The sequence below is a fragment of the Salvelinus namaycush genome, chromosome 8 (genome assembly GCF_016432855.1).
Source record: "Salvelinus namaycush isolate Seneca chromosome 8, SaNama_1.0, whole genome shotgun sequence".
Lineage (NCBI taxonomy): Eukaryota > Metazoa > Chordata > Actinopteri > Salmoniformes > Salmonidae > Salvelinus > Salvelinus namaycush.
Genome location: NC_052314.1, coordinates 2,635,271 through 2,775,452, shown reverse-complemented (window position 1 = coordinate 2,775,452; position 140,182 = coordinate 2,635,271). Strand labels below are relative to the sequence as shown.

The window sequence follows — 140,182 nt, the reverse complement described above, 5'->3', positions numbered from 1 at the left end:
ATGTTAGATCCCTCACTTCAAAGGCAGTTATAGTCAATGAACTAATCACTGATCATAATCTTGATGTGATTGGCCTGACTGAAACATGGCTTAAGCCTGATGAATGTACTGTGTTAAATGCCTCACCTCCTGGTTACACTAGTGACCATATCCCCCGTGCATCCCGCAAAGGCGGAGGTGTTGCTAACATTTACGATAGCAAATTTCAATTTACAAAAAAAAAAATGACGTTTTCGTCTTTTGAGCTTCTAGTCATGAAATCTATGCAGCCTACTCAATCACTTTTTATAGCTACTGTTTACAGGCCTCCTGGGCCATATACAGCGTTCCTCTCTGAGTTCCCTGAATTCCTATCGGACCTTGTAGTCATAGCAGATAATATTCTAATTTTTGGTGATTTTAATATTCATATGGAAAAGTCCACAGACCCACTCCAAAAGGCTTTCGGAGCCATCATCGACTCAGTGGGTTTTTTCCAACAGGTATCTGGACCTACTCACTGCCACAGTCATACTCTGGACCTAGTTTTGTCCCATGGAATAAATGTTGTAGATCTTAATGTTTTTCCTCATAATCCTGGACTATCGGAACACCATTTTATTACGTTTGCAATCGCAACAAATAATCTGCTCAGACCCCAACCAAGGAGCATCAAAAGTCGTGCTATAAATTCTCAGACAACACAAAAATTCCTTGATGCCCTTCCAGACTCCTTCTGCCTACCCAAGGACGTCAGAGGACAAAAATCAGTTAACCACCTAACTGAGGAACTCAATTTAACCTTGCGCAATACCCTAGATGCAGTTGCACCCCTAAAAACGAAAAACATTTGTCATAAGAAACTAGCTCCCTGGTATACAGAAAATACCCGAGCTCTGAAGCAAGCTTCCAGGAAATGGCGCCACACCAAACTGGAAGTCTTCTGACTAGCTTTGAAAGACAGTACCGTGCAGTATCGAAGAGCCCTCACTGCTGCTCGATCATCCTACTTTTCCAACTTAATTGAGGAAAATAAAAACAATCCAAAATTTCTTTTTGATACTGTTGCAAAGCTAGCTAAAAAGCAGCATTCCCCAAGAGAGGATGGCTTTCACTTCAGCAGTAATAAATTCATGAACTTCTTTGAGGAAAAGATCATGATCATTAGAAAGCAAATTACGGACTCCTCTTTAAATCTGCGTATTCCTCCAGGGCTTAGCTGTCCTGGATCTGCACAGCTCTGCCAGGGCCTGGGATCGGGAGAGACACTTAAGTGTTTTAGTACTATATCTCTTGACACAATGATGAAAATAATCATGGCCTCTAAACCTTCAAGCTGCATACTGGATCCTATTCCAACTAAACTACTGAAAGAGCTGCTTCATGTGCTTGGCCCTCCTATGTTGAACATAATAAACGGCTCTCTATCCACCGGATGTGTACCAAACTCACTAAAAGTGGCAGTAATAAAGCCTCTCTTGAAAAAGCCAAACCTTGACCCGGAAAATATAAAAAACTATCGGCCTATATCGAATCTTCCATTCCTCTCAAAAATTTTAGAAAAAGCTGTTGCGCAGCATCTCACTGCCTTCCTGAAGACAAACAATGTATACGAAATGCTTCAGTCTGGTTTTAGACCCCATCATAGCACTGAGACTGCACTTGTGAAGGTGGTAAATGACCTTTTAATGGCGTCAGACCGAGGCTCTGCATCTGTCCTCGTGCTACTAGACCTTAGTGCTGCCTTTGACACCATCGATCACCACATTCTTTTGGAGAGACTGGAAACCCAAATTGGTCTACACGGACAAGTTCTGGCCTGGTTTAGATCTTATCTGTCGGAAAGATATCAGTTTGTCTCTGTGAATGGTTTGTCCTCTGACAAATCAACTGTACATTTCGGTGTTCCTCAAGGTTTCGTTTTAGGACCACTATTGTTTTCACTATATATTTTACCTCTTGGGGATGTTATTCGAAAACATAATGTTAACTTTCACTGCTATGCGGATGACACACAGCTGTACATTTCAATGAAACATGGTAAAGCCCCAAAATTGCCCTCGCTAGAAGCCTGTGTTTCAGACATAAGGAAGTGGATGGCTGAAAACGTTCTACTTTTAAACTCGGACAAAACAGAGATGCTTGTTCTAGGTCCCAAGAAACAAAGAGATCTTCTGTTAAATCTGACAATTAATCTTGATGGTTGTAAAGTCGTCTCAAATAAAACTGTGAAGGACCTCGGCGTTACTCTTGACCCTGATCTCTCTTTTGACGAACATATCAAGACTGTTTCAAGGACAGCTATTTTCCATCTACGTAACATTGCAAAAATCTGAAATTTTCTGTCCAAAAATGATGCAGAAAAATTAATCCATACATTTGTTACTTCTAGGTTAGACTACTGCAATGCTCTACTTTCCGGCTACCCGGATAAAGCACTAAATAAACTTCAGTTAGTGCTAAATACGGCTGCTAGAATCCTGACTAGAACCAAGAAATTTGATCATATTACTCCAGTGCTAGCTTCCCTACACTGGCTTCCTGTTAAGGCAAGGGCTGATTTCAAGGTTTTACTGTTAACCTATAAAGCGTTACATGGGCTTGCTCCTACCTATCTTTCCGAGTTGGTCCTGCCGTACATACCTACACGTACGCTACGGTCACAAGACGCAGGCCTCCTAAGTGTCCCTAGAATTTCTAAGCAAACAGCTGGAGGCAGTGCTTTCTCCTATAGATCTCCATTTTTATGTAATGGTCTGCCTACCCATGTGAGAGACGCAGACTCGGTCTCAACCTTTAAGTCTTTACTGAAGACTTATCTCTTCAGTAGGTCATATGATTGAGTGTAGTCTGGCCCAGGAGTGTGAAGGTGAACGGAAAGGCTCTGGAGCAACGAACCGCCCTTGCTGTCTCTGCCTGGCCGGTTCCCCTCTCTCCACTGGGATTCTCTGCCTCTAACCCTATTACAGGGGCTGAGTCACTGGCTTACTGGTGCTCTTTCATGCCGTCCCTAGGAGGGGTGCGTCACTTGAGTGGGTTGAGTTACTGACGTGATCTTCCTGTCTGGGTTGGCGCCCCCCCTTGGTTTGTGCTGTGGTGGAGATCTTTGTGGGCTATCCTCGGCCTTGTCTCAGGATTGTAAGTTGGTGGTTGAAGATATCCCTCTAGTGGTGCGGGGGCTGTGCTTTGGCAAAGTGGGTGGGGTTATATCCTTCCTGTTTGGCCCTGTCCGGGGGTATCATCGGATGGGGCCACAGTGTCTCCTGACCCCTCCTGTCTCAGCCTCCAGTATTTATGCTGCAGTAGTTTGTGTCGGGGGGCTAGGGTCAGTTGGTTATATCTGGAGTACTTCTCCTGTCTTATCCGGTGTCCTGTGTGAATTTAAGTATGCTCTCTCTAATTCTCTCCTTCTCTCTTTCTTTCTCTCTCTCGGAGGAACTGAGCCCTAGGACCATACGTCAGGACTACCGGGCATGATGACTCCTTGCTGTCCCCAGTCCACCTGGCCTTGCTGCTGTTCCAGTTTCAACTGTTCTGTCTGCGGTTATGGAACCCCTACCTGTCCCAGACCTGCTGTTTTCAACTCTTAATGATCGGCTATGAAAAGCCAACTGACATTTATTCCTGATTATTATTTGACCATGCTTGTCATTTATGAACATTTTGAACATCTTGGCCATGTTCTGTTATAATCTCCACCCGGCACAGCCAGAAGAGGACTGGCCACCCCTCATAGCCTGGTTCCTCTCTAGGTTTCTTCCTAGGTTTTGGCCTTTCTAGGGAGTTTTTCCTAGCCACCGTGCTTCTACACCTGCATTGCTTGCTGTTTGGGGTTTTAGGCTGGGTTTCTGTACAGCACTTCGAGATATTAGCTGATGTACGAAGGGCTATATAAAATAAACTTGATTTGATTTGAAAAGGGGAAGGGGTCTGAATAATTACTGAAGGCTCTGTATGTATGTTAATAGAATGTGTTCTCCCCAATAGTAAAGTTTGTCCAACATGTTTTTCTCCATTTCTCTAAATACCATCTTATTAGATGGAGCCATTTCCCCCATTAGTTTGGGATTCAGACCTGCAGTCATCTTGATTTCAGACCACTTTGGAGAAGTGTTCCACAGGCAGTAAATCTATTGTAGAATAAATGGAACCTGGATCCATTTCATTCAATTAACCTGGTTTATGTGTGTTATAGCAGTAATGGGGTTAAACTGATATTAAAATGACAACTCCATCGGTGGTACCAGGTCAGGGGAGTTCATCTCTGCTCCCAGCATCCCTGGGACAGTACTGATCAACATAGCTGACCTGATGCAGAGGTGGACCAGTGATGTTTTCCTCTCAGCGGTGAGACTTGCCCTTCCATTTGAAACACCTTCACCTTTACCTGAAGCTGTAGACCACACTATCTACCTAGAGAGTTTTCATCTGTATTTTTCGAGCTGTCTACATACCACCACAGACCGATGCTGGCACTAAAACCGCACTCAATGAGCTGTATACCGCCATAAGCAAACAAGAAAATGCTCATCCAGAAGCAGTGCTCCGAGTGGCCAGGGATTTTAATGCAGGGAAACTTAAATCCATTTTCTGAAACTCTAGACCACCTTTACTCCATACACAGATGGTACAACGCTCTTCTACCCCCAAGCCATAAGACTCCTGAACATCTAGTCAAATGGCTACCCAGACTATTAGCATTGACCCCCCCTCTCTTTTACGCCGCTGCTACTCTGTTATTATTTATGCATAGTCTCTTTAAATCTACCTACCTGTACATATTACCTCAATTACCTCGACTAACCGGTGCCCCCGCACATTGACTCTGTACCGGTACCCCCTGTATAAAGTCTCCACATTGACTCTGTACCGGTACCACCCTGTCTATATTCTCCACATTGACTCTGTACCGGTAACCCCTGTATATAGTCTCCACATTGACTATGTACCGGTAACCCCTGTATATAGTCTCCACATTGACTCTGTACCGGTAACCCCTGTATATAGTCTCCACATTGACTCTGTACCGGTAACCCCTGTATATAGTCTCCACATTGACACTGTACCGGTACCACCCTGTCTATTTTCTCCACATTGACTCTGTACCGGTAACCCCTGTATATAGTCTCCACATTGACTCTGTACCGGTAACCCCTGTATATAGTCTCCACATTGACTCTGTACCGGTAACCCCTGTATATAGTCTCCACATTGACTCTGTACCGGTAACCCCTGTATATAGTCTCCACATTGACTCTGTACTGGTACCCCCTGTATATAGTCTCCACATTGACTCTGTACCGGTAACCCCTGTATATAGTCTCCACATTGACTCTGTACCGGTAACCCCTGTATATAGTCTCCACATTGACTCTGTACCGGTAACCCCTGTATATAGTCTCCACATTGACTCTGTACCGGTAACCCCTGTATATAGTCTCGCTGTTGTTATTTTACTGCTGGTCTTTATTTATTTCACTTTACTTCTAATTCGTATTTTTTAAACTGCATTGTTGGTTAGGGTCTCGTAATTAAGCATTTCACTGTAAGGTCCTGTTGTGTTCGTCGCATGTGACTAATACAATTTGATTTGATTTGATAAGAACATACAAGATGTTACAGGCTTTTTGCATTTAGAAACAGACCTGCGTTCAAATACTATTTAAAATAATGTTGAATACTTAATAAGCAGTGGTTGATTGAGTTTGTTGTAATGGAACCAAAAGAAAAGTCCTAAAAGTACAAACAAACCCCGCCCACCTGGAAGACTAAAGGAAATGCTCAAAGTATTTATTAGACTTCAAATATACTGACCAAAAACATAAATCCTTTCTCATCCAGCTTCAATGACTCTTAAGGGAGGAAGTGAGCATTTCCCATGTTAAGCTATGGAATGAACTGTACATTTTAATACAGGTTTACTATAATACAATAATAATTTTTTGATTTTTTTTTTTTTTCAACCTCAGTTATGTTAAAAGAAAAAGAATAAGTCAGTAATGAGGGAATAAATAACTCCAGTCCAACCATTACCTCTCTCCTCTTTCACATCCCTCTATCATCACTCCATGGGGGAGTACAACCATTACCTCTCTCCTCTTTCACATCCCTCTATCATCACTCCATGGGGGAGTCCAACCATTACCTCTCTCCTCTTTCACATCCCTCTATCATCACTCCATAGGGGAGTACAACCATTACCTCTCTCCTCTCTCACATCCCTCTATCATCACTCCATGGGGGAGTACAACCATTACCTCTCTCCTCTTTCACATCCCTCTATCATCACTCCATGGGGGAGTACAACCATTACCTCTCTCCTCTCTCACATCCCTCTATCATCACTCCATGGGGGAGTACAACCATTACCTCTCTCCTCTTTCACATCCCTCTAGCATCACTCCATGGGGGAGTCCAACCATTACCTCTCTCCTCTTTCACATCCCTCTATCATCACTCCATGGGGGCGTCCCAATAATCTCTCCTTCCTCCTGAAGTGTAGCATTCCTTCACTACTCCTCACAAATGTAAAAGCATTGGATTGGTGTTGACATGGGGTAGAGGGAGTTTACATATACCAGTCATTTCCTTTAAATCCATGAAGGGAAGTGGGAGAGAGAGAGAATCAGATAAAGTTGTGGAGATAAAGGAATGAGCAGAAACCCTCCAGGTACAGATACTGTATGTAGAACCATAGTAAAGCCCTGTATGGACTGTCAATACAGGTACTGTATGTAGAACCATAGTAAAGTCCAGTATGGACTGTCAATACAGATACTGTATGTAGAACCATAGTAAAGCTCATCAATACAGATACTGTATGTAGAACCATAGTAAAGCCTAGTATGGACTATCAATACAGGTACTGTATGAAGAACCATAGTAAAGACCAGTATGGAATATCAATACAGATACTGTATGTAGAACCATAGTAAAGTCCAGTATGGACTATCAATGCAGATACTGTATGTAGAACCATAGTAAAGACCAGTATGGACTATCAATACAGGTACTGTATGTAGAACCATAGTAAAGACCAGTATGGACTATCAATACAGATACTGTATGTAGAACCATAGTGAAGTCCAGTATGGACTATCAATACAGATACTGTATGTAGAACCATAGTAAAGACCACTACGGACTATCAATAAAGGTACTGTATGTAGAACCATAGTAAAGACCAGTATGTCCTATCAATACAGGTACTGTATGTAGAACCATAGTAAAGCCTAGTATGGACTATCAATACAGGTACTGTATGTAGAACCATAGTAAAGACCAGTATGGACTATCAATACAGATGATGTATGTAGAACCATAGTAAAGTCCAGTATGGGCTATCAATACAGATACTGTATGTAGAACCATAGTAAAGACCAGTATGGACTATCAATACAGATACTGTATGTAGAACCATAGTAAAGTCCAGTATGGACTATCAATACAGATACTGTATGTAGAACCATAGTAAAGTCCAGTATGGACTATCAATACAGATACTGTATGTAGAACCATAGTAAAGTCCAGTATGGACTATCAATACAGATATTGTATGTAGAACCATAGTAAAGACCAGTATGTACTATCAATACAGATACTGTATGTAGAACCATAGTAAAGTCCAGTATGGACTATCAATACAGATACTGTATGTAGAACCATAGTAAAGTCCAGTATGGACTATCAATACAGGTACTGTATGTAGAACCATAGTAAAGTCCAGTATGGACTATCAATACAGATACTGTATGTAGAACCATAGTAAAGTCCAGTATGGACTATCAATACAGATACTGTATGTAGAACCATAGTAAAGTCCAGTATGGACTATCAATACAGGTACTGTATGTAGAACCATAGTAAAGTCCAGTATGGACTATCAATAAAGGTACTGTATGTAGAACCATAGTAAAGTCCAGTATGGACTATCAATACAGATACTGTATGTAGAACCATAGTAAAGTCCAGTATGGACTATCAATACAGGTACTGTATGTAGAACCATAGTAAAGTCCAGTATGGACTATCAATACAGATACTGTATGTAGAACCATAGTAAAGTCCAGTATGGACTATCAATACAGGTACTGTATGTAGAACCATAGTAAAGTCCAGTATGGACTATCAATACAGGTACTGTATGTAGAACCATAGTAAAGTCCAGTATGGACTATCAATACAGGTACTGTATGTAGAATCATAGTAAAGACCAGTATGGACTATCAATACAGATAATGTATGTAGAACCATAGTAAAGTCCAGTATGGACTATCAATACAGATACTGTATGTAGAACCATAGTAAAGTCCAGTATGGACTATCAATACAGATACTGTATGTAGAACCATAGTAAAGACCAGTATGGACTATCAATACAGCATTATCTATCTAGCATTTATTATTTTGTGCTCTACAATATTTCTTTTGGAAATGTTTTTATTAATTTCCTTCCCTGCTGGCAGACAGGGAGATCAGGGGGCCTGCTTCCTTCCACAGGTCCCTGGCGGCTCTTCACTCCTAGAGCAAGTGTCTAACCAACTTGTCTTGGCCACAGCCTGGTCAGGGGCATGCGGATGTCCTCATGGGCGACCATCCAGGACAGGTCCCGGTGCCGGTTCAGCAGAGCAGGACAGGCCACGTTGCGCAAAACCGTTGTAGGCTCCCCTATAGCAAGCCCGCGCACTGGACACACCGGTTCCGGTTCCTACACAAGAGAGAGAACAGAGTGGTGCCCAGTGTAACTGTGTAAAGGCTGCCCAGTGTAACTCTGTGTAGTGGCTGCCCAGTGTAACTCTGTGTAGTGGCTGCCCAGTGTAACTCTGTGTAGTGAATGCCCATTGTAACGCTGTGTTGAGCCTGCCCAGTGTAACTCTGTGTAGTGGCTGCCCAGTCTAACTCTGTGTAGTGGCTGCCCAGTGTAACTCTGTGTAGTGGCTGCCCAGTGTAACTCTGTGTAGTGGCTGCCCAGTGTAACTCTGTGTAGTGAATGCCCAGTGTAACTCTGTGTTGTGGCTGCCCAGTGTAACTCTGTGTAGTGGCTGCCCATTGTAACGCTGTGTTGTGGCTGCCCAGTGTAACTCTGTGTAGTGGCTGCTCAGTGTAACTCTGTGTAGTGGCTGCCCAGTGTAACTCTGTGTAGTGGCTGCCCAGTGTAACTCTGTGTAGTGGCTGCCCAGTGTAACTCTGTGTAGTGGCTGCCCAGTGTAACGCTGTGTTGTGGCTGCCCAGTGTAACTCTGTGTAGTGGCTGCCCAGTGTAACTCTGTGTAGTGGCTGCCCAGTGTAACGCTGTGTTGAGCCTGCCCAGTGTAACTCTGTGTAGTGGCTGCCCAGTGTAACTCTGTGTAGTGGCTGCCCAGTGTAACTCTGTGTAGTGGCTGCCCAGTGTAACTCTGTGTACCGGCTACCCTTGAACCTGGGCCTCTTCACCACCTCCCTCATGCTCTCTCCCACCTGCTTTCCCACAGGAAGTAAAACATCATCCGGTCCATGGCTAAAAGTGTCTCTCGTGGTGGGATAAAAACACAACTGATTAGTAAATGCACCAGTAAAAAACCCGCCCTCAAAAAAAATCTGTTGAAGTCCCCAAAGCCCAGTCTCTGTTTTACTGTCCCTAAAATCCCATTCCAGTTACCACTCCCTACTCCCTCCCAGTCAAACTTTACCCCCAGTACCTTTATGTCTGTCATTTTGACTGTCTGTGGTAGTCTGGTCAAGCTTTACCCCCAGTACCTTTATGTCTGTCATTTTGACTGTCAGTGGTAGTCTGGTCAAGCTTTACCCCCAGTACCTTTATGTCTGTCATTCTGACTGTCTGTGGTAGTCTGGTCAAACTTTACCCCCAGTACCTTTATGTCTGTCATTCTGACTGTCTGTGGTAGTCTGGTCAAGCTTTACCCCCAGTACCTTTATGTCTGTCATTTTGACTGTCTGTGGTAGTCTGGTCAAACTTTACCCCCAGTACCTTTATGTCTGTCATTCTGACTGTCTGTGGTAGTCTGTTCACACTTTACCCCAGTACCGTTATGTCTGTCATTTTGACTGTCTGTGGTAGTCTGGTCAAGCTTTACCCCCAGTACCTTTGTCTTTCATTTTGACTGTCAGTGGTAGTCTGGTCAAACTTTACCCCCAGTACCTTTATGTCTTTCATTTTTACTGTCAGTGGTAGTCTGGTCAAACTTTACACCCAGTACCTGTATGTCTGTCATTTTGACTGTCAGTGGTAGTCTGGTCGAGCCTTACCCCCAGTACCTTTATGTCTGTCATTTTGACTGTCAGTGGTTGTCTGGTCAAACTTTACCCCCAGTACCTTTATGTCTTTCATTTTGACTGTCAGTGGTAGTCTGGTCAGGTCTGAGTCTGCTGGGGTGGATATTATAAAGATGAGGATCTGCTAGAGTCCAAGTCAAACCAAGATTCTTTCTTTCTGAGCTCAGAGAGAATAACAGATTGTGTGTTGACAGTCTTGGGTGATAAGCAAATATCTTTATAGTTTCTGTTCATGGACGGAGCTCTCAGTTCTCTTTATATCTATACAATGACACAAGAGCAAGCTGGTTTGCAACACAGGATTATACTCCCAAGAACAGGAGATTATAATAGGACAGTTGCACATGGTCTCACAAGGTTAGTCATATACTCAGTTATGTGGACGCATACAATAACAATGTTCCATTACACTCCTCTCTTCTGTTCATCCCTTAACAATGATTGACAACTTCTTATGGCTGCAGGGGCAGTATTGAGTAGCTTGGATGAAAGGTGCCCAGAGGTGCCCAGAGTAAACGGCCTGCTCCTCAGTCCCAGTTGCTAATATATGCATATTATTATTAGTATTGGATAGAAAACACTCTGAAGTTTCTAAAACTGTTTGATTGATGTCTGTGAGTATAACAGAACTCATATGGCAGGCAGAAACCTGAGAAGAAATCCAAACAGGAACTGAGAAATCTCAGGTTGGTCGATTTTCAACCCAGGCCCTATTGAATTCACAGTGGGATATGGATGAAGTTGCACTTCTTAGCGCTTCCACTAGATGTCAACCGTCTTTAGAAACTTGAATGAGGCTTCTACTGTGTTGTGGGGCTGAATGGGAGCTGAATGAGCCAGGTGTCTGGCAGAGAGCCAAGACCTGGTCATGAGCAATTCACATGATAGCGACCTGCGTTCCATGGCTTCTCTAAACACAAATGAATTCTCCGGTTGGAACGTTATTGAAGATTTATGATAACAACACCCTAAAGATTGATTCTATACTTAGTTTGACAAGTTTCTTCGACCTGTAATATAACTTTTTGAAGTTTTCGTCCGACATTCGGATGGACCTGCACGAGCGTTTGGATTTGTGCACTAAACGCGCTAACAAAAGTAGCTACTTGGACATAAATAATGGACATTATCGAACAAATCAAGCATTTATTGTGGAACTAGGATTCCTGGGAGTGCATTCTGATGAAGATCATCAAAGGTAAGGGAATATTTATAATATGATTTCTGATTTCTGTTGACTCCAACATGGCGGATCATTTTATTTATTTTCTGAGCGCCGTCTCAGATTATTGCATGGTTTGCTTTCTCCGTAAAGTTTTTTTGAAATCTGACACAGCGGTTGCATTAAATAGAGGTATATCTATAATTCCATGTGTTTAACTTGTATTTTCATCTACATTTCTGATGAGTATTTCTGTTGAATTGATGGGGCTATGCAAAATCACTGGATGTTTATGGAACTAGTGAACGTAACGCGCCAATGTAAACTCAGATTTTTTTATATAAATATGAACTTTATCAAACAAAACATACATGTATTGTGTAACATGAAGTCCTATGAGTGTAATCTGATGAAGATCATCAAAGGTTAGTGATAAATTTTATCTCTATTTGTGCTTTTTGTGACTCCTCTCTTTGGCTGGAAGAATGGCTGGGTTTTTCTGTGAGTTGGTGGTCACCTAACATAATCGTTTGTGGTGCTTCTGCTGTAAAGCCTATTTGAAATCGTACACTGTGGTGGGATTAACTTCTTATGGCTGCAGGGGCAGTATTGAGTAGCTTGGATAAAAGGTGCCAATTTCAAATGGCCTCGTACTCAATTCTTGCTCGTACAATATGCATATTATTATTACTATTGGATAGAAAACACTCAAGTTTCTAAAACCGTTTGAATTATATCTGTGAGTAAAACAGAACTCATTTTGCAGCAAACTTCCTGTCAGAAAGTGAAAAATCTGAAATCGAGGCTCTGTTCCAGGGCCTCCCCAATCGTTTGCTTGAAATCTATTAGTATACATGCACTTCATACGCCTTCCACTAGATGTCAGTAGGCTGTGAGAGGTGAAATGGGGTCTCTAGCTCTTTCTATGGTCAAAAGAAAGAGCTTGGAATGACAGGACCCCAATTTCCTTTGCTCAGGAAGACGGTGAAAGGACTTCCGCATTGGCTTCTGAAAAGCTTTTGTTATAGACGGCAAATATCTCCGGCTTTGATTTTATTTGATAAATGTGACAATATCATCGTAAAGTATGTTTTTTCAATATAGTTTAATCAGATTATTTAAATTTTTTCGGGAGTTTTGGCGTGTTCCGTTCTCTGCGTTTGTTGACGATGGACAGCTTCGCGCCACTTGGCAAGTTTTGCTTGCAAATTCGAGAGGGAAAAAGGACATTCTAAATCCAAACAACGATTGTTCTGGACAAAGGACCACTTGTACAAGATTCTGATGGAAGCTCAACCAAAGTAGGACCCATTTATGATGTTATTTCCTATTTCTGTCGAAAATGTGTTGTTGTGTTTTCCGCCTTGAGTTTTGGCGCTGTCTCGCTATAACGTAAGCTGTATGTCGTAATGAAGTTATTTTTAGAATTCTAACACGGCGATTGCATTAAGAACTAGTGTATCTATCATTTGCTGTACAACAAGTATTTTTTAGTAACGTTTATGATTAGTTATTTGGTCAGAATAGGTGAGTGTCAGAAATATATCCGGACATTCTGGGAAAAAGACGCTAAGTTTTCACAATGTATAACCACGGATTTCAGCTCTAAATATGCACATTTTCGAACAAAACATAAGTGTATTGTATAACCTGATGTTATAGGACTGTCATCTGATGAAGTTTGTCCAGGTTAGTGAAAAATTATATATCTTTTGCTGTTTTCTTGCGATCGCTAACTTTTGCTGCTGATAAATGGGTTGTGTTTTTGGCTATTGTGGTAAGCTAATATAATGCTATATTGTGTTTTCGCTGTAAAACACTTAAAGAATCGGAAATATTGGCTGGATTCACAAGATGTTTGTCTTTCATTTGCTGTACACCATGTATTTTTCATAAATGTTTTATGATGAGTATTTAGGTATTTCAATTTGGTCTCTGTAATTGTTCTAGCTGCTTCGGTGCTATTTCCGATTGTAGCTGCAATGTAAAACTATGATTTATACCTCAAATATGCAAATTTTTCGAACAAAACATAGATTTATTGTATAACATGTTATAAGACTGTCATCTGATGAAGTTGTTTCTTGGTTAGTTTGGTTGGTTCTTGGTTAGTTTGGTTGGTTTTGTGCATGCTACCTGTGCTGTGAAAAATGTCTGTGCTTTTTTCTATTTGGTGGTGAGCTAACATAAATATACGTGGTGTTTTCGCTGTAAAACATTTAAAGAATCGGACATGTTGGCTGGATTCACAAGATGTTTATCTTTCATTTGCTGTATTGGACTTGTTAATGTGTGAAAGTTAAATATTTCTAAAAAATATATTTTGAATTTCGCGCCCTGCACTTGGACGGGCTGTTGTCAGATTGAGCCCGACACCGGCCTGCAGCCATAAAAGGTTAACAACAAGATTACCTTTAAAACGGTATAAGATACATGTATGTTTGAGGAAATTTAATTATGAGATTTCTGTTGTTTTGAATTTGGCGCCCTGCACTTTCACTGGCTGTTGTCATATCATCCCGTTAACAGGATTGCAGCCCTAAGAAGTTTTAATTAAATGTAGCAAGCGTCTAAAGGCACAATATCCTGTCGTCCACCAACTTTTCCATTTAAGTCTCATCTGTTGTGAAACTGAGTTTAAAACCATTAACCTTCTACACATACCATGTACAGTTCTAACTTGCCAGTTCCTGCTGATGAGGTATCACAATGCAAGCTAGTCAGAAGCGCTGAGGAGGTGCTTCCCCCCTCAGCATATTTATACTGTCACTACAGGTTTGCTCCCAGAGCGCGGCTTCTTAGGAGAGAACACCTAGCAACCACAGAGTCTGGGCGTTCAGCCAATATTCCACTCCCACTGAGCAGACCTTGTGAGAGCAAACCTCTGTCTACAACAGGCACATCTCTCAGTATGCAACAGGTCAAACATGTATGAGAAGTGTGAGATACTGTACTGCAGAAAGAGATAGTAAAATTCCACCTCACTTCCCTCCTTTTATCACAATTCGTGGCAATTACACGTCTATCAAAAAGGAGGTAATTATACTAAAATCAGAAACTGGAATGAAAACGGAACACCCAGGAAACCACAGTGTGCCTTAACTTTTTATGGCTGCAGGGGCAGTATTGAGTAGCTTGGATGAAAAGGTGCCCATTGTAAACGGCCAGCTCCTCAGTTTCAGTTGCTAATATATGCATATTATTATTAGTATTGGATAGAAAACACTCTAAAGTTTCCAAAACTGTCAAAATATTGTCTGAGTATAACAGAACTGATATTGCAGGCGAAACCCTGAGGAAAATCAAAACAGGAAAACTCCATGTTCCATAGCCTCCCTTTGCTGGATTTAAAGGGATATGAAGCAGATTCCTTTTCCTATCGCTTCCTCAAGGTGTCAGTCTTCAGACAAAGTTTCAGGATTTCATTTTGAAAAATAACCCAGAACAATAACATTGTGTCTAGTGGTCACATGAGTTTTGCTCGCGCAACAGAATTTGGACAGGCATTGTTTCCCCCTCTCCTACTGTGAAAGACATTTGCGGTTGATATATTATTGATTATGTATTTTAAAAACAACCTGAGGATTGATTATAAAAAACGTTTGACATGTTTCTGTGGACATTATGGAAACTATTTGGAATTTTCGTCTGCGTTGTCGTGACCGTTCTTTCCTGTGGATGTCTGAACATAACGCGACAAACAAACGGAGGTATTTTGGATATAAAAATAATCTTTATGGAACAAACGGAACATTTGTTGTGAAAACTGGGAGTCTCGTGAGTTAAAACATCCGAAGATCATCAAAGGTAAACGATTAATTTGATTGCTTTTCTGATTTTCGTGACCAAGCTTCCTGATGCTAAGTGTACTTAATGTTTTGTCGTGCGATCGATAAACTTACAAAGGCTTGGATTGCTTTTGCTGAAAAGCATAATTTCAAAATCTGACACGACAGGTGGATTAACAAAAGGCTAAGCTGTGTTTTCCTATATTGCACTTGTGATTTCATGAATATAAATATTTGTAGTAATATTTATTGAATGTAGCGCTATGTTATTCAGCGGTTGTTGATGACACTTATCCATGATATCGGGATTGCAGCCATAACAAGTTAACTCTTTATCCAGTACCCTTACTGGTAAATACTTTAACAAGGCACAGTATCACTCATTCCTGTGTTCTTCAACTCCTCAGGGTAGAACTGCATCTCATGAAAACACAGCTGATCATCACAGTCATTGCCTGGCATTAAACATCAAAACTGCAGTCATACGAGAAGCTAAAGATGAACAGATCACTTTCCAACAGACTAGCATCATAATGCCAACCAGGAAAACTAACCCAACCATAACCCACTGGGCTCTCTGTCATCCCCAGGCCCCGAACAAACCGTCTTGGTCCAGAGTACAGGCTGTCTCTCCTACATGATTACTTCCTTCACCTGTAATACACCAGGGGGCCACCAGAGAACCCACAATAGGGATAGGGGGGGGGTTACTGCTATTATCAGGACGTGCAGAAGCATCACAGAGCTTGGGGGCTTTATACATCTGGTAAAAGGTCATGTCATCTCTTTGGGGGATAGGTGATAAAGGGCAGGAATGACATCACACTTACATGCTGACCAGACCGGACACGTTGCTTACGCGAGCGTCGCAAAATAAATTTAGAAATCCATGTTATTCAATTATTGCACCCACACTGCTCGCGCGCGCCAACGATCGTCTGCGATGCCAAGGGCTAAAATAGAACTCCTTTCTATTTCTGACACATATCGCGCTGCAAATCCTGCTTCTCCCATCTCCTCATTGGTTTATAGAAGCAGGTACCCACGTGCCATCTCCTCATTGGTTATACCCACGTGGGTGAATGAAAGACGAAATGTTTTGCCGGTTGTCGTGGTAAAAGTGTAGATGCCAATCACCATATAAGTTCAAAGATGAAAAATCCTGAAAGGAGGAGAGATGACTAGAAACGATTCGGTTGGCCGTTTTATGTGTGGATTAATTGTCGGAGTAGAGGACCTTGTGCATTTCAGGTAAAATAACAACTCAATGTTTATATCCCAGGACAAATTAGCTAGCAACTGCAAGCTAGCTAAATAGGACAAATTAGCTAGCAAGTGCAAGCTAACTAGCTAAATTGACATACATATTTAATGCTTTTCGACCAGTCCCCAAATTAATGTAAGTGGTTCAGAGTTTGTTTTGATTTGCGTGTCGTGACTGCGTTTGGTGTAGGGGGACAAAATACATTTATGCACGATAGCGCACGATGGCACACACGGTCCCTTGATGAGGAAGCCCACAGACACAACATGGCCTCTCACCAACTGTTGCTTTAACCACCAACTCAGCTCTACTCAGAAATAAATTGTGCTGTTCTTCCACAGGGGGGGGGGGTTCCTTTAATGCCCTCCCCTGTCTGCTGCTTCTAACTTCTGGCCCTTTACTCAAGACTTACGTCGGTCCCTTTGGCTTGGGACCTTCTTCTGTCACTGGCTCAGTCTTTCTCAATTTATCAACATCGGTCTGTAGAGTGTGTCCTTCTGGCACCTTACCAATAGAGAAGCTGAGAGTCACTGCTGCAAAGACACACAGATACAGACAGACACAGACAGACACAAAATAAAACGTGGTACACAGTGGCGGGGCCATCTTCCTCTTCTGTGGTTGGTACTCTCCTACAGTGGGACACGTGGATCCAGGTATCCCTCTCTCAGCGATTCTGACTGGAGTTAGGGTGGTCAGCAGCACCTGGTATGGTCCCCTCCACCGAGGTTGGTGCCAGTGCGTTTGTCTCAGATCCAACACCATTATCCAGTCACCAGGGGAGATCTTCTGCAGCTGTCCTCGCTTTGGCTCGGGCAGGGCAGCTCTCACCTGTATATAGATAGACTTCAGAGTTTTGTTAAGAACTTCTATCATATACTTTACCATCTGGTCGTCCACAACCGTCAATGTAAGCTGGGCCTGCTTCACAGGCACGTTGTCCATCTTCATCGGCCTTCCTGTAAGTATTTGATGGGGCGACAATCCAGTAGACTGTAGACGAAGGAGAAATCTCTAATAGGTACCAAGACATTGAAAGGCCCTTATCTCAAAAGTGAGTTTACAAGTGTATCAACGTTCAAAGTAGATTTACTTTCCCATTGTTCCTCAAAAATGCTGTGTATGACATATCATTTGTAGCTCTGAGTCTCTACTTTTATCCAATGTAAAAAAAAAGACCGCTACATAAGACCGAATTCAGGTGGTAAGTCACATTTAAAGGTTCAGTATCCGGTACAATACTGCATTTAAAGATTCTTTACCCAGTACTATACCACATTTAAAGGTTCAGTATCTGGTACAATACTGCATTTAAAGGTTCAGTATCCAGTACTATACTGCATTTAAAGGTTCAGTATCCAGTACTATACTACATTTAAAGGTTCAGTATCCAGTACTATACTACATTTAAAGGTTCAGTACCCAGTACTATAATACATTTAAAGGTTCAGTATGCAGTACTATACTACATTTAAAGGTTCAGTACCCAGTAATATACTACAGTTAAATGTTCAGTATCCAGTACTATACTACATTTAAAGGTTAAGTATCCAGTACTATACTAAATTTAAAGGTTCAGTATCCAGTACAATAGTACATTTAAAGGTTCTTTACCCAGTAGTATACCACATTTAAAGGTTCAGTACCCAGTACTATACTACATCAGTATCCAGGACCATACTACATTTAAAGGTTCAGTATCCAGGACCATACTACATTTAAAGGTTCAGTATCCAGTACTATAATACATTTAAAGGTTCAGTATCCAGTACTATACTACATTTAAAGGTTCAGTATTCAGTACTATACTACATTTAAAGGTTCAGTACCCAGTAATATACTACATTCAAGGTTCAGTATTCAGTACTATTCTACATTAGTATCCCGTACTATACTACATTGAAAGGTTCAGTATCCAGTACTATACTACATCAGTATCCAGTACTATACTACATTTAAAGGTTCAGTATCCAGTACTATACTACATCAGTATCCAGTACTATACTACATTTAAAGGTTCAGTATCCAGTACTATACTACATCAGTATCCAGTACTATACTACATCAGTATCCAGTACTATACTACATTTAAAGGTTCAGTATCCAGTACTATACTACATCAGTATCCAGTACTATACTACATCAGTATCCAGTACTATACTACATCAGTATCCAGTACTATACTACATCAGTATCCAGTACTATACTACATTTAAAGGTTCAGTATCCAGTACTATACTACATTTAAAGGTTCAGTATCCAGTACTATACTACATTTAAAGGTTCAGTATCCAGTACTATACTACTTTTAAAGGTTCAGTATCCAGTACTATACTACATTTAAAGGTTCAGTACCCAGAATATACTACATTCAAGGTTCAGTATCCAGTACTATTCTACATTAGTATCCCGTACTAATTACGGAATCCGTAATTGGCGAAAATACCATGTCCATTTGCGATATAACAATAACAAAGTATTTTCATTGAACACTTATTTTACCAGGTAAGTTGACTGAGAACACTTTCTAATTTACAGCAACGACCTGGGAAAAGTTACAGGGGAGAGGAGGGGGATGAATGAGACAAAAAGGAAGCACTTCCTAACCTCCTGCCAAATGTATGACCATATTAGAGACACATACAGTTGAAGTCTGAAGTTTACATACACCTTCGCCAAATACATTTAAACTCAGTTTTTCACAATTCCTGACATTTAATCAGAATAAAATTCCCTGTCTTAGGTTAGTTAGGATCACTACTTTATTTTAAGAATGTGAAATGTCCGAATAATAGAAGAGAGAATGATTTATTTCAGCTTTTATTTCTTTCATAACATTCCCAGCGGGTCAGAAGTTTACATACACTCAATTAGTATTTGGTAGCATTGCCTTTAAATTGTTTAACTTGGAGTCAAACGTTTCGGGTAGCCTTCCACAAGCTTCCCACAATAAGTTGGGTGAATTTTGGCCCATTCTTCCTGACAGAGCTGGTGTAACTGAGTCAGGTTAGTAGGCCTCCTTGCTCGCACACGCTTTTTCAGTTCTGCCCACAATTTTTCTATGGGATTGAGGTCAGGGTTTTGTGATGGCCATTCCAATACATTGACTTTGTTGTCCTTAAGCCATTTTGCCACAACTTTGGAAGTATGCTTGGGGTCATTGTCCATTTGAAAGACCCATTTGCGACCAAGCTTTAACTTCCTGACTGATGTCTTGAGATGTTGCTTCAATATATCCACATCATTTTCCTTCCTCATGAAGCCATCTATTTTGTGAAGTGCACCAGTCCCTGCTGCAGCAAAGCACCCCCACAACATGATGCTGCCACCCTGTGCTTCACGGTTAGGATGGTGTTCTTCGGCTTGCAGGCCTCCCCCTTCTTCCTCCAAACATAACGATGGTCATTATGGCCAAACAGTTCTATTTTTTGTTTCATCAGACCAGAGGACATTTCTCCAAAAAGTACGATCTTTGTCCCCATGTGCAGTTGCAAACTGTAGTCTGGCATTTTTATGGTGGTTTTGGAGCAGTGGCTTCTTCCTTGCTGAGCGGCCTTTCAGGTTATGTCAATATAGGACTCGTTTTGCTGTGGATATAGATACTTTTGTAGCTGTTTCCTCCAGCATCTTCACAAGGTCCTTTGCTGTTTTTCTGGGATTGATTGACTTTTCGCACCAAAGTACGTTCATCTCTAATAGACAGAACACGTCTCCTTCCTGAGCGATATGATGGCTGCGTGGTTCCATGGTGTTTATACTTGCGTACTATTGTTTGTACAGATGTACATGGTACCTGCAGGCGTTTGGAAATTGCTCCCAATGATGAACCAGACTTGTGGAGGTCTTCTACAATTTTTTCTGAGGTATTGGCTGATTTATTTTGATTTCCCCATGATGTCAAGCAAAGAGGCACTGAGTTTGAAGGTAGGCCTTGAAATACATCCACAGGTACAACCTGCAATTGACTCAAATGATGTCAATTAGCCTATCAGAAGCTTCTAAAGCCATGACATCATTTTCTGGAATTTTCCAAGTTATTTAAATGCACAGTTAACTTAGTGTATGTAAACTTCTGACCCACTGGAATTGTGATACAGTGAATTATAAATGAAATATTCTGTCTGTAAACAATTGTTGGAAAAATGACTTGTGTCATGCACAAAGTAGATATCCTAACCGTCTTGCCAAAACTATAGTTTGTTAACAAGAAATTTGTGGAGTGGTTGAAGAACACGTTTTAATGACTCCAACCTAAGTGTATGTAAACTTCCAACTTCAACTGTATTTCCCTCAGATTACACACATCCACAAAGAATTAGAAAACATATACAATTTGATAAACTCCCATATCTACTGGGTGAAATACCACAGTGTGCCATCACAGCAGCAATATTTGTGACCTGTTGCCACAAGAAAAAGGCAACCAGTGAAGAACAAACCATTTTAAATACAACCCATGTTTATTTATTTTCCCTTTTGTACTTTAACTATTGCACAATGTTACAACACTGTATATATAAATTTGACATTTGAAATGTCTTTATTCTTTTGGAACATTTGTGAATGTAATTTTTATTTCTAATTGTTTATTTCACTCTTGTTTATTATCTATTTCAATTGCTTTGGCAATGTAAACATGAGTTTCCCATGGCAATACATCTTTTAAATTGAAATTGAATTGAGAGAGAGCGAGACATCCGGTAAAGTTGTGGAGATGAGGGAATATGTGATCAGAACCCCTCCAGTCTGGTTAACCACAGTTAGTCCACACTGGACCTATCAATACAAGTGACCACTTAGAATGTGACCCAGGTCAATAGGTCTGAACAGAACTGGGGGATGTCAGACATGAAGTTGTCTAAACACAACTGGAATATCATTAGTTTGTGATTCATTGTTAATGGATTTTCAATTAGGAACACAGAGGAACAACCTGACAACACACATAACAAAATAACAATAAAAACAAAGAGGAGGACCCCACTAAAGTCATTAACATATTGTCATGTTGTAATGACAGGGAGAAACAATCTAACATCTAGAACACTACTTTAGATCTGGTCTAAAGAAGCCTAGTGCACTACGCAGGGAATAGGGAGCTATTTGGAACAGAGACACTAACTCCTGTATGAAAATCTTTCTCTCCCTCATCTGTCTGATATATCTGCCCATTTCCCCTCCCATCCTCCCTTTTCATTCTATTCTATCAGCCACACCACTAGCTCACCTTGGAATAAATAACAAAGGAAAACTATTACTAGATGAAGTGAAGTGTTGTATTTTTTATTTCCCATCACCATAAGTCATTTTAATCACTGAACAGTAGCAGACCTAACTTCATCTGTTCCTGACTCTGGATAGTGGATTAAAAAGACCATCAATCTCCAATGATATTAAAGTACTATTCTGAACATTACTTATATACTGTGGCAAGTCAAGATATCTGCTGGTTTTATTGTTTGATCAATAGCACCACCTGCTGGACAGGTTTAATGTTGCTTGACTGAGATGTATGGGAGGATGAAAGATGCATACTTTTTAGTCTATGACTACGATTAATCTGTGTCTGGGAAACCAAACCATATAGTTTAGTTAGTTAGTTAGTGATACTACCTGTTCAATATCACTGAGGAGAATTACATAAAGACAGAGAACCAATTGAGAAAACATATCAATGGTTCTGAATGACAACCAATACACATCAACACCATACATCATGATTCATGTGAATGTACAAGATAAAAACATTGCATTTGATGAAATATGAAAACGAAGCATTTTAATGCATGAAACCTCTGAAGATCAAAACAGTCAGAAAAAAAACAGAGCAGAATGAATCATCACATCTGTGGACCATCACCACCAGCATGACTAGTATCTATGTGGACCCTACTACAGTTTAACCAGCTCAGCTATAGACTACACCAGCATGACTAGTATCTATGTGGACCCTACTACAGTTTAACAAGCTCAGCTATAGACTACACCAGCATGACTAGTATCTATGTGGACCCTACTACAGTTTAACCAGCTCAGCTATAGACTACACCAGCATGACTAGTATCTATGTGGACCCTACTACAGTTTAACCAGCTCAGCTATAGACTACACCAGCATGACTAGTATCTATGTGGACCCTACCACAGTTTAACCAGCTCAGCTATAGACTACACCAGCATGACTAGTATCTATGTGAACCCTACTACAGTTTAACCAGCTCAGCTATAGACTACACCAGCATGACTAGTATCTATGTGGACCCTACTACAGTTTAACCAGCTCAGCTATAGACTACACCAGCATGACTAGTATCTATGTGGACCCTACTACAGTTTAACCAGCTCAGCTATAGACTACACCAGCATGACTAGTATCTATATGGACCCTACTACAGTTTAACCAGCTCAGCTATAGACTACACCAGCATGACTAGTATCTATGTGGACCCTACTACAGTTTAACCAGCTCAACTATAGACTACACCAGCATGACTAGTATCTATGTGGACCCTACTACAGTTTAACTAGCTCAGCTGTAGACTACACCAGCATGACTAGTATCTATGTGGACCCTAATACAGTTTAACCAGCTCAGCTATAGACTACACCAGCATGACTAGTATCTATGTGGACCCTACTACAGTTTAACCAGCTCAGCTATAGACTACACCAGCATGACTAGTATCTATGTGGACCCTACTACAGTTTAATCAGCTCAGCTATAGACTACACCAGCATGACTAGTATCTATGTGGACCCTACTACAGTTTAACCAGCTCAGCTATAGACTACACCAGCATGACTAGTATCTATGTGGACCCTACTACAGTTTAACCAGCTCAGCTATAGACTACACCAGCATGACTAGTATCTATGTGGACCCTACTACAGTTTAACCAGCTCAGCTATAGACTACACCAGCATGACTAGTATCTATGTGGACCCTACTACAGTTTAACCAGCTCAGCTATAGACTACACCAGCATGACTAGTATCTATGTGGACCCTACTACAGTTTAACCAGCTCAGCTATAGACTACACCAGCATGACTAGTATCTATGTGGACCCTACTACAGTTTAACCAGCTCAGCTATAGACTACACCAGCATGACTAGTATCTATGTGGACCCTACTACAGTTTAACCAGCTCAGCTATAGACTACACCAGCATGACTAGTATCTATGTGGACCCTACTACAGTTTAACTAGCTCAGCTATAGACTACACCAGCATGACTAGTATCTATGTGGACCCTACTACAGTTGAACCAGCTCAGCAGTAGCATAGAGATAAAACCCAGGATAGAGGGGCTGAGTGAATGCAGTCTGGACTCTGTGGAGGAGGGTCATTGTGTCAGAGACACTGTAGAAGGACAGAGTACCTGCCTTGTGATCCAGGTACATTCCTACTCTGGAGGACTGAGGGCCTGATACTTTAGTCCTAACATTATTGTGACTGAAATAATCCCCTCTAGAGCACTCTAAACTCCAGGACTTGTCATTTCTTCCAAATTCATCTTCTTCCTCTGTTCTTCCGATATCTTTATATGAGACTGCTGTATGAAACAATGAACCATTCCACTCCACCTCCCAGTAACAGCGTCCAGACAGACCCTCTCTACACAGAACCTGACAAATGTTTGTGAATCTGTCTGGATGGTCAGGATATGGCTGGACTGTGCTTGTATAGGCCACCTTTCTGTTCCCTTCAGACAGAGAGAGGTGAGAGTTCGCTGTGTTTGGGTCCAGTGTGAGCTGACAAGAATCTGTGAGAAGAGCAGAGCAGAGACCAATGAGGGGAGTTAGAACAATAAGTTAAGTCAGATACTGTATCTACCCTGTCTTGGATTAGAGCACAGCAGAGATCAAATCAGAAAAATATGAGGAGTCAGATAGATACCCAGTGTTTGATTAGATCTACTATTGCTATATATTTCTAGAGGGATTGTTAGGAGTATCAGTAAAAAGAGACTGTTAGTTACTTCACAATAAAGAGACTCACATTGTAACAACTGTTCTCTGGTCTTGGGCTCTGGAGGCAGTACAACATCCACTATATTCACTACAGACACACAAACACATTGACAGAGAGAGGGAATGTTATCATCAGACCATATTCCACATGTATATGACTAGTAGGGAACTTTCAATGGTCTAAAGTTGATGTTCTTATTATTTTCAACACACCTGTAGTGGAGATCTTGGTCCATTCTCCTTTAAGGAAGTCTTCTAGTTTCTCTCTCAGTTCAGACACAGTCTTACTCACATCTCCAAAGTACTGAAGAGGATGGACAACGATGCTGGGTAAGTCTGAAGATACACTGATACTGGAGAGAGACTGATAACTCTGGAAAGAGAGACAGACAGATTGACAGACACCATAATGATTGAGATGAATAGTTTCACATTAAGTTAATTTCATATCACATGTAACAAGACAGTTTAGTTACCTGGAGGAAAGTGATGTGATCCTCTGTGTGTGAGAGCTGCTCCAGCTCAGTGCTTCTCTTCCTCAGCTCAGCTATCTCCTGCTTCAGTTGCTCCAGGAGTCCTTCAGCTTGACTCACTTGAGCCTTCTCTTGGGCTCTGATCAGCTCCTTCACCTCAGAGCTCCTTCTCTCAATGGAGCGGATCAGCTCAGTAAAAATCTGATCACTGTCCTCCACTGCTGCCTGTGCAGAGCGCTGTTAAGAGAGAGAGAGAGACAGAGACTGACTTGCCATCCTCATTACACTAACACCCCCCCCCCCCCATCCTCCTAAAAACACATTGTGTGCCACCACAACCTCCACACAATCACATTATACAGTACCCAACACCACAGTTCTCCGTAATGCACCCGAAGCGAAAATGTTTCTTCTCCACTCGGTTGAAGCCATCACAAACTACCCCTACTCTAACTCTAACAGATAAACAGTGGAAACCAATTAACAAACCCTTCACCATCAGAAAATTAATTCAGTGAATATGCAACAACCAAAATAAAATAAAAATATTAGCAATTACAAACCACAACACCCTCGCAACCAACTTCTTCTTCATATAATGGAGGTCCTCAAATCAACGTTAAATGTGCATGGCGCCACCTACTGTGCTGGAGTGTGTTCAATCACGGTTTACAACATTTCTAAATCCTCCTACGTAACTCAGTACTTCTGAGAAAGTAAAAAAGAGCCCTACTAACTTCTAATAGACCCTCCCCCATCCCCAAAATCCCTTCCAAACCCCTCGAACCCCATCCAACCTCAAAGACCCTATTCTTCAATCTTTCCCTCTCTTCAACATCCTTACAACAATATAAAAACACATGCTCCACCGTTTCATTGACCATACCCTCCAGACACAAACCATTCACATGCTGCCAACCAGATGTAATGACCAGTTCAATGTACAATGTCCTAAACACAATCGAGTAAACACCACCTCTTCCTTCCTAATCTGACCTTTGAATCTTGGTCCACCGACCTTTCTTTGAAGGGCATATAAATGCCGTCCGTTGTGCTCAGAGTCCCATCTCTTCTGCCACACATCTATCAAAATGGCTCTGATCTTACATTTGGCTTCACCTCTACTCAGTGGAACATTAATATCAATTATATCTTGTTTCAAAGCTCTTTTAGGTAACTGGTCTACAATTTAATTCCCTTCCAAACCTGAATGTGCTGGGACCCAGCAGAATCTCACTACTACACCCATTCTCTCAATTCTCCATAATAACATGAATACCTCCAATAGTAGGTCACTCCTATTAGATTTACCAGATGATAAACTATTCAATACAGACAGAGAATCTGAGCATACTATAATTCTAACAGGTTGTACGTCCTCCACCCACTGGAGGGCAACTATTATCACCAACAGTTCAACTGAGTGTACTGACAGTTCAACCAACTACCACGAAAGTGATGGAATGAGAGAGTGAGAGACATCGTTACAACACTGTACATAGACATAATATAAAATGTCTTCTTCTTTAGAGTTTAACGGCAGTTGGCATCCAATATGTTGCATTACCTCCCCCAACTGGACTATAATATAAATCTATTTACTTTGTGATACAACATGGGAAAAGGAGAAAATATAATAATACTAAATAAAACCCCTTCCAACTAACCCTGCAGTCATTAAAAACTCACTACCCCATTCATCTGCTTTGACCCTATCTGCTCCTGCACCATGCCAACGGCCTGGGAGGACGGGACACCACCACTCAACACACCCTGGAACTCTTCTGAAGTCAAATCTCGTAATCTAGTATGACCAAATACTTCTCTGCAGCTGCCACCACAACATCTATTTTCTGTGCTAACGCTAAGAAGCTAACCTTACTGAAGCATATATCACTCGTTGGCCTTTCCCTCTGCTGGCACAGATCTACTACTCACAGGGATCCTCTCAGGATCCCTCACCCTTGACCCATCCTCCTCTACTTTCTTCACTGCCTCAGCATACGACACCTTCTGCACTACTCTGACTCTAGTCATCTCAACCTGCCTCTCTCTCACTGTGCATTTCTGATCCCCAGCAACATGGACACCCCAACAGTTGACACACAACTTTATCCACCAAAACGACACATATCCACCATCCTCTATCCCATGACCTCCTGCACACTTCCCACATTTTGGAATCTCCCTCCTACAAACTGCTGCAACTTGACCATAAACGTTGCACCTGAAACAGCTCAGTGGATTCAACACAAAGACTCTAACAGGATAACTGGTATATCCTAACATGACTTTGTCGGGTAAAGACTCAAAGACTCCTCTGTTTCACCACGCTCACCACCGGGTCTGCGTCACACCAAACCGCGGGCATTACAAACACCAGGAATCTTCCTTTTCAATTGCTCCACCTCCACATGTAACTCTACCCCAGAAATCACTCCTTTCAATGGTGTTCTGTTCCTGAGAGCGAAGCAAGAAACAGATCTTGACCCAAGTTGCGTGACACGGAGCGCCCACTCCCTCTGGTCAGAAGAAACACAAACAAATATCACAAGTCCACTACAGGTTACCTGATTCAACTGCACCCAACTCCTTTCCCACAAACCCTGAAACCACTAATGGATCTGCCAAAAGGTATGGATCCACTTTCTCCAACAATGTAACTCCTACTGCACCAGATTCTTCTTTATCATGTCCATTGATGCCAGGCTCTGGTTCTGAACTCTTCACCACACCTTCTACCTCACTTAACTCTCCCTCATTCATTTCCATTTCACCTCCAGAACTCAGTCTGGCGCACGGCTCACTCTGTTTGCACTTGAATTATAACATTTGAAATGTCTCTATTCCTTTGAAACTTTTGTGAGAGTAATGTTTACTGTTTATTTCTGATTGTTTATTTCACTGTTGTTTATTATCTATTTCACCTTCTTTGGCAATGTAAACATATATTTACCATGCCAATAAAGTCCTTTGTATTTAATTAATTTGAGAGAGAGAGAGAGAGAGAGAGAGAGAGAGAGAGAGATTTTAATGTATAGGGGACATGAGTCGGTCATGGTTACTCATGGTTATGTGATGAGGTAGCCCAGTCGGTTACATTAAGCAGTCTATTCTCTGAAAGGGGTCCAGACAGCCCGTTCCCAACAGTGGGGTCAGTTGGATTGGAGAGGGGCCCCTCTCCCTCTCTCTGACTGGAGGAGAGAAGTGAAATGGTGTGTCTCCTCTGGTCAACAATACTCACCTTGAGAGACTCCACAGCCTGTTGGAGCTCCTTCAGCTCCTCCTCTCTCTCCTGGAATCTCTGCTGGACCTTCTGCTGACTCATCCCCAGCTGCCTCTGTGGAGAATCACTCTTCAATGAGCTATCAAGCTTTATTTGTCCAGTAGATCAATAGTATAGTAATGTGACATAGGGTCCAAAGAGAGGAAGGTCTCAAATATTGAGGAAGTCCCTTTACAATATGTTATTATGTTGCTATGTGAATGATTATAGTTTTTATGGTAGGACTACATGTATCAAGGGGTTTGGACTGAACTTTGGACTCATAAAAGGGCATTCAGAATGATAATGGTGTTAGACTTTAGAAAATGGTGATACATTTGGAGAATCTGGGTTAACATAATCAAGGTTTGTGTTCATATTTGTTCTGCTGAGGATCGATTTTATTTGAATGATCTCATATTCAAACAGCCTTAGTTCCTACAGTATCTTTAATTCTTTGTTTATCAGACAGTCACCAACAAGTTGTTCTGGTCTTACCTGTTTCTCAGTCCTCTCTGCTGCAGCTGACACTGTATCATGGCCTTTATGTTCATCCATTGTACACAGGTAACAGATACACTGCTGATCGGTACGACAGTAAACCTCCAGCAGTTTGTCATGATGAGAGCAGATCTTCTCCTGTAGTTGTGCGGTGGCTTTGACCAGCTTGTGCTTCTTGAAAGCAGGAGATTCATAGTGAGGTTGGAGGTGAGTCTCACAGTAAGAGGCCAGACACACCAGACAGGACATGAGGGCTTTCTGCTTTCTGGTCCCAGTGCAGAAATCACACGCCACATCTCCAGGTCCAGCATAACAGTGAGCAGGAGGGGGAGCAGCCTGGAGTCCTGTCTTCTTCAGTTTCTCCACCACCTCAGCCAATATGTTACTTTTCGTCAGAGTAGGCCTTGGAGTGAAGGTCTGTCTGCACTGAGGACAGCTGTAGACCCCTTTCAGAACATCCTGATCCCAGCAGTCCTCAATACAGCTTCTACAGTAACTGTGTCCACAGGGGATGGTGACTGGTTCCTTCAGTAGATCCAGACAGACAGAACAACAGAACTGGTCCTGGTCCAGCAGAACTCCCTGCTGAGCCATTTGGACGGTTGTTCACTCTCACACAGACAGACGACACAGAGACTCAGATCAGTTTTGTTTCCTCAGAAGAGAGTTTGTGGGAGGGGGAGGGACTTCCTGGTTCTGCCAGAGGGGTGGGGTTAGAAGGAGGGAGGGGTTAGAGGAATGGAGGAAGAGAGAGAGGAACTGCATGCAACGTCAAGAGGGAGACAATTAGTTTTGTTCCTTGGTTAGAGCCCTTAACATGGAACAAATGAAATAATGAATATTAAAATGTGAGTTGTTTGAATATATAAAGGGTAACAGTTTCTTTGGAGTAAATATGTATCTTTATTTTAATGACCTTTATAATGCCTTATAATACACCTATGTGTTCTAATTCATCAATAATGCCTGAGGAGGTGTGGTTTATGGTTAACCTTTTTTCAATAGGGGGGCGCTATTTTCACTTTGTAAAAAATTGTTCCCAAATTAAACTGCCTCGTACTCAATTCTTGCTTGTACAATATGCATATTATTATTAATATTGGATAGAAAAAACTCTCTAGTTTCTAAAACCGTTTGAATTATATCTGTGAGTAAAACAGAACTCATTTTGCAGCAAACTTCCTGTCAGGAAGCAAAAAATCTGAAATTGGGGCTCTGTTCCAGGGCCATCCTATTAATTTGCCTTAAATCTATGGATCTACATGCACTGCATACGCCTTCCACTAGATGTCAATAGGCAGTGAGAGGTGGAATGGGGTGTATAGCTTGATCTGAGGTCAAATGAGAGCTCTTGGAATGACATGACCCCAAGTTTCCTTTGTTCAGCAATGCGCGGGAAGGACCCCTGGATTGCGTTCTGAAAAGCTTTCGGTAAAGACGTTAGATATCTCCAGCTCTGATTTTATTTGATATATGTGTTAAAAACATCATAAAGTAGTTATTTTAAACCGAGTTATATCAGTTTATTGCGATTTTCGGCATTTTTATTTTCGGCACTTCGGCATTTTCGGCACTTCAACTTATGGTGAAGTTGGACACTCCTGCGCCACATGGCTAGCTTTGGTTGCTAATTCGACAGGTGAAGAGGACATTCTACAACCAAACAACGATTATTCTGGACAAAGGACAACTTGTACAACATTCTGATGGAAGCTCATCAAAAATAAGAACCATTTATGATGTTATTTCGTATTTCTGTCGAAAATGTGTAGTCGTATTTTCCGCCCTGATTTTGGGCGCTGTCTCGCTATAACGTAAGCTGTATGTCGTACTAAAGTTATTTTGAAAAATCTAACACAGCGGTTGCATTAAGAACTAGTGTATCTTTCATTTGCTGTCCAACATGTATTTTTTAGTAAAGTTTATGATTAGTTATTTGATTAGATTAGGTGCCTCAAGAATTCTCCGGACAATTTTTGTGCATTTTGACTACGTATTCACATTGTAAAACCACGATTTGTACCGCTAAATATGCACATTTTCGAACAAACCATATATGTATTGTGTAATATGAGTTTATAGGACTGTCATCTGATGAAGTTTGAGAAGGTTAGTGAATAAATGTATATCTTTTGCTGTTTTTTTCCGCTACCGTTGCGTTGAATGAATGCGGTTGTGATGTTTGCTATTGTAGTAAGCTAATATAATGCTATATTGTGTTTTCGCTGTAAAACACTTAAAAAATCTGAAATATTGGCTGGATTCACAAGATGTTTGTCTTTCATTTGCTGTACACCATGTATTTTTCATAAATGTTTTATGATGAGTATTTAGGTATTTCACGTTGGTCTCTGTAGTTATTCTAGCTGCTTTGGTGAGATTTGTGATGGTGGCTGCAATGTAAAACTATGATTTATACCTGAAATATGCAAATTTTTCGAACAAAACATATGCTATACAATAAATCTGTTATAAGACTGTCATCTGATGAAGTTGTTTCTTGGTTAGTGACTATTTATATCTTTATTTGGTCGAATTTGTGATAGCTACCTATGCGGTAAAAAAATTGTGAAAATATGCGGTTGAGTCTTTTGCTATCGTGGTTAGCTAATAGAAATACATATTGTGTTTTCGCTGTAAAACTTTAAAAAAATCGGAAATGATGGCTGGATTCACAAGATGTTTATCTTTCATTTGGTGTCTTGGACTTGTGATTTCATGAAAATTATATTATATGATATCCCTGTCGCGTTAGGCTAGACTATGCTAGTCAGCTTTTTTGATGGGGGGATCCCAGATCCGGGTTTGTGACTCGTGAGAAGTTAATATACAGTACCACGGCTAAGGGCTGTTCTTAGGCAAGACGCAACACGGATTGAAAATGATCTAACACTTTCAAAAATACAGTCAAATGTTATTATATTGGTCGCATACACATATTTAGCAGATGTTATTGAGGGTGTAGTGAAATGCTTGTGTTCCTCGGTCCAACAGTGCAGTAATATCTAACAATACACACACATCTAAAAAGCAAAGAAAATATTTGGACAAGCAATGTTGGAGTCCCAATTATAAAAAAAAAAATATATATATATGTGATGTGATACATAGACAATTTGGAGTACATCTGTAGTATATCTGAAGAATAGTTTATGTACAGCAAGAGTTAAATAGGATAGTCCTTGACTAGAATACAGTATATACATATGAAGTGGGTAAAACAGTAAACATTATTAAAGTGACCAGTGATTCCATGACTATGTACACAGGGCAGCAGCCTCTAAGGTGCAGGGTAGAGTAACCGGGTGGTAGTCGTCTAGTGACAGTGACTAAAGTTCAGGACAGGGTAGAGTAACCGGGTGGTAGCCGTCTAGTGACAGTGACTAAAGTTCAGGACAGGGTAGAGTAACCGGGTGGTAGCCGTCTAGTGACAGTGACTAAAGTTCAGGACAGGGTACTGGGCAGGGGGCGGCTAGTGGTGACTATTTTACTGTCTGATTGCCTTGAGATAGAAGCTGTTTTTCAGTCTCTCTGTCCCAGCTTTGATGCACCTGTTCTCACCTCACCTTCTGGATGGTAGCAGGGTGAACAGGCAGTGAGTTATCAGCTGAACTGTGAGGTGTTGTCCATTCGTTGTCCGTACGTTGTCCGTACGTTGTCCAGACGCTGTCTGTGTTTTTTCATTAAATGTTCAACTCCCTGTACTTGCTTCTCATCTCCCAGCGTCTGTCCTCACACTTTGCTCTGTTTTGACCTGTATTTCTGGCATGTTCCACAGGCTCTGACTGTCTGCTCTATATCAACATTCATATTGGGCCAGAATAACACTGCTTCTGTATGTCGTTTTGACTTTTCCATCCCCAGATGGTCCTGGTGTATTTTAGTCAGCATATTTTTCTGTAACACACTTGGTATCACAATTCTTGAACCATTAAACATAATTCCACCCAGTACAGATATCTCATCCCTGTATTGACCAGAAGGGTATAGCTTGTACAGACCACCCGCGTGTCATGGCTTCAACCTCTTTGGGACTGGGGGGCAGTATTGATTAGCTTGGATAAAAAGGTTCCCAGAGTAAACTGCCTGCTACTCAGCCATAATAGCTAGAATATGCATATAATTAGTCGATTTGGATAGAAAACACTCTGACGTTCTAAAACTGTTTGAATGATGCAAAAACCTCAGGAAGTGGGAAATCTGAGGTGTGTAGTTTTTCAACTCATTGCCTATCGAATATACAGCGTCTATGGGGTCAGATTGCACTTCCTAAGGCTTCCACTAGATGTCAACAGTCTTTAGAACCTTGTTTGATGCTTCTACTGTGAAGGAGGGGGGAATGGGAGCTGAATGAGTCAAATCAAATCAAATCAAATTTTATTTGTCACATACACATGATTAGCAGATGTTAATGCGAGTGTAGCGAAATGCTTGTGCTTCTAATTCTGACAATGCAGTAATAACCAACGAGTAATCTAACCTAACAATTCCACAACTACTACCTTATACACACAAGTGTAAAGGGATAAAGAATATGTACATAAAGATATATGAATAAGTGATGGTACAGAACGGCATAGGCAAGATGCAGTAGATGACATCGAGTACAGTATATACATATGAGATGAGTAATGTAAGGTATGTAAACATAAAAGTGGCATAGTTTAAAGTGGCTAGTGATACATGTATTACATAAAGATGGCAAGATGCAGTAGATGATATAGAGTACAGTATATACATATACATTATATTAAGTGGCATTGTTTAAAGTGGCTAGTGATACATTTTTGATCAATTCCCATAAATTAAAGTGAGCTGGAGATGAGTCAGTATGTTGGCAGCAGTCACTCAATGTTACTGGTGGCTGTTTAACAGTCTGATGGCCTTGAGATAGAAGCTGTTTTTCAGTCTCTCGGTCCCTGCTTTGATGCACCTGTACTGACCTTGCCTTCTGGATGATAGCGGGGTGAACAGGCAGTGGCTCGGGTGGTTGTTGTCCTTGATGATCTTTATGGCCTTCCTGTGACATCGGGTGGTGTAGGTGTCCTGGAGGGCAGGTAGTTTGCCCCCAGTGATGCGTTGTGCAGACCTCACTACCCTCTAGAGAGACTTCCGGTTGTGGGCGGAGCAGTTCCCGTACCAGGCGGTGATACAGCCCGACAGGATGCTCTCGGTTGTGCATCTGTAGAAGTTTGTGAGTGCTTTTGGTGACAAGCCGAATTTCTTCAGCCTCCTGAGGTTGAAGAGGCGCTGCTGCGCCTTCTTCACACCGCTGTCTGTGTGGGTGGACCAGTTCAGTTTGTCCGTGATGTGTACGCCGAGGAACTTAAAACGTACTACCCTCTCCACTACTGTCCGATCGAATTGTGGATAGGGGGGTGCTCCCTCTGCTGTTTCCTGAAGTCCACAATCATCTCCTTTGTTTTGTTGACGTTGAGTGTGAGGTTATTTTCCTGACACCACACTCCGAGGGCCCTCACCTCCTCCCTGTAGGCCGCCTCGTCATTGTTGGTAATCAAGCCTACCACTGTAGTGTCGTCCGCAAACTTGATGATTGAGTTGGAGGCGTGCATGGCCACGCAGTCGTGGGTGAACAGGGAGTACAGGAGAGGGCTCAGAATGCACCCTTGTGGGGCCACAGTGTTGAGGATCAGCGGGGTGGAGATGTTGTTACCTACCCTCACCACCTGGGGGCGGCCCGTCAGGAAGTCCAGTACCCAGTTGCACAGGGCGGGGTCGAGACCCAGGGTCTCGAGCTTGATGACGAGTTTGGAGGGTACTATGGTGTTAAATGCTGAGCTGTAGTCGATGAACAGCATTCTCACATAGTTATTCCTCTTGTCCAGATGGGTTAGGGCAGTGTGCAGTGTGGTTGCGATTGCGTCGTCTGTGGACCTATTGGGGCGGTAAGCAAATTGGAGTGGGTCTAGGGTGTCAGGTAGGGTGGAGATGATATGGTCCTTGACTAGTCTCTAGTCTAGTCTCTCAAAGCACTTCATGATGACGAGGGGGTCAGAGGTCTGCCAGAGTGGCATGAGCTGATCACGCGCGCTCACATGAGGAAGGAATTCTCCGGTTGAAACATTATTTAAGATTTATGATAAAAACATCCCAAAGATTGATTCTATACTTCGTTTGACATGTTTCCATGTAATATTACTTTTCGTCTGAACTTTTGCCTGGACTTGCCCGCGACTCGTGAGTTTGGATTGTGTACTAAACGCGCGAACAAAAGGAGGTATTTGGACATAAATGATGGACATTATCGAACAAAACAAACATTTATTGTGGAACTGGGATTCCTGGGAGTGCATTCTGATGAAGATCATCAAAGGTAAGGGAATATTTATAATGCTATTTCTGACATCTGTTGACTCCACAACATGGCGGATATCTGTATGGCTTGTTTTTGTGTCTGAGCGCTGTACTCAGATTATTGCATGGTGTGCTTTTTCCGTAAAGTTTTTTTGAAATCTAACACAGTGGTTGCATTAAGGAGAAGTGTATCTCTAATTCCATGCATAATAGTTGTATCTTTTATCAATGTTTATTATGAGTATTTCTGTAAATTGATGTGGCTCTCTGCAAAATCACCGGATGTTTTGGAACTACTGAAAATAACATGCCAATGTAAACTGAGATTTTGGGATATAAATATGAACTTTATTGAACAAAACATACATGTATTGTGTAACATGAAGTCATATGAGTGTCATCTGATGAAGATCATCAAAGGTTAGTGATTAATTTTATCTCTATTTCTGCTTTTTGTGACTCCTCTCTTTGGCTGGAAAAATGGCTGTGTTTTTCTGTGACTAGGCAGTGACCTAACATAATCGTTTGGTGTGCTTTCGTAGTAAAGCCTTTTTGAAATCGGACACTGTGGCTGGATTTACAACAAGTTTATCTTTAAAATGGTGTAAAATACATATACGTTTGAGGAATTTTAATGATGGGATTTCTGTTGCTTTGAATTTGGCGCCATGCAATTTCACTGGCTGTTGGCAAGGTGGGACGCTACCGTCCCACATATCCCAGAGAAGTTTTAACAAACACTCATCTTCTGCAGCAGCACGTGAAATAACAGTCCACATTTCATCTGAGACTGGGCAACTCTTTCTGATAAGGTTTACATGTATGGTATCGTCCTGCTCCTATATCTGGTTTAGTTGTGAGCTGTCACAAGCTCTGGACAATGTGTCTGCCACTAACAATTCTTTCCCTGGTCTGTACTCCAGTTGCAAGTCACATTTCTGAAGTTTTAGAAACAGTCTCTGTAGCCTTGGTGGTGTGTATGTTAGACCCTTCTTAACAATAGTAACCAAAGGTTTATGATCTGTTTGGGCCCACACTGTTTTACCTTAGATAAATACATGGCATTTATCACATGCATATGACAGTGTCAATGCCTCTTTCTCAATCTGTTCATAGTTCCACTCAGAAGTTGTCAGAGACCTGGAGTCATGTGACTGGGCGCCATCTAGTGTCAAACTGCTGAAACAACACTGCACCTAAACCTGCTTTAGAGGCATCTGCTAAGATGTTGGAGTTGAGCATCACAGAACCTCAGTACTGGAGCATGCATGATCAATGCCTTGAGCTGCTCCAACTCTTTCTGCTGATTACTGTTTCAACACCACTCTGTAGTTTTACACAGTACACTTCTCATCTGACTCGTGGGAGTTGACAGACTAGGTACACATTTACCCACATAGTTAACCATATCTAAGAACCTTTGTACACCCTCTTGATCGGTAGACGGTGGCATGTTCTTGATGGCTGTCACTTTGCTCTGGTCTATCTGAACACCTTCACATGTTAGTTTTTCACCCAAGAAGGTTATTTGTGTCTTTCTGAATTCCCATTTAGCTGTGTTTATCTTTAGTCCATTATCGCTGGCTACATCAAGTGCTGCTTTCAACCTGGTGTTGTGTTCTTCAACAGTCTGACTCCATCTACATCATCAATGGACACTGTGGTGTCTGGCACACTCTCAAATATATTTTGGACTGTCCTATGAAAGACTTTGTGCTGGAGTGAGAACAAACAGGAGCCTTTTAAATGAGAACCTACCAGAAGGAGTATTGAAAGTAGAAAGCCTTGTAGCTTTGAGTAGTAATTGTCCTCTGTTATGTCCCTGAATATCACCCCTCTAGCTGTCTTTCTTCTCCACTATTACTAGTGAGTGGACCAATTCAGTAGGCTCTGCTACTTTGTCTAGGATATCTAAGGCCCTTAGCCTCAGTATCTCTGCTTTTAGCTGGTCTCTTAGTGATAATGAGATCTTTCTAGGTACATGGATCACTGGTCTACAGTATCTCTGCTTTTAGCTGGTCTCTTAGTGATAATGAGACCTTTCTAGGTACATGGATCCCTGGTCTACAGTATCTCTGCTTTTAGCTGCTCTCAGTGATAATGAGATCTTTCTAGGTACATGGATCCCTGGTCTACAGTATCTCTGCTTTTAGCTGGTCTCTTAGTGATAATGAGATCTTTCTGGGTACATGGATCCCTGGTCTACAGTATCTCTGCTTTTAGCTGGTCTCTTAGTGATAATGAGATCTTTCTAGGTACATGGATCCCTGGTCTACAGTATCTCTGCTTTTAGCTGGTCTCTTAGTGATAATGAAATCTTTCTAGGTACATGGATCACTGGTCTACAGTATCTCTGCTTTTAGCTGGTCTCTTAGTGATAATGAGATCTTTCTAGGTACATGGATCCCTGGTCTACAGTATCTCTGCTTTTAGCTGGTCTCTTAGTGATAATGAGATCTTTCTGGGTACATGGATCCCTGGTCTACAGTATCTCTGCTTTTAGCTGGTCTCTCAGTGATAATGAGACCTTTCTGGGTACATGGATCCCTGGTCTACAGTATCTCTGCTTTTAGCTGGTCTCTTAGTGATAATGAGATCATTCTGGGTACATGGATCCCTGGTCTACAGTATCTCTGCTTTTAGCTGGTCTCTTAGTGATAATGAGATCATTCTGGGTACATGGATCCCTGGTCTACAGTATCTCTGCTTTTAGCTGGTCTCTTAGTGATAATGAGATCTTTCTAGGTACATGGAATCCTGGTCTACAGTATCTCTGCTTTTAGCTGGTCTCTTAGTGATAATGAGATCTTTCTGGGTACATGGATCCCTGGTCTATAGTATCTCTGCTTTTAGCTGGTCTCTTAGTGATAATGAGATCTTTCTGGGTACATGGATCCCTGGTCTACAGTATCTCTGCTTTTAGCTGGTCTCTTAGTGATAATGAGATCTTTCTAGGTACATGGATCCCTGGTCTACAGTATCTCTGCTTTTAGCTGGTCTCTTAGTGATAATGAGATCTTTCTGGGTACATGGATCCCTGGTCTACAGTATCTCTGCTTTTAGCTGGTCTCTTAGTGATAATGAGATCTTTCTAGGTACATGGATCCCTGGTCTACAGTATCTCTGCTTTTAGCTGGTCTCTTAGTGATAATGAGATCTTTCTAGGTACATGGATCCCTGGTCTACAGTATCTCTGCTTTTAGCTGGTCTCTTAGTGATAATGAGATCTTTCTGGGTACATGGATCCCTGGTCTACAGTATCTCTGCTTTTAGCTGGTCTCTTGGTGATAATGAGACCTTTCTAGGTACATGGAATCCTGGTCTATCTGTCTGTTCTAACTCCATGTTGTGCTGCACCTTGAGTTTTCCTCTTCCCTGAAAAACATCAGCATCTGCATCCTCAACATGAGTCATTTCACCATATGAACCCGTTTCACTAGACCCAGTAAGTTACATGACTTTAACCCAATGATGGCTGTTTTTCCTCCCTTTACTATGACAACCTGAACCTTGTGAGATGTCTCATCTCCCTCCAGCACCAATGTTCATGTCCCTGAGGTGACAATTGCTTCACCACTGTAATCTTTCAGTCTTCTCCTTTGTTCTGTGTTCACCACTGGTTTTACCTGTAACCATAACAATTCAGTCTCTGGAATGATGTTAACTTGTGATCCAGTGTCACGTTTGAACACAATGTCAGTTCCATTAGTCTTGTAGGTAGCAGTCCAGTCCTCGTCTGGTCCTGCAAGTGTGACTGTTACCACAAAGAGGTCACCCAAAGACCCCTCACCCCTCACCTCATTGTCTCCGCTGTTGTCCTGGTCCTAGTTGACACAGTGTACTGTATTTTGTTGTCTCCGCTGCCTGAATTTGAGTGAGAAGTGGTTCTTCATGCCACAGTTGTAACACTGTTTTCTATATGCTGGGTACTGGTGAGGTCTGTGTCCTCCTCCACAGTTGTAACACTGTTTTCTATATGCTGGGTACTGGTGAGGTCTGTGTCCTCCTCCACAGTTGTAACACTGTTGTCTATATGCTGGGTACTGGTGAGGTCTGTGTCCTCCTCCACAGTTGTAACACTGTTGTCTATATGCTGGGTACTGGTGAGGTCTGTGTCCTCCTCCACAGTTGTAACACTGTTGTCTATATGCTGGGTACTGGTGAGGTCTGTGTCCTCCTCCACAGTTGTAACACTGTTTTCTATATGCTGGGTACTGGTGAGGTCTGTGTCCTCCTCCACAGTTGTAACACTGTTGTCTATATGCTGGGTACTGGTGAGGTCTGTGTTCTCCTCCACAGTTGTAACACTGTTGTCTATATGCTGGGTACTGGTGAGGTCTGTGTCCTCCTCCACAGTTGTAACACTGTTGTCTATATGCTGGGTACTGGTGAGGTCTGTGTCCTCCTCCACAGTTGTAACACTGTTGTCTATATGCTGGGTACTGGTGAGGTCTGTGTCCTCCTCCACAGTTGTAACACTGTTTTCTATATGCTGGGTACTGGTGAGGTCTGTGTCCTCCTCCACAGTTGTAACACTGTTGTCTATATGCTGGGTACTGGTGAGGTCTGTGTTCTCCTCCACAGTTGTAACACTGTTGTCTATATGCTGGGTACTGGTGAGGTCTGTGTCCTCCTCCACAGTTGTAACACTGTTGTCTATATGCTGGGTACTGGTGAGGTCTGTGTTCTCCTCCACAGTTGTAACACTGTTGTCTATATGCTGGGTACTGGTGAGGTCTGTGTCCTCCTCCACAGTTGTAACACTGTTTTCTATATGCTGGGTACTGGTGAGGTCTGTGTCCTCCTCCACAGTTGTAACACTGTTGTCTATATGCTGGGTACTGGTGAGGTCTGTGTTCTCCTCCACAGTTGTAACACTGTTTTCTATATGCTGGGTACTGGTGAGGTCTGTGTCCTCCTCCACAGTTGTAACACTGTGTTCTATATGCTGGGTACTGGTGAGGTCTGTGTCCTCCTCCACAGTTGTAACACTGTTTTCTATATGCTGGGTACTGGTGAGGTCTGTGTTCTCCTCCACAGTTGTAACACTGTTGTCTATATGCTGGGTACTGGTGAGGTCTGTGTTCTCCTCCACAGTTGCTGCAGGAGCGCTGGTTTCCTTTACTGTGCTGCTGTCCTCTGCAGTTAGCTGTTTATCTGTAGCTCTTCCTTTGCTAACATAGTCCACTTTACATACTGAGTCACTAGAACACCACTGTCCATTGACTATGTGACTCTGAGTCACCTCTCCAGCTTGACACATTTGTGTTGCTCTTTCTAGTGTCAATTCATTCTCACCAAGTAACTTGTCTCTCAGCCCCTTGTCTCTCAGCCCCATGTCTCTCACCCCCATGTCTCTCACCCCCATGTCGCTCACCCCCATGTCTCTCACCCCCATGTCTCTCACCCCCATGTCTCTCAGCCCCTTGTCTCTCACCCCCATGTCGCTCACCCCCATGTCTCTCACCCCCATGTCTCTCACCCCCATGTCGCTCACCCCCATGTCTCTCAGCCCCATGTCTCTCACCTCCATGTCTCTCACCCCCATGTCGCTCAGCCCCTTGTCGCTCACCCCCATGTCTCTCAGCCCCTTGTCTCTCACCTCCATGTCTCTCAGCCCCATGTCTCTCACCCCCATGTCTCTCACCCCCATGTCGCTCAGCCCCTTGTCGCTCACCCCCATGTCTCTCAGCCCCTTGTCTCTCACCTCCATGTCGCTCACCCCCATGTCTCTCACCCCCATGTCTCTCACCCCCATGTCGCTCACCCCCATGCCGCTCACCCCCATGTCTCTCAGCCCCGTGTCTCTCACCCCCATGTCGCTCACCCCCATGTCTCTCACCCCCATGTCTCCCACCCCCATGTCTCTCACCCCCATGTCGCTCACCCCCATGTCTCTCAGCCCCTTGTCGCTCACCCCATAATAATTATTTAGTATCAGCAAGTCCGCAATTTGACTGAAATTACAATTATTTCCTCCACTGTCCACTCCTTCTGGTCAGTATATCATTCCTGACCCTCACCATTTCCTCCACTGTCCACTCCTGCTGGTCAGTATATCATTCCTGACCCTCACCATTTCCTCCACTGTCCACTCCTGCTGGTCAGTATATCATTCCTGACCCTCACCATTTCCTCCACTGTCCACTCCTGCTGGTCAGTATATCATTCCTGACCCTCACCATTTCCTCCACTGTCCTCTCCAGCTGGTCAGTATGTTTTTCTTAGTGAAATGTTCTCATGATGGAATTTGACAGTTGATCTTTTCAGATTGGGATGAACTAATGTGTCAGCCTCTGCCATGGAAAGACCTCTGTTTACCACATGATCAACGACGATGACCTCTTTGACGGGGCCCCTTGTCCACCACCTCTCTGAGGGCTCCTTGTCCACCAGCTCTCTGATTTCTTCCTCACCCTTGCTGTCTATCTGCTCCATGTTGAAAGACATTGCAAGTGTTCACACCCCCTTTATTATGGTGACCCGTTGTGGTTCCACAATGTGATTCAATGATCAATAACCAATAGTCATTATGTATGTTATCATGTATCATACATGTCATCTAGAAGTTTATACTTTACACCCATTTAATTGCTGTAGTTCTCTAAGTCTTTATATAGTAGACAGACCAGTTTAACATCTATAGATTTAACAGACGGTCAAGTGGTTCATCATTAAACTGAGTTGGATTAAGTCAGGTGTATTTAAATAAGAAGAGAATCATATGAATCAACAGAATAAGTCAATAATGAGAGAATAAATAAGTCCAGTACAACCATTACTCTTTCACATCCCTCTATCATCACTCCATGGGGGAGTACAACCAGTACCTCTCTCACATCCCTCTATCATCACTCCATGGGGGAGTACAACCATTACCTCTCTCCTCTTTCACATCCCTCTATCATCACTCCATGGGGGAGTACAGCCATTACCTCTCTCACATCCCTCTATCATCACTCCATGGGGGAGTACAACCATTACCTCTCTCTTCTTTCACATCCCTCTATCATCACACCATGGGGGAGTACAACCATTACCTCTCTCCTCTTTCACATCCCTCTATCATCACTCCATGGGGGAGTACAGCCATTACCTCTCTCACATCCCTCTATCATCACTCCATGGGGGAGTACAACCATTACCTCTCTCTTCTTTCACATCCCTCTATCATCACTCCATGGGGGCGTACAACCATTACTTCCCTCTTACACATCCCTCTATCATCACTCCATGGGGGAGTACAGCCATTACCTCTCTCACATCCCTCTATCATCACTCCATGGGGGAGTACAACCATTACCTCTCTCTTCTTTCACATCCCTCTATCATCACTCCATGGGGGAGTACAACCAGTACCTCTCTCACATCCCTCTATCATCACTCCATGGGGGAGTACAACCATTACCTCTCTCCTCTTTCACATCCCTCTATCATCACTCCATGGGGGAGTACAACCAGTACCTCTCTCACATCCCTCTATCATCACTCCATGGGGGAGTACAACCATTACCTCTCTCCTCTTTCACATCCCTCTATCATCACTCCATGGGGGAGTACAGCCATTACCTCTCTCACATCCCTCTATCATCACTCCATGGGGGAGTACAACCATTACCTCTCTCTTCTTTCACATCCCTCTATCATCACACCATGGGGGAGTACAACCATTACCTCTCTCCTCTTTCACATCCCTCTATCATCACTCCATGGGGGAGTACAGCCATTACCTCTCTCACATCCCTCTATCATCACTCCATGGGGGAGTACAACCATTACCTCTCTCTTCTTTCACATCCCTCTATCATCACTCCATGGGGGCGTACAACCATTACTTCCCTCTTACACATCCCTCTATCATCACTCCATGGGGGAGTACAGCCATTACCTCTCTCACATCCCTCTATCATCACTCCATGGGGGAGTACAACCATTACCTCTCTCTTCTTTCACATCCCTCTATCATCACTCCATGGGGGAGTACAACCATTACCTCTCTCCTCTTTCACATCCCTCTATCATCACTCCATGGGGGAGTACAACCATTACCTCTCTCCTCTTTCACATCCCTCTATCATCACTCCATGGGGGAGTCCCAATAATCTCTCCTTCCTCCTGAAGTGGATCATACTCTCTACTCCTCACAAATGTAAAAGCATTGGATTGGTGTTGACATGGGGTAGAGGGAGTTTACATATACCAGTCATTTTCTTATAAATCGATGAAGGGAGGTGGTCAAGTTCACACTTAGGGAGAAAGGAGATAATTGGGACACACCCCATGTGTTCTGATAACTACAGGAATTAAACCATATTGAGGTTGTCTGCTTTCTATACGGTTTAGAGAGACAGAGAGAGAACATTAGGTAAAGTTGTGGAGATGAGGGAATATGTGATCAGAACCCCTCCAGTCTGGTTAACCACAGTCAGGTCCAGTATGGACTATCAATACAAGTGACCACTTAGAATGTGACCCAGGTCAATGGGTCTGAACAGAACTGGGGGATGTCAGACATGAAGTTGTCTAAACTGTCACGGCTCCTCCTCTGCAGTGCAGGGGCAGTTCCTCCTGCAGGCAGAGGAGGGTCGTTAGTGATTGGAGCCACCTGGGCTCAGGGTATAAAACTGCTTACTAATCATCTCTCTCTCTCTCTCTCTCTGCTCCTCCAGGTATGCTCATGATTTGTTTGTTCCTTTGTAGTTTTGCATAGTTTTCACTCAGTCATGTTCACACACACATATTCACGCATCCATGCACTTTACATACACCTTACATCATGATACTTCCACACCTCATTCCTTTTTCTTAGTTTAAGTTAATAGTTTGTTTATAATAAAGAACACTTTTAAATTGGCCTATACCTGTTGTTCGTGTCCCCTCATTTTTGTCACAGGCTATGAGCCGGCTTGTGACAAGTGGGGACTCGTCCAGGATAGTAGTTAACTTGGGTTAGTTTAGTTCAGATTGCCAAATTTTTTTGTTTGAGGGGATGTTTTGGTTGGGCCAATTTTGTTGAAGAGAGCGTTGAGAGCCATGTGTTCTTTTGGTTCAGTTAGCTTGGTAGCTAAGCAATTCACTGGGTTTTTCTGGGTTTTGTTCAGGTGGGAGTCCTCTCCTGTTCAGGCATATCAGCAAGTGTCAATAGGAGGCTTGTGGTGTTTTTGTTTTAGGTGGCAGTGAACGTGGGTAGAGCATCCCTTTCCCTTTTCCCCTACATCGGCTCGGGAGCACCTCCGTGGTTATGGGAGGGCCGCCAGTTTCTGGTTGTCTTTTCCACTCCACTGGTTTTGTGTGCATAAAACCCCACCACATGTGACTGCACGAAGACCAGGGCCAGTTAGTTAGTTGTTTTTGGAGGATAGTGGGGTGTGGCTCCTGTCCTTGAACCCAGACTGACAGCAGGTGAGTTGTGTTTTTTTTTGAGTATTTGTAATAGTTGTATTGGTTGAGGAAAATGTCTATCATTTTGAGTAGTTTTGTTCAAGCTCCTTCAGAGGTAGCCTTAGAGTTGTGTACTAAGGAGCAGTTAATTGAAATTGCTGAACATTATCAGATTGAGATTGTTGATAAAAAAATTAAAGAGACTGTTAAAACTAGCTTAAAGCAGGGTCTTAGGGAAATGGGTGTTTTTGGCGGTCAGTCTGCTAGTAGTGAGGGTGCACGTTTTCAGTCTAGCCCTTCATTAACTTTTGAGCAGCAGAGGGAACTGTTGCAAATGAAATTAGAGAGAGAGCGATTGAGAAATGCTAATAGACCGGAAAGACTACCACAGTTTAATGTTTCACAGAATCTTCATTTGTTGCCTAAATTTGATGAGTCAGATCCAGACACATACTTTACTTTATTTGAGCGTATTGCGGAAGCTAGAGCTTGGTCAGATTTGGACATGACTATGTTGTTGCAATGTGTACTTACAGGTAAAGCACGTGAGGCTTTTGCAGCACTGAGTGTAGCTGACAGTAAAGTTTATGCTAAAGTTAAATCAGCAGTTCTGAAGGTCTACGAGCTTGTGCCAGAGGCATATCGTCAACGTTTTCGTTACAGGAAAAAGTTAGATTCACAAACCTATTCTGAGTTTGTTTGTGATTTGACTTCTGCATTTAATCGTTGGTGTACAGCTTCTGAAGTTAGTACTTTTGAGGGTCTGTCTAATTTGATTGTGTTAGAACAGTTCAAAAATTCTGTTTCTGACCAGGTTGCTACATACATGAATGAACGTAAAGTTAAGTCTCCAAGTGATGCAGCAATCCTTGCAGATGAGTACAGGCTAACACATAAAAGCCATTTTGAGTCAAAGTGACATGTACCATAAAAATAACTTTACTCCTAGGAATAGTAGGTCACCTTTTTTTGGAGATTCTTTCTCATTTCCAAAGGACTCAGCAGAAGTTTGGGTCTGGAGGACTTAAAGCACCGGTTAATGCTAATACCTGTCGCTACTGTTTAGTTGAAGGACATTGGAAGAAAGATTGTCCTCGGCTTCATTCAAAACTGTCAGGTCAAGTTAAACCTGCTATGATGGCAGCTCCTGTTACAGCCTCTGACCACCAGGGTGAGCTGTTTCAGTCACTAGTTGAGTTTGATTCTCAGTTTTCCCGCTGTGATTTTTCAGCCTTTATTTCAGATGGTGTAGTGTCCCTGGTAGATGGCAACCAGAATGTTAAAATCAAGATCCTAAGAGACACTGGAGCTTTAGATTCTTTTATTCTGGAATCTGTTTTGCCGTTCTCTAAAGAGTCTGATACTGGCCGTTGTGTAATGGTATGTGGTATGGGTTTAGTTCCATTCTCTTGTCCTTTACATGAAGTTACCCTAAAGTGTGGTCTAGTAGAGGGTGATGTAGATGTTGGGGTTAGACCCCAGTTGCCAGTAGAGGGAGTCCACATGATTTTGGGGAATGACTTGGCAGGTAGTAAGGTGTGGGCAGATGGCAAACTAAACATCTGTAAGAAGCAACCTTCAGTGTCCCCTGCAAGGGAATCTCCGGATCAGAACTGTGTGTCTCCTGAGGTATTTCCAGTTTGTGCGGTTACCCGCGCAGCCTCTCGTAAGGAGATTGAGAGTAAGCCAGAAAGTCTTGAGTTGCCAGTCAAACTCCAGACAGAACAGTTGACTAGTTCTAGAGATTCATTGATGGCTGAGCAAAAGGCTGATACTACTTTGGCTGATCTGTTTGATAAAGTGGTTGCTGATTCAGTGGTGAGGAATAGTGCTCAGTGTTATTTTCTTCTTGATGGGCTGTTGGTCAGGAAATGGGTTCCACACTATGATCAGGGTTTAGGAGAACCAGTCTTTCAAATAGTTGTACCTACTACTTTGCGAAATAAAGTGTTGCAAACTTCACATGGTGATGTGGCAGGTCATATGGGTGTTCGTAAAACTTACGATCGCATACTTCGTTGTTTTTTCTGGCCACGTTTAAAGCGGGATGTATCTCAGTTTATTAAAACTTGTCATATGTGTCAGCGCACAAGTAAGCCAAAACAGGTCAAACAAGGTATGTTGAAAAACTCCCAGACTTTGCAAAACCTTGGGGTTTTGGTAGATCATTTAGACTCTGAGAAACGTGATGAATTGGTAGCTCTTATTAGAAACTACCCTGTCTTGTTTTCTGACACTCCATCACAAAACCACTTAATTGAACATGATATAGACATCGGAGATGCTAAGCCTATCAAACACAGATTTTATCGTGTATCTGAGGAGAAGAGACTGAAACTGGAAACAGAGATGCAGTCCATGTTGGACAATGGTATTGCGGAGCCATGTTGTTCAAATTGGGCTTCACCCTGTCTTTTGGTCAAAAAGTCTGATTCCACTTTCAGACCTTGCACTGATTATAGAAAAGTTAACAATGAGAACTCAAAATGTGAGTTTGCCAAAGCTACAGTCACATACCTAGGCAAGGTTGTTGGTCAGGGATTTGTCTGTCCCGTGGAAGCCAAGGTTCAGGCTGTGAAGCAGTTCCCACAGCCCTCCACAAAGAAAGAATTGATGCGCTTCCTGGGAATGGCACCTGTGTTGACAGCACCAAATTTTGGGAAACCTTTCAAATTGCAGGTAGACACCAGTCAAATCGGTGCTGGGGCTGTGCTTCTCCAGGAGAATGTTGAGAATGTTGAGTGTGCAGTCAGTTTCTTCTCCCGGAAATTGAATAAGTATCAGAAACTTCCTTTCACTCCCTCCTCTCTACATTTTCCTCTTCTGTCTCTGCTGCTAAAGCCACTTTCTACCACTCTAAATTCCAAGCATCTGCCTCTAACCCTAGGAAGCTCTTTGCCACCTTCTCCTCCCTCCTGAATCCTCCTCCCCCTCCCCCCCTCCTCCCTCTCTGCAGATGACTTCGTCAACCATTTTGAAAAGAAGGTCGATGACATCCGATCCTCGTTTGCTAAGTCAAACGACACCGCTGGTTCTGCTCACACTGCCCTACCCTGTGCTCTGACCTCTTTCTCCCCTCTCTCTCCAGATGAAATCTCGCGTCTTGTGACGGCCGGCCGCCCAACAACCTGCCCGCTTGACCCTATCCCCTCCTCTCTTCTCCAGACCATTTCCGGAGACCTTCTCCCTTACCTCACCTCGCTCATCAACTCATCCTTGACCGCTGGCTACGTCCCTTCCGTCTTCAAGAGAGCGAGAGTTGCACCCCTTCTGAAAAAACCTACACTCGATCCCTCCGATGTCAACAACTACAGACCAGTATCCCTTTCTTTTCTCTCCAACTCTCGAACGTGCCGTCCTTGGCCAGCTCTCCTGCTATCTCTCTCAGAATGACCTTGATCCAAATCAGTCAGGTTTCAAGACTAGTCATTCAACTGAGACTGCTCTTCTCTGTATCACGGAGGCGCTCCGCACTGCTAAAGCTAACTCTCTCTCCTCTGCTCTCATCCTCCTAGACCTATCGGCTGCCTTCGATACTGTGAACCATCAGATCCTCCTCTCCACCCTCTCCGAGTTGGGCATCTCCGGCGCGGCCCACGCTTGGATTGCGTCCTACCTGACAGGTCGCTCCTACCAGGTGGCGTGGCGAGAATCTGTCTCCTCACCACGTGCTCTCACCACTGGTGTCCCCCAGGGCTCTGTTCTAGGCCCTCTCCTATTCTCGCTATACACCAAGTCACTTGGCTCTGTCATAACCTCACATGGTCTCTCCTATCATTGCTATGCAGACGACACACAATTAATCTTCTCCTTTCCCCCTTCTGATGACCAGGTGGCGAATCGCATGTCTGGCAGACATATCAGTGTGGATGACGGATCACCACCTCAAGCTGAACCTCGGCAAGACGGAGCTGCTCTTCCTCCCGGGGAAGGACTGCCCGCTCCATGATCTCGCCATCACGGTTGACAACTCCACTGTGTCCTCCTCCCAGAGCGCTAAGAACCTTGGCGTGATCCTGGACAACACCCAGTCGTTCTCAACTAACATCAAGGCGGTGGCCCGTTCCTGTAGGTTCATGCTCTACAACATCCGCAGAGTACGACCCTGCCTCACACAGGAAGCGGCGCAGGTCCTAATCCAGGCACTTGTCATCTCCCGTCTGGATTACTGCAACTCGCTGTTGGCTGGGCTCCCTGCCTGTGCCATTAAACCCCTACAACTCATCCAGAACGCCGCAGCCCGTCTGGTGTTCAACCTTCCCAAGTTCTCTCACGTCACCCCGCTCCTCCGCTCTCTCCACTGGCTTCCAGTTGAAGCTCGCATCCGCTACAAGACCATGGTGCTTGCCTACGGAGCTGTGAGGGGAACGGCACCTCAGTACCTTCAGGCTCTGATCAGGCCCTACACCCAAACAAGGGCACTGCGTTCATCCACCTCTGGCCTGCTCGCCTCCCTACCACTGAGGAAGTACAGTTCCCGCTCAGCCCAGTCAAAACTGTTCGCTGCTCTGGCACCCCAATGGTGGAACAAACTCCCTCACGACGCCAGGACAGCGGAGTCAATCACCACCTTCCGGAGACACCTGAAACCCCACCTCTTTAAGGAATACCTAGGATAGGATAAAGTTATCCTTCTGACCCCCCCCCCTCCCTTAAAAGATTTAGATGCACTATTGTAAAGTGGCTGTTCCACTGGATGTCATAAGGTGAATGCACCAATTTGTAAGTCGCTCTGGATAAGAGCGTCTGCTAAATGACTTAAATGTAAATGTAAATGAAACTATTCTGTAATTGAAAAGGAGGCTTTAGGTCTCATTTGGGCTTTACAGCACTTCGAGGTCTATGTTGGTTCTGGTTTGACCCCTTTAACTGTGTTCACTGACCACAACCCACTTGTTTTTCTGCGGTCCCTGCAAAATCCAAACCAGCGCCTGATGCGTTGGGCTTTGTTCTTGCAACCTTTACACCTTGATATTAGACGCATTAGTGTTAAGGATAATATCATTGCTGATGCTCTGTCCCGTGCTCCTTTAACCTAGCTTGTATCTTTTCTCTGCTGACCCCTACGGGCTGTCTGCGACTTTTTTCTCTTAAATTGCTCCCCAGGTACCAGGGCTGCTGAGTTTGAGGGGCGGACAGTCAGCTGGGGGACACGGGGCTACTGCTAGGAGCCGGGATTGGTATTTTTTTTTGTTTATTTGAATTATTTTGAATATGTTGGAGGAAGTTGGGTTGAGGGTGGGACCCTCATTTTAAGGATGGGGGTGTCACGGCTCCTCTGCAGTGCAGGGGCGGTTCCTCCTGCAGGCAGAGGAGGGTCGTTAGTGATTGGAGCCACCTGGGCTCAGGGTATAAAACTGCTTACTAATCACCTCTCTCTCTCTCTCTCTCTCTGCTCCTCCAGGTATGCTCATGATTTGTTTGTTCCTTTGTAGTTTTGCATAGTTTTCACTCAGTCATGTTCACACACACATATTCACGCATCCATGCACTTTACATACACCTTACATCATGATACTTCCACACCTCATTCCTTTTTCTTAGTTTAAGTTAATAGTTTGTTTATAATAAAGAACACTTTTAAATTGGCCTATACCTGTTGTTCGTGTCCCCTCATTTTTGTCACAGGCTATGAGCCGGCTTGTGACAAAACACAACTGGAATATCATTAGTTTGTGATTCATTGTTAATGGATTTTCAATTAGGAACACAGAGGAACAACCTGACAACACACATAACAAAATAACAATAACAACAGAAGTGGAAACCACTGAAGTCATTACCATATTGTAATGTTGTAATGACAGGGAGAAACAATCTAACATCTAGAGCACTACTTTAGATCTGGTCTAAAGAAGCCTAGTGCACTACGCAGGGAATAGGGAGCTATTTGGAACAGACACCAACTCCTGTATGAAAATCTTTCTCTCCCTCATCTGTCTGATATCTGCCCATTTCCCCTCTCATCCTCCCTTTTCATTCTATCAGCCACACCACTAGCTCCCCTCCACACAATCCATTTAGAAGTTAAAGACACACCTTGGAATAAATAACAAAGGAAAACTATTACTAGATGAAGTTTAGTGTTGTGTTTTTTATTTCCCATCACCATAAATCATATTTAATCACTGAACAGTAGCAGACCTAACTGCATCTGTTCCTGACTCTGGAAAGTGGATTAAAAAGTCCAACAATCTCCAATGATATTAGAGTACTATTCTGAACATTACTGATATACTGAGTGGCAAGTCAAGATATCTGCTGGTTTAATTGTTTGGTCAATATCACCAGCTGCTGGACAGGTTTAATGTTGCTTGACTGAGCAGTATGGGAGGATGAAAGATGACACATTTAGGGCCGGTTTCCTGGACATCTACATTGAACATGCTTTTAAGTTCAGGACTAGGATTAATCTGTGTCCGTCCCATATAGTTTAGTTAGTTAGTTAGTGATACTACCTGTTCAATGCCACTGAGGAGAATAACAGAGACAGAACCAATTGAGAAAACATATCAGTGGTTCTGGATGCCAACCAATATACATCAACACCACACATCATGATTCATGGAAATGCACAAGATTAAAACACTGTATTTGATAAAAATAAGTATATTACATTTTAAGTCAACTATAGAGTCAGACAAAGTATTGTACAGAAAAACAGACCATAATATCTGGGGACCATCACCACCAACATGACTAGTATCAATGTGGACCCTACTACAGTTTAACCAGCTCAGCTATAGACTACACCAGCATGACTAGTATCTATGTGGACCCTACTACAGTTTAACCAGCTCAGCTATAGACTACACCAGCATGACTAGTATCTATGTGGACCCTACTACAGTTTAACCAGCTCAGCTATAGACTACACCAGCATGACTAGTATCTATGTGGACCCTGCTACAGTTTAACCAGCTCAGCTATAGACTACACCAGCATGACTAGTATCTATGTGGACCCTGCTACAGTTTAACCAGCTCAGCTATAGACTACACCAGCATGACTAGTATCTATGTGGACCCTGCTACAGTTTAACCAGCTCAGCTATAGACTACACCAGCATGACTAGTATCTATGTGGACCCTGCTACAGTTTAACCCGCTCAGCTATAGACTACACCAGCATGACTAGTATCTATGTGGACCCTTCTACAGTTTAACCAGCTCAGCTATAGACTACACCAGCATGACTAGTATCTATGTGGACCCTTCTACAGTTTAACCAGCTCAGCTATAGACTACACCAGCATGACTAGTATCTATGTGGACCCTACTACAGTTTAACCAGCTCAGCTATAGACTACACCAGCATGACTAGTATCTATGTGGACCCTACTTCAGTTTAACCAGCTCAGCTATAGACTACACCAGCATGACTAGTATCTATGTGGACCCTACTACAGTTTAACCAGCTCAGCTATAGACTACACCAGCATGACTAGTATCTATGTGGACCCTACTTCAGTTTAACCAGCTCAGCTATAGACTACACCAGCATGACTAGTATCTATGTGGACCCTACTACAGTTTAACCAGCTCAGCTATAGACTACACCAGCATGACTAGTATCTATGTGGACCCTACTACAGTTTAACCAGCTCAGCTATAGACTACACCAGCATGACTAGTATCTATGTGGACCCTACTACAGTTTAACCAGCTCAGCTATAGACTACACCAGCATGACTAGTATCTATGTGGACCCTACTACAGTTTAACCAGCTCAGCTATAGACTACACCAGCATGACTAGTATCTATGTGGACCCTACTACAGTTTAACCAGCTCAGCTATAGACTACACCATCATGACTTGTATCTATGTGGACCCTACTACAGTTTAACCAGCTCAGCTATAGACTACACCAGCATGACTAGTATCTATGTGGACCCTACTACAGTTTAACCAGCTCAGCTATAGACTACACCAGCATGACTAGTATCTATGTGGACCCTACTACAGTTTAACCAGCTCAGCTATAGACTACACCAGCATGACTAGTATCTATGTGGACCTTACTACAGTTTAACCAGCTCAGCAGTACCATAGACATAAAACCCAGGATAGAGGGACTGAGTGAATGTGGTCTGGACTCTGTGGAGGAGGGTCATTGTGTCAGAGACACTGTAGAAGGACAGAGTACCTGCCTTGTGATCCAGGTACACTCCTACTCTGGAGGACTGAGGGCCTGATACTTTAGTCTCAACATTATTGTGTCTGAAACAATAATCATCACTAAAGCACTGTAAACTCCAGGACTTGTCATTGTCTCCAAATATATTACCTCTCACTGTTCTGCTGATGTCATTATATGAGACTGCAGTAATAACACCCCTTCCACTCCACTCCACCTCCCAGTAACAGCGTCCAGACAGACCCTCTCTACATAGAACCTGGTAGTGGTTGGTGAATCTGTCTGGATGATCAGGATATGGTTGGACTTGGTTTGTATAAGTCACCTTTCTGTTCCCTTCAGACAGAGAGAGGCATGTGTGTGCTGTGTTTGGGTCCAGTGTGAACTGACAGGAATCTGGGAGAAGAGCAGAGCAGAAACCAATAAGGGGAGTTAGAACAATAAGTTAAGTCAGATACTGTATCTACCCTGTGTTTGATTAGAGCACAGCAGAGATCAAATCAGAGAAATATGAGGAGTCAGATAGATACCCAGTCTTTGATTAGATCTACTATTGCTATATATTTCGAGAGGGATTGTTAGGAGTGTCAGTAAAAAGAGACTGTTAGTTACTTCACAATAAAGAGACTCACATTGTAACAACTGTTCTCTGGTCTTGGGCTGTGGAGGCAGTACAACATCCACTATATTCACTACAGACACACAAACACATTGACAGAGAGAGGGAATGTTATCATCATACCATATTCCACATGTATATGACTAGTAGGGAACTTTCAATGGTCTAAAGTTGATGTTATTATTTTCAACACACCTGTAGTGGAGATCTTGGTCCATTCTCCTTTAAGGAAGTCTTCTAGTTTCTCTCTCAGTTCAGACACAATCTTACTCACATCTCCAAAGTACTGAAGAGGACGGACAACGATGCTGGGTAAGTCTGAAGATACACTGATACTGGAGAGAGACTGATAACTCTGGAGAGAGAGAGAGCGCGAGAGAGAGAGAGAGAGATACCAAGAGAGAGAGAGAGAGGGAGTGAGAGAGACAGACAGACAAAGAGACAGAGAGAGAGAGAGAGACAAATACAAAGAGACAGACAGGAAGACAGGCAGAGACACAGAGACGGATAGAGAGACAGAGATAGAGGGACAGAGACAGAGGGACAGAGACAGAGAGACAAAGGGACAGAGAAACAAAGGGACAGAGACATAGAGGCAGAGACAGAGAGAGGGAGACAGACAGGACAACATAATGATTGAGATTAATAGTTTCACATTAAGATAATTTCACATCACATGTAACAAGGCAGTTTAGTTACCTGGAGGAAAGTGATGTGATCCTTTGTGTGTGAGAGCTGCTCCAGCTCAGTGCTTCTCTTCCTCAGCTCAGCTATCTCCTGCTTCAGTTGCTCCAGGAGTCCTTCAGCTTGACTCACTTGAGCCTTCTCTTGGGCTCTGATCAGCTCCTTCACCTCAGAGCGCAATCTCTCAATGGAGCGGATCAGCTCAGTAAAGATCTGATCACTATCCTCCACTGCTGCCTGTGCAGAGCACTGTTGAGAGAAAGAGAGAAAGAGAGAGAGACAGAGAGAGACAAAGAGAGAGAGAGAGAGAGAGCGAGAGAGAGAAAGAGCGAGAGAGACTGACTTCTCTTACTTTTGGGTTTTTTCAGAATCTGACACGATAGGTGGATTAACAACAAGCTAAGCTGTGTTTTGGTATATTTCACTTGTGATTGCATGATCATAAATATTTTTAGTAATATTTTGCGCCCTGCAATTCAGCGGTTGTTTAGGAAAATGATCCCGCTAAAGGGATCCGTAGCGCAGAGAAGTTAACGAACACAGGAATTAAATTCCTCTAACAGAGACCCACACAACCAACTACCACGAAAGTGATGGAATGAGAGAGAGAGAGAGACATCATTACAACACTGTACATAGTCATAATGTAACGTTTCTTCTTCTTTGGAGTTTAACGGCGGTTGGCATCCAATATGTTGAAATATCGCCCCCAACTGAACTATTATATAAATCCATGATATTTTGTGATAAAAAATGGGAAAATGGGAAATTATGATAATACTGAAAAGCTACCTTCCAACTAACCCTACACTCATTAAAAACCCACTATCCCATTCCACCTCTTTGACCCTATCTGCTCCTGCACCATGACAACGACCTGGGAGGACGGGACACCACCACTCAACACACCCTGTAACTCGTCTGAAGTCAAATCTCGTATGACCAAATACTTCTCTGCAGCTGCCACCAAAACATCTATTGTCTGTGATTTACGTTCCATTTCTGTGGTACAGTTGATAACCATTGCTATGAACGCTAAGAAGCCAACCTTACTGAAGCATATATCACTCGTTGGCCCCAGGTCTGATCCCCAGCAACATGGACTCCCCTACAGTTGACACACACAACTTTATCCACCAAAACGACACAATCCTCTATCCCATGACCTCCTGCACACTTCCCACATCTTGGAATCTCCCTCCTACAAACTGCTGCAACTTGACCATAAACGTTGCACCTGAAACAGCTCAGTGGATTCAACACAAAGACTCTAACAGGATAACTGATATATCCTAACATGACTTTGTTGGGTAAAGATTCAAAACTCAAAAGGACTGACAGTGACACCTCTGTTTCACCACGCTCACCACCCGGTCTGCGTCGTACCAAACGGCTGGCATCACAAACACCAGGAGTCTTCAACTTCAATTGCTCCACCTCCACACTTAACACTACCCCAGAAATCACTTCTTTCAATGGTGTCCTGTTCCTGAGATCAAAACAAGAAACAGATCTTGACCCAAGTTGTGTGACACGGAGCGCCCACTCCCTCTGGTCAGAAGAAACACAAACAAATATCACAAGTCCACTACAGGTTACCTTCACTGATTCAACTGCAGCCAACTCCTTTCCTACCCACCCTGAAACCACTAATGGATCTGCCAAAAGGTATGGATCCACTTTTTCCAAAAATGTAACTCCTACTGCACCAGATTCTTCTTTATCATTGATGCCAGGCTCTGGTTCTGAGCTCTTCACCACACCTTCTACCTCACTTAACTCTCCCTCATTCATTTCCATTTCACCTCCAGAACTCAGTCTGGCGCACGACTCACTCTGTTTGCACTTGAATTATAACATTTGAAATGTCTCTATTCTTCTGACAATGTTGTGAGTGTAATGTTTACTGTTCATTTCTGATTGTTTATTTCACTTTTGATTAGTATTTATTCCACCTGCTTCGGCAATGTAAACATATGTTTCCCATGCCAATAAAGAAATTGAATTGAGAGAGGTATGTATAGGGGACATGAGTCAGTCATGGTTATTCATGGTTATGTGATGATGTAGCCCCGCCTGCTACTTCAAAATCAGTGTTGGCCCAATAGGGAATGTCCTCTTGATGTAACGGTCAACATGTTGGTTTCTCCTGCGGTAGACCTGGGTTCATATCCCGTTGGTTACATTAAGCAGTCTATTCTCTGAAAGGGGTCCAGGCAGCCTGTTCCCAACAATGGGATCAGTGGGATTGTAGAGGGGCCCCTCTCCTCTCTCTCTGACTGGAGGAGAGAAGTGAAATGGTGTCTCCCCTGGTCAACAATACTCACCTTGAAAAACTCCACAACCTGTTGGAGCTCCTTCAGCTCCTTCTCTCTCTCCTGGAATCTCTGCTGGACTTTCTGCTGACTCATCCTCAGCTGCCTCTGTGGAGAATCACTCTTCAATGAGCTATCAAGATTTTTTTGTCCAGTAGATCAATAGTATAGTAATGTGACATAGGGCCCATAGAAGATAGAGATTCAAATGTTGAGGAAGTGTCTGTGTGAAATGGTATTATTATGTTGTTATGTGAATGATTATAGTTTTAATAGTACACAAATCAGGGGAGTTGATTGGGTGTTTGATAATGAATGATAATGGTGTTTGACTTTAGAAAATGGTGATACATTTGGAGAATCTGGGTTAACATATCTATATACTCAAGGTTTGTGTTCATATTTGTTCTGCTGTGGATAAATTTCATTTGAATGATCTCATATTCAAACAGATTTCTTAAATTCTTTGTTTATCAGACAGTCACCAACAAGTTGTTCTGGTCTTACCTGTTTCTCAGTCCTCTGTGCTGCAGCTGACACTGTATCATGGCCTTTATATTCATCCATTGTACACAGATAACAGATACACTGCTGATCGGTACGACAGTAAACCTCCAGCAGTTTGTCATGATGAGAGCAGATCTTCTCCTGTAGTTGTGCGGTGGCTTTGACCAGCTTGTGCTTCTTGAAAGCAGGAGATTCATAGTGAGGTTGGAGGTGAGTCTCACAGTAAGAGGCCAGACACGCCAGACAGGACATGAGGGCTTTCTGCTTTCTGGTCCCAGTGCAGAAATCACACGCCACATGTCCAGGTCCAGCATAGCACAGAGCAGGAGGGGGAGCAGCCTGGAGTCCTGTCTTCTTCAGTTTGTCCACCAGCTCAGCCAACATGTTATTTTTCCTCAGATTAGGCCTTGGAGTGAAGGTCTCTCTGCACTGAGGACAGCTATAGACCCCTTTCAAAACATCCTGATCCCAGCAGCCCTCAATACAGCTCCTACAGTAATTGTGTCCGCAGGCAGTAGTGACTGGCTCCTTCAGTAGATCCAGACAGACAGAACAACAGAACTGGTCCTGTTCCAGCAGAACTCCCTGCTGAGCCATTTGGACGGTTGTTCACTCTCACACAGACAGACGACACAGAGACTCAGATCAGTTTCGTTTTCTCAGAAAATAGTTTGTGTGGAGGGGGAGGTACTTCCTGGTTCTGCCAGAGAGGTGGGGCTAGAGGGAGGGAGGGAAGGAGGGAAGGAGGGGTGCAGGGAGGGAGCCAGTGAGGTAGAAGTTAGAGGGAAGGGCGTGAGAGAGAGAGAACTGCACGTCTAGAGGGAGACAAAGATTTCAGTTACTAGGTTAGGACCCTTAATTTGGAATAAATCTAACTAATGTGAGTTGTTAGAATATATTAAGTGTAACAGTTTCTATGAAGTACATATTATAATTATTTTAATGACCTTTATAATGCCTTATAATACACTTATGTGTTATAACACTGATTATAAGTGTCTATAATAATTAATAAGTGGTTGTAATGAGGGGGGACTTGACATTGATACAACGTACTGTAGGTGAAATGAATACTGTATGTATTGACTGATCATTGAGAATGAGGTAATACTTTACATTACAGTGTGGTTATTACTGTTAGGTCTAGGGTCAGGGTTAGAGGTACTACATTCAGCAGTAACCCTAGACATATCTAGGACTAAACATATAAGACGTTTTACAATCAGAGTTCTTTGTATTTCTGAAACCATTATTTCTATTATAGTCATTATATTATATTATATTTTCTAGTCATTATATTCTAGTCATTATGTTCTATTCTAGTCATTATATTCTATTATATTCTAGTCATTCTATTCTAGTCATTATGTTCTATTCTAGACATTATATTCTATTATATTCTAGTCATTCTATTCTAGTCATTATTTTCTATTCTAGTCATTCTAGTCATTATATTCTATTATATTCTAGTCATTATATTCCATTCTATTCTAGTCATTCTATTCCATTCTAGTCATTATATTATATTATATTCTAGTCATTATATTATATTATATTCTAGTCATTCTATTCTATTCTATTATTGTCATTCTGTTTTATTCTAGTCATTCTATTATATTCTATTCTAGTCATTATGTTCTATTCTAGTCATTATATTATATTATATTCTAGTTGATATATTCTATTCTAGTCATTCTATTTTATTCTATTCTAGTCATTCTATTTTATTCTATTCTAGTCATTATGTTCTATTCTAGTCATTCTATTATATTCTATTCTAGTCATTCTATTCTATTCTAGTCATTCTATTATATTGTATTATATTCTATGTTAATATATTATATCTATAGTCTCCACTCAGTATAGTGTTAATGATGACTGTTTGTTGTGTACATTGATTGAATGGTTAGGACTATCTCTCTGTATTCACAGTTTAAATCCCAAGAGACCAGGAGACCTAAAGGAAGCCTTCAACACTGCATCCCTTCATCCAGTCATAGTAAACAACCTGTCTGTCTGGTTGTTGTTGCTATCACTATTAAAAAGCCTTACAACTCCTTACATCAAGGATTACTTTAAACAATCTTTTTTTGTTTTTACATTTACTTGAACAGTGCAGATGCAACGTTTAAGACTCCACTGAATCCTCTGGTCTTCTAGAACCAAGAGGGTGTCCTGCAGGTAAACCAGACACCACTGAATCCTCTGGTCTTCTAGAACCAAGAGGGTGTCCTGCAGGTAAACCAGACACCACTGAATCCTCTGGTCTTCTAGAACCAAGAGGGTGTCCTGCAGGTAAACCAGACACCACTGAATCCTCTGGTCTTCTAGAACCAAGAGGGTGTCCTGCAGGTAAACCAGACACCACTGAATCCTCTGGTCTTCTAGAACCAAGAGGGTGTCCTGCAGGTAAACCAGACACCACTGAATCCTCTGGTCTTCTAGAACCAAGAGGGTGTCCTGCAGGTAAACAAGACACCACTGAATCCTCTGGTCTTCTAGAACCAAGAGGGTGTCCTGCAGGTAAACAAGACACCACTGAATCCTCTGGTCTTCTAGAACCAAGAGGGTGTCCTGCAGGTAAACAAGACACCACTGAATCTTCTGCAGCTTCTATTAGGGCCAGGAGTTTTCCTGGCTACGTCTCCTGGCAGTAAAAACTTGGTCTCTAGTTATATTATTGCTCACAGAATGAGTCCATGTAACTTATGTGACTTGTTAAGTACATTTTTCCTGGCCTACAGAGCATTCTAGAAGTATTCAGCTCCTTTGACTTTTTCCACATGTTGTTACGTTACAGCCTTATTCTAAAATTGATTAAATTGTTTGTTTTACCTTATCAATCAATTGTAATGACAAAGCAAAAACTGTTTTTTAGAAATGTTTGCAAAAATGTAAAATAAAAAAATACTGAAATATCACATTTACATACAGTTGAAGTCGGAGGTTTACATACACTTAGGTTGGAGTCATTAAAACTAGTTTTTCAACCACTCCTCAAATGTCTTTTTAACAAACTATAGTTTTGGCAAGTCGGTTGGGTCATCTACTTTGTGCATGACACAAGTAATTTTTTCAACAATTGTTTACAGACAGATTATTTCACTTATAATTCACTGTATCACAATTCCAGTGGATCAGAAGTTTACATACATTAAGTTGACTGTGCCTTTAAACAGCTTGGAAAATTCCAGGAAATGATGTCGTGGCTTTAGAAGCTTCTGATAGGCTAATTGACAAAGTTTGAGTCAATTGGAGGTGTACCTGTGGATGTTTTTCAAGGCCTACCTTCAAACTCACTGCCTCTTTGGTTGACATCATGGGAAAACAAAAGAAATCAGCCAAGACCTAAGAAAAAAAATTGTAGACCTCCACAAGTCTTGTTCATTCTTGGGAGCAATTTCCAAACGCCTGAAGGTACCACGTTCATCTGTAGTACGCAAGTATTAACACCATGGGACCACGCAGCCGTCATACCGCTCAGGAAGGAGACACGTTCTGTCTCCTAGAGATGAACGTACTTTAGTGCGAAAAATGCAAATCAATTCCAGAACAACAGCAAAGGACCTTGTGAAGATGCTGGAGGAAACATGTACAAAAGTATCTATATCCACAGTAAAACAAGTCCTATATCGACACAACCTGAAAGGCCGCTCAGCAAGGAAGAAGTCACTGCTCCAAAACTGCCATAAAAAAGCCAGACTACGGTTTGCAACTGCACATGGGGACAAAGATCATAATTTTTGGAGAAATGTCCTCTGGTCTGATGAAACAAAAAGAAAACTGTTTGGCCATAATGACCATCTTTATGTTTGGAGGAAAAAGGGTGAGGCTAGCAAGCCGAAGAACACCATCCCAAACGTGAAGCACGGGGGTGGCAGTATCATGTTGTGGGGGTGCTTTGCTGCAGGAGGGACTGGTGCACTTCACAAAATAGATCAGCATCACGAGGTAGGAAAAGTACGTGGATATATTGAAGCAACATGTCAAGACATCAGTCAGGAAGTTAAAGCTTGGTCACAAATGGGTCTTCCAATTGGACAATGACCCCAAGCATACTTCCAAAGTTGTGGCAAAATGGCTTAAAAGGACAACAAAGTCAAGGTATTGGAGTGGCCATCACAAAGACCTGAACTCAATGCTATAGAAAATTTGTGGGCAGAACTGAAAAAGCGTGTGCGAGCAAGGAGGCCTACAAACCTGACTCGGTTACGCCAGCTCTGTCAGGAGGAATGGGCCAAAATTCACCCAACGTATTGTGGGAAGCTTGTGGAAAGCTACCTGAAACGTTTGACCCAAGTTAAACAATTTAAAGGCAATGCTACCAAATACTAATTGAGTGCATGTAAACTTCTGACCCACTGGGAATGTTATGAAAGAAATAAAAGCTGAAATAAATCATTCTCTCTACTATTATTCTGACATTTCACATTCTTCAAATAAAGTGGTGATCCTATCTGACCTAAGACAGGGAATTTTTACTAGGATTGAATGTCAGGAATTGTGATAAACTGAGTTTAAATGTATTTGGCTAAGGTGTATGTAAACTTCTGACTTCAACTGTAAGTATTCAGACTCTTTGCTCAATACTTTGTTGAATCACCTTTGGCAGCGATTACAGCCTCGAGGCTTCCTGGGTATGACGCTACAAGCTTGGCACACCTGTATTTGGGGAGTTTCTCCCATTCCTCTCTGTAGATCCTCTCAAGCTCTGACATGCACTGTCAACTGTGGGACCTTATATAGACAGGTGCGTGCCATTCAAAATCATGTCCAATCAATTGAATTTACCAATGGTGGACTCCAATCAAATTTTAGAAACATCTCAAGGAGAATCAATGGAAGCAGGATGCACCTGAGCTCAATTTCGAGTCTCATAGCAGAGTCTGAAAATAAGGTATTTCTGTTTTTTAGTATCATACATTCGCAAAAAAATGTAAAAACCTGTTTTCGCTTTGCCATTATGGGGTATTGTGTGTAGATTGATGAGGAAAATTATTTATTTCATCCATTTTAGAATAAGGCTGTAACATAACAAAATGTGGAAAAAGGGAAGGGGTCTGAATACTTTCTGAATGCTCTGTATGTATGTTAAATGTGTTCTCCCCAATAGTAAAGTTTGTCCAACATGTTTTTCTCCATTTCTCTAAATACCATCTTATTAGATGGTGCCATTTCCCCCCATTAGTTTGGGATTCAGACCTGCAGTCATCTTGATTTCAGAACACTTTGGAGAAGTGTTCCACAGGCAGTAAATCTATTGTAGAATAAATGGAACCTGGATCCATTCCATTCTATTAACATGGTTTATGTGTGTTATAGCAGTAATGGGGTTAAACTGATATTAAAATGACAACTCCATCGGTGGTACCAGGTCAGGGGAGTTCATCTCTGCTCCCAGCATCCCTGGGACAGTACTGATCAACATAGCTGACCTGATGCAGAGGTGGACGAGTGATGTTTTCCTCTCAGTGGTGAGACCTGCCCTTCCATTTGACACACCTTTACCTGATAAGATCATACAATATGTTTTTGGCTTATTGATGTTTGAATACAGGGTTGTATTCGTTAGGGCACAGTGTAGCAAAACACTTTCATTTTCTTAAGTTCAGTTAGTCCCTCCCTGTTTCAGTTCATTTTCTAGTTTGGTGCCTAGTGAATATGGCTCAGGTCTCTGTGGAAAGAATAATGTAAATTCACCTTTGATTTTTCTCCTCAATTTCCCTTTCAGGTCCATAGGGTTTTACTGCCCCCTGCTGGAGACTGGATCACACTGCAGTCCCTGGATTTCTATGTGCAGCTGGAGGATGAGGCCCTCATCACCTGTTGTGACGGGTCCAACAAATATCCCCCTGTGAAGGCAGGGTCCTATCTCAACTAACACTTCAATGACTCTTATGGAAGTGAGCATTATCTAACATGAATTATTTTGTGTTATGCAAATATGTTTGTGAAAAAGTATGTCAATAATGAGAGAATAAATAAGTCCAGTACAACCATTACTCTTTCACATCCCTCTATCATCACTCAATGGGGGAGTACAACCATTACCTCTCTCCTCTTTCACATCCCTCTATCATCACTCCATGGGGGAGTACAACCATTACCTCTCTCCTCTTTCACATCCCTCTATCATCACTCCATGGGGGAGTACAACCATTACCTCTCTCCTCTTTCACATCCCTCTATCATCACTCCATGGGGGAGTACAACCATTACCTCTGTCCTCTTTCACATCCCTCTATCATCACTCCATGGGGGAGTACAACCATTACCTCTCTCCTCTTTCACATCCCTCTATCATCACTCCATGGGGGCGTCCCGATATTCTCTCCTTCCTCCTGAAGTGTAGCATTCCTTCACTACTCATCACAAATGTAAAAGCATTGGATTGGTGTTGGCATGGGGTAGAGGGAGTTTACATATACCAGTCATTTCCTTATAAATCCATGAAGGAAAGTGGGAGAGCTAGAGAGAGAATCAGATAAAGTTGTGGAGATAAAGGAATATGTGAGCATAACACATCCCTATTCCCTACATAGTGCACTACGGTGCTTCTGACCAGGTCTAAAGTAGTGTTCTACATAGGGAATAGGGTGTAGATTTATTACAATATCATGCTGTAGTAATTGGCACCAAAACAATATTAGATCTCCACTCACCCACTTCATGGCTGTCATCCCCCAGTTCTGTTAAGACTTCCTCTCATTGAACTGGGCCTCATTCTAAATGGTCACTTTGTATTGATAGTCCATACTGGACTTTACTATGGTTCTACATACAGTATCTGTATTGATAGTCCATACTGGACTTTACTATGGTTCTACATACAGTATCTGTATTGATAGTAAAGCCTGGTATGGACTATCAATACTGGTACTGTATATAGAACCTTAGTACATACTGGGCTTCACTAAGGTTCTATATACAGTACCAGTATTGATAGTCCAAACTGGGCTTTACTATCAATACTATCAATACTATCAATACTATCAATAAAAAATATGAATGCATTGAATTTTAATTCGTAACATCTTAAGATCAAAACATTGTACATAAAACAGAGCAGAATGAATCATCACATCTGGGGACCATCACCAGTATCTATGTGGACCCTGCTACAGTTTAACCAGCTCAGCTATAGACTACACCAGCATGACTAGTATCTATGTGGACCCTGCTACAGTTTAACCAGCTCAGCTATAGACTACACCAGCATGACTAGTATCTATGTGGACCCTACTACAGTTTTACCAGCTCAGCAGTACTATTATAGAGATTAAACCCAGGATAGAGGGGCTGAGTGAATGTGGTCTGGACTCTGCGGAGGAGGGTCATTGTGTCAGAGACACTGTAGAAGGACAGAGTGCCTGCCTTGTGATCCAGGTACACTCCTACTCTGGAGGACTGAGGGTCTGATACTTTAGTCTCAACATCATTGTGTATGAAACAATAACCATCACTAGAGCACAGTAAACTCCAGGACTTGTTATTGTCTCCAAATCTATTATCTGTCCATGTTCTGCTGATGTCTTTATATGAGACTGCTGTATCAACCCATGACCCACCCCACTCCACCTCCCAGTAACAGCGTCCAGACAGACCCTCTCTACACAGAACCTGACAATGGTTTGTGAATCTGTCTGGATGATCAGGATATGGTTGGGCTCGGCCTGTACAGGAGAGAGATTAAAGTAGATGTCACGTGTCAAAATATTGATTGATGACCCTAAGTCCAGCTGTCAAAAAAAATGATTGATGACCCTATGTTCTGCTGACGTTCTGCTGACGTGGTGCAAGCCCAGGGTTTCCTGTCCTGACCCCCCTTTTGGTTTGAGGGGGGGCGTGGTTTCAAAAAAAAATGATTGATGACCCTATGTTCTGCTGATGTTCTGCTGACGCGTGCAAGCCCAGGGTTTCCTGTCCTGACCCCCCTTTTGGTTTGAGGGGGGTGGGGTGGTTGGGGGTGTGTGTGCTGAACATTTCAAAGAGTAAGGCCTATTTTATAGCTTATAGCCCTCCGGGGTTGTTGTCTAGGAAACACTAATGTCAGGGGCACAGCCTTATAAAGCCCTAGGAACAATCCCTGTTTAAGTCTGTACATGATAACCCCCCTGAATATTAAACAAAAATGCCACCTATGCCAATTTTCGGGATGTTATGCTCGGCTTGTCATGAACCCAGTGACCAAAGCCTTGAAGAAGTTCTGTGTGAAGCTCCAGAATGTTTTAAAGGATTTTTGGGTACGAGTGAAGGCCACATTTCTTACATATTCCACCCGGAGGATTCTACGGTAAAGATATTCACAGACAGTGGCCCCAAACCCTTGTATCAGGCAAAACCTGGTAGTTTTTCTCCTGCTCTGGGGATGAGAGAATGGCTAAAGATCAGGCTGGCTCTCTGTAAAATTGAACAGGCTCTGAGTGGGACACATGTGCCCGGCTATGCGTTGGAAGAACAGGTCTTAGGGGGGGCAGGGGGTCTGAAGGCTCTAAGAATCGCTTCAATGGACTATAGCCCTGACAACAAAGTGACAATTTTAGCCTGTGAAGTTTATGATGCTGGGAATGCTACAAAGTCTGTCAATTCTCCAGTAGCTTCCAGAGCATGCAAAGATGTCAACTTTTTTATTCCTGTGTTTAGTTTTAAATGGTTGGATTATCCGATTTTCATAACCCTTATGAATAAGCTGGACAGTCTCTTCAAAAATCGCGAACAGTTAAAGCGCTGGCCTAGGCTGTCCTTGAGACATAGTCACGACCAAAAGGCCCGACGTAGGATCTACCCCTGGAGTGAAAACTTACGCAGTTTTGATGAACCTTGCAAGAGATCCCGGCATTTAGATGGTGACTTGGAAACGGATAACGGATACACCAGACCTCTGGATCTGTAAGAAAGGCATCGTAAAAGACCATAATTATGAACGGTTATAAAATGTATGTACTAAATATTTTGAATGAAATAAATGGTTTTAAAAGCAGAATCTCACCATGTCATGAACTCGTTAGTTTGTTCACTCTCAGCTCAGTCTGTCCCTGAGGAGAAAACTTGCGGAAAAAGACATGTGCGCGCGTGTGTGGGCGTGCGTGTGCTGGAGTGGCTGTGTGTGTGTGTGTTTCAAAACAAAGAAAACGGGGCGGGGTGTGTTCATAAATGGATATGCGTCAGCGCTCAAGGCTCTCTCTCTATCTTTACCCCCCAAACAAAAAAGTGTGTCTTTGTCTTAAGGCCACTTACGAATCATTAACAACATGTCAAAACATAATTTATGTTCTAGGGTCTAAAACAGAGGCTGTAGGGTTTAAAAAAAGTAAATCAGCCCCTTTTTGTCTAGAACTCCCAACCCCCAGCATCGAGGTGCTACCACACCGGTTAGTTTGTAGAATAGCCCTGGGTGTAATAAGGTTTAAACACACCAAACCCATTGTTTGAACCAAATAACGTAGGAGTTAAATATAGCTGGGGTCTAGTCCTAAAAAAACGTCAACCCGATGCTATGTGAAAATCATACAGTACTTTCTCTAGGTAGTGGGGGGACAAACTCTATTGACAACCGCGACCCTGTTAGCAGCGTTTTAGTTCCGATGCAAACAGCCCCTACAGAAACCCCAAGAATCGTTATCGGACTGACCCGTTAAAATAGCATCTAGGAAAAACTCCTAATGGATCTTTCGGAAGGTGAGTTCTTGAAATAAATATATATTTATATTAGATTTGTATGTTGTGTGGAATTGTTTGAACATTATGTATGTTATAGCAATATTAAACATGCATTAGGGCATGTATTCTTAACGTATAACATGTCAATATTATATACGGGGATTAGAGCTTTAATATTGTCGAATGTTTTATAGATTCTGAAGCATTCACGCAGATACTCCGAGGTATAACTGAGCTCGAACCGGCCATAGGGTCTCCGGAACAAATTGCCTGCATCCCAACGCCGACCCTGAATTGTAAACGTGAGTCCAAGAATTCCATACATAAAAATATTTTTAGACCTTAAAAACAAAAAGTGTGGGCATCTTATATTAAAAGCTATTTTTATGTGTTTACAGCGGCCATAAAGCCTAGAAGGTTAAAGGATGCCATAAGGAGCCTGAACGGTTTCTGCGAAACATATGACTACGAGCCCATGCAACCATACCCCCAGGAGGTTTTTACACACAAGCCGCGAACAGATGTTTTAAACGGCAGGTCACCTCCCCTTGGACAGGCCACCGGTGCGCCACATATTTCTAAACACCAAAGGACAATCAGTGCCCAGATCCACAGTTCCGCTTCACCCGAGCAATTCTACTTGGCCGGTATTCACGAGACCGCGTTCCAAGGACAAGGTATGAATCAATTATTATTATTATTATTATTTATATATATTATTATTTTATTATTTATATATTTTTTTATGCCGGAATATGTTAAAACAGGGCCTAATGCTGTTTTTTTTTTCAGGTTCACCAGCTACAGACCAGGCAGATGCAGTAATTAGGGTTGCCCAAAGACATGTTCCAGAGTTTTCCGAGCTTCTTCAGAACAGCCCTCGTCAAAAAAGCCGAGGTATTTAATTAATGTATTGTTAATATATAGGCTTATATCTGAAATGTATTTGACATTTTTAGCTAACATATTTTAGGGTTAATAACCTATTTTTGTATGTATTATTTTTATTTCAGACTCCTCCCCGGCTTATAAAGACATCGAAGAAGCTACACATCTAGACCCCGAGGAGGCGCCAAAGACCCCAGTCAAGAGAGCATCGAAAACTGATGATTTCAAAGGTTTAAATGACATTTCTGAGGTAGACGATTTGATGTTTTGTGAAGTGGCCAACCTTCTTGAATCAGCCAATTCTGGGGGGGAAACAGCCGCTTCTGAAATAGACCAAGCCCGGTTTTTCAAGGCTTTTACTCAGGGTTTAAGATCACGAAAGGCTTTACTTCAAAGACGTATGGGTATTCTATTAGAGCATCAATACAGTCAGGATGTGTCATTCTGGCGTAGCGAGCTTCCCCGTATGTTAAAAAACAGTAGGGTTAAAACAAGCAAATACCGCCGTTAAAAAACACCGCTGTAAACACAAGAACACACGTCCTTAATTAGACAAATGGCGCCACCTATAGACCTAAGCGAGACAATTGAAAACCTCTTAGCCCAAATACCTACAGAGCTCCAAGATATAATTAACCATATGAATGATTCTGGGATAATTGACATAATGACTATAGATGAAAACCTATTATCCCAGATTCCCGCCGAACTCATAGAAATTATTACTCGTATGAATGAGTCAGGGCCTTCCGATGAAAACAGGTTATCACAGATACCCGAATCAATCATATCTCTAATTACCCAGATGAACGAGAGCCCGAGGTTTAATTCTGAACCACATACACTTCTAAGCCAGCCTTTAACACCCCTGTCCGAAGAGTCTGAAACCCAATACGATGTTTTTGAACAGCTGGACAAATGTCTAGCAAATCTGGAGGGGGAAGGTCTTGATCGCAGTGTACAGAACGAGAGCCCTAGGTTTAATTCTGCACCACCTACACCTCTAAGCCAGCCTTTAACACCCATGTCCGAAGAGTCTGAAACCCAAGACGATGTTTTTGAACAGTTGGACAATTGTCTAGCAAATCAGGAGGGGGATGGTCTTGATCGCAGTGTACATGTTTTGTATCGAAATAAATTCCACAATATTGAGGTTCGACAGTTTTTCAATTTCGCATGGGGGGGTCAGATTCGGGAATATGCTGTGTTTTACGTAATGCTTATGGACACTTTGAATGAACTGTTAGATAGGGTTAGAGATTATAGCGAACCAAGGGATCTCTTACAGTTGGAAATTTGTGGAGACAGTCTGCAGAGCCGTGTATCGCTTATTTTACAGAATGGTGAAGCAGATCTTGAACAATTTGTTAACCTGCTAGAACGCCTTGTTCAGTCAAATTTAAACGTGCTAGCAGATAGGACCCTCGAACTTGTAGTACAATTAATACGTCAACCCCAAGGGGGCGGTGGTCAGAGAAGGAAACTCGATAGCCTAATGCAGTCCGAAATCATAAGCAATAAACGGGCATACCTCATAATCGTACCCAATCATGGTAATAAGCTATGCTTTGCCATAGGGCTGGCCCATTTACTCAGCCCAGGATGTACAGAGCGCGCAGCGTTACAGAAAGCTCAAGAGCTACAAAAGGCTGTGGGTCTCGGTATACAGGATGCTGTGGCTTTCTCAGACATAGTCCAATTTGAAAACTTTCTGAATATCAAGATTGTGGTTTTGTACCACAGTAGGGCTAATGACGCTCTCTTGAAGTTCCAAAATATACAAGAGCCACATCCTAAGACTATGTACTTTTATGTGCAAAATGAGCATTACTATGCCGTAACTAACATCACAGCTTTTTTAGGCGCCCCATATGTTTGTCCCGCCTGTCATACCGGCTACACACGCCTGGGTGGGCACTCGTGTCGTTATAACTGTTCAGTATGTCTGGATAAACATTGCCCTATGCAACCGCTAAACTTGACACCCTGTGAGGATTGTCACCGCACATGTCGCTCGGTTTACTGTTACGAAAAACACAAAACTGAAACATGGCACCCCAAGGCCTGTAAATCTGTAAGCAGTTGTGACATTAACAAGAAATGTCCAAAATGTCATTGCAATTACAACCTTAAAATAGACAGCCCTAAACCACATGTTTGTGGAATTCTACATTGCCCCATCTGTAAAGGGCCTTTGAAAAGCAGAGACGCAGAAGTGGTTCAAGAAGTACCACATGAGTGTTACATTCAGCCCTTGGCTGAAGATGAACATACAGAGAAATATGTTTTTTATGATTTTGAGACAAATCAGCAATCAGGGGTTCACTTGCCTATTTTTGTATCTACCATGACTTTCACCGGTGAAAAGTGGTCGGCCGAGGGGCCCAATTGTGCCCGGCTCTTTCTAAAACATTTTAGAAAGGCCCAGTACAGAAACTTCACGTTTATAGCTCACAATGCGCGAGCCTATGACTCCTATCTGCTTCTGAACCCTTTGATACAGCAAGGCGTTGCGCCCAGTGTCATAGCTCAAGGGAGTAAAATATTATGTTTTGTTGACCCCGCCTTCAAACAGAGATACATTGACAGCTTAAGCTTCTTACCCATGAGATTGGCTCAAATGCCAGAGGCCTTGGGTTTTGAAAACTCGGTCAAAGGCTATTTCCCCCACTTCTTCACATCTGAGGAGAATCTACATTATATAGGATCTTATCCATCCCCCGAAATGTACGGGTGTGATCAAATGTCTCCCAAAGAGCGTGAGAAATTCATGACGTGGTACGAGACAGTAAGACATGGAACTTTTGATTTTCATAAAGAGATGGAATCATACTGTGACAATGACGTGGTTATACTACGTGAAGGATGCCTCAGATTCAGAGAAGAGGTAATCAAAGATGCGGGCATTGACCCCTGGAGCTGTACAACTATTGCATCCGCGTGCATGAAAACCTATCGTACACACTATCTAACTCCAGCATCTATAGCTATCCCATCGCCAGACAACTACCGACGACAATTCAAGGCCTACTCTAGTGGTTCCATTCAATGGTTGGAGTACTTGGCCCAGGATAAAGATATTTTTATCCAACATGCTTTGAATAGGGGGGAGAAGGCTTTTGGGCCTTACCATGTAGATGGATACACACAGATTGACGGGGTTGAGACAGTGTATGAGTACAACGGTTGTTTCTTCCACGGTTGTAAATTATGCTTTGTCCCCCAGGCCATGTGTGTCCTAACCCAAAAGACTTTTGGGGAAATGTACCAAGAGTTTCAAGACAAACTGAATTCTTTAAAGGCTACTTACGGGTTAAAAGTTGTGGTTTTGTGGGAGCACGAATGGACAGCCCTCAAAAAGGCGGATCCTCATGTTCAGGCCTTCCTTACCCAATATGACCCTCCAGAGCCCCTGGAACCGAGACAGGCCTTGTTTGGAGGCCGGACCAATGCTTTGACATTGCGTTATGTAGCTCAACCCGACGAGACAATAGGCTATGTAGATTTTACATCCCTATATCCTCATGTAATGAGTTCCTCATGCTATCCTATAGGGCATCCTGAAATTATTCACAGCGACTTTGACATACCTCAAAATTATTTTGGTCTAATCAAAGCGACTGTCTACCCTCCTAGGGGTCTGTTTATACCTGTGTTGCCTTACAAGGGGTCTAAAGGAAAACTTTTCTTTCCCCTTTGTCGCACATGCTGTGAAAACAACAACCAGGAAAACCCATGTGATCACTCAGATCAAGAAAGAGCCCTGACCGGTGTATGGGTCACCGTTGAATTCTCTAAGGCTTTAGAGAAGGGGTATCGTGTGGCCAAAATCTTTGAAGTGTGGAACTTTTCCAGGAAATCAGACACACTTTTTAAAGAGTACATCAAGACCTTCTTGAGATGCAAGCAGATGGCTTCAGGCTATCCTGCATCGGTCACAGATCAAGAGAGTAAAGACAAGTACATTCAAGACTACCATGACAGAGAAGGCATACTTCTTGACCCTGACAGAATAGAGGTCAACAAAACCAAAAGAAATGTTTCGAAATTGTACTTGAACTCCCTTTGGGGGAAATTAGCGCAGAGATGCAATATGCTAACAACTTCGATCATTAAAGACCCGGAAGAATTTTTGGAATTTGTTTTTTCGGACCAATACGAAATTTCACATTTTTCATTCTTGAGTCAAGACATTGCCTTGGTGCAATGGCGGCGCAACCAAAAGTGGGTTCTACCCCCAGGTAATGTAAATGTGTTTCTTGCAGCATTTACCACAGCCTATGGCCGACTTGAACTGTACACCCTCATGGAACAGCTTCAGCGGCGGGTTCTTTACCACGACACAGACTCTGTGGTCTATGTAAGCAAACCGGGGGATTGGAACCCCCCACTTAGCAACTATCTTGGTGGTTTAACTAGTGAACTCGACGAGGGTGACCATATCACAGAATCGTCCTCATGTGGTCCCAAAAGCTATGCTTTTAGGACTAAAGCCAATCACGTGGTGTTGAAAGCCAAAGGCGTGACTCAAAACTACGAAAATGCCCCGCGTGTAAACTTGGAATCAATCACGCGCTTGGTCGAGGGGTTCGTAAATGACAGGAATAGTGACTTGGAGATTTTGAGCTCCTACAACAAAATAGTGAGGGATAAAAAGGGGTTCCATCTAAGAAACGCCCCACTCACTAAAAGATTCAGGGTAGTCTATGACAAGAGACGGCTATTGCCTGACGGTACCACATTGCCCTTTGGCTACTGACTTAGGCTACAAGCCCCGGTGTGTCTTAAAGCTTAAGATATAATGACGGCTGTCGAGGATTTTGACCCCCGTTTAAAACTGCCCTTTTCGGCCTTAATTGCAGGCCCCTCAAACAGTGGTAAAACTTTTTTTGTAAAAAGTATTTTAGAGAATTCTGAACATGTGTTATCTCAAAAGCCTGACAATATTGTATGGTGTTATTCCTGTTACCAACCTCTGTATGATGAATTATTGAAGACAATAAAAATCAAGTTTGTTGAAGGAATACCCGATTCTCTGTCTGATGACGAACTTCTCCCCCCCCATAAAAACAATCTGCTTGTTTTGGACGATATGCTATTTGCTGGTAGCGAACACCCCGAAATTGCACGAGCTTTTACCCAATATACTCATCATAGAAACCTGTCCGTGCTTTACTTGGTACAGAATGTGTTTCACCAAGGTAAAAATAGTCGTACCATTAGCTTGAATGCCAACTACATGGTATTGTTTAAAAATCCTAGAGACAAACTGCAAATTAGCACTCTAGCTCAGCAGATGTACCCTGGAAGGAAATCATACTTTATGGAGAGCTATGAGGACGCTACCAAAGAGCCATTTTCTTATTTAATCGTGGATTTAAAAGCAAATACTCCAGAACACCTTAGGCTACGTACAGGTCTGTTTCCGTGGGAGCGGCCTGCTGCATACCTTCCTAAAAAGTAAACGCTATGTCTCTGCGTTTAAAAAGAAACCTGCCCCTCTTGAGAAGGCTAGTTGGGTCTACAGCTAAAGAACGGAAGGCCATCTTGGGTCGCTGTTCTTCAGATCTCATATTAGCCCTATGTGAGATTGCTTTGAATCTTCTCAAAGGACGCATTCCACTCACCCTGAACCAATTGAAAAAATTAAAGAGACAAAAGACCGCGATCAAACTCTTTGCCAATAAAAGGGCCAGTCTTCAAAAGAAAAGACATACCATACAACAGTCTGGGGGTTTTCTTCTACCTTTACTCAGTATAGCCGTGCCCTTCATCACCAGCCTTATTGCCGCCCGACGTGGGGGTTGAACACGAGGTGTGATGGCCACTAAAATGTACTTGGTGCCTCAACAAGAGTTGGATAGACTTAAAAAACAAATGCATGGTCCTGAAGATATCAGACAAACAGCGGAAAATGATTTGGATACGGCCATGAAGGATGTTTTGAACCGAAAAGGATTGAACCCCTATGATAAGATTCAAAAATACACAAACCTAATGCAAAGGTATTTGACTCTGGTAAAGCAAGGGGAGAGAGAGACTAACCATTTAACACTTTCCCTACCGGACCCTTTAACAGATGTCGAACCTAGCGATAGCCATGCCCCTGTAAGGCCTGTACCGTCGATCTTACCTAGTGAAGATCATATGTCTGGTGAAGCTCAAATGCCATTTGAAGATAAAGTTATGCATGACCTACTGACCCATGTGCCTTTACGTAACAGGAAGAATGTTAAATACATTATGAACAAGATAAAAGACTCAAAGGGGATAGCTGCTTGGAACGACTCTGGAGAGTTTATCCTTCAGGGCTCTGTTGTTAGGGGTTCCCATATGCTGGACTTGCTTAAAAGTACCACGGCTGCCCACAAGGTTGCTGATGACCGAAGGCCTCCCGGCTGGCGTCAGTTTCTTAAGGCCCTGGCAATCCTCAACATTCCCCTCTCGGGTGTACCCAACCATAAGCTTCGTCAACAGATTCAAGCTTTAAAACAAAAGCCTTCAACGAGATACAGCACCCCTAAAGATGCCCCAACGACACCGTCCCCTTATGAAAGCGATGATGCTAACTCATTTACTCCCATGAACGTCTCAGGACCTTTTCCTAATCCCGATCTCTCGGGGTGGTTAGACTTTTGAAAATGACTTTTGAATGACTATGATTAAATTCAATAAATGTTTTATTTGAAAAATAAGCAATTTAACATTTGTGGCATTCTTGAAACATATGACGTGAGCATACGCCTTGATTACGCGTTCTTAAAGGACACACATTTGAACACTTTTGATATTTTCTAACAAAACAAGATACAAGGTTATCATTACTTCTTAAATCCTCCTTATAAAGAGACATAACATCTTCAAAAGAAACTCCCCGGGGTCTTTGGCACAGGTAAAATACACAGTGGTGACCGCATGTAGTGGAAAGGTTATCTTGCACTTGTTTGATGCTGTAGTAGATCTTTGAACCGTTTAGGGTCAAAAAATCTTTAATAGATTTAGGGAAATGGGAAAAACCGGGAGGAAAGCCATAGGAATCAAAAAAAGTTGAGATTTTTCTTCCACCTTCCTGTTCTAATGTCATAGCTAGCCAATGTTCACCAGGCCTGTGTTTAGGATGGGTATTGACAATAAACATTGCAGGCCTCTCAGGCCATATCTCAATAGGTAATTCATCACAAGCCATCACTCCACAAAATTGTTTTCCAATCAAGCGGCTCATGAGCCCTTCCAACTCTTGGGTATTCATGTCTTTGCTCAAAGGTCCTTAATAATAATCCACTAAGACCTGTCTTCGGGCATTCACTTCCAAGATTGAATCAGAGCATGCGTAAACAATCATGCTAACTGTACATGTTAAAGGTGTACGGAAACGCATTTCCAGCCTGAGGTTACCTTGGGACATCACAGACAGATTTCCTGAGGTGTCATCATCAGGGGATAAATTGAAAGCATACAACGTGTAACCCTCTGCAAAATCATTTCTGTCAATAGGCAAAGAGAGATCTTTGAGATGTCGCCCTGTAGCCAGGAATAGATTGTAAAATTCTCGCACAGATATGTTGTTATTAAATTGGGGTTGGAAAGCCTTAGCCGGAACCTGACGTCCGTCCTGACAGAGAGCTACATACTCTGCATTGAAGTGTTGAAAATTAAAGGTTTTTTTATCTAAACTCCCCGTATTAGAGGCGTGATCAACCAGACCTATAACCACATATCTAGGTAAAGGGCCTAGAAATAGGTTTTCTTGACTGCAGATTCTACTGCCCACAGGTATGCTAAAGGTTTTCATGGTAATTCTTTGGAGAGGGTAAAGGGCATTTCCTTTCATCAAAGCATGTGAGTGACCCAGGCGTACTGCCGGAGATACAGACACTTTTTTAATAAAAAGGGTGGCCCCCAACACTTTCAAACTAAAATCCCCGTCTTGGGGAGGCATCAGGCAAAACTCATCCTTGGCCCTGGTTAATTTTAATCTTAAATCCACAGAATTTAAGAGTAACCGTTCTTGAAAGAAAATGTCAGAGTGTATAGGGCCTAGCAAATGAAACTCTCGAGATTCGGCGCAGTAGCGAGCGCGTGCCGCCAGTCCTTTGTTTGCACCGGTGGAAGGGTCTGTCGATTCCATAGCGGCTCCTGCAGTATCCTTGCTAAACAACCCGGCGCTAAATTGTGTTTTGAGAGTGTCTTCGGAGTAGTTTAGCAAACACTCCATGATGGCTCTATATGGGTATGTGGCGCTGCTTTGACTGATTAGGCGTTCACCCAAAGTCACATCCACTTGGGAGAAGATGGTGGCCAAGGGGTAATTAATGAGACTCACTTTGGCATCGCCTGCAATATTAGACCCATCTCTTTTGGTCACTTTTAGACGTAAATGCACCAAGGTGTTGTTGAGGTCCAGATAGTTGTCACCGTGGCCTGGTATGAAAAATTCGATAGGCCCGTTATCTGTAATAGCCGAGAGGGGGGCTATCTCCACATAACTGGACCTGTCTATTGAATGCTGCGTTAACGGTGCCGTGAAAAGATAGAGTTCTGTCTTTATAGCTTCAGAGGACATTCGGTGTAAAAGAGCCATGTCACTTATTCTTTTAGAAAATACTTCCTAGTATTCTTTTTGGTCCAGACCTCCTCACTTTACCACGTCTTTGACTTACTGAGATTCTTTTAACAGTTAACCTCCGCTTTTTAGGTGCCGGCCTGCGTCTTAAACCTGGGGGTCTCTTTTTTGGCCTTCGAGACAATATCATAAGCCCCGAGCCTTCTTGATGCTCCACATCTGGTGACGCCCTTCGGGTCATAGCATTTGCTACAACCTCACTTACTATATTTTTAGCCGCTGATTTTAAATGTGGTTTGGCTATGCTGAAGCCTCTCTTCATAAACGGTAAAACCATCCTAAAGAGGTTACGAAATATACCCCCTATCCCCGCACCGTACATTGTCGGTGCTCCATGATATCCTGGTAGTCCATTACCAACTTGATCCACATAGTATGAAACATAACGGTTAGGGTCGAGCTGATGGTGCTCCATAACCCTTTTATTTGTATTATGTTTATAAATATAATACCAAATATTATATATGTAGAGAGGTTTTGGTGGGTCTAAAGTGGAGTTTTACAATCGTTTTACCATAAGTAAATTCAATGTTTTCGTTCTGATCCGTTTTAAGCTCAACCAGAATGTTTTCAATATATTTCTTGCTGACATGTACGTAGTGCGGCTTGTCATAATTGACAGTGACGATGTCCCCATCCTTTCCGTCTATATGAACTGTTCGCAGGAGGGGCACACGTGTCTCCGACCCTTTGATAGGTTATGATGTCGGTATACACAAATATGTTGTAAAATCCTGCATGTATATCCGCAGGGAATGGGAATAATTTATCTTTCACATACATCCATTTATTGGGACCCATCCCCAACATGTAGGATAAATTACCGCTGGTCTTTATACCACCGTTAGCAGGCCCTGAGATTTGTATCCTTTTATGGATAGGGTTGTAGAATAGGAATATTTCCATCCTGTTCAGGGTTAGGTGTTCATTCAACTCTGAGACGATCCTGTCGACGGTTCTATAGAAACCTTTTTTAAGCTTAATAAGTTTCGCAGGTTCCGATAACTTTTTGCAATAAAAATCACGGTCCTTATCTTTGATATTATACCAACTATGGGGGTATGTAATCTCGCTGAGACCTACTTCCCAAGCCTCTGATAACTCTATAGGCTTTGGAAAATTGGTTGTATAATTCGAACTCTGATTATTACGGTATATATGTGCAGACGCATTACTGGGGAGAGTCAGGTAGAAGCCGCTGTGTTCCATGATGCACAACTGTGTACACGCGAATGATGCGCTAGTTATCCTGACTGAGGGTTTAAGTTAACACCCGTTGCATCCACCACATCGTGCTCCAATACCCAACTGTTGAACTTTTGGGGCCAGTTTTTCCAGCGGACCAGCAACCATTTTTTACCCTTTTCTCTCTTCTGATCTAGAATCTCCTCCACGTGAAAGACTTTGTCTTTACCCAACTGGACCTTCTGTAATTCCTTCTCATAAAAAGATCCCTCTATAAGATCCCCGTCATAATCTTTTAACTTGTAGACCGGGGGTATGCGTGGCAGACATTCTGTAACGGTAAACAACTCCGAGCTGTAACCTTGTTCGTATTTTTTGTCGAAAACACCCCTCAACTTCGATATACGCACCAAGTCACCCACGTTGAATTTAAAGTTAATTTTTTTCTTACGGCGAAGTGGGAACAAACCATACAGATTTTTAAAGACTTGAAAAGAGTTTTCAGAAGACACCTCAGAGGGCTTCATACGTATACTCTTATGGTAGCTGTTGTTGTACCCCTGTACTAAATCCTGAACGATATCGATATATCTATGTGTGTTGTGAGCTGTAAAATATCTCCACATCCGCTCCTTCAAAGTCCTATTAAAGCGTTCCACAACCGAAGCTTTCAAATCAGAACCTGTAGCAAAATGTACTATATTATACTTATTCATTAGCTTCTGAAATGTATTATTAAAAAATTCTTTTCCGCCATCAGTCTGCACTTTCTTGGGTGCGCCTCCTGCCTTCAAGATCGAGTCAAAGGCCCGGGTTACCTCTGCCCCGCTCTTATTTTTTAACACCCTTACAAAGGCTACTTTAGAGAAAATATCTATAACCGTTAGCATGTAGCGATTTCCATCATTTTTATCTGCAAGGGCCTGCATGTCACATAGATCCGCCTGAAATTGGGATAAGGGATGCGTAGAAAAAACTCTATTTCTTGGAAATTGTTTTCTTACAGGTTTATGGAGAGTATAGGCATCCTGCTCTGATAACCACTCATTCACTTTAGCATCGCTTAACAGGCTACCTGTTTCTTCGGCTATAGCTCTCTGTAAACGCTCTTTACCACCATAAGACCCGGGGTTAGCGGGATTATAATAAATGTTTTTCAACAGCTGCTCAGCCATCCTTCTTGCCTCTCTGAGTTACAATAACGTTAATGAGCCACTTTCAAATAACGACAACATTTCAGTTTGTGAATTTTTATTTTTTAAAACCTTGTATTACGTATACAACCAATTCAGGATTTGTTGCAAGATACAAGTCCCAGTTTTCTCAACAATCACAGCATGCAACACCCTGTATATATGGTTTAGATTTACAGGTTTGTGTCGCTGAATTTTTAAAACACACACGTCGGATATATAAGTATATAAACAACAAATATGATACACGTTCACATTAAATGGTGGTTCAAACAAATAATGTAAAATCTTAGCCAAAGTTATTTCTACTTCTTCAGAATCATCAACAATTCTGGATACCATCTGTGTCCATTGCATACTCTCCCCCGTATGTCGTACATGATTCATGATTTGTTCCATTTTCAGCAAACGCTCTACATTAGCCCAGGTATTGTGTGTCGTGTAGAACGATACATTGTTCACTTTATTTTCAATAATCTGATGCATAACATTTGTAAGGTCTCTCAAAAGAAAAAATGTATTTATTCGCTCCAACATCATAGACACATAGTTACCCATAGCTTTACGTCTAAATAACAAAATGTCACTCGGTCTCTTGGGATTTATTGAGCCAGAAAAGCATCACATCAGCCACCACAGCTTCCCTGTATTTGTTGTCGTCCACCAGGGTGTGTCGGATTTCTTTGAGTTTCTCGTGGATGAAGATGGCCTCCTTCAGTTCATGTAGGAAGGCTTCGGTTACCCCGTAAACTCTAGGGATAGACGGCACAAGACCCATAGACTCCAGGGCGATGACCAGCGCTGGTATAAACCGGCAGGACCACAGTCTTTTCACCAGCTCCTCAAAATGATTGAAAAAGTAGTATCTAGGAGGGTCGTATAGGCAAGGATGACGACGCTGGCTGGGATGATTGATCTCACAGCCGATGCATTTTTCTCGTATATATTCGCCAATCACCACGTCTAAAAGTGTAGCTACAGATGCCTTGATTGTGTCCACAAAAATAGTACTGGCCACCCCATCAAACACATCCTCAGGTTGTGTAAATGTAGGGGGTGTCTCGGGTCTTGCCAGGGGGGAGTAGAGTGTAGGGCTTCGTGGCATTGAGTCCTTAGTGTCGGGCCCCCATGACGTAGCTGCGTCCTCGTAGATGGTCTGGATATCCATGGTGTATGATGAAATGAAGAACTGTCTGCTTTTTTCTTTTTATTGTAGAACCAGGCCTTTGGGTATCTGGGCGGGGTTAAAGCATCCGCTTACTTAGTTTTCTTCTGACGCTGTATCTTCTTGAGGCTCTTTTGAATCGTAATCTTTACGATTCGTATATATTATGCACTTCTTTAAATGAACAATGCTCTGCCGCTGTTGGCTCTGTACAAAGAGAGCATCCAACGACTGCAACATGTTCAATTCCATTACATCCCAACTTTTAAAAGGAATAAGCAGACGCAGTCTGGAATCACCAGTAAGGCCCCCCTCCCTAATGTTTTGGTTTCGGATTTCCTCGGTGCCGATATAGAACTCCACGCAGCCGCACGGACGTCCATTCTGTCTTTGTATTTTCACCCTGTGAAATATTCGTCCTGAGGAGTCAGGGGTACCTTCCCAACGGGTCTCGTGGCCCGTGAACACACTATACCCCTTGGTGATAAGGCCCAGTTCAGGACACACAACCTTGCGAAAAACCGACCAGTCTTCAACACCATAGTCCAAGCCTACAGTCTGGTCTGTATATTCTTCTCCTTCAGCTACCGTATAGAGGGTCACTCTACAGGCCAGGTAATCAAACCGATACCCCCACAGCTGGCCATTAGACATCAACACTTGATCTTTCAGCGCATTTGCTGGCGGTATTTGGGTTCTATACACATTTAAAAAACGTTTTTTTGGAGCATCATATATTGCGGGTTGATACTTTGCCCGTGCTCTATGGACAACCCTAGGGCCTGCTTCAGTTGTTACAGTCATCACTGCTTTGTCACCGATCCCAAATTCCATGGTTATTCTTAAGATCTTGTACAGGCTTAAACCGGGATTGTTCCGGGGCTTTATAAGGCGGTGCCCCTGACATTAGTGTTTCCTAGACAACAACCCCGGAGGGCTATAAGCTATAAAATAGGCCTTACTCTTTGAAATGTTCAGCACACACACCCCCAACCACCCCACCCCCCTCAAACCAAAAGGGGGGTCAGGACAGGAAACCCTGGGCTTGCACGCGTCAGCAGGACATAGGGTCATCAATCATTTTTTTTGACAGCTGGACTTAGGGTCATCAATCAATATTTTGACACGTGACATCTACTTTAATCTCTCTTACAGGTCACCTTTCTGTTCCCTTCAGACAGAGAGATGTGAGTGTGTGCTGTGTTTGGGTCCAGTGTGAGCTGACAGGAATCTGGGAGAAGAGCAGACCAGAGACCAATGAGGAGAGTTAGAACAATAAGTTAAGTCAGATACTGTATCTACCCTGTCTTTGATTAGAGCACAGCAGAGATCAAATCAGAGAAATATGAGGAGTCAGATAGATACCCAGTCTTTGATTAGATCTACTATTGATATATTTTTCTAGAGGGATTGTTAGGAGTGTCAGTAAAAAGAGACTGTTAGTTACTTCACAATAAAGAGACTCACATTGTAACAACTGTTCTCTGGTCTTGGGCTCTGGAGGCAGTACAACATCCACTATATTCACTACAGACACACAAACACATTGACAGAGAGAGGGAATGTTATCATCATACCATATTCCACATGTATATGACTAGTAGGGAACTTTCAACGGTCTAAAGTTGATGTTCTTATTATTTTCAACACACCTGTAGTGGAGATCTTGGTCCATTCTCCTTTAAGGAAGTCTGCTAGTTTCTCTCTCAGTTCAGACACAGTCTTACTCACATCTCCAATGTACTGAAGAGGAAGGACAACGATGCTGGGTAAGTCTGAAGATACACTGATACTGGAGAGAGACTGATAACTCTGGACAGAGAGAGACAGACAGAGAGACAGAGATCGAGAGAGAGAGAGAGGAACAGAGGGATAAAGAGAGAGAGAGAGAGAGCCAGAGATGGAGAGAGCCAGAGATGGAGAGACACAGATGGAGACAGAGAGGGACACAGAGAGGGAAGAAACAGAGAGAGAGGGACAGAGAGAGAGAAGGCGGGACAGGGAGAGAGAGAGAGAGGGACAGGGAAAGGGGGAGGGACAGGGCAACATAATGATTGAGATGAATAGTTTCACATTAAGTTAATTTCATATCACATGTAACAAGGCAGTTTAGTTACCTGGAGGAAATGGATGTGATCCTCTGTGTGTGAGAGCTGCTCCAGCTCAGTGCTTCTCTTCCTCAGATCAGCTATCTCCTGCTTCAGTTGCTCCAGGAGTCCTTCAGCTTGACTCACTTGAGCCTTCTCTTGGGCTCTGATCAGCTCCTTCACCTCAGAGCGCCTTCTCTCAATGGAGCGGATCAGCTCAGTAAAGATCTGATCACTGTCCTCCACTGCTGCCTGTGCAGAGCGCTGTTAAGAGAGAGAGAGAGAGAGAGAGAGAGAGAGAGAGAGAGAGAGAGAGAGAGAGAGAGAGAGAGAGAGACTGACTTGTCTTAATTTAATGAGCCATCCTCATTACACTAACACCCCCTCTTCTAAAAACACATTGCATGCCACCACAACCTCCACACAATCACATTATCCAACACCACAGTACAATACACCATCAGCACCACATTCCATCTGTCCATCCAACCCCTCCTCTCCAAAAAAATCACTAACTTGTTCTGCTTGCAGTTCCGCAAGCAGACCACCGGGGGGGTTGGGAACAAGAGCTCTGCCCCGAGTCCTAATAGGCTGTAATGTATTGTGTCCAGTCTAGTCCTAGCCCCCGCTGCCGGCTGGTCCTACTTGTCTGCACTAGCATTATGCTCTATGTCCCCTCAAAACACAATAAACTATCTGTGTTAGTAAACATACAAAATCTCCCCCTGATTAACCTTGAACGCCTTGATCACACCGATGGAGTTTTGCGCAAAATAGTACGCAGCTGGATATATATGCAACAAACATTTCTGTCAAGCCATCTACACATACAGTTTGACGCATACGATACATCCAACATACGCACCACAACGAACACACTGCAACTTCCTCTGCAACGCAACGCTGCAAGGAAAACGCAGGGTTCCATTGGAAATGAATGTACTTCTGGTGTACCAAAATGCAAAAGGCTTGGCACCTAGCCAGAGCACTTGAAAACCAATTGCAAATTTACGAAAATAAAACCAACTCCATGTTGATCTGTTCGTACGTAATAAACTGAGGCAGATTAGCCACCACTACTCTTGTTGACGGGGTCGAAAGAGGCATAATCAGAACAGTTACACCCCACTCGCAACTAGCCAGGATACAAGACTTTTCATTACCACAACCACCGCCTTGTTCATTCTGGATACAGAGTGTATATGTTCCTCTCCCACCTGTTCGCCGACCATGAGCAAAAACTTACTCCACACCATTCTCCAGAACGTACCGAAAGCCATTCCGAAGCGACAGCGTTTCTTCCCCATTCGACTGACACTATGATGGCCATCACACCACCCAAACAAATGACCCCTACTCAACTCTAAACGATAAACAGCGGAAACCAACAAACAAACCCTCCACCATGAGAAAATACATTTGGAAAAACAAAGAAAATACGCAAGAACCAAAAGTAAAGAAAAAGTATAGTATCCCTCCACACGACCCACAGCACCCACACACAACCAACTCCTCACTTTAGTTTAATATCTACTTCACTTGCTTTGGGAATGTTAAGATATTATATAAAGCCCCTTGAATTGAATTTACATCTTTACAACACTAGCCATAGCCTAGTGGTTAGAGCATTGGGCCAGTAACTGAACGATTGTTGGATCGAGTCCCCGAGCTGACAAGGTAAAAACCTGTCATTCTGCTCCTAAGCAAGGCAATTAACTTTTGTTAATTAATGAATGAAATTGTTCCCGGGGTGCCGTGGATGTGGATTAAGGCAGCCCTCCGCACCTCTCTGATGTAGAGGGGATGGGTTAAATGGGGAAGAGACATTTCAATTGAATACATTCAGTTGTACAATTGACTAGGTATTCCCCTTAATATAACTTTTATTCTTCTTTAGAGTTTAACTTCTTGCCACTATAGGGGGTGCTGTTTCGCATTAGCATAATTTGGTCTACAGATTAAACTGCCTAGTACTCAATTCTTGCTCGTACAATATGCATATTATTGTTATTATTGGATAGAAAACACTCTCTAGTTTCTATAGCCGTTTGAATTATGTCTCTGAGTGGAACAGAACTCATTCTACAGCACTTTTCCTGACAGGGAGTGAGATTTCAGAAATCTTGGCCCCTGGTCCCAGGTCAGTTTTAAAGTCCCTGTAAATGCTATGAGGATACAAACACTGCCCACGCCTTCCTCTAGATGTCAGTAAGAGGTGACAATTTGAATGGAGTCGATTGCGCAATCAGGGCCTGTATAAAAGAGCACAAGGCGGAAGTGGCTTTCTTTTCCTGCTGCGCCTGACGCACGATGGATGTCGGACTGGCTCTCTTTCCAAGCTTTGGTTTAGCCACTTATATATCGCCGGTCATGTTTTTACTCGTTATAGGTGTTAAAAACATCATAAGGTAGTTAATTTAAACCGTTTTATAGCAATTTATATCCGTTTAGTGCAATTTTGAGGCATTTCTTTGTGATGCACTTTGAAGCGCCGGGCACGTTTCCAGTACCGGTCGAACGTTAGTGGCCATTTCGACGGACAAGAGGACATCTTTCGACCAAAAGACGATTAGACCGGAGAAAGGATACATTGCCCAAGATTCTGATGGAAGAACAGCTCATAGTAAGAAATATTTAAGATGATAAATCGTTGTTCTGTAGAAAAATGTTAAATGCATATTCCGCCATTTTTTTTGGTATAGCTTCGCTTGGCGAACCCTGTATTGCACAGTAAGGATAATTTTAGAAATGTAATTCAGCGATTGCATTAAGAACTAATTTGTCTTTCGATAGCTGTCCAACTTATATTTTTTTAGTCAAGTTTATGAATAGTTATTCATTAGACAAGATCACTGTCAAAGATGGCGCCCGACATTTTCAGGCCAGTTTTGCTAGTATTCTCATTGTATAACCACGTTTTTTTGTGGCTAAATATGCAAATTTTCGAACAAACTCTATATGTATGTTGTAATATGATGTTACAGGAGTGTCATCGGAAGAATTCTGAGAAGGTTAGTGAAAAAATTAATATATTTTGGCGATGATAACGATATCGCTCTCTTTGGCTTGAATCAATGCTCGGGTAACGTTTGCATATGTGGTATGCTAATATAACGATTTATTGTGTTTTCGCTGTAAAACACTTAGAACATCTGAAATATTGTCTGAATTCACAAGATCTGTGTCTTTCCATTGCTGTGAGCTGTGTATTTTTAAGAAATGTTTTATGATTAGTAATTAGGTAATACACGTTGCTCTCTGTATTTATTCTAGTCGAGTTGTGATGGTGGGTGCAATTGTAAACTATGATTTCTACCTGAAATATGCACATTTTTCTAACAAAACCTATCCTATACAATAAATATGTTATCAGACTGTCATCTGATGAGGTTTTTTCTTGGTTAGTGGCTATCAATATCTTTATTTGGCCGAATTGGTGATAGCTACTGGTGGAGAGAAAAAATGGTGGACAAAGAAAAATGGTGTCTTTTGCTAACGTGGTTAGCTAATAGATTTACATATTTTGTCTTCCCTGTAAAACATTTTAAAAATCTGAAATGGTGGCTTTATTCACAAGATCTGTATCTTTCATTTGGTGTCTTGGACTTGTGATTTAATGATATTTAGATGCTACTATTTAATTGTGACGCTATGCTAGCGATGCTAATCAGTGTGGGGGGGGGTGGGGGGTGATCCCGGATCCGGGGTTGAGAGGCGTGAAAAGTTAACGGCAGTTGGCATCCAATATGTTGCATTACCTCCCCCAACTGGACTATAATATAAATCTATTTACTTTGTGATACAACATGGGAAAAGGAGAAAATATAATAATACTAAATAAAACCCTTCTAACTAACCCTATAGTCATTAAAAACCCACTACCCCATTCAACTGCTTTGACCCTATCTGCTCCTGCACCACGCCAATGGCCTGGGAGGACGGGACACCACCACTCAACACATCCTGGAACTCTTCTGAAGTCAAATCTCGTATGACCAAATACTACTCTGCAGCTGTCACCACAACATCTATTTTCTGTGATTTGTTATGAACACTAAGAAGCCAACCTTACTGAAGCATATATCACTCGTTGGCCTATCCCTCTGTGCTGGCACAGATCTACTACTCACAGGGATCCTCTCAGGATCCCTCACCCTCCCTCATATCCACCTCAACCTGCCTCTCTCTCACCGGGCACTTCTGATCCCCAGCAACATGGACACCCCTACAGTTGACACACACAACTTTATCTACACAATCCTCTATCCCATGACCTCCTGCACACTTCCCACATCTTGGAATCTCCCTCCTACAAACTGCTGCAACTTGACCATAAACGTTGCACCTGAAACAGCTCAGTGGATTCAACACAAAGACTCTAACAGGATAACTGATATATCCTAACATGACTTTGTTGGGTAAAGATTCAAAACTCAAAAGGACTGACAGTGACACCTCTGTTTCACCACGCTCACCACCGGGTCTGCTTCTCACCAAGCGGCTGGCATCACAAACACCAGGAGTCTTCAACTTCAATTTCTCCACCTCCACACTTAACTCTACCCCAGAAATCACTCCTTTAAATGGTGCCCTGTTCCTAAGAGCAAAGCAAGAAGCAGATCCTGACCAATGTTATGTGACACGGAGCTTCCACTCCCTCTGGCCAGAAGAAACACAAACAAATATCACAAGTCCACTACAGGTGACCTTCACTGATTCAACTGGACCCAACTCCTTTCCCACCCACCCTGAAACCACTAATGGATCTGCCAAAAGGTATGGATCCACTTTCTCCAACAATGTAACTCCTACTGCACCAGATTCTTCTTTATCATGTCCATTGATGCCAGGCTCTGGTTCTGAACTCTTCACCACACCTTCTACCTCACTTAACTCTCCCTCATTCATTTCCATGTCACCTCCAGAACTCGGTCTGGCGCACGGCTCACTCTGTTTGCACTTGAATTATAACATTGAAATGTCTCTATTCCTTTGAAACTTTTGTTAGTGTAATGTTTACTGTTATCTTCTGATTGTATATTTCACTTTTGTTAATTATCTATTTCACTTGCATTGTAAACATATGTTTCCCATGCCAATAAAGCCCATTTAATTGGATTGAGAGAGAGAGAGAGACAGAGAGAGCTCCATGTTAATGTATAGGGGACATGAGTCAGTCATGGTTACTCAAGGCTATGTGATGACGTAGCCCCGCCTGCTACTTCAAAATCAGTGTCGGCCCAATAGGGAATGTCCTCTTGGTGTAATGGTGTGTCTCCTCTGGTCAACAATACTCACCTTGAGAGACTCCACAGCCTGTTGGAGCTCCTTCAGCTCCTTCTCTCTCTCCTGGAATCTCTGCTGGACCTTCTGCTGACTCCTCCCCAGCTGCCTCTGTGGAGAATCACTCTTCAATGAGCTATCAAGCTTTATTAGTCCAGTAGATCAATAGTATAGTAATGTGACATCGGGCCCATAGAGAGTAAGGATTCAAATGTATCTGTGTGAAATGATATTATTATGTTGCTATGTGAATGATTATAGTTTTAACAGTCGGTGTAAATGTATCAATGAGTTGAGACTGAACTTTGGACTCATTAAAGGGCATTCAGAATGATAATAGTGTTTGACTTTAGAAAATGGTGATACATTTGGAGAATCTGGGTTAACATAATCAAGGTTTGTGTTCATATTTGTTCTGCTGAGGATCAATTTAATTTGGATGATCTCATAGTCAAACAGTTTTAGTTCCTACTGTATCTTTAATTCTTTGTTTATCAGACAGTCACCAACAAGTTGTTCTGGTCTTACCTGTTTCTCAGTCCTCTCTGCTGCAGCTGACACTGTATCATGGCCTTTATGTTCATCCATTGTACACAGCAGACAGATACACTGCTGATCGGTACGACAGTAAACCTCCAGCAGTTTGTCATGATGAGAGCAGATCTTCTCCTGTAGTTGTGCGGTGGCTTTGACCAGCTTGTGCTTCTTGAAAGCAGGAGATTCATAGTGAGGTTGGAGGTGAGTCTCACAGTAAGAGGCCAGACACACCAGACAGGACTTGAGGGCTTTCTGCTTTCTGGTCCCAGTGCAGGAATCACACGCCACATCTCCAGGTCCAGCACAGCACAGAGCAGGAGGGGGAGCAGCCTGGAGTCCTGCCTTCCTCAGTTTCTCCACCAGCTCAGCCAACATGTTATTTTTCCTCAGAGTGGGCCTTGGAGTGAAGGTCTCTCTGCACTGAGGACAGCTATAGACCCCTTTCAGAACATCCTGATCCCAGCAGCCCTCAATACAGATTCTACAGTAACTGTGTCCACAGGGAATAGCCACCGGCTCCTTCAGTAGATCCAGACAGACAGAACAACAGAACTGGTCCTGGTCCAGCAGAACTCCCTGTTGAGCCATTTGGACGGTTGTTCACTCTCACACAGACAGACGACACAGAGACTCAGATCAGTTTCGTTTCCACAGACGAGAGGTTGTGGAGGGGAGGGACTTCCTGGTTCTGCCAGAGGGGCTGGGTAAGAGGGAGGGAGGGGTTCGAGGGAGGGAGGGGTTAGAGAGAACTGTGTTCAATGTTAATAGAGACAAATATTTTAGTTCCTAGGTTAGGACCCTTAATATGGAATACATTAAATAGAGTGGTTAGAATATATAAAGGGTAACAGTTTCTATGAAGCACATATTATAATGCTTTTAATGAATGTTGTAATGCCTTAAACTGATGTGCTGTGACACTAACTATAAGCCTCCATAATAACTCGTACGTGGTTGTAAAACTGTACAATGTGTTATGATTAGCTACAATGGGGGGAGGGGGACTTGAAGTGGATACAATGTACTGTAGGTGAAATTAATACTGGATGTATTGACTGATCATTGAGAATGATGTAACCCTTTACATTACAGTGTTTATTGGTGTGTAGTTGTTCCTGTTAGTACAGTGGTGTAACAAGTACTGTGATGCCTCATTCTTCCACTGTACCAGCAGCAGTAACCCTAACCAGTAATAAGGCTACTGTAATGGAAAGTGTTACAGGAAATATAAAGTAAGGATTTATACATGTCATCTATGATATATAGATATCATGTATGTAATGATATGTCTATGTCTTCTAGATGGTGTTCTATACTGTATGTAATGATATGTCTTCTAGATGGTGTTCTATACTGTATGTAATGATATGTCTATGTCTTCTAGATGGTGTTCTATACTGTATGTAATGATATGTCTATGTCTTCTAGATGGTGTTCTATACTGTATGTAATGATATGTCTCTGTCTTCTAGATGGTGTTCTATACTGTATGTAATGATATGTCTATGTCTTCTAGATGGTGTTCTATACTGTATGTAATGATATGTCTATGTCTTCTAGATGGTGTTCTATACTGTATGTAATGATATGTCTATGTCTTCTAGATGGTGTTCTATACTGTATGTAATGATATGTCTTCTAGATGGTGTTCTATACTGTATGTAATGATATGTCTTCTAGATGGTGGTCTATACTGTATGTAATGATATGTCTTCTAGATGGTGTTCTATACTGTATGTAATGATATGTCTCTGTCTTCTAGATGGTGTTCTATACTGTTTGTAATGATATGTCTTCTAGATGGTGTTCTATACTGTATGTAATGATATGTCTCTGTCTTCTAGATGGTGTTCTATACTGTATTTAATGATATGTCTATGTCTTCTAGATGGTGTTCTATACTGATGTAATGATATGTCTCTGTCTTCTAGATGGTGTTCTATACTGTATGTAATGATATGTCTTCTAGATGGTGTTCTATACTGTATGTAATGATATGTCTATGTCTTCTAGATGGTGTTCTATACTGTATGTAATGATATGTATATGCCTTCTAGATGGTGTTCTATACTGTATGTAATGATATGTCTCTGTCTTCTAGATGGTGTTCTATACTGTATGTAATGATATGTCTATGTCTTCTAGATGGTGTTCTATACTGTATGTAATGATATGTCTATGTCTTCTAGATGGTGTTCTATACTGTATGTAATGATATGTCTATGTCTTCTAGATGGTGTTCTATACTGTATGTAATGATATGTCTTCTAGATGGTGTTCTATACTGTATGTAATGATATGTCTCTGTCTTCTAGATGGTGGTCTATACTGTATGTAATGATATGTCTTCTAGATGGTGTTCTATACTGTATGTAATGATATGTCTCTGTCTTCTAGATGGTGTTCTATACTGTATTTAATGATATGTCTATGTCTTCTAGATGGTGTTCTATACTGTATTTAATGATATGTCTCTGTCTTCTAGATGGTGTTCTATACTGTATGCAATGATATGTATATATCTTCTAGATGGTGTTCTATACCGTATGTAATGATATGTCTATGTCTTCTAGATGGTGTTCTATACTGTATGTAATGATATGTCTTCTAGATGGTGTTCTATACTGTATGTAATGATATGTCTTCTAGATGGTGTTCTATACTGTATGTAATGATATGTCTCTGTCTTCTAGATGGTGGTCTATACTGTATGTAATGATATGTCTTCTAGATGGTGTTCTATACTGTATGTAATGATATGTCTATGTCTTCTAGATGGTGTTCTATACTGTATGTAATGATATGTCTATGTCTTCTAGATGGTGTTCTATACTGTATGTAATGATATGTCTATGTCTTCTAGATGGTGTTTTATACTGTATGTAATGATATGTCTACGTCTACTATTTTCAGTGGTGATTTTATCATGTCAATCTTGGTTGGGCAAACAACAATTATTTTTAGCTGCTTGACAGCGAAGCCTCTACACAACTCTAAACAATACATGAAATGCACTATAACGGTGACAAACGGTACCACAAACGTATAGGGTACATCCAGCTGTCCTTAGAGTGGAGCTTATGGCTGACTTGATTCAATACATATGGTTTCTACTGACTCCTTGTGGATTTGTGTAACTGGATAAGAACCGCATTCTCCTTCAATGATAATGAATGTCGACATGAGTTTAGACCATAAACAAACATTATTACATTGATGTTCAGTAAATTCACAATGTTTGTTCTTATATAATTAACACTTGCAACACTTACATAATTAACACTTAGCTCTAAGTATAAGCAAGTGCAAGTAAACGAGCTGCGATCAGGTCAGCCTGTTCATTCAGCACTTTCTAAATGGACAGCGACAGAAATTCAGATAGATGTTAGTTCAGATAAATTCAGATAGATGTTAGTTCAGATAAATTCACATAGATGTTAGTTCAGATAAATTCACATAGATGTTAGTTCAGATAAATTCACATAGATGTTAGTTCAGATAAATTCACATAGATGTTAGTTCAGATAAATTCACATAGATGTTAGTTCAGATAGATGTTAGTTCAGATAGATGTTAGTTCAGATAGATGTTAGTTCAGATAGATGTTAGTTCAGATAGATGTTAGTTCAGATAGATGTTAGTTCAGATAAATGTTAGTTCAGATAAATGTTAGTTCAGATAAATGTTAGTTCAGATAAATGTTAGTTCAGATAAATTCACATAGATGTTAGTTCAGATAAATTCACATAGATGTTAGTTCAGATAAATTCACATAGATGTTAGTTCAGATAAATTCACATAGATGTTAGTTCAGATAAATTCACATAGATGTTAGTTCAGATAAATTCAGATAGATGTTAGTTCAGATAAATTCAGATAGATGTTGAGGACTTAACTTTACTCTTCTTTAAGTCACCACAGAGAGAGAAAGAGAGAGACCCAGACTCAGCGGTTAGCTTACCATTTGAAGTACTTTATTAGGCCTACGTGGTCTAAAAGGAAGGACAAAACAATCAGGAGGATCCACTTTTACAGACATGATTGTCACGGCTGTTGAATGAACTGAACCAAGGTGCAGCGTGGTGAGCGTACATTTAGTCTTTTATTCGAAATGACGCCGACAAAACAATAAACAATACAAAACAAACCGTGAAGCTTAAGGCTAAGTGCCATCAAACAAAGTTAACCTCCCACAAACACAGGTGGGAAAAAGGGTACCTAAGTATGGTTCCCAATAAGAGAAAACGATAGACAGCTGTCCCTGATTGAGAACCATACCCGGCCAAAACCTAGAAATAGAAAATCATAGAAACCCAAAACATAGAATGCCCACACCAACTCACGCCCTGACCAGACCAAAATAGAGACATAAAAAGGATCTCTAAGGTCAGGGCGTGACAATGATACAGACCCACTGACAGCACATTGACCAAACAAAACAACCAGGAGGATCCACATTAACAGACATGATACAGACCCACTGACAGCACATTGACCAAACAAAATAACCCTGTTAATGTGAGCTGGAATTACATGGGTCGATTATAAAACTGTTTGTTGAACACAAATATTTGAATTGGAATAGACTGTCACTGGCAACCATGGTTACGAGGAGGGGATACTATAATATAATGTTGTTGGGTCTGTAAAATCACTCTCCTCGTGGAGAAAAGCACCAGAGAAAAGCATCAGAGAAAACCATCATTCTAACATTACCTCAAATCATTAATAAGATACTAATGAGATGGACCTTTATAAGCAATATAACAACGCAGATGTACAAACTATGGCATATATGACGATAAGAGGTTTAAGAGGCAAGACGTCATTTAAGAGGACATTAAGACATGAGCGAGCTGAGACGGATCTAGCCTATATGCTGCCTATTTGTTCAGCACTTTTGAAATGGACAGCGACATAATTCAGAATATGGGCCGTTCTTACAATATTCTCCCTGTACACCAAGTCAGAACAGTAGGCTAAATTAACAGGGGCACATAAGCAAACAATGAAAGCTTTTACAAGGGGGCAGGTAAGCAAACAATGAAAGCTGTTACAATATTGGAATATGAGATTTCTCAGATACAGGCTATGTAGGTTAGATGTGCACCACCAAGTCAGAACAGTAGGCTAAGACATGAGGGAGAAACGGACCACATTCTTCGGGTGATGCACATGGGCTACCAACTGCTTACTACACAACATACACTTAGTATTATTTTCTTAGCTACAGTATTTACATCTCCCTGATATATTACATCATTTATGCAGCAGCATACTAGACATATTTATGGACCATTGTTATGCCGTGCTCACATGAACAGGAAGTTGGCACAGCGGTCCTTCTTGTGGGAAAACTTCTCAATGACTTTATCAAAGTCGGGCATTCTCAGGATGAAGTCATGCTGGATTGACAGCATGGCCAATGCATTTAACCTTTTCTGACCCATGGAGTTGCGTATGAAGGCTTTTATCCTTTTAAGGTTGAAAAGTTTCTCTCTGACTCGCCGATTGTCATCAGAGTGAAGATGATGATTTGGCCTCCTGCAGATTGTTCTCGTAGACTGATTTCAATCAAGTGTTGTTTTCCAGTGTGCAGCCCAGGATGCAGGTAGACAGTGAACAGCTCCCTGTTCAACTTCTCCTGGTTGCCCTCAGGCCATAGCTTTGTAGTACACTGGAGTTGTGTGGTGGGAAAGGAATCCTAGCGTTTGGACACCAGGTACATTACCACTCATCACCGCTGCCCTGTCACAGGTTTGTACAACTTGACATGCAGTGGTGCTAGGACTTGTTTGATAGTGTTGGAGAGGCCAACACCAGTTTTGTCCTTCACCTCTACAACAACCTCTCACACACTGTTGTCTGGTAACATGTAGCACAGCACTATCACCATCTGTAATTTACAAGAGACGTCAGTGGTCCCGTCTGCCTGTACAGACACAAAAGGAGTCTATGAAGACACTCTGTCTGTTCCAATGGAAGACACTCACCAGCTCTATGAAGACACTCTGTCTGTTCCAATGGAAGACACAGAGGTTTCAATACCTTGGGATCTTTGTAACAACAGGCCTGAATTGCCTTTTCAAGGAAAATTATCTCCCAGTTCTTGATCGAATTGAGAATGATCTCTGAACCTGGATCTCCCTCCCAATCAGCTTAGTGGGAAGAATCAATGTTCTGTATGAACATCCTCCCTAGATTCAACTATTTATTTCAGATGCTCCCATGATATCGCCCAGTTTCTATTTTCAAAACAACCAACCAAAGCATCACCAAATGTATATGGGCCAATAAAAACCCTAGGATCAAGTGCTCCACTCTATTGAAACCTGAATCTAAGGGTGGTCTTACCATTTCCTGCCTTCAATTGTACTACTGGTCTGCCCAAATCCACAACATGTTAACATGGATCACAAAAAGACAAGACTCAATGTGGATTCAGATAGAGGCCCAATCCTGTGGTTCATTGTCCCTAAGCTCAATTCTATTCATGAATAACTTTAGTGAAGTGGTCAACATCGCCAAAACCTTTGTGATTTACAGCACCCTACTAGCATGGAAGGACTACAGGAAATACCTTGACAACCAGGCTGCATCACATCCGGTCCTGATCGGGAGTCCCATAGTGCGGCTCACAATTGGTCCAGTGTCGTCCGGGTTTGGCCATCATTGTAAATCAGAATTTGTTCTTAACTGACTTGCCTAGTTAAATAAATGAAATAAAGTAAAAATTAATCCCAGATATGCTCTCACTCACCTATAGTATACAACTCAGACTTGCCAAAAGCCCTGAGTGATTCCACTCACCTATTGTATGCAACCCAGACTTGCCAAAAGCCCTGAGTGATTCCACTCACCTATTGTACGCAACCCAAACTTGCCAAAAGCCCTGAGTGATGCCAACTTTCATCTTTGGCATTCTCTAGTGTTCAGAACCTTTTCAGACCTGTTACATCAGAACACTACTACACTGAAAGCCTTTCAAGAGCTCTGCAGTGAATTCAATGTGCCAAGATCCAGTTTGTTTTCATATCTTCAGATTAGACAGGTCATTTCCTCATTGACTTCCAAGGGGAGGTTTAGAGCTCAGCTGAATGAAGTTGAGAGCCTTCTTGCTACAGAACAGTCCATCAAAGACTACATCTCCTATATCATATATCTCCTTTCTGAGAATGTGGACTCCTCCTTTACTCCTGTAAAATGAAATAATCTAATTACACATTCTATTACACCTCAGTGAGACTCCATAGAATGAGTCCTTTTACATTTCTCCTGATTGTAAAAGATGTACCTCTGAAAGTGGAACCTATATTCATCTATTTTGGAGTTGTAGAGAGATTACCAGATTTTGGCAATCTATACATACTGCCTGTAACAGCGGCCTTCCCTCTCTTCACTAGAAGAGGGGGTGAAACAGGGATCGGGCCAACACACAGCGTAGCCAGTGCTCAACATGTTTAATTAACAAAAACTACTGTGAACACTAAACAAATACAAAATAACAAAAGTGGCAAACCGATACAGACCTATCTGGTGCAGAATACAAACACAGAGACAGGAAACAACCACCCACAATCCCCAACACAAAACAAGCCACCTATATATGATTCTCAATCAGGGACAACGATTGACAGCTGTCTCTGATTGAGAACCATATTAGGCTGAACACAGAAACAGACGAACTAGACACACAACATAGAATTCCCACCCAGCTCACGTCCTGACCAACACTAAACAAGCAAAACACATAAGAACTCTGGTCAGGACGTTACACTGCCGAACTGAACATATTAGATATACAGTTTGATATGACCCAGTGTCTCTGTCTTCAATCTATACATACTGCTGAACAGAACATATTAGATATACAGTTTGATATGACCCAGTGTCTCTGTCTTCAATCTATACATACTGCCGAACTGAACATATTAGATATACAGTTTGATAGGACCCAGTGTCTCTGTCTTCAATCTATACATACTGCTGAACAGAACATGTACCGTTTGATATGACCCAGTGGCACTGTCTTCAATCTATACATACTGCTGAACAGAACATATACAGTTTGATATGACCCAGTGTCTCTGTCTTCAGTCTATACATACTGCTGAACAGAACATATAGTCTGATATGACCCAGTGTCTCTGTCTTCAGTCTATACATACTGCTGAACAGAACATATACAGTTTGATATGACCCAGGGTCTCTGTCTTCAGTCTATACATACTGATGAACAGAACATATACAGTTTGATATGACCCAGTGTCACTGTCTTCAGTCTATACATACTGCTGAACAGAACATATACAGTCTGATATGACCCAGGGTCTCTGTCTTCAGTCTATACATACTGATGAACAGAACATATACAGTTTGATATGACCCAGTGTCACTGTCTTCAATCTATACATACTGCTGAACAGAACATATACAGTTTGATATGACCCAGTGTCACTGTCTTCAATCTATACATACTGCTGAACAGAACATGTACCGTTTGATATGACCCAGTGGCACTGTCTTCAATCTATACATACTGCTGAACAGAACATATACAGTTTGATATGACCCAGTGTCTCTGTCTTTTTAATCTCCAGCAGGATTTTGTTCTTGATCCAGACAGAGAACACGTGTTTATGACATCACATACTGTGATCCAGACAGAGAACATGTGTTTATGACATCACATACTGTGATCCAGACAGAGAACATGTGTTTATGACATCACATACTGTGATCCAGACAGAGAACACGTGTTTATGACATCACATACTGTGATCCAGACAGAGAACATGTGTTTATGACATCACATACTGTGATCCAGACAGAGAACATGTGTTTATGACATCACATACTGTGATCTAGACAGAGAACATGTGTTTATGACATCACATACTGTGATCCAGACAGAGAACACGTGTTTATGACATCACATACTGTGATCCAGACAGAGAACATGTGTTTATGACATCACATACTGTGATCCAGACAGAGAACACGTGTTTATGACATCACATACTGTGATCCAGACAGAGAACATGTGTTTATGACATCACATACTGTGATCCAGACAGAGAACATGTGTTTATGACATCACATACTGTGATCCAGACAGAGAACATGTGTTTATGACATCACATACTGTGATCCAGACAGAGAACATGTGTTTATGACATCACATACTGTGATCCAGAAAGAGAACATGTGTTTATGACATCACATACTGTGATCCAGACATAGAAAATGTGTTTATGACATCACATACCGTGATCCAGACAGAGAACATGTGTTTATGACATTACATACTGTGATCCAGACAGATCATTATTTTTTATGACATCACATACTTTGATAAGAAATGTATTCTCCTACTGTGGTCATCTACTTCTTCTCCTACATTTAAAATGTGGATTGACCAGATTGTTGACTTTCTTCCTTGAAAGCTCACTGATGACCTCTGCAAGAGACAGCCCAGGTTTGATAGACTCTGGTCTCCACTACTCAACTATATTCCACATTGGACAGAGAGAATGGCCTGATTAAATGAGTGGAAATACATGTTGTGTAAGGAACTGTAAAACTCATTCTTTACTCGTTGTCTCAGCTAAAGCTGGAAATTACTAACAGTGCTGCTGCAAATATGTTGTTTTGTTTAATTGTATTATATTATTTATGTCTGAATGTGGGATGTGATTTGTTTGTTGATTGAACATCAAGAACACTTATTAAACTTTAAATTGAAATAAAAGAATGTGACCCAGTTCAATGGGTCTGAACAGAACTGAGGGATGTCAGACATTAAGTTGTCTAAACACAACTGGAATATAATTAGTTTGTGATTCATTGTTAATGGATTTTCAATTAGGAACACAGAGGAACAACCTGACAACACACATAACAAAATTACAATAACAACAAAGAGGAGGACCCCACTAAAGTCATTACCATATTGTCATGTTGTAATGACAGGGAGAAACAATCTAACATATAGAACACTACTGTAGATCTGGTCTAAAGAAACCTAGTGCACTACACAGGGAACAGGGAGCTATTTGGAACAGAGACACTAACTCCTGTATGAACATCTTTCTCTCCCTCATCTGTCTGATATATCTGCCCATTTCCCCTCCCATCCTCCCTTTTCATTCTATTCTATCAGCCACACCACTAGCTCACCTCAACACAATACATTTAGAAGTTAAAGACACACCTTGGAATAAATAACAAAGGAAAACTATTACTAGATGAAGTTTAGTGTTGGATTTTTTATTTCCCATCACCATAAATCATATTTAATCACTGAACAGTAGCAGACCTAACTGCATCTGTTCCTGACTCTGGATAGTGGATTAATAAGACCATCAATCTCCAATGATATTAAAGTACTATTCTGAACATTACTGATATACTGAGTGGCAAGTCAAGATATCTGCTGGTTTTATTGTTTGGTCAATAGCACCACCTGCTGGACAGGTTTAATGTTGCTTGACTGAGCAGTATGGGAGGATGAAAGATGCCAAATTTAGGGCTGGTTTCCTGGACATCTACATTGAACATACTTTTTAGTCCAGGACTAGTTTTAATCTGTGTCTGGGAAACCAGACCATATAGTTTTGTAGAAAGTAAGTGATACCAGCTTGTAATTGGCTAGTCCTGAATTGTCCTTTTGTTCCTGGACCATTTTCCATGCAGCTCCAGGTGACAGAGAACACATCAATTAGGGCCGAGCATATAATCTGTTCAATGATACTGAAGTGAATTACATAGAGACAGAGAACCAACTGAGAAAACATATCAATGGTTCTGAATGACAACTAATATACATCAACACCACACATCATGATTCATGGAAATGCACAAGATTAAAACAATATGAATGTATTGAATTTTAATTCATAACATCTTCTGAAGATCAAATCATTGTACATAAAACAGAGCAGAATGAATCATCACATCTGGGGACCATCACCACCAGCATGACTAGTATCTATGTGGACCCTACTACAGTTTAACCAGCTCAGCTATAGACTACACCAGCATGACTAGAATCTATGTGGACCCTACTACAGTTTAACCAGCTCAGCTATAGACTACACCAGCATGACTAGTATCTATGTGAACCCTACTACAGTTTAACCAGCTCAGCTATAGACTACACCAGCATGACTAGTATCTATGTGGACCCTACTACAGTTTAACCAACTCAGCTATAGACTACACCAGCATGACTAGTATCTATGTGGACCCTACTACAGTTTAACCAGCTCAGCTATAGACTACACCAGCAAGACTAGTATCTATGTGGACCCTACTACAGTTTAACCAGCTCAGCTATAGACTACACCAGCATGACTAGTATCTATGTGCACCCTACTAGTTTAACCAGCTCAGATAGAGACTACACCAGCATGACTAGTATCTATGTGGACCTTACTAGTTTAACCAGCTCAGCTATAGACTACACCAGCATGACTAGTATCTATGTGGACCCTACTAGTTTAACCAGCTCAGCTATAGACTACACCAGCATGACTAGTATCTATGTGGACCCTACTACAGTTTAAACAGCTCAGCTATATACTACACCAGCATGACTAGTATCTATGTGGACCCTACTACAGTTTAACCAGCTCAGCTATAGACTACACCAGCATGACTAGTATCTATGTGAACCCTACTACAGTTTAACCAGCTCAGCTATAGACTACACCAGCATGACTAGTATCTATGTGGACCCTACTACAGTTTAACCAACTCAGCTATAGACTACACCAGCATGACTAGTATCTATGTGGACCCTACTACAGTTTAACCAGCTCAGCTATAGACTACACCAGCAAGACTAGTATCTATGTGGACCCTACTACAGTTTAACCAGCTCAGCTATAGACTACACCAGCATGACTAGAATCTATGTGCACCCTACTAGTTTAACCAGCTCAGATAGAGACTACACCAGCATGACTAGTATCTATGTGGACCTTACTAGTTTAACCAGCTCAGCTATAGACTACACCAGCATGACTAGTATCTATGTGGACCCTACTAGTTTAACCAGCTCAGCTATAGACTACACCAGCATGACTAGTATCTATGTGGACCCTACTACAGTTTAAACAGCTCAGCTATATACTACACCAGCATGACTAGTATCTATGTGGACCCTACTACAGTTTAACCAGCTCAGCTATAGACTACACCAGCATGACTAGAATCTATGTGGACCCTACTACAGTTTAACCAGCTCAGCTATAGACTACACCAGCATGACTAGTATCTATGTGAACCCTACTACAGTTTAACCAGCTCAGCTATAGACTACACCAGCATGACTAGTATCTATGTGGACCCTACTACAGTTTAACCAGCTCAGCTATAGACTACACCAGCAAGACTAGTATCTATGTGGACCCTACTACAGTTTAACCAGCTCAGCTATAGACTACACCAGCATGACTAGTATCTATGTGGACCTTACTAGTTTAACCAGCTCAGCTATAGACTACACCAGCATGACTAGTATCTATGTGGACCCTACTAGTTTAACCAGCTCAGCTATAGACTACACCAGCATGACTAGTATCTATGTGGACCCTACTACAGTTTAAACAGCTCAGCTATATACTACACCAGCATGACTAGTATCTATGTGGACCCTACTACAGTTTAACCAGCTCAGCTATAGACTACACCAGCATGACTAGAATCTATGTGGACCCTACTACAGTTTAACCAGCTCAGCTATAGACTACACCAGCATGACTAGTATCTATGTGAACCCTACTACAGTTTAACCAGCTCAGCTATAGACTACACCAGCATGACTAGTATCTATGTGGACCCTACTACAGTTTAACCAACTCAGCTATAGACTACACCAGCATGACTAGTATCTATGTGGACCTTACTAGTTTAACCAGCTCAGCTATAGACTACACCAGCATGACTAGTATCTATGTGGACCCTACTAGTTTATCCAGCTCAGCTATAGACTCCACCAGCATGACTAGTATCTATGTGGACCCTACTACAGTTTAACCAACTCAGCTATAGACTACACCAGCATGACTAGTATCTATGTGGACCCTACTACAGTTTAACCAGCTCAGCTATAGACTACACCAGCATGACTAGTATCTATGTGCAGCCTACTAGTTTAACCAGCTCAGATAGAGACTACACCAGCATGACTAGTATCTATGTGGACCTTACTAGTTTAACCAGCTCAGCTATAGACTACACCTGCATGACTAGTATCTATGTGGACCCTACTACAGTTTAACCAACTCAGCTATAGACTACACCTGCATGACTAGTATCTATGTGGACCCTACTACAGTTTAACCAACTCAGCTATAGACTACACCTGCATGACTAGTATCTATGTGGACCCTACTACAGTTTAACCAACTCAGCTATAGACTACACCAGCATGACTAGTATCTATGTGGACCCTACTACAGTTTAACCAACTCAGCTATAGACTACACCAGCATGACTAGTATCTATGTGGACCCTGCTACAGTTTAACCAGCTCAGCTATAGACTACACCAGCATGACTAGTATCTATGTGGACCCTACTACAGTTTAACCAACTCAGCTATAGACTACACCAGCATGACTAGTATCTATGTGGACCCTACTACAGTTTAACCAGCTCAGCTGTAGACTACACCAGCATGACTAGTATCTATGTGGACCCTACTACAGTTTAACCAGCTCAGCTATAGACTACACCAGCATTACTCGTATCTATGTGGACCCTACTACAGTTTAACCAACTCAGCTATAGACTACACCAGCATGACTAGTATCTATGTGGACCCTACTACAGTTTAACCAGCTCAGCTATAGACTACACCAGCATGACTAGTATCTATGTGGACCCTACTACAGTTTAACCAACTCAGCTATAGACTACACCAGCATGACTAGTATCTATGTGGACCCTACTACAGTTTAACCAGCTCAGCTATAGACTACACCAGCATGACTAGTATCTATGTGGCCTCTACTACAGTTTAACCAGCTCAGCTATAGACTACACCAGCATGACTAGTATCTATGTGGACCCTACTACAGTTTAACCAGCTCAGCTATAGACTACACCAGCATGACTAGTATCTATGTGGACCCTACTAGTTTAACCAGCTCAGCTATAGACTACACCAGCATGACTAGTATCTATGTGGACCCTACTACAGTTTAAACAGCTCAGCTATATACTACACCAGCATGACTAGTATCTATGTGGACCCTACTACAGTTTAACCAGCTCAGCTATAGACTACACCAGCATGACTAGAATCTATGTGGACCCTACTACAGTTTAACCAGCTCAGCTATAGACTACACCAGCATGACTAGTATCTATGTGAACCCTACTACAGTTTAACCAGCTCAGCTATAGACTACACCAGCATGACTAGTATCTATGTGGACCCTACTACAGTTTAACCAACTCAGCTATAGACTACACCAGCATGACTAGTATCTATGTGGACCCTACTACAGTTTAACCAGCTCAGCTATAGACTACACCAGCAAGACTAGTATCTATGTGGACCCTACTACAGTTTAACCAGCTCAGCTATAGACTACACCAGCATGACTAGAATCTATGTGCACCCTACTAGTTTAACCAGCTCAGATAGAGACTACACCAGCATGACTAGTATCTATGTGGACCTTACTAGTTTAACCAGCTCAGCTATAGACTACACCAGCATGACTAGTATCTATGTGGACCCTACTAGTTTAACCAGCTCAGCTATAGACTACACCAGCATGACTAGTATCTATGTGGACCCTACTACAGTTTAAACAGCTCAGCTATATACTACACCAGCATGACTAGTATCTATGTGGACCCTACTACAGTTTAACCAGCTCAGCTATAGACTACACCAGCATGACTAGAATCTATGTGGACCCTACTACAGTTTAACCAGCTCAGCTATAGACTACACCAGCATGACTAGTATCTATGTGAACCCTACTACAGTTTAACCAGCTCAGCTATAGACTACACCAGCATGACTAGTATCTATGTGGACCCTACTACAGTTTAACCAACTCAGCTATAGACTACAGCAGCATGACTAGTATCTATGTGGACCTTACTAGTTTAACCAGCTCAGCTATAGACTACACCAGCATGACTAGTATCTATGTGGACCCTACTAGTTTATCCAGCTCAGCTATAGACTCCACCAGCATGACTAGTATCTATGTGGACCCTACTACAGTTTAACCAACTCAGCTATAGACTACACCAGCATGACTAGTATCTATGTGGACCCTACTACAGTTTAACCAGCTCAGCTATAGACTACACCAGCATGACTAGAATCTATGTGGACCCTACTACAGTTTAACCAGCTCAGCTATAGACTACACCAGCATGACTAGTATCTATGTGAACCCTACTACAGTTTAACCAGCTCAGCTATAGACTACACCAGCATGACTAGTATCTATGTGGACCCTACTACAGTTTAACCAACTCAGCTATAGACTACACCAGCATGACTAGTATCTATGTGGACCCTACTACAGTTTAACCAGCTCAGCTATAGACTACACCAGCAAGACTAGTATCTATGTGGACCCTACTACAGTTTAACCAGCTCAGCTATAGACTACACCAGCATGACTAGTATCTATGTGCACCCTACTAGTTTAACCAGCTCAGATAGAGACTACACCAGCATGACTAGTATCTATGTGGACCTTACTAGTTTAACCAGCTCAGCTATAGACTACACCAGCATGACTAGTATCTATGTGGACCCTACTACAGTTTAAACAGCTCAGCTATATACTACACCAGCATGACTAGTATCTATGTGGACCCTACTACAGTTTAACCAGCTCAGCTATAGACTACACCAGCATGACTAGAATCTATGTGGACCCTACTACAGTTTAACCAGCTCAGCTATAGACTACACCAGCATGACTAGTATCTATGTGAACCCTACTACAGTTTAACCAACACAGCTATAGACTACACCAGCATGACTAGTATCTATGTGGACCCTACTACAGTTTAACCAGCTCAGCTATAGACTACACCAGCATGACTAGAATCTATGTGGACCCTACTACAGTTTAACCAGCTCAGCTATAGACTACACCAGCATGACTAGTATCTATGTGAACCCTACTACAGTTTAACCAGCTCAGCTATAGACTACACCAGCATGACTAGTATCTATGTGGACCCTACTACAGTTTAACCAACTCAGCTATAGACTACACCAGCATGACTAGTATCTATGTGGACCCTACTACAGTTTAACCAGCTCAGCTATAGACTACACCAGCAAGACTAGTATCTATGTGGACCCTACTACAGTTTAACCAGCTCAGCTATAGACTACACCAGCATGACTAGTATCTATGTGGACCCTACTACAGTTTAACCAGCTCAGATAGAGACTACACCAGCATGACTAGTATCTATGTGGACCTTACTAGTTTAACCAGCTCAGCTATAGACTACACCAGCATGACTAGTATCTATGTGGACCCTACTAGTTTAACCAGCTCAGCTATAGACTACACCAGCATGACTAGTATCAATGTGGACCCTACTACAGTTTAAACAGCTCAGCTATATACTACACCAGCATGACTAGTATCTATGTGGACCCTACTACAGTTTAACCAGCTCAGCTATAGACTACACCAGCATGACTAGAATCTATGTGGACCCTACTACAGTTTAACCAGCTCAGCTATAGACTACACCAGCATGACTAGTATCTATGTGGACCCTACTACAGTTTAACCAACTCAGCTATAGACTACACCAGCATGACTAGTATCTATGTGGACCCTACTACAGTTTAACCAGCTCAGCTATAGACTACACCAGCAAGACTAGTATCTATGTGGACCCTACTACAGTTTAACCAGCTTAGCTATAGACTACACCAGCATGACTAGAATCTATGTGCACCCTACTAGTTTAACCAGCTCAGATAGAGACTACACCAGCATGACTAGTATCTATGTGGACCTTACTAGTTTAACCAGCTCAGCTATAGACTACACCAGCATGACTAGTATCTATGTGGACCCTACTAGTTTAACCAGCTCAGCTATAGACTACACCAGCATGACTAGTATCTATGTGGACCCTACTACAGTTTAAACAGCTCAGCTATATACTACACCAGCATGACTAGTATCTATGTGGACCCTACTACAGTTTAACCAGCTCAGCTATAGACTACACCAGCATGACTAGTATCTATGTGAACCCTACTACAGTTTAACCAGCTCAGCTATAGACTACACCAGCATGACTAGTATCTATGTGGACCCTACTACAGTTTAACCAACTCAGCTATAGACTACACCAGCATGACTAGTATCTATGTGGACCTTACTAGTTTAACCAGCTCAGCTATAGACTACACCAGCATGACTAGTATCTATGTGGACCCTACTAGTTTATCCAGCTCAGCTATAGACTCCACCAGCATGACTAGTATCTATGTGGACCCTACTACAGTTTAACCAACTCAGCTATAGACTACACCAGCATGACTAGTATCTATGTGGACCCTACTACAGTTTAACCAGCTCAGCTATAGACTACACCAGCATGACTAGTATCTATGTGCAGCCTACTAGTTTAACCAGCTCAGATAGAGACTACACCAGCATGACTAGTATCTATGTGGACCTTACTAGTTTAACCAGCTCAGCTATAGACTACACCAGCATGACTAGTATCTATGTGGACCCTACTAGTTTAACCAGCTCAGCTATAGACTACACCAGCATGACTAGTATCTATGTGAACCCTACTACAGTTTAACCAGCACAGCTATAGACTACACCAGCATGACTAGTATCTATGTGGACCCTACTACAGTTTAACCAACTCAGCTATAGACTACACCTGCATGACTAGTATCTATGTGGACCCTACTACAGTTTAACCAACTCAGCTATAGACTACACCTGCATGACTAGTATCTATGTGGACCCTACTACAGTTTAACCAACTCAGCTATAGACTACACCTGCATGACTAGTATCTATGTGGACCCTACTACAGTTTAACCAACTCAGCTATAGACTACACCAGCATGACTAGTATCTATGTGGACCCTACTACAGTTTAACCAGCTCAGCTATAGACTACACCAGCATGACTAGTATCTATGTGGACCCTGCTACAGTTTAACCAGCTCAGCTATAGACTACACCAGCATGACTAGTATCTATGTGGACCCTACTACAGTTTAACCAACTCAGCTATAGACTACACCAGCATGACTAGTATCTATGTGGACCCTACTACAGTTTAACCAGCTCAGCTGTAGACTACACCAGCATGACTAGTATCTATGTGGACCCTACTACAGTTTAACCAGCTCAGCTATAGACTACACCAGCATGACTAGTATCTATGTGGACTCTACTACAGTTTAACCAGCTCAGCTATAGACTACACCAGCATGACTCGTATCTATGTGGACCCTACTACAGTTTAACCAACTCAGCTATAGACTACACCAGCATGACTAGTATCTATGTGGACCCTACTACAGTTTAACCAGCTCAGCTATAGACTACACCAGCATGACTAGTATCTATGTGGACCCTACTACAGTTTAACCAACTCAGCTATAGACTACACCAGCATGACTAGTATCTATGTGGACCCTACTACAGTTTAACCAGCTCAGCTATAGACTACACCAGCATGACTAGTATCTATGTGGCCTCTACTACAGTTTAACCAGCTCAGCTATAGACTACACCAGCATGACTAGTATCTATGTGGACCCTACTACAGTTTAACCAGCTCAGCTATAGACTACACCAGCATGACTAGTATCTATGCGGACCCTACTACAGTTTAACCAACTCAGCTATAGACTACACCAGCATGACTAGTATCTATGTGGACCCTACTACAGTTTAACCAGCTCAGATATAGACTACACCAGCATGACTAGTATCTATGTGGACCCTACTACAGTTTAACCAACTCAGCTATAGACTACACCAGCATGACTAGTATCTATGTGGACCCTACTACAGTTTAACCAGCTCAGCTATAGACTACACCAGCATGACTAGTATCTATGTGGGCCCTACTACAGTTTAACCAGCTCAGCTATAGACTACATCAGCATGACTAGTATCTATGTGGACCCTACTACAGTTTAACCAGCTCAGCTATAGACTACACCAGCATGACTAGTATCTATGTGGACCCTACTACAGTTTAACCAGCTCAGCAGTACCAAAAAATAGATAAAAACAAGGATAGAGAGGCTGAGTGAATGTGGTCTGGACTCTGTGGAGGAGGGTCATTGTGTCAGAGACCCTGTAGAAGGACAGAGTACCTGCCTTGTGATCCAGGTACACTCCTACTTTGGAGGACTGAGGGCCTGATACTTTAGTCTCAACATTATTGTGTATGAAACAATAACCATCACTAGAGCACTCTAAACTCCAGGACTTGTCATTGAGTCCAAATCCACTATCTCTCTCTGTTCTGCTGATGTCTTTATATGAGACTGCTATATCAAAACACTCCCCACTCCACTCCACCTCCCAGTAACAGCGTCCAGACAGACCCTCTCTGCACAGAACCTGGTAGTAGTTAGTGAATCTGTCTGAATGGTCAGGATATGGTTGGACTTGGTCTGTATAGGTCACCTTTCTGCTCCCTTCAGACAGAGAGAGGTCTGTGTTTGCTGTGTTTGGGTCCAGTGTGAGCTGACAGGAATCTGTGAGAAGAGCAGACCAGAGACCAATGAGGGGAGTTAGAACAATAAGTTAAGTCAGATACTGTATCTACCCTGTCTTTGATTAGAGCACAGCAGAGATCAAATCAGAGAAATATGAGGAGTCAGATAGATACCCAGTCTTTGATTAGATCTACTATTGCTATATATTTCTAGATGGATTGTTAGGAGTGTCAGTAAAACGAGACTGTTAGTTACTTCACAATAAAGAGACTCACATTGTAACAACTGTTCTCTGGTCTTGGGCTCTGGAGGCAGTACAACATTCACTAAATTCACTACAGACACACAAATACATTGACAGAGAGAGGGAATGTTATCATCATACCATATTCCACATGTATATGACTAGTAGGGAACTTTCAATGGTCTAAAGTTGATGTTCTTATTATTTTGAACACACCTGTAGTGGAGATCTTGGTCCATTCTCCTTTAAGGAAGTCTTCTAGTTTCTCTCTCAGTTCAGACACAGTCTTACTCACATCTCCAAAGTACTGAAGAGGACGGCCAACGATGCTGGGTAAGTCTGAAGATACACTTATACTGGAGAGAGACTGATAACTCTGGAGAGAGAGAAAGAGAGAGAGAGAGAGACAAAGAGAGAACATGTTATGGGAATTTTATGAATAATGACTAAATGATGTATACATTTAACGTAGAATTATAACTAACAGAATTATATCCTGTCTGATGAAGAATTTTTGTCCATAAGAAAGAGGGACTGTTAGTAGGCAAGGAACTGTGGCAGACAACTTGTGACCACTGTGAAAATGATAACAGGGATGGATGGAAGTCTCCCCACCCAGGGAGGGGAGAAACCTTGGGCTTGTAGTAGATTGTATAACAGGTGGCAGACAAATATATGAGAAGAAGACTTGCGAACTATGTTGCCATTGTATCTGAGAGGAGGAGGGAAGTTTATGACGAAATGTGAGTTATATAGACCAATGTACCGGAAATGATAAGCTCTCTAAATAAACATTCCTGATAATTGTAGCTGGGCCTCCGCCTGATTCATTTCAACCAGTTTCTTACAAATTCTGGTTTTCAGGCTAAGTAATTAATTAAATTGGGTATTATGAACAACTGAGAACAAAATTCTTGTAACAGAACAGAACCAAATGATTGAGAGTTTTAATTTCATATCACATGTATCAAGACAGTTTAGTTACCTGGAGGAAATGGATGTGATCCTCTGTGTGTGAGAGCTGCTCCAGCTCAGTGCTTCTCTTCCTCAGCTCAGCTATCTCCTGCTTCAGTTGCTCCAGGAGTCCTTCAGCTTGACTCACTTGAGCCTTCTCTTGGGCTCTGATCAGCTCCTTCACCTCAGAGCTCCTTCTCTCAATGGAGCAGATCAGCTCAGTAAAGATCTGATCACTGTCCTCCACTGCTGCCTGTGCAGAGCGCTGGTAAGAGAGAGAAAGAGAGAGGGAGAGAGAGAGAGGGGGGGGAGAGCGAGAGACTGACTTGTCTTACTTTAATGAGCTATCCTCATAGCACCCCCCTCCTCCTAAAAACACATTGCGTGCCACCACAACCTCCACACAACCACATTATACAGTACCCAACACCACAGTACAATACACCATCCAGCACCACATTCCAACCGTACATCCAACCCCTCCTCTCCAGCCGTACAGACAGCCCCCCTGAGCCCCCATACCTCCTGAAACATCTCCACACTGTTGATCATTTTGTAAAACTCAAACTCAACCCTAAGGCGTCAACAGTAATGGCATTACCCTGGCAACACAGACAAAACATGATGAACAGTCTGTCATTGCAGAAAACGGACACCCCTCCCCAACTCCCAGGTCATCCCGAGCCAACCAGCTATTGGAGTCCAGGGCTCCATGTAATACCCTCCACTGGATGACCCCTGACCTTTCCAGCACTGGGAGCTTATAGAGCACCCTCCACCTATACCCTGCCATGCTCTCAGCCCCCACAACCTCCTGCCACTGATGCCCCTTCACTCCCGCTAAGCTCCTGATGTGTCTAACCTTGACTCCTTAGCACCTTACCCCCCACCTCTGAAAACTCCCCCAGGCTCAGAGTGTTAAAAGTAAGTTAGTGCTCCGGAATCTCCTGCCAGTCCCCAGTCTCTGCTGTCACTTGCAGTGGTGGAAACGGTGGTGGCCCCTCCTCAGGCTGCTCCAGCCCCCTCCTCACTGGGTCAGGCAGAGCCTCCTGGACCAACCCCCATGACTCTCTCCAGCAGCCTAAGAGACATCAGTCCCGCCTGCTGTGTCAACTCTCCCCCACCCCGACCAGAAAATAATTCACTAACTTACTCTGCAGGTCCACAAGCAGACTACCGGGAGGGTTGAGAATGGCCAGTTTCTGCCATAGGGAGGATGCTGCCAAGTTGTTGATGATCAGCACCCTCCCTCTGTGTGACACTTGGGAGAGGAGCCACTTCCACTTTGTCAGCCTAGACACCACCACTTGTGACACTCCTTCCCAGTTCTTCCTAACCACCCCTCCGAGCCCAGAGACACACCAAGCATCTTGAGTCACTCACAGCCCCACTGCAACCCACCTGGAATCTGCGGAGGTGCCCTGTCCCTCCATGCTCCAGATAACAGAGCCTCACTCTTGCCCCAGTTTACCTGGGGCAAGCTCATCCCTATCAAATACAGACGTCATCAGCATATGCTGACACTGCTATGTCTGTCCCCAACCCTGTGCCTGGCTCCCACACTCCCTGTAGCCTCCTGCATAGCTGCCCCGACAGAGGGCATCCCTTGTGAATGCCTCTCCCTACCCAGACTGGCCAACTGAGCCGTCCCCCCACCTTGACCATACCAGCCTTACATCATAACAAAAATGAGAATATCCTGATTAAAATGTCTGACTTGAAAAAAATCTAAATATACACATTGCGAGATATTTAGTGAAATAAACCGACATACCTATATTTCCCCTTTAGGAAACAATTGGACGACCTCAGAGTTTCAGGAGTATTTCATTTTTAAACTTTTAACTACGAGCAATTGGTAACAGCATTGCACACAGCCCAAACTTACATCATTAGCAATAAGGGGTTATGCTGATTAAAATGGTGCAGAACTTCAAAGCATTAAAATAAATACATCTATTAGAGATAATTGGAGAAATAGACAGACATGTCCCTATTTCCCCAAAACAACGGCAGTCTGAAAGTTATAACAGCAGTCTTTTATTTAACCAGCTTACCATTTATGTACTACCATTTGCGTTTTTGTGTTTAACATTTTGTGGTTTGTAATCTAGTGCTTAAAAGCGTTGGGCAGTAACCGAAAGGTGGCTGGTTCGAATCCCCAAACAGACTAGGTGAAAAATTTGTCGATGTACCCTTGACAGATTTAGGCACTTAACCCTAGTCACTCTGGATAAGAGCATCTGCTAAATGACTCACATGTAAATGTAAAATAAGCCTCTGTGAAAGCGTGGCAATAACTTATTAACTTATCATTATTCACAGACAGACTCCTCTGAAGGCAGGCAAGGGAGCACACTCCTGAAAACTAACTGCTCAGCAAAAGCAAAGGCTCTTTTGAGAGCAACCAGATTTATATTAAAAAAGCTAATTTTCAGTGTCTGTGTCCGGTGTCTGTGTTTATATGTTAAGGGAGTATTACATTGGCAGATAATGTCACCACATCTAAATATATATATTTGTTTATATATAATTAATTAAATGTATGTTGTTTTTGGTTCATGTCCGTTTCATTATGCTATAAATGGTTATTTTATGGTTGTTAGTGATAAAATTAACTAGAACATTTTGCATTATGCAATTCTGAGTTATTACTACTTTAGTAGTACACTTGATTTATAATAATACACTTTATTCAGTACAACTGCAGTTGCTAAATAATTCCAATAGATGGCAGCATAAGACAGGTAAGATGAGTTTAGGTCAAGTACAAGCAGCCGACTCAACAAGCCCCGCCAAAAGCTTGTTCCGTCAGCGGCAGCGAGCACTCTGCCTTCTCCCACAAGAGAGGGGCATGTTGAGGTAAATTTACTAACCGTGAGGGTTGTATGATGTCATTTATTGTCGGGCTGGAAGATGCATCGTCTGTTCTATTCCGAGGCTGTTTACTCCCATTATGACATATTAACATGATGTCATAATGCATGTTTACTAGGGTTGAGGTTAGCACATCTGACTAGGGATTATTAGACCGGGGTTCAATACCTGCTATAGTTAATATTGTTTTACTCTCCCATAAGCAACACAGGACTAATACGAGATATATAGCTAACTGTAAAGTAATGAGTGACCATTTAAAAAAATCATGGGACATAGAGTCTTTGGTTGCATGCTATTTTATGTCAATCATATTGCTACTTGTAGCCCATAACTGATGCTTTGTGGTCTTATGCTGCCATCTATTGGAAATATTTAGCAATTAAAAGTTAATAATTCACGTAAAGACATTGGTGAGGCAGCTGAGAAATAAAGTGTATTTTTCTTATTAATTCCAGAGATCAGTCTCAAACCTGCCCCACGCCAATTGCTGGACATTCACATTGAGGTTTCTAGGTCACCCAGTTCAAAACACATTTAAAATATAAATACCAAGTGTTCTGCCTTGCAATAATAAATATAATAAAACATTTCTTAAAAGCTACATGCTTACATAGGTTTTGATTAACAAAACAATCATTTAGTACAATAAAGGTATTTAGTAACATAACATTATTACTAAAATAGTTTCTAAGCCTGTGTTAAATGAGGCCTCTCCTCATGGTTACACTAGTGACCATATCCAGTATAACCGTATCCAGTATAACCATATCCAGTATAACCGTATCCAGTATAACCATATCCAGTATAACCATATCCAGTATAACCATATCCAGAATAACCATATCCAGAATAACCATATCCAGTATAACCATATCCAGAATAACCATATCCAGTATAACCATATCCAGAATAACCATATCCAGAATAACCGTATCCAGAATAACCATATCCAGAATAACCATATCCAGTATAACCATATCCAGTATAACCGTATCCAGTATAACCATATCCAGTATAACCATATCCAGAATAACCATATCCAGTATAACCATATCCAGTATAACCATATCCAGAATAACCTGTTTGGGCTGCAAGCCCGACACCGGTACAATTATGACAACATCCAGCTCAAAGTGCAGGGCGCGAAATTCAAAAGCTATTTTTTTTAAATATTTAACTTTCACACATTAACAAGTCCAAGACACCAGATGAAAGATACACTTCTTGTGAATCAAGCCAACATGTCCGATTTTTAAAATGTTTTACAGGGAAGACAAAATATGTAAATCTATTAGCTAACCACGTTAGCAAATGACACCACTTTTCTAACTCCATCAGTTTCTTACTCCATCAGGTGCTATCACAAATTCGACCAAATAAAGCTATAAATAGCCACTAACCAAGAAACAAATTCATCAGATGACAGTCTGATAACATTGTATAGCATATTTTTTTTCGAAAAATGTGCATATTTCAGGTATAAATCATATTTTACATTTCAGCTATAATCAGAAATGCACCGAAAGCAGCCATAATATTTACAGACACCAACGTCAAATAGCTAATTACTCATCATAAAACATTTCCGAAAAATATATAGTTTGCAGCAATTGAAAGATAGGCAACTTGTGATTCCAAACAATATTTCCGATTTATTAAATGTTTTACAGCGAAAACAAAATGTATCGCTATATTAGCGTAGCCACAATAGAGAGAAACACTTGGGCGCCCACGGCACGTTCACATGCACGACAGATATATGAAATAACATCATAAAATGGGTCTTACTTTGGCTGATCTTTCATCAGAATGTTGAAAAGGGTGTCCTCTGTCCAGATGAGTCGTTGTTTGGATTCAGAATGGCAAATATCCCTCTTCAATTAGCATTGAAAGTAGCCAAGTGGCACAAATCTCTCAGACGTAACACAGTCAGACGACGGAACACGGTAAAACTCCCGAAAAAATTTCAATAATCTGATTAAACTATATTGAAAAAACATACTTTAGGATGATATGGTCCCATGTATCAAAAAAAATCGAAGCCGGAGATAGTAGTCAACACTCAATTTCTTCTCTCACCGCCTCTTGACACCCAGGGGAAGGTCCATGAAGTGCATGTATACTAATACGTATACTAATACGTATCATGCCCATTTATAGGCAGGAAGTAGAACAGAGCCTCGATTTCAGACTTTCCACTTCCTGGTCAGGAAGTTTGTGCCAAATGAGTTCTGTTTGACTCACAGATATAATTCAAACGGTTTTAGAAACTAGAGAGTGTTTTCTATCCAATAGTAATAATAATATGCATATTGTACGAGCAAGAATTGAGTACGAGGCCGTTTGAAATGGGCACCTTTTATCTGGCTACTCAATACTCCCCCTGCAGCCCAAACAGGTTAAATGATTCAGCAATGGTCTGCACCCTTTAGCCATCTCGTAATTGAGGTAAGCTCGGTCTGGTGATAATTTCTCAAAGTTGGGTTTTATTCGGAATGGCAGAAAAGGGCAATCCCAAGATGTCTGACCCTAACTGGGCTCAGGGGCGGTCCTCTGATTTAGTTCAAATCAAAAGGGAATTTTATTTTTCTTCATTAAACAGTCCAAAATCATATTACACAATTATACAAACAGTATCATACTCACTCATTCATCTTATACAACAATTAGATGTAAACCTCATATCTGAGGCTATTAAATAAACAGCGGTATGGTAATGTAGCCACACAGTCTCCCATGAGTTTCCCCAAGTTGTAACAAACGGACCAGTTCGAAGCTGGATTCTTCACCGATGTTTTATACTTTCTTGTTTTATACTTGTTTTATACTTGTTATTCTTTCTTGTTTTATACTTTTTTTTTACGAACATGAAATTTGTTCGTACCTCAAGTTCTGTGAGGTGGAAGAAATCCCTTTGTTCTCTATGAAAGTGTACCCAGGGTCTTCTACTCAGGAATTTACGACCTCTCTCTGACCACAGCAGCATAGTTGTAGGGGGCAGGGAGAGGCAGGGAGAGGGGGATGGGGCTTGCTGTACCCAATCAGGCAACGTCATGACAGTGCTTAGGGTCATTGTCCTGTTGGAAGGTGAACTATTGCCCCAGTATGAGATCCTGAGCGCTCTGGAGCAGGTTTTCATCAAGGATCTCTCTGTACTTTGCTCCGTTCATCTTTGCCTCGATCTCCCAGTCCCTGCCACTGAAAAACATCGCCACTGTATGATGCTTCACTGTAGGGATGGTGCCAGGTTTCATCCAGACGTGACGCTTGGCATTTAGGCCAAAGAGTTCAATCTTGATTTCATCAGACCAGAGAATTGTTTCTCATGGTCTGAGAGTCATAAGGTGCCTTTTGACAACTCCAAGCGGGCTGTCATGCGCCTTTTACTGAGAAGTGGCTTCCGTCTGGCCGCTCTACCATAAAGGCCTGATAGGTTGAGTGCTGCAGAGATTGTTGTCCTTCTGGAAGTGACCATCGGGTGACCATTGGGTTCTTGGTCACCTCCCTGACTATGGCCCTTCTTCCTCGATTGCTCAGTTGAGTGGGCAGGCGGCCAGCTCTAGGAAGAGTCTTGGTGTTTTCAAACTTCTTCCAATTAAGAATGTTCTTGGGGACCTTCAATGCTGCAGAAATTCTTTGGTACCCTTCCCCAGATCTGTGCCTTGACACAATCCTGTCTCGGAGCTCTACGGAGAATTCCTTCGACCTCATGGCTTGGTTTTTGCTCTGACATACACTGTCAACTGTGGGACCTTATATAGACAGGTGTGTGCCTTTCCAAATGTCCAATCAATTGAATTTACCACAGGTGGACTTCAATCAAGTGTAGAACCATCTCAATGATGATCAATGGAAACAGGATGCACCCGATTTCAATTTCGAGTCTCATAGTAAAGGGTCTGAATACTTATGTAAATAAGGCATTTCTGTTTTTTATATATTTTTTTAAAATTTGCAACATTTATAATAACCTGTTTAGACTTTGTCATTATGGGATATTGTGTGTAGATTTCTGAGGATTTTTAAAAAATCCATTTCAGAAAAAGGCTGTAATGTAACAAAATGTGGAAAAAGTCAAGGGGTCTGAATACCTTCCGAAGGCACTGTATATCACTCGTTGGCCTATCCCTCTGTGCTGGCACAGATCTACTACTCACAGGGATCCTCTCAGGATCCCTCACCCTTGACCCATCCTCCTCTACTTTCTTCACTGCATCAGCATACGACACCTTCTGCACTACTCTCTAGCCACCTCAACCTGCCTCTCTCTCACCAGACACTTCTGATCCCCAGCAACATGGACACCCCTACAGTTGACACACAACTTTATCCACTGAAACTACACAATCCTCTATCCCATGACCTCCTGCACACTTCCCACATCTTGGAATTTCCCCTCCTACAAACTGCTGCAACTTGACCATAAACATTGCACCTGAAACAGCTCAGTGGATTCAACACAAACACTCTAACAGGATAACTGATATATCCTAACATGACTTTGTCGGGTAAAGACTCAAAACTCAAAAGGACTGAGTGACTCCTCTGTTTCACCACGCTCACCACCAGGTCTGCGTCGCACCAAACGGTGGGCAGCAACTTCAATTGCTCCACCTCCACACTTAATGCTACCCCAGAAAACACTCCTTTCAATGGTGCCCTGTTCCTGAGAGCAAAGCAAGAAACAGATCTTGACCCAAGTTGCGTGACACGGAGCGCCCACTCCCTCTGGTCAGAAGAAACACAAACAAATATCACAAGTCCACTACAGGTTACCTAGGTTACCTTCACTGATTCAACTGCACCCAACTCCTTTCCCACCCACCCTGAAACCACTAATGGATCTGCCACCAGGTATGGATCTACTTTCTCCAAAAATGTAACTTCTACTGCACTAGATTCTTCTTTATAATGTCCATTGATGCCAGGCTCTGAACTCTTCTCCACACCTTCTACCTCACTTAACTCTCCCTCATTCATTTCCATTTCACCTCCAGAACTTGGTCTGGCGCAGGACTCACTCTGTTTGCACTTGAATTATAACATTTGAAATGTCTCTATTCTTTTGAAACTTTTGTGAGTGTAATGTTTACTGTTCATTTCTGATTGTTTATTTCACTTTTGTTTATTATCTATTTCACCTGCTTTGACAATGTAAACATATGTTTCCATTGCCAATAAAGCCATTTGAATTGAATATAATTGAGAAAGAGAGAGAGAGAGAGGTATGTATAGGGGACATGAGTCAGTCATGGTTACTCAAAGTTATGTGATGAGGTAGCCCCGCCTGCAACTTCAAAATCAGTGTCGGCCCAATAGAAAATATTCTCTTGGTGTAATGATCAAAATGTTGGTTTTCTTCCGTGGTAGACCTGGGTTCTTATCCCGTCAGTTACATGAAGCAGTCTATTCTCTGAAAGGGGTACAGACAGCCTGCTCCCAACAGTGGGGTCAGTGGGATTGAAGAGGGGCCCCTCTCTCTCTCTCTCTCTGACCGGAGGAGACAGGTACAATAGTGTGTCTCCTCCGGTCAACAATACTCACCTTAAGAGACTCCACAGCCTGTCTGAGCTCCTTCAGCTCCTTCTCTCTCTCCTGGAATCTCTGCTGGACCTTCTGCTGACTCATCCCCAGCTGCCTCTGTGGAGAATCACTCTTCAATGAGCTATCAAGCTTTATTTGTCCGGTAGATTAATAGTATAGCTATTTTTTGGACATTATAACTGGAACCTCCATCAGGAGCTAGCCAGCTAATTAGCTACTATATTTTTAGTCATTGTTAGCCACTGCTAGCGGCCTTTACCTTTAGCTCGGACTCCAGACGCTTTAGCACGGATAGCCTGGATAATACCTGCCAGTCTGCACAGCACGAAATCAGCCCTGAGCATATCGAATGTTTTTTTTCCCACTACATCACCGGGTTCCTGCAAGCTCTGGACCACTACACCGGATCATCGCAGCTAGCTAGTTGCTACCGAGTGGCTATTGTGGCTAACGCCCTTGTCCAGAAGCATGCACCAGCTAGCCTCAAGCTAAGCCCATTTCCCAGCTAGTAAACGAAGTACACCAACTACAATACCGCTCTTGTCAATTGGCCTGGAACCTTTGTCGACACGGAGCCCCGCCAATCCATAACGACTGGTCTGCTGGTCTGCTGACGTAATTCGGCCGATGTGCTCTCAACCGGCCTCTGCGTCGTGGATGTTGGTGTTGATCCATCTGCTATCCCCGGCCTGCTAGCTTCCTGAACGCCGTGTCTCCTGCTAGCCTTGCGTAGTAATCGATTACCGAACGGATCCCTGTTTCATCTTTGCTGCTCATTGGACCCTATGATCGCTCGGCTACACAGCTGATGCCTGCTGGACTGTTTATTAACATGGTACTTCATTTTGTTTATCTGTCGGCCCCAGCCTCGAACTCAGGCCCTGTGTGTAGTTAACAGACCCTCTCTGCCCATTCATCACCATTTACCCATTATTGTTGTCCTAGCTGTTTACCCATTGTTGTCTCACCCGTTGTTCTCTTAGCCCTCCCAATCAACACCTGTGTTTGCTTTATGCCTTTCTCTAACGTCAATATGCCTTGTATACTGTTGTTTAGGGCAGCTCTCATTGTTATATTTTACTGTGGAGCCCCTAGTCCTGCTCAACATGCCTCAGATAGCTCCTTGTCCCACCCCCCACACATGCAGAGACCGCACCTAGCGTAACTGGCGCCTCCAGAGATGAAACCTCTCTCATCGTCACTCAATGCCTAGGTTTACCCCCACTGTACTCACACCCTACCATACCCTTGTCTGTACACTATGCCCTGAATCTATTCTACCACGCCCAGAAATCTGCTCCTTTTATTCTCTGTTCCCAAGACGACCAGCTCTTAAAGCCTTTAGCCGTACCCTCATCCTACTCCTCCTCTGTTCCTCTGGTGATGTAGAGGTTAACCCAGGCCCTGTGTGTCCCCAGGTGCTCTGATTTGCAGACTTCTGCAACTGTAAAAGCCTTGGGTTCATGCATGTTAATAACATTAGAAGCCTCCTCCCTAAGTTTGCTTTATTCACTGCTTTAGCACACTCCGCCAACCCTGATGTCCTAGCCGTGTCTGAATCCTGGCTTAGGAAGGCCACCAAAAATTCAGAAATTTCCATCCCCAATTACAACATTTTCCGTCAAGACAGAACTGCTAAAGGGGGCGGAATTGCAATCTACTGTAGAGATAGCCTGCAGAGTTCTGTCATACTATCCACGTCTATGCCCAAACAGTTCGAGCTTCTACTTTTAAAGATCCCTCTCTCCAGAAATAAGTCCCTCACTGTTGCCGCTTGTTATAGACCCCCCTCAGCTCCCAGCTGTGCCCTGGACACCATATGTGAACTGATTGCCCCCCATCAATGTTCAGAGTTCGTGCTGCTATGTGACCTACATTAGGATATGCTAAACACCTAGGCCGTCCTACATTCTAAACTAGATGCCCTCAATCTCACACAAATTATCAAGGAACCTACCAGGTACAACCCCAAATCCGTAAACATGGGCACCCTCATAGATATCATCCTGACCAACTTGCCCTCCAAATACACCTCTGCTGTATTCAACCAGGATCTCAACGATCACTGCCTCATTGCCTGCGTCCGTTATGGGTCCGCGGTCAAATCACCACCCCTCATCACTGTCCAGCACTCCCTAAAACACTTCTGCGAGCAAGCCTTTCTAATCGACCTGGCCCGGGTATCCTGGAAGGATATTGACCTCATCCCGTCAGTAGAGGATGCCTGGTTGTTCTTTAAAAGTGCTTTCCTCACCATCTTAAATATGCATGCCCCTTTCAAATTTTTTTTAACTAAGAACAGATACAGCCCTTGGTTCACTCCAGACTTGACTGGCCTTGACCAGAACAAAAACACCCTGTGGCGTAGTGCACTAGCTTCGAATAGTCCCCGCGATATGCAACTTTTCAGGGAAGTCAGGAACCAATACACACAGTCAGTTAGGAAAGCAAAGGTTAGCTTTTAAAAACAGAAATTTGCATCCTGCAGCACTAATTCCAAAAAGTTTTGGGACACTGCAAAGTCCATGGAGAATAAAAGTACCTCCTCCCAGCTGCCCACTGCACTGAGACTAGGAAACACTATAACCACTGATAAATCCATGATAATCGAGAATTTCAATAAGCATTTCGGTACGGCTGGCCATGCTTTCCACCTGGCTACCCCAACCCAGGCCAGCAGCTCTGCACCCCCCACAGCAACTGGGCCAAGCCCCCCCCCTCTGCATCTCCTTCACCCAAATCCAGACAGCTGATTTTCGGAAAGAGCTGCAAAATCTGGATCCCTACAAATCAGCTGGGCTAGACAATCTGGACCGTCTCTTCCTAAAACTATCCGCCGCCATTGTTGCAACCCCTATTACAAGTCTGTTCAACCTCTCTTTTGTATCATCTGAGATTCCTAAAGATTGGAAAGCTGCTGCGGTCATCCCCCTCTTCAAAGGGGGAGACACTCTTGACCCAAACTGTTATAGACCTATATCCATCCTGCCCTGCCTTTCTAAAGTCTTCAAAAGCCGAGTGAACAAACAGATCACCGACCATTTCGAATACCACCGTACCTTCTCCGCTTTGCAATCTGGTTTCTGAGCTGGTCACGGGTGCACCTCAGCCACGCTCAAGGTCCTAAACGATATCATAATCTCTATCGATAAAAGACAGTACTGTGCAGCCATCTTCATCGACCTGGCCAAGGCTTTTGACTCTGTCAATCACCGTATTCTTATCGGCAGACTCAACTGACTTTTTTTCTCTAATGACTGCCTTGCCTGGTTCACTAACTACTTCTCAGATAGAGTTCAGTGTGTCAAATCAGATGGCTTGTTGTCCGGACCTCTGGCAGTCTCTATGGGTGTGCCACAGGGTTCAAATCTCGGGCCGAAAATGTTCTCTGTATATAGCAATGATGTCGCTCTTGCTGCGGGTGATTCTTTGATCCACCTCTACGAAGATGACACAATTCTGTATACATCTGGCCCTTCTTTGGACACTGTGTTAACTTTTCTAGGGTAGGGGGCAGCATTCGGAATTTTGGATGAAATGCATGCCCAAATTAAATGGCCTGTTTCTCGGGCCCAGAAGATATGATATGCATATAACTGGTAGAAGTCTCCAAAACTTTTAAAATAGTGTCTGTGAGTTTAACAGAACTGATTTGGCAGGCGAAAACCTGAGAAAAATCCATTCAGGAAGTATATATTTTTTTGGTTTGTAGTTTTCTATTCAATGCCATTACAGTATCCCTTGACTTAGGACTCAACTTGCAGTTTCTATGCCTTCCACTAGATGTCAACAGTCTTTAGAAAGTGTTTCAGTCTTGTATTCTGAAAAATGAGGAAGTAAGAGCAGTCTGAATGAGTGGACCCTAAAGTTTCACTGAGCTTTTTCTTGCGCACAACCGAGAGAGTGCTCTTCTTGTTTACATTTTATATTGACGACGTTATTGTCCGGTTGAAATAGTATAGATTATTTAGGCTAAAAACAACCTGAGGTTTGAATATAAACATGTTTCTATGAACTTTCGGATACAATTTGGATTTTTTTGTCTTCCTGTTTTGACTGCGTTTGAGCCTGTGGATAACTGAAGAAAACGCGCGAACAAAACTGAGGTTTTTGGGTATAAAGAGACTTTATCGAACAAGAGGAACATTTATTGAGTAAATGAATGTCGGCTGAGTGCAACCATATGAATATCATCAAAGGTAAGGGATTAATTTTATCTCTATTTCTAAATTGTGTAACTGTTCTATCTGGCTGGCTACTGTTTGTAATGATTTGTCTTGTGGGCTATGTTCTCATAATCGTAATGTATGCTTTCGCCGTAAAGCATTTTTTAAATCTGACACCGTGGTTGGATTCACAAGAAGTTACTCTTTAAACCTATGTAAAATATGTTTTGTTTTCTGAATTTTTATAATGACTATTTCTGTATTTGAATTTGGCGCCCAGCAATTTCACTGGCTGTTTAAGAGGTGGGACGCTACCGTCTCACGTGCCAAAGAGAGGTTAACAAACCTCCAAACGAGCTTCAACGCCATACAACACTCCTTCCGTGGCCTCCAACTGCTCTTAAATGCTAGTTAAACTAAATGCATGCTCTTCAACTGATTGCTGCCCGCACCCGACCAGCATCACTACTCTGGACGGTTCTGACTTAGAATATGTGGACAACTACAGATATCTAGGTGTCTGGCTAGACTGTAAACTCTCCTTCAGGACTCACATTAAGCATCTCCAATCCAAAGTTAAATCTAGAATTGGCTTCCTATTTTGCAACAAAGCCTCCTTCACTCATGCTGCCAAACATACCCTCGTAAAACTGACTATCCTACCAATCCTTGACTTCGGCGATGTCATTTACAAAACAGCCTCCAACACTCTACTCAGCAAATTGGATGCTGTCTATCACAGTGCCATCCGTTTTGTCACAAAAGCCCCGTATACTACCCACTACTGCGACCTGTATGCTCCCTTCGGCTGGTCCTCGCTACATATTCGTCACCAAACCCACTGGCTCCAGGTCATCTATAAGTCTTTGCTAGGTATCTCAGCTCACTGGTCATCATAGCAACACCCACCCGTAGCACGCGCTCCAGCAGGTATATTTCACTGGTCATCCCCAAAGCCAACACCTACTTTTGCCGCCATTCCTTCCAGTTCTCTGCTACCAGTGACTGGAACGAATTGCAAAAATCACTGAAGTTGGAGACTTATATCTCCCTCACTAACTTTAAGCGTCAGCTGTCAGAGCAGCTTATCGATCGCTGCAGCTGTACACAGCCCATCTGTAAATAGCCCATCCAACCAACTACCTACCTCATCCCCATATTTTGGTTTTTCTGCTCTTTTGCACACCAGTATAAATACTTGCACATCCTCATCTGCACGTATATCACTCCAGTGTAAATTGCTAAATATTAATTACTTTGCCACTATTGGCCTATTTATTGCCTTTGCCTCCTTACTTCATTTGCACACACTGTATACAGATGTTTCTATTGTGTTATTGACTGTACGTTTGTTTATCCCATGTGTAACTCTGTGTTGGTTTTGTCACACTGCTTTGCTTTATCTTGGCCTGGTCGCAGTTGTAAATGAGAACTTGTTCTCAACTGGCCTAAAATATATATTTAGTATTGTGACATAGGGCCCATAGAGAGGAAGGTCTAAAATATTGATGGTCCCTTTACAATATGATATTTATTCGTTGCTAGGTGAATGATTATAGTTTTATGGTTGGCATACATGTATCAAGGGGTTGAGACTGAACTTTGGACTTCAGAATGATAATAGTGTTTGACTTTGTAAAATGGTCATACATTGGAGCAAACTCAATATACTCAAGGTTTGTGTTCATATTTGTTCTGCCGTGGATCCATTTAATTTGAATGATCTCATATTCAAACAGCCTTAGTTCCTACTCTATCATTAATTCTTTGTTTATCAGACAGTCACCAACACGTTGTTCTAGTCTTACCTGTTTCTCAGTCCTCTCTGCTGCAGCTGACACTGTATCATGGCCTTTATGTTCATCCATTGTACACAGATAACAGATACACTGCTGATCGGTACGACAGTAAACCTCCAGCAGTTTGTCATGATGAGAGCAGATCTTCTCCTGTAGTTGTGCGGTGGCTTTGACCAGCTTGTGCTTCTTCAAAGCAGGAGATTCATAGTGAGATTGGAGGTGAGTCTCACAGTAAGAGGCCAGACACGGCAGACAGGACATGAGGGCTTTCCGCTTTCTGGTCCCAGTGCAGACGTCACACGCCACATCTCCAGGTCCACCATAGCACAGAGCAGGAGGGGGAGCAGCCTGGAGTTCTGTCTTCTTCAGTTTCTCCATCATCTCAGCCAACATGTTATTTTTCCTCAGATTAGGCCTTGGAGTGAAGGTCTCTCTGCACTGAGGACAGCTATAGACCCCTTTCAGAACATCCTGATCCCAGCAGCCCTCAATACAGTTTCTACAGTAATTGTGTCCACAGGGGATGGTGACTGGTTCCTTCAGTAGATCCAGACAGACAGAACAACAGAACTGGTCCTGGTCCAGCTGAACTCCCTGCTGAGCCATATGGATGGATTTTCACTCTCACACAGACAGACGACACAGAGACTCAGATCAGTTTAATTTCTTCGGAAGAGAGTTTGTGGGAGGGGGAGGGACTTCCTGGTTCTGCCAGAGGTGGGGTTAGAGGGAGGGAGGGGTGCTGAGAGGGAGCCAGTGAGGTAGAAGTTAGAGGAATGGAGGGAGGGAGGGAGGGAGGGAGGGAGGGAGGGAGGGAGGGAGGGAGAGAACTGCATGCAAAGTATAGAGTAATTGAGTAATTGTCTCTGGCCCCCTCCCAGTTAGGGGGAGTGATGAGCTCTACAGCAGAGTTTCACAACTCAATCGCTGGTTGAAAACTGTTTTCTGCCCCTCCCAAAAGATAGAATTTGAAGATAATTGGCCCTCTTTCTGGCACTCACATACAAACAGGACCAAGCCTGACCTGCTGAGGAGTGACGGACTCCATCCTAGCTGGAGGGGTGCTCTCATCTTATCTACGAACATAGACAGGGCTCTAACTCCCCTATCTCCACAATGAAATAGGGTGCAGGCCAGGCAGCAGGCTGTTAGCCAGCCTGCCAGCTTAGTGGAGTCTGCCACTAGCACAGCCAGTGTAGGCAGCTCAGCTATCCCCATTGAGACCGTGTCTGTGCCTCAACCTAGGTTGGGCAAAACTCAACATGGCGGTGTTCGCCTTAGCAATCTCACTGGAATAAAGACCTCTTCCATTCCTGCCATTATTGAAAGAGATTGTGATACCTCACATCTCAAAATAAGGCTACCTAATGTTAGATTCCTCATATATATACTGTTTACAGGCCTCCTGGGCCATATACAGCGTTCCTCACTGAGTTCCCTGAATTCCTATCGGACCTTGTAGTCATGGCAAATAATATTCACATTTTTGGTGACTTTAATATTCACATGGAAAAGTCAACAGACCCAGTCCAAAAGGCTTTCGTAGCAATCATCGACTCAAGTGGGTTTTGTCCAACATGTCTCCGGACCTACTCACTGCCACAGTCATACTCTGGACCTAGTTTTGTTCAGTGGAATAAATGTTGTGGATCTTAATGTTTTTCCTCATAATCCTGGACTATCGGACCACCATTTTCTTACGTTTGCAATCACAACAAATAATCTGCTCAGACCCCAACCAAGGATCATCAAAAGTCGTGCTCTAAATTCTCGGACAACCCAAAGATTCCTAGATGCCCTTCCAGACTCCCTCCACCTACCCATGGACATCAGAGTACAAAAATCGGTTAACTTCTCTGATCTACCCATCCCGGTATCGGGATAATTGTCATCAGCAACGCTGAATAGCATAGCGCCACAGTCAAATAATATTACTAAAAAATATTAATATTCATGAAATCACAAGTGCAATATTGCAAAACAACGCTTAGCCTTTTGTTAATCCACCTGTCATCTCAGATTTTGAAATTATGCTTTACAACGAAAGCAATACAAGCGTTTGTGTAAGTTTATCGATCGCTCGACAAAACATTAAGTACACTTAGCATCAGGTAACTTGGTCACGAAAATCAGAAAAGCAATCAAATTAATCGTTTACCTTTGATGATCTTCGGATGTTTTCACTCACGAGACTCCCAGTTAGACAACAAATGTTCCTTTTGTTCCATAAAGATATTTTTATATCCAAATACCTCCGTTCGTTTGGCGCGTTATGCTCAGAAATCCACAGGAAAGAGCGGTCACGACAACGCAGATGAAAATTCCAAATAATATCCATAATGTCCACAGAAACATGACAAACGTTTTTTATAATCAATCCTCAGGTTGTTTTTCAAATATACACTGCTCAAAAAAATAAAGGGAACACTTAAACAACACAATGTAACTCCAAGTCAATCACACTTCTGTGAAATCAAACTGTCCACTTAGGAAGCAACACTGATTGACAATAAATTTCACATGCTGTTGTGCAAATGGAATAGACAAAAGGTGGAAATTATAGGCAATTAGCAAGACACCCCCAAAAAAGGAGTGATTCTGCAGGTGGTGACCACAGACCACTTCTCAGTTCCTATGCTTCCTGGCTGATGTTTTGGTCACTTTTGAATGCTGGCGGTGCTCTCACTCTAGTGGTAGCATGAGACGGAGTCTACAACCCACACAAGTGGCTCAGGTAGTGCAGTTCATCCAGGATGGCACATCAATGCGAGCTGTGGCAAAAAGGTTTGCTGTGTCTGTCAGCGTAGTGTCCAGAGCATGGAGGCGCTACCAGGAGACAGGCCAGTACATCAGGAGACGTGGAGGAGGCCGTAGGAGGGCAACACCCCAGCAGCAGGACCGCTACCTCCGCCTTTGTGCAAGGAGGTGCACTGCCAGCGCCCTGCAAAATGACCTCCAGCAGGCCACAAATGTGCATGTGTCTGCTCAAACGGTCAGAAACAGACTCCATGAGGGTGGTATGAGGGCCCGACGTCCACAGGTGGGGGTTGTGCTTACAGCCCAACACCGTGCAGGACGTTTGGCATTTGCCAAAGAACACCAAGATTGGCAAATTCGCCACTGGCGCCCTGTGCTCTTCACAGATGAAAGCAGGTTCACACTGAGCACATGAGCACATGTGACAGACGTGACAGAGTCTGGAGACGCCGTGGAGAACGTTCTGCTGCCTGCAACATCCTCCAGCATGACCGGTTTGGCGATGGGTCAGTCATGGTGTGGGGTGGCATTTCTTTGTGGGGCCGCACAGCCCTCCATGTGCTCGCCAGAGGTAGCCTGACTGCCATTAGGTACCGAGATGAGATCCTCAGACCCCTTGTGAGACCATATGCTGACACATGCACATTTGTGGCCTGCTGGAGGTCATTTTGCAGGGCGCTGGCAGTGCACCTCCTTGCACAAAGGCGGAGGTAGCGGTCCTGCTGCTGGGTTGTTGCCCTCCTACGGCCTCCTCCACGTCTCCTGATGTACTGGCCTGTTTCCTGGTAGCACCTCCATGCTCTGGACACTACGCTGACAGACACAGCAAACCTTTTTGCCACAGCTCGCATTGATGTGCCATCCTGGATGAACTGCACTACCTGAGCCACTTGTGTGGGTTGTAGACTCCGTCTCATGCTACCACTAGAGTGAGAGCACCGCCAGCATTCAAAAGTGACCAAAACATCAGCCAGGAAGCATAGGAACTGAGAAGTGGTCTGTGGTCACCACCTGCAGAATCACTCCTTTTTTGGGGGTGTCTTGCTAATTGCCTATAATTTCCACCTTTTGTCTATTCCATTTGGCACAACAGCATGTGAAATTTATTGTCAATCAGTGTTGCTTCCTAAGTGGACAGTTTGATTTCACAGAAGTGTGATTGACTTGGAGTTACATTGTGTTGTTTAAGTGTTCCCTTTATTTTTTTGAGCAGTGTATATTATATCTATAGGCTCCACTCAGTATAGTGTTAATGATGACTGTTTGTTGTGTACATTGATTGAATGGTTAGGACTATCTCTCTGTATTCACAGTTTAAATCCCAAGAGACCAGGAGACCTAAAGGAAGCCTTCAACACTACATACCTTCATCCAGTCATAGTAAACAATCTGTCTGTCTGCCTGCCTGCCTGCCTGCCTGTCTGTCTATTGTGACAGCTGTAAACAAAGCCAACTTTTCGGCAGTTGTTGTTGTTGCTATCAGTGCTGCACAGCTATTATCAGGTCTCTCCAGAGATGGTAGATCAGGTTCAACTCTGGCTGGGCCACTCAAGGACATTCAGAGACTTGTCCCGAAACCAAATCTGTGTTGTCTTGGCTGTGTGCTGAGGGTTGTTGCCCTGTTGGAAGGTGAACCTTTGCCCCAGTCTGAGACCCTGAGAGCTTTGAAAAAACAATTTATCAAGGATCTCTCTGTACTTTGCTCTCTTCATCTTTCCATCGATCCTGACTAGTCTCCCAGTCCGTGCCACTGAAAAACATCCCCACAGCATGATGCTGCCACCACCATGCTTCACCGTAGGGATGGTGCCAGGTGTCCTCCAGATGTGAGAATCTTGTTTCTCATGGTCTGAGAGTCCTTTAGGTGCCTTTTTGCAAACTCCAAGCGGGCTGTCATGTGCCTTTTACTGAAGAGGGGCTTCCGTCTGAAGGCCTGATTGGTGGAGTGCTGCAGAGATGGTGGTCCTCCTGGAAGGTTCTCTCATCTCCACAGAGGAACTCTGGAGCTCTGTCAGAGTGACCATCAGCTTCTTGGTCTCCTCCCTGACCAAGGCCCTTCTTCCCCGATTGCTCAGTTTGGCCGGACTGCCAGCTCTAGGAAGAGTCTTGGTGGTTCCAAACCTCTTTACATGTAATAATGATGGAGGCCTCTGTGTTCTTGGGAACCTTCAATGCTGGAGAAATGTTTTGGTACCCATCCTCAGATCTGTGCCTCGACACAATCCTGTCTCAGCGCTCTACGGACAATTCCTTCGACCTCATGGCTTGGTTTTTGCTCTGACATGTACTGTCAAATGTGGGACCTTAAATAGACGTGTGTGCCTTTCTAAATCATGACCAATCAATTGAATTTACCACAGGTGGACTTCAATCAAGTTGTAGAAACATCTCAAGAATAATCAATGGAAACAGGATGCACCTGAGCTCAATTTCAAGTCTCATTGCAAAGGGTCTGAAATCGTATGTAAATGAAGTATTTCTGTATTTTATTTTTAAGACATTTGCACAAATTCTAAAAACCTATTTTCGCTTCGTCATTTTGTGCTATTGTGTGGAGAATAATGAAGAAATGTTTTATTGAATACATTTTAGAATAAGACTGCAATGTAACCAAAAAAGAAAGTCAAGGGGTCTGAATAACTTCCGAATGCACTGTGATGTCATCTATAACAGTGCTTTGGTCCACAATGCTTTATGCCATAAATAAACTGTTAAATACCCAGGAAAGTTGTGAGTCTGAATGAATATGGGGATATATTTGTTAAGATTCTATGACATTCATTGGCTGAGATACAACCTTCTATTGCCGAGGAGACAAAAAATATACTTTGCTTGGAAAGTAATCTAATTCTGTCGCTATCAATTGATTGAGCTATTAACTTTCTGTAAAATAGAAGATGTTTAAACCCAGTTAGCTTTTAGGGAAACACTTGTGACTGTCTCTAGTTGGGTTAAGCCACGGAATAAGAGTAGCCATCAGTTAAAGCTTAATTTTTTTTGGCATTACTATGCCCACTCTATCCGGGGTGGAAAGGTAGGACTACTCTGTCTGGGGTGGAAAGGTAGGCCCACTCTGTCTGGGGTGGAAAGGTAGGCCCACTCTGTCCAGGGAGGAAAGGTAGGCCCACTCTGTCTGGGGTGGAAAGGTAGGCCCACTCTGTCTGGGTGGAAAGGTAGGCTCACTCTTTCTGGGTTGGAAAGGTAGGCCCACTCTGTCTGGGGTGGAAAGGTAGGCCCACACTCTGGGGTGGAAAGGTAGGCCCACTCTGTCTGGGGTGGAAAGGTAGGCCCTCTGTCTGGGGTGGAAAGGTAGGCCCACTCTGTCTGGGGTGGAAAGGTAGGTCTAGTCTGTCTGGGGTGGAAAGGTTGGTCCACTCTGTCTGGAGTGGAAAGGTAGGCCTACTCCTTCTGGGGTGGAAAGGTAGGCCCACTCTGTCTGGGGTGGAAAGGTAGGCCCACTCTGTCTGGGGTGGAAAGGTAGGCCCACTCTGTCTGGGGTGGAAAGGTAGGCCCACTCTGTCTTGGGTGGAAAGGTAGGCCCACTCTGTCTGGGGTGGAAAGGTAGGCCCACTCTTTCTGAGGAGGAAAGGTAGGCCCACTCTGTCTGGGGTGGAAAGGTAGGCCCACTCTGTCTGGGGTGGAAAGGTAGTTCCATTCTGTCTGGGGTGGAAAGGTAGGCCCACTCTGTCTGGGGTGGAAAGGTAGTTCCACTCTGTCTGGGGTGGAAAGGTAGTTCCACTCTGTCTGGGGTGGAAAGGTAGGCCCACTCTGTCTGGGGTGGAAAGGTAGTTCCACTCTGTCTGGGGTGGAAAGGTAGGCCCACTCTGTCTGGGGTGGAAAGGTAGGCCCACTCTGTCTGGGGTGGAAAGGTAGGCCCAACCTTCTGGCCTGCAGCCCTGTGTGCTGTCTGAGAACCCGCAACCTTCTGGCCTGCAGCCCTGTGTGCTGTCTGAGAACCCACAACCTTCTGGCCTGCAGCCCTGTGTGCTGTCTGAGAACCCACAACCTTCTGGCCTGCAGCCCTGTGTGCTGTCTGAGAACCCACAACCTTCTGGCCTGCAGCCCTGTGTGCTGTCAGAGAAGCCACAACCTTCTGGCCTGCAGCCCTGTGTGCTGTCTGATAACCCACAACCTTCTGGCCTGCAGCCATGTGTGCTGTCTGAGAACCCACAACCTTCTGGCCTGCAGCCCTGTGTGCTGCCTGAGAACCCACAACCTTCTGGCCTGCAGCCCTGTGTGCTGTCTGAGAACCCGCAACCTTCTGGCCTGCAGCCCTGTGTGCTGTCTGAGAACCCACAACCTTCTGGCCTGCAGCCCTGTGTGCTGTCTGAGAACCCACAACCTTCTGGCCTGCAGCCCTGTGTGCTGCCTGAGAACCCACAACCTTCTGGCCTGCAGCCTTGTGTGCTGTCTGAGAACCCGCAACCTTCTGGCCTGCAGCCCTGTGTGCTGTCTGAGAACCCGCAACCTTCTGGCCTGCAGCCTTGTGTGCTGTCTGAGAACCCGCAACCTTCTGGCCTGCAGCCTTGTGTGCTGTCTGAGAACCCACAACCTTCTGGCCTGCAGCCTTGTGTGCTGTCTGAGAACCCACAACCTTCTGGCCTGCAGCCCTGTGTGCTGTCTGAGAACCCACAACCTTCTGGCCTGCAGCCTTGTGTGCTGTCTGAGAACCCACAACCTTCTGGCCTGCAGCCCTGTGTGCTGTCTGAGAACCCACAACCTTCTGGCCTGCAGCCCTGTGTGCTGTCTGAGAACCCACAACCTTCTGGCCTGCAGCCTTGTGTGCTGTCTGAGAACCCACAACCTTCTGGCCTGCAGCCCTGTGTGCTGTCTGAGAACCCACAACCTTCTGGCCTGCAGCCCTGTGTGCTGTCTGAGAACCCACAACCTTCTGGCCTGCAGCCCTGTGTGCTGTCTGAGAACCCACAACCTTCTGGCCTGCAGCCCTGTGTGCTGTCAGAGAAGCCACAACCTTCTGGCCTGCAGCCCTGTGTGCTGTCTGATAACCCACAACCTTCTGGCCTGCAGCCATGTGTGCTGTCTGAGAACCCACAACCTTCTGGCCTGCAGCCCTGTGTGCTGCCTGAGAACCCACAACCTTCTGGCCTGCAGCCCTGTGTGCTGTCTGAGAACCCGCAACCTTCTGGCCTGCAGCCCTGTGTGCTGTCTGAGAACCCACAACCTTCTGGCCTGCAGCCCTGTGTGCTGTCTGAGAACCCACAACCTTCTGGCCTGCAGCCCTGTGTGCTGCCTGAGAACCCACAACCTTCTGGCCTGCAGCCCTGTGTGCTGTCTGAGAACCCACAACCTTCTGGCCTGCAGCCCTGTGTGCTGTCTGAGAACCCACAACCTTCTGGCCTGCAGCCCTGTGTGCTGTCTGAGAACCCACAACCTTCTGGCCTGCAGCCCTGTGTGCTGTCAGAGAAGCCACAACCTTCTGGCCTGCAGCCCTGTGTGCTGTCTGAGAACCCGCAACCTTCTGGCCTGCAGCCCTGTGTGCTGTCTGAGAACCCACAACCTTCTGGCCTGCAGCCCTGTGTGCTGTCTGAGAACCCACAACCTTCTGGCCTGCAGCCCTGTGTGCTGTCTGAGAACCCACAACCTTCTGGCCTGCAGCCCTGTGTGCTGTCTGAGAACCCACAACCTTCTGGCCTGCAGCCCTGTGTGCTGTCTGATAACCCACAACCTTCTGGCCTGCAGCCATGTGTGCTGTCTGAGAACCCACAACCTTCTGGCCTGCAGCCCTGTGTGCTGCCTGAGAACCCACAACCTTCTGGCCTGCAGCCCTGTGTGCTGTCTGAGAAACCGCAACCTTCTGGCCTGCAGCCCTGTGTGCTGTCTGAGAACCCACAACCTTCTGGCCTGCAGCCCTGTGTGCTGTCTGAGAACCCACAACCTTCTGGCCTGCAGCCCTGTGTGCTGCCTGAGAACCCACAACCTTCTGGCCTGCAGCCTTGTGTGCTGTCTGAGAACCCGCAACCTTCTGGCCTGCAGCCCTGTGTGCTGTCTGAGAACCCGCAACCTTCTGGCCTGCAGCCTTGTGTGCTGTCTGAGAACCCACAACCTTCTGGCCTGCAGCCTTGTGTGCTGTCTGAGAACCCACAACCTTCTGGCCTGCAGCCTTGTGTGCTGTCTGAGAACCCACAACCTTCTGGCCTGCAGCCCTGTGTGCTGTCTGAGAACCCACAACCTTCTGGCCTGCAGCCTTGTGTGCTGTCTGAGAACCCACAACCTTCTGGCCTGCAGCCCTGTGTGCTGTCTGAGAACCCACAACCTTCTGGCCTGCAGCCCTGTGTGCTGTCTGAGAACCCACAACCTTCTGGCCTGCAGCCTTGTGTGCTGTCTGAGAACCCACAACCTTCTGGCCTGCAGCCCTGTGTGCTGTCTGAGAACCCACAACCTTCTGGCCTGCAGCCCTGTGTGCTGTCTGAGAACCCACAACCTTCTGGCCTGCAGCCCTGTGTGCTGTCTGAGAACCCACAACCTTCTGGCCTGCAGCCCTGTGTGCTGTCAGAGAAGCCACAACCTTCTGGCCTGCAGCCCTGTGTGCTGTCTGATAACCCACAACCTTCTGGCCTGCAGCCATGTGTGCTGTCTGAGAACCCACAACCTTCTGGCCTGCAGCCCTGTGTGCTGCCTGAGAACCCACAACCTTCTGGCCTGCAGCCCTGTGTGCTGTCTGAGAACCCGCAACCTTCTGGCCTGCAGCCCTGTGTGCTGTCTGAGAACCCACAACCTTCTGGCCTGCAGCCCTGTGTGCTGTCTGAGAACCCACAACCTTCTGGCCTGCAGCCCTGTGTGCTGCCTGAGAACCCACAACCTTCTGGCCTGCAGCCCTGTGTGCTGTCTGAGAACCCACAACCTTCTGGCCTGCAGCCCTGTGTGCTGTCTGAGAACCCACAACCTTCTGGCCTGCAGCCCTGTGTGCTGTCAGAGAAGCCACAACCTTCTGGCCTGCAGCCCTGTGTGCTGTCTGATAACCCACAACCTTCTGGCCTGCAGCCATGTGTGCTGTCTGAGAACCCACAACCTTCTGGCCTGCAGCCCTGTGTGCTGCCTGAGAACCCACAACCTTCTGGCCTGCAGCCCTGTGTGCTGTCTGAGAACCCGCAACCTTCTGGCCTGCAGCCCTGTGTGCTGTCTGAGAACCCACAACCTTCTGGCCTGCAGCCCTGTGTGCTGTCTGAGAACCCACAACCTTCTGGCCTGCAGCCCTGTGTGCTGCCTGAGAACCCACAACCTTCTGGCCTGCAGCCTTGTGTGCTGTCTGAGAACCCGCAACCTTCTGGCCTGCAGCCCTGTGTGCTGTCTGAGAACCCGCAACCTTCTGGCCTGCAGCCTTGTGTGCTGTCTGAGAACCCACAACCTTCTGGCCTGCAGCCCTGTGTGCTGTCTGAGAACCCACAACCTTCTGGCCTGCAGCCTTGTGTGCTGTCTGAGAACCCACAACCTTCTGGCCTGCAGCCCTGTGTGCTGTCTGAGAACCCACAACCTTCTGGCCTGCAGCCCTGTGTGCTGTCTGAGAACCCACAACCTTCTGGCCTGCAGCCTTGTGTGCTGTCTGAGAACCCACAACCTTCTGGCCTGCAGCCCTGTGTGCTGTCTGAGAACCCACAACCTTCTGGCCTGCAGCCCTGTGTGCCATCAACATTCCTGCAAATGCTTACAGGATGAAGAACAGTTTCTAAAACTACAGAGACCAATCACAGTCCTTGGTCTGTCCTAGAGATGAGGACGCGTCCCTCTGCCAAGTAGGTCTATCAATGAATCATATCATCTCTACTCATTACATTAGGCCTACTACTAACATCAATGTCTACATTGTCGTCCACCTGAACTCAACCCTGTTGATGCTGTCCTCTATTTATGTTCTCTATTGAAGCTGGGTTGTGTTCATTTGAGCACACACCATAACAAAATGTGTTGCAAAACTAAATAAGCATTTGATATTACACAAGTTCAGATAGTTTTTTACCTCCTGTTTCACTGTGTTTTCTTCTGTGTTGTGCTTCTAAACATGACCCTGTCCTTTATTGACTTATTCTCTGTCTGTCTCTGTGGTGTCCTGTTGTTGTTCTTGTTGTATTGACCATGTTGTCCTCTGTTCTTATTTCTCCCAGTGTTCTGGCTGTGTTGGGCCGGGCTGGGAGGTGGTGGTGGTTGTCTCTGGGTGATGGTCTAGGCAGAGAGGCAGAGGCAGGAGGAGCCTGCAGTGGAGGAGTGGCTGTGGGTGTTGAGGTGGTGCCCGTGCCAGGCCATGCCTGGGGGCAGGAGAGGGCAGAGTAGATAGCAGCTGAGCCGCTCTGCTCTGCCCTCCCTAGAGACACTGGTAGGAGGCAGCCTCAGCAATGGCAACGGACCCAGAAACATGTGAGGAATGGATGAGGGGAGACGACACAGAGAGATACACACAGACGTGGTACAGTACTGTACAACAACAAGCAGGCTTAACATCCCCTCTCCAAACACACATACATACACATACTTTACTTATTAAGGCAAGGCTCCATGGGGAATTTAATATTTGGCCTATTTGATCAGACTCCCTTTTGAGAACATGTTTGAAGTTGACTATCAGTCTACAACTACCATAAGACAGCCATATCTTCTTCTTTACATCCTGACTGGGATTTATATTTACATTTTAGTCATTTAGCAGACGCTCTTATCCAGAGAGACTTACAGGAGCAATTAGGGTTAACAGATTCTTCACCTTGTGGGCTGATTTATAGTAGAGGTTAGGTAAGTAAGATAAATCATTGATGTGACTGAGGGGGAGTAGAGATTATTTACCTTGTCAGAAATATTTCCCCTGAGGGGCAAGAAGGTATAGCAACACAGATAAGAGGAGAGATACCCGTGTGGCTCAGTTGGTAGAGCATGGCGCTTGCAACGCCAGGGTTGTGGGTTCAATTCCCACGGGGGGACCAGGGTTCAATTCCCACGGGGGGGACCAGGATGAATATGTATGAACTTTCCAATTTGTAAGTCGCTCTGGATAAGAGCGTCTGCTAAATGACTTAAATGTAAAATGTAAATGTAGATACACTACATGACCAAAAGTATGTGGACACCTGTTCGTCCAACATCTCATTCCAAAATAATATGGAGTTGGTCCCCCTTTGCTGGTATAACAGCTTCCACTCTTCTGGGACGGCTTTCCACTCTCGTTGTGCATGCGGGAATTGTCATAATGAAACCGGAAAGGGCCTTCCCCAAACTGTTGCCACAACATCAAATAGAATGTCATTGTATGCCGTAGCGTCAAGATTTCCCTTCACTGGAACTCAAGTGCCTATTCCGAACCATGAAAACAGCCACAGCCATTGTTTCTCCTCCACCAAACATTCAGTTGGCACTATGCATTCGGGCAGGTAGTGTTCTCCTGGCATCTGCCAAACCCAGATTAGTCTGTTGGACTGCCAGATGGTGAAGAGTGATTCATCACTCCAGAGAACGCGTTTCCACTGCTTCAGAGTCCAATGGTAGTAAGCTTTACAGCACTCCAGCCTAAGCTTGGCATTGCTCATGGTGATCTTAGGCTTGTGTGCGGTTGCTCGGACATGGAAACCCACTTCATGAAGCTCCCGGGCGAACAGTTCAAAGCCTTGTTGCTCCTAGACGTTTCCACTTCACAATAACAGCACTCACAGTTCACCAGGGCAGCTCTAGTAGGGCTGAAATTTAAAAAAATGACTTGTTGGTACGGTGGAATCCTATGATGGTGCCACGTTGAAAGTCACTGAGCTCTTCAGTTAGGCCATTATACTGCCAATATTTGTCTATGGAGATTGCATGGCTGTGTGCTTGTGGCTGAAGCAACGGTTGTGGCTGAAGTAGCCAAATCCACTAGTTTCAAGGGGTGTCCACATACATTTGTATATATACAGTGCATTCGGAAAGTATTCAGACTCCTTGACTTGATCCACATTTTGTTACGTTAGACTTGTTCTAAAATTCTAAAAGTGGCTTCCGTCTTGCCACTCTACCATAAAGGCCTGATTGGTGGAGTGCTGCAGAGATGTTTGTCCTTCTAGAAGGTTCTCCCATCTCAACAGAGGAACTCTGGAGCTCTTTCAGAGTGACCATCGGGTTCTTGGTCACCAACCTGACCAAGGATCTTCTCCCCCGATTGCTCAGTTTGGCTGGACTGCCAGCTCTAGGAAGAGACTTGGTGGTTACAAACTTCTTCCATTTAAGAATTATGGAGGCCACTGTGTTCTTGTGGACCTTCAATGCTGCAGAAATCTTTTGGTAACTTCCCCAGATCTGTGCATTGACACAATCTTGTCTTTGAGCTCTACGGACATTTCCTTCAAACTTATGGCTTGGTTTTTTCTCTGACATGCACTGTCAAATTTGGGACCTTATATAGACATGTGTGTGCCTTTCCAAATCATTTACCACATGTGGATTCCAATCAAGATGTAGAAACATCACAAGGATGATCAATGGAAACAGGATGCACCTGAGCTCATTTTAGAGTCTCATAGCAAAGGAGCTGAAAACGTATGTAAATAAGGTATTTCAGTTTTGTTTACATTTTTCTTCTAAAAACCTGTTTTTCGCTTTATCAATATAGGGTATTGTGATGTCATTATGGGGTATTGTGATGTCATTATGGGGTATTGTGATGTCATTATGGGGTATTGTGTGTAGATTGACTAGGAACATTTTGTATTTAATCCATTTTAGAATAAGACTGTAACGTAACAAAATGTGGAAAAGGGGAAGGTGTCTGAATACTTTCTGAATGCATTGTAGTGTATCTTCCACTGTTCAGTTCTCACCACAACCTGCTCTTCCACATTCTCACACACATTCCTCACTGCTGCAGACCTTAGCCTGAGTCCCAGTCTGTTAGTGACATCATGCCAACTCCTTGTCACTCATGGTGATGCCAAATGTTTGGCCTGACAATGACAGCAATAGAGTTGGCAAGGACACAAATCTATGACCAGGCTACAGACACCTAGGATTATTCCTGTAGTCAACTCACAATGCACCACAAACACACACACTAACCCACTACCTGTATATCTCCTCTGTCTAGGATCAGTAACACACACTAACCCACTACCTGTATGTCCCCTCTGTCTAGGATCAGTAACACACACTAACCCACTACCTGTACGTCCCCTCTGTCAATCTGTTTTCTATTTAGAGAATTATCAATTGTCATGAACTTGTATTTTTCTACTGATACAAACTGTCTTTGTGTAACTTAGTAACACGGCTAAGAGCAGTTTGGGTGTGACCACAGTAAGTGACATATCCTGTTCTTTGGTATCTGCAAAGGGCACAGCAGCAACACCTAAATATCAGCAGAAAAGAGTAACAAAACTGGTGGTTATCACTTATCTGCACTCTATGCCTCCACCTGTTGTATTCACAAAGCTGCTTACTGCCACATAGACAAAGAGGTTGTACTTTTCTATAAAAGCTGAGACCCAATCCTGTTTGTTGGACTTTTGACTCTGCACTATTGAGTGATTGTCAACCTATCCAGATGTGCAAATCTGATAATAAAGTTTCTGTTTGAAGAATCTACAGTCTCTCTTCCTTTTGGTTACAATTTCCATGACAATAGTCATCCTGCTGCCTCTACGCCTCTGGTGGGTTGTAGTACAGACAGACAGTACATTAATATATACAGGACTGTGTGGTGGTAACCCTGTAGTCATCCTGCTGTCTCTACCTCTCTGGTGGGTTGTAGTACAGACACACAGTACATTAAGTGGATAGCAGAAAACACACCTACTGTTTACCCATACTTCTAGGACAGACCAGCAACTGTAAAAGGTCTCTGCAGTTTTAGAAACTGTTCTTCATCCTGTAAGCTTTTGCAGGAATTGTGATAGCACAATACTGTAAAGCCCAGGAAAATGATCAGGTACAGTAGGCTACAATACTGTAAAGCCCAGGAAAATGATCAGGTACAGTAGGCTACAATACTGTAAAGCCCAGGAAAATGATCAGGTACAGTAGGCTACAATAATGTACTGTAGGCAAAGTAATGCTAAAAATAATGCTTAAATAAATCGACTGCTGGTCTTTACTGTCTGCTACATATTTTTACATTGTAATCTATTTCCAGCGAGACTGTTCAAGCCATCGACTCACTGATGATTGAAGATGATGAGCGATCGGCAAAGGCCATCTGGAATCTGCTGGCATCATTGCACAACATCAACATCGCTCTAATCACAGTCGGAAGACAGTTAAAGAAACCTGAGTGGACTTACGGAAAGGCTCTGTAAGAAATTATATTTCAATTTTTTTTCAGAACATTAACCATGTGTGTTCTCTTGTTTTGTACTGTTCTGTAGTTTCGACCCAATGATTCATCGGACAAACAAAGACCTTTGCGTGCTGCAGGCCAAGGCATGGATCAAAGCTAGAAAGACATTTAATGACATCATCAAGAGATATGCTGGATCCTATGTCAGAGAGGTGTTTTTGGGACCACATCGTGTCTATTGTCCTGCTAATAGCCCTTGTGAAAAACAAGTGTTTGAAAACATACTTTTCCCTCTTCCACTTGCCAGTCATGACTTGGCCTCATGGGCTGAGGATCAGTGTAACGGCATTCATCGGAAGAAGAAGGTGAGGACCAAGGTGCAGCGTGATACGTGTTCATATTATTTATTCGAAACTGAACACTAAATACAAAATAACAAAAGCAATAACCGAAACAGTTCTGACAGGTGATACAAACACTAAACAGAAAATAACCACCCACAACTAACAGTGGGAAAACAGGCTACCTAAGTATGGTTCTCAATCAGAGACAACGATAGACAGCTGCCTCTGATTGGGAACCATACCAGGCCAAAACATAGAAATACAAAACCTAGACATACAAACATAGAATGCCCACCCACATCACACCCTGACCAAACAAAAAATAGAAATATACAAAGCAATCTACGGTCAGGGCGTGACAATCAGAGATGCCGGATAGGCAAAGGTTTGAACACATCTGAGAACCCACAACCTTCTGGCCTGCAGCCCTGTGTGCCATCAACATTCCTGCAAATGCTTACAGGATGAAGAACAGTTTCTAAAACTACAGAGACCAATCACAGTCCTTGGTCTGTCCTAGAGATGAGGACGCGTCCCTCTGCCAAGTAGGTCTATCAATGAATCATATCATCTCTACTCATTACATTAGGCCTACTACTAACATCAATGTCTACATTGTCGTCCACCTGAACTCAACCCTGTTGATGCTGTCCTCTATTTATGTTCTCTATTGAAGCTGGGTTGTGTTCATTTGAGCACACACCATAACAAAATGTGTTGCAAAACTAAATAAGCATTTGATATTACACAAGTTCAGATAGTTTTTTACCTCCTGTTTCACTGTGTTTTCTTCTGTGTTGTGCTTCTAAACATGACCCTGTCCTTTATTGACTTATTCTCTGTCTGTCTCTGTGGTGTCCTGTTGTTGTTCTTGTTGTATTGACCATGTTGTCCTCTGTTCTTATTTCTCCCAGTGTTCTGGCTGTGTTGGGCCGGGCTGGGAGGTGGTGGTGGTTGTCTCTGGGTGATGGTCTAGGCAGAGAGGCAGAGGCAGGAGGAGCCTGCAGTGGAGGAGTGGCTGTGGGTGTTGAGGTGGTGCCCGTGCCAGGCCATGCCTGGGGGCAGGAGAGGGCAGAGTAGATAGCAGCTGAGCCGCTCTGCTCTGCCCTCCCTAGAGACACTGGTAGGAGGCAGCCTCAGCAATGGCAACGGACCCAGAAACATGTGAGGAATGGATGAGGGGAGACGACACAGAGAGATACACACAGACGTGGTACAGTACTGTACAACAACAAGCAGGCTTAACATCCCCTCTCCAAACACACATACATACACATACTTTACTTATTAAGGCAAGGCTCCATGGGGAATTTAATATTTGGCCTATTTGATCAGACTCCCTTTTGAGAACATGTTTGAAGTTGACTATCAGTCTACAACTACCATAAGACAGCCATATCTTCTTCTTTACATCCTGACTGGGATTTATATTTACATTTTAGTCATTTAGCAGACGCTCTTATCCAGAGAGACTTACAGGAGCAATTAGGGTTAACAGATTCTTCACCTTGTGGGCTGATTTATAGTAGAGGTTAGGTAAGTAAGATAAATCATTGATGTGACTGAGGGGGAGTAGAGATTATTTACCTTGTCAGAAATATTTCCCCTGAGGGGCAAGAAGGTATAGCAACACAGATAAGAGGAGAGATACCCGTGTGGCTCAGTTGGTAGAGCATGGCGCTTGCAACGCCAGGGTTGTGGGTTCAATTCCCACGGGGGGACCAGGGTTCAATTCCCACGGGGGGGACCAGGATGAATATGTATGAACTTTCCAATTTGTAAGTCGCTCTGGATAAGAGCGTCTGCTAAATGACTTAAATGTAAAATGTAAATGTAGATACACTACATGACCAAAAGTATGTGGACACCTGTTTGTCCAACATCTCATTCCAAAATAATATGGAGTTGGTCCCCCTTTGCTGGTATAACAGCTTCCACTCTTCTGGGACGGCTTTCCACTCTCGTTGTGCATGCGGGAATTGTCATAATGAAACCGGAAAGGGCCTTCCCCAAACTGTTGCCACAACATCAAATAGAATGTCATTGTATGCCGTAGCGTCAAGATTTCCCTTCACTGGAACTCAAGTGCCTATTCCGAACCATGAAAACAGCCACAGCCATTGTTTCTCCTCCACCAAACATTCAGTTGGCACTATGCATTCGGGCAGGTAGTGTTCTCCTGGCATCTGCCAAACCCAGATTAGTCTGTTGGACTGCCAGATGGTGAAGAGTGATTCATCACTCCAGAGAACGCGTTTCCACTGCTTCA

General features: G+C 43.1%; 3 protein-coding genes across 4 annotated transcripts; all 3 read right to left on the bottom strand.

Moving 5' to 3' along the window:
* Nucleotides 1-23,695: 23,695 nt before the first annotated feature.
* On the bottom strand, nt 23,696-29,345 carry LOC120051641 (E3 ubiquitin/ISG15 ligase TRIM25-like). Its single transcript, XM_038998536.1, has 6 exons — nt 28,674-29,345; nt 28,155-28,250; nt 24,914-25,147; nt 24,651-24,810; nt 24,385-24,525; nt 23,696-24,229 (listed from the first exon to the last, which is right to left on the bottom strand). Exons 1-6 carry the CDS (start codon nt 29,268-29,270, stop codon nt 23,721-23,723), a joined length of 1,737 nt encoding a protein of 578 aa, XP_038854464.1. The 5' UTR covers nt 29,271-29,345; the 3' UTR covers nt 23,696-23,720.
* Nucleotides 29,346-52,314: 22,969 nt separating this feature from the next.
* LOC120052286 (tripartite motif-containing protein 16-like) lies at nt 52,315-87,931 on the bottom strand. Of its 2 annotated transcripts, XM_038999114.1 has the most exons (6): nt 87,248-87,923; nt 86,735-86,830; nt 81,467-81,700; nt 53,325-53,484; nt 53,143-53,202; nt 52,315-52,906 (listed from the first exon to the last, which is right to left on the bottom strand). In XM_038999114.1, the coding sequence occupies exons 1-6, from the start codon at nt 87,842-87,844 to the stop codon at nt 52,395-52,397; spliced, it is 1,659 nt and encodes a 552-aa protein (XP_038855042.1). In that variant the 5' UTR covers nt 87,845-87,923; the 3' UTR covers nt 52,315-52,394. The 2 variants fall into 2 exon arrangements, with proteins under 2 accessions (XP_038855042.1, XP_038855043.1); XM_038999115.1 differs by lacking the exons at nt 52,315-52,906; nt 53,143-53,202; nt 53,325-53,484 and adding exons at nt 80,535-80,876; nt 81,002-81,161 and having other exon boundaries at nt 87,248-87,931.
* LOC120052291 (E3 ubiquitin/ISG15 ligase TRIM25-like) lies at nt 57,181-123,177 on the bottom strand. Its single transcript, XM_038999121.1, has 6 exons — nt 122,581-123,177; nt 116,607-116,702; nt 108,214-108,447; nt 107,445-107,604; nt 107,260-107,319; nt 57,181-57,352 (listed from the first exon to the last, which is right to left on the bottom strand). The coding sequence occupies exons 1-6, from the start codon at nt 123,175-123,177 to the stop codon at nt 57,276-57,278; spliced, it is 1,224 nt and encodes a 407-aa protein (XP_038855049.1). The 3' UTR covers nt 57,181-57,275.
* Nucleotides 123,178-140,182: the final 17,005 nt, after the last annotated feature.

Excerpts from the sequence above, each read along its gene's own strand:
- LOC120051641 (XM_038998536.1), bottom strand. The coding sequence starts at position 29,270 with ATGGCTCAGCAGGGAGTTCTGCTGGACCAGGACCAGTTCTGTTGTTCT. Across the intron at positions 28,251-28,673 it reads CAGAGAGGACTGAGAAACAG|AGGCAGCTGGGGATGAGTCA; the intron begins GTAAGACCAGAA and ends GATTCTCCACAG. Across the intron at positions 24,811-24,913 it reads ATCACATCACTTTCCTCCAG|AGTTATCAGTCTCTCTCCAG; the intron begins GTAACTAAACTG and ends CTCTCTTTCCAG.
- LOC120052286 (XM_038999114.1), bottom strand. The coding sequence starts at position 87,844 with ATGGCTCAACAGGGAGTTCTGCTGGACCAGGACCAGTTCTGTTGTTCT. Across the intron at positions 81,701-86,734 it reads AGGCTGTGGAGTCTCTCAAG|CGCTCTGCACAGGCAGCAGT; the intron begins GTGAGTATTGTT and ends CTCTCTTAACAG. Across the intron at positions 53,485-81,466 it reads ATCACATCCATTTCCTCCAG|AGTTATCAGTCTCTCTCCAG; the intron begins GTAACTAAACTG and ends CTCTCTCTCCAG.
- LOC120052291 (XM_038999121.1), bottom strand. The coding sequence starts at position 123,177 with ATGGCTCAGCAGGGAGTTCAGCTGGACCAGGACCAGTTCTGTTGTTCT. Across the intron at positions 116,703-122,580 it reads CAGAGAGGACTGAGAAACAG|AGGCAGCTGGGGATGAGTCA; the intron begins GTAAGACTAGAA and ends GATTCTCCACAG. Across the intron at positions 107,320-107,444 it reads GACCAAGATCTCCACTACAG|TGAATTTAGTGAATGTTGTA; the intron begins GTGTGTTCAAAA and ends GTGTGTCTGTAG.